Here is a 140028-nt window from a genome sequence, read left to right on the forward strand (position 1 = left end):
GAATATGGGCTATATGGCTGTGACCCTCGTGACCTGGTGGGCCTTCTGTGCGTAAAAGCGCGCTGAGTAAAGTGCAGAGGCTCAAAACAGGGACACGTTTAGAATGAGCGTCTAATAAAACAGGAATTATAGAAAAACTACGGTAATATTTGGAAGGATATTAAAAAAAACATATCAAGTCATAACCACAGGAGAAGTGAGATATTGTAGTAATAGTACAGAAATAGTATTGAGTATGATAAGATTACTCTGAAACCACTGAGCATTATGAGTACATTATGTGCACTCAGAAATATTATAGTAGCCTAATATGACGGATTTAGACATGTGTACACTTAGCTATGTGTATAACAGGTAGGGGGACTACAGCCAGAGGCTTACAGCATATGCAACATAAATACCACATTCTAAATGTCCGTTGTAGGACATGTATGGACATTTAGGGCTACTACCGGCCTCCATTGTTTAGGAAACATGGATTTGCTCTTCCCTCCCAGTTTGTCCTGACTAGGTTCAGATGGTGCCTGTAGCTGTGGCTGTGTATGGTCAGGATAAACAAAGATTATCTATCAGGAAGATGAATAACTCAAGGGTAAAACAAAAACCCAGCCCGGTCCACTGGAGTGAGTCGTGTTGTTGTTCATGATCTGGTGTAATAGGACTAAAAGACATGTGCCTCTACTATGACAAAATGTAACTTTTATTGTGAAAACAATATATTTGGTGCACATGCTGTTACTCTACTGATCAAGCGATGGAAAGGATACCAGCAGTCATGGCTCAATACAATATTTTATTTTTTACTTGTTAGCATTTTTGGAACAGTCTTTGCTTTTGGGGGAGTGGGTATCTGTCGGATTCCTCTGGTTCCGTCGGCACTATCTCCTCTATTGCAGGTTTGCTTTTAAGTCCCGCTCGGCCTACGAGCAGCAGGACTGTCGAATACTGCTTGGATGGTACAGAACATGTTTCTCTTGATTATCATCTAATCATGTAAAAACATGCTGGTTTGTTTAAGGTTGACAGCTTATTTCTAGGTTACATTTCCTGGAAAAAATGTCGGCCAAAGCTCGAGGTTATAGCCTCAAAGGTGTCAACACTTTGACCAATCTTCTGCATCATTCATGTTTAGATAGAAGTGACAATGTGCTTACATTATACACCATCTTTTTCTAGTTCGTGGTCAGATTAAGTTCATGCACAGCATCCATGATAAGTAGATACTGTTGCTATGGTTACCCACAGTTTGTGCACTGGTTTACGAAAGACAGACATGATTTTAAAGCACACTTCTTTTTTTTTCTGTGACCATGACACGGCTGAATATTCTCCTGACCCAGTCAGATGTTTTAAATAAAAACCATAACACGTCTATACAAATGTAGCCGACTGACTTTTAGAGTGCTGCTTATCTTCAATACCTTTGAGTTCCTTCTGTGTTTCTACCCGTCTATGTTACTCTAAAATGAAAGTAATAGTGAGGACTTTTATTTGTTTTGTGTTTTTACTGAGATTGGGGATACTGGTCTCAAGGAATCACAACTTCCATGGTACCAGGAAAAAGCGTCAGAGTGAGCGCTCCCTGCTGCTCTCTGCTCTCTGCGGTGCAACCGGATCAGGGCAGAGCAGAGGGACGCACAAGAGGATTGTTTGCCTCCAAATGAGCCAATGGGATCGGCTTTACATTAGACTGACAGTCGGCCTCAGCGAGCCCGGAGACGGCATTCTGGTCCGACAACTTCTCGACAGCCAATACGGATCCACGACGGACCGGAACCGAGGGAAAAAAAGAAAATACGAATTTGGTTTCCCTGTAGGTCAAAACGTTACCTGTCACCTGCAACAGAGGAGCTTCTTTTTTTTTTTTGGGAGGAGAAAGGGTGTTAACATCCACAGCAATGGCGGCTCTGTCGCAGTACCTGGACGACTCACCTCTGAGGTTGTGTCCGAAACCCACCGGGGTCGAGGACCTGAACCTGCAGGAGGTGTACAACGAGAGACACCGCCTGGCGTTGGAGGAGCTGCTGTCGGGAGGGCTCGAGAACTTCCTGGCCTTCCTCGGGAAAGAGAGGATCCCCAACTTTCTGTCGGACGACGAGATGCAGCGGATCAGGAGCGCCGCCGTGCCCCCGCGCTGCGTGTCCTTCCACGGGGAGGACCAGGCGCTGGAGCAGTCGCTCAGCAGCTCCATGGACTGCTCCACCGTCACCTACTTCCCCGAGGTGTCGGACGTGGAGCCGCCGGTGCTGGAGATCGGCTGGCCCGGCTTCACCGCCGGCTCCTACCGGGGCGTCACGCGGGCCGTGGCCCACTTCCAGCCCAGCTACGGGGACTGCATATACAGCTGCAAGGAGGCGGCGAGGCGAATGATTAAAAGTGCCAGCGAGGTATGCGCAGATAAAGTATTAAAAGAACAGCTGCATACTTGTTGTATCTAATAACCACCTTTTTAATTGTTCGTTATTTGGCAACTGATTCAATATTTTACTTTAGAAATATTCGGCTGGCACCATGCTGATATTCCTGAAGGGACATGCTGGATAATAACTAATTGTAGTACATTTTTGTATTTTTTTACTCTCCTGTTGTTTCACATTATAGCCTAATATTTATATAATTATTATATTTCTACAGCGATACCATGACAGCATAGTTTTGTGTGGTATCAGCCTAAAACAGGATTATTGTTTTAGTCAAATTCAAATTGATGTTATTTTTTATAAATATATTCTAAAATTCATATTTGATCAAATAGCCCCCTGCCACAAAATAACGACGTGTGTGTGTGTGTGTGTGTGTGTGTGTGTGTGTGTGTGTGTGTGTGTGTGTGTGTGTGTGTGTGTGTGTGTGTGTGTGTGTGTGTGTGGCCCCTTATTGTCAGAGGAAAAACTCAAATTCTAAATCTTCTTTGTATTATTAAAACACATGCCAGATTGTCCCCATGGAATTTCCTTGATCAGTCTGAACATTTGGAAGGTTTTTGAAGTCTTGATCAGAAAGAAAGCGGTGACCAAAAGGATCAAACAGTTAACAAACAAAACAACCTCATGAATATTCATAACGATGCTCCTGACGGGAGCTGTCAGTCTCGCCCCTGTTTTTTGAAAAGAAACATTCCAGCGTGATGGGAGTGTGTGGATCCAGCAGCACCTCAGGCCTGAGGAGGGCCTGCGTGCCAGATGTGCCTCGACTTGCTTTGCTCCCTTCTATCAAAGTTTGCGTTCCCTCTTCATCAGAGAGCTTTAAATGCTGGATTTCCTCTCTGGTTTACAGCTAAAATGTGGTGTGTGTGTGAGTGTGTATACAGTGTGCCGGCAACCAGTTGAAACTTTAGTCAAATATTCTCAGCCGAGTTTAACCTTTTTGGTCGTCTGTCTTTTTGTAATGTTAAACCACTCACAGTCTTTATTGTGCGACGGGGCCGCTGACTGTAACAACGCATCTACAGCACGTTGGCTCACAGGAACAGCCTGATCCTGTATTTCTGTGAAATTTTAAATCTGTTTGTGCACATTTGTCCTAAAAATAAGCACCCGCCACTCTATCGTCCAAATAAGGTGGTGAACTCCTGACAAAACTGCATGTGGATAACACCAGTTCGACGCAATAAATCTGAGCTACGTAAACATCCGTGTCTAATCCTCGACACACAACCTTTACCGCAGCATGTGAAATTCCATTCTTCCTCGCGAAAGAAAAGAGAGAAATCTCTCAGTGCGAACCTAAAGAAAAAGAATGGAGGCGAGCCCCACGGTGCCCCTTCTTGTCTCCGGTATGAAAGTAACTTGTTTGCTGACCAAGTGTTACTGTCCATATCCATGGTAACAGACCACAGTCAATAGCACGCTCATCACCGGGAGTGTGTCGGAGCGATTCGCTGCTCTGTTTGAATAAGGCCTCAATAATAAAAACACAGTCGTGTGCTTACATCTGTGAGAGCACGGCCGCAGAAGTCTATTATATTACCTCTGTAATTTTCCACTGCAGGTGATTGCCATAGTTACAGACTCCCTGACAGACCTGGATATCTTTAAGGATCTTCAGGAGGCGTGCTCCCTCCGCAAAGTCCCCGTCTACATCCTGCTGGACCAATCATGTGCTCCTGCTTTCCTCAAGATGTGCAAAAATGTCGGCGTTCGCCTGGATGACCTTCGGGTGTGTGGTTGTTTTTTCAGTAAAGCTGGGTGTGGCTCTGTGTGCACAATACGAACATCAGTTGGCATCAAATTATAATAACGTCTTTTAATATTTGATATGATACTGGGTGGGTCTGCACTTATCTCTCAATCCTGTTGTTTATCTTTCTCTTTTTTTTAATCCTTTCAGCAAATGAGAGTGCGAACCATAACTGGTACAACGTATTACATGAGATCTGGAGCGAGGATCACTGGAGAAGTTCATGAGAGGTTCATGCTGATTGATGGAAACAGAGTGGCTACAGGTTCCTACAGGTAACAGACTGCTAACCATTTTACCTCCAATCTAAATGCTTTAGCAGCTTGTTGTGTGGCATGGAGATGCCTAAAACCCACAGATTTAACAGGCTTTAAGTTAATGCATTTTTCTTGCTGGGTTTGGATAATCGTAGCTGCTTACTTTCCGTCACGCATGTTGAATTTATTTCCTGTGCAGGTACAACTGGACTGATGGCAAACTAAACAGCAGCAACCTAATCGAGCTTTCTGGTCAGATAACGGAGAAATTTGACGAGGAATTCCGCATCCTCTACGCCCAGTCTTTACCGATAAACACTCGAGGGCCTCCAAGTGCCAGAAACAGCTGCATCTACGAGCATCTCCTCATCAAACACTCGGTCGCCTCTTCCCCTCACCTGGCCAGCACACCCGGCCGTAAGCCCCTGAGCTTAGCTGTCCCGCCCCCGTGCGAAGCCTCCACTCCCGATCGTCCTAAAACCGGCCCAGTGTCCGACTCCTCCACCATAGGTGAGGACTGGACGGAGCAGCAGAACATGCTGGAGGATATCCTGGCCGGCAGCACCGCGCAACGCTTTCCTGCAGATCAGCTAGCGGAGAAAGAGCCGGCGACCGTCTCCTGCCACGCCGCCACTCAGACCAGCCGGTCGGTGACGGACAGCGACACTCAAACTGACCTCCAGCTCACACAACGCCCCGACCTTATCGCACCAAAGAGTACAGCGCTAAACCAGGCCACCTCTCCCTCCTTCACCTCTCCCAGACAGAGCTCGCCCACCCAGGCAGCTCCAGACGGCGCCTTGAAGGACTCCTTCCACAAGTTGACCAAAGAGCGCCATTACCACTACTCCACCATCCGCTCCAAGCTGGAGCACATGGTGACCGCCCTGTCCCAGAGGCGAGAGCTAGCGGACGTCACCAACATGACTCACGGGCCCGGCTATCACAGCAGGCAGAGGGTGCACAAAAGCTGTGAGGAGGAACCAAACCCCAGACTGCTTGTTGAAAGTGCGGGCACGGGCACGTGGCCAAGAACCAGATGTGTACACTAGTCTGTCTTCAGGGATTTTCGGAGATGGAGGGGAGTGGGAGAAGGATCTTCTGTTTCATATAAACGGTTTAGGCCTGTGCAGTAGAATTCTAGCTTTCTACTATTTGTCTTATTTTTTCGAGTAATGGTAAGGCAGTATAATCAACAACATTTTTTTTTTTGTCCAAGGACATGTGCAATATTCATTGTTTGTTCATGTCAGTTTAAGGGAAATGATTTACTGAGCCGGTGACAACTGGAAAATATCTGCTGTAGTGTGAATGAAAAGGCACTGAAGCTCTTTTTTTTTGATAATTTAATCACATTTGGCCGATAACTTTATCCGAACAACATATAAGAGAGCAGCTGTTGCTCACTGTGCTTTCTTAATAAACAGTACTACTTGGCTTGATGAATGCTTATTTTATTTTTGGCTCTTCAAACTATTTGTGTTCCATTTAAGCTTTTCATAAAGCTTCACTTTAAGCTCATGAGAGTACAGTTTTTTTAAAAAGAAAGTTACTTTTACTCAACATAAAATATGATGGTATGATGGTACTGTTCAGGCAATCGCATTGATTAAGAAACGTTTCACAAAAACAATAAAGGTGGTGCAGTAAAGCGAAATGCTACATGCTATTATATGACTATTTAAAACCAATCAATTATGTGTGTTCTGTACGATATTCACACACGGGAAGGAGACCCAACAGCTGGAGAAATACGTGAGTCAGGGAAGTTATTTCACATGACGTTCTCCAAGAAGAGAAAAGTGAACAACGAGAGCAGAGAAACCAGAACCTTTAACCAAGAATGGACTCTTATATCTTAATTCTTCCTGAGACCAGTGTGTCTCATATGTTCAGAGACCGTGACGATTATTAGAAGCGCCACTATGAGACAAAGCACAAATCTTTTGAGCAAACGTACCCGTAACGTACCCAATATGATCAGAATCCTAACACATGAATCCACTGTCCAACAATGATGTAAACAGAGAGGAACAGAGCGGAAACAAGTGGTTTCAATAACCACAGATAAAGTTCCTGCTCATAATCTTCTCTTTTTAGAAGATTATAATATGGATATCTTGGCTTTTATGATTGACATCACTTCACACCTGAATCAAATGAATTTAAAGCTGCAGGACAATTTATTTGAATTCATTTTTTTAGATGAAGTTTCAAAAGCTTTCTGTTATGTATTTTATTTTTTAAATCCAGTTCCAAATTAGACGTTATTGTGATGTTCCGGACCTTTGCATGACTTTTACTACGACTTTTTATTTTACATACTTAATATCACTTATTTTGACAAATTATACTATGAACTTCTTTTGACTTTTTTCGACATAGTACATTGACTTTTTTTAATACTTTTTATCATATTAGATATATTAGATATCTCTTTTTTTCGACATGCTATACTATGACTTTGCTAAACATACTATAATTTTTTTATAGTGTTTAGAGTGTTTTCAACATGCTATGTGACTTTCTTGACACATTATAATATGACTTTTTTGACATGCTATACTATTACTTTTTTTGACATGCTATCATATAACGTTTTTATGACTTTTACGACACAATGTTCTGTGACTTTTTAATGACTTTTCTCGACATCCTCTGCTATGACTATTTTATGATTAAACCCATGACCTGCTATCACCCTGAGCTATCTGATATGACACACTTCATCTGTTATGTAACGTATTTTACTTCTTCACTTTGGGTGGTAGATCTTAAAATCTACTGCATTATTTGAGGATTGCACCCTCAACTTCCAGACTGCAGGCCAGTTTCCTATCACCCCGAGGCACCTGGCACAATTAACCACAATTTCATAGCACATTTGCCTTTTTCACTTTGGGTGTTTAACCTGAAAATTCGCTGCACCACATAAGGATTTAACCCACCGTCTGATCTAACACACTTCACCACAGCTTCAAAGCATATTTGACTTCTTCCCCTTTGGTGTTGAAACTCAAAATTCACTTTGCCTCATAAGGATGGAACCCACAACCCTCTCATATCCAGAGCTATTTGATCTGTGATACCTGACCACTGTTTCACAGAGCTTTTGTTTAGCTAGACAGGGATTCAGGATTTGATGTTTTCACTTCAGACTTTTATTGTAGCTTACAGCTTTTCTTGCTGAGCAACTCTCTGGTTAAGAAATTAGGTTTTCCATGTTGAACTAGTTCACATTAATCGACAAGGTATAGTGAAAGCTTTGAGGACAGGGCAGGATTTGATAACTTAGTTTCACATGCATGTCATGTTCTTGGATTGAGACACTTCATTTAGCCATTGATTCCCATTGATACCCACCCACCATTAATAAGTTAAAACTGTAAATGGAAGTGTTTCAGCCAGTGCAGAATTCCGGTTTGTGGATGTCGCTGGTTAAAACAAAACTAGGAAAACACATAATTTATCCTCTGAATAACAACTTTCAAACAAGTGATAATTTACCGCTTCATTACTATAATTAGTGACACAACTCACTACAGTTTGGTCGAAAATGAATCCAAACCTGAACTGAATCAAATTTGTGAAAAGGCTCTAGAAAGCTCAACTTCTAATTTAACCTTTTATTATACTTTGAAGCTGTCTGATTGGTTGTTTCTTAGACCAACGCTCTCTTGGACTTGTAGGTGACTCCTACATTTATTTATTCAACTTTTTAAAGGAAACTTCAGATTTTTTTGTTTATTTGTGTTGAAAATGTTTTTAAACACATCTTTTTAACTGAACTCTGACTATGCTATACTATGACTTTTTAATAACTTTTTATGACATATACAATGACTGTTAAAATACACTAAGACATCTTTTTCAACATAATATGAGACTTTGTTAGACATGCTATGCTAGGACTATTTTCACATGTAATATTAGGACTTATTTATGATATGCTTTCATAACGTTTTATGACATACTATACTATGACACTTATTTTTAACATACCAGACTGTTGCTTTTTTTGGATAAACTATGACTATTTTTTGACACACTAAACTATGGCATCTGTATTGCTTGTTATACTATGAATTTTTCCGATACACTTTACAATGACAGTTTTATGGCATTCTATACTAGACTTTAAAAAAATAAAAGTACGACTTTTTTCGACATACTAGACTATGACTTTGGCAGTACCCACTGGGTGAAAATAGCTGTACTTTATATGACATTTTTATGACATTTCTTTTATTGGGCTTGCATTGCACCGGTGTAAACACACAGCTGACAACCTTGCAGCTTAACTACTTGACGCGGTAGAGACGTACTGGGAAAGAGCCTGCATGTGTCCATGACCATGCATGGAACATTCTGGCTGCTAACTCAATGAGGGTCGGCTAATGGTCAGACATAAAACAATCTAAAGCAGCATCCCTGTATGATATACTGTATTTCTTTTTATGGCTTACTAGATATTACCATCTTTTTATGATACTTTTGAAGGCATACTATACTGGGACATATTTTATGACCCTTTTCTATAGCATACCATACTATGACTTTATAGGACATGGTTTGGCATTTTTATGACACACTATAGTATAACTTTTTTATGACTACAACAACTACAACAACAACTACTAATGTTACTACAACAGCTACTACAAGAACTACTACTTCTACAAAAACAATTACTACTAATACTACTACAACTAAGACAACAACGACCACAACAACTTCAACTATTACTGCAACGTCTACTTGATTTGATAGTTACCAAATGTTTGTGTCATGGACTCCACGAGTACGAGGCCCCTCGGGTCCCTTTGTTCATTCAGCAGTGTGGACAGAAAACAGAGAGATAGAAACCAACATTTATAAAACATAGTGTCTCCGGCTTCATAGATCAAAGCCTACAACACAAAACACAGATAGGTGTCAGGGTTTATGTTACCCAGCTTATGCCAGATTTTTGCGGGTATCACTTGTAGTTGTCCGTCAGATGAAAAGACCAACGCTAAAGATGTCAGTTGAGAAATATGCCAAATAAAGAAAGAAATTGATCTTACTATAAAACAAGGAATCTCTTGTCTGTATGTGTATGTGTGTATATCAGAATCAGCTTTATTGGCCTTGTAAGCGTACGCATACAAGGAATTTGACTCCTTACGTTGCTTTCAACGTACATACACAGAATATACAAACTAAAAAATGTAAAATAAATACAAGGACAACAAAGCATAAACATTTAACTACTATGTACAAATGTGAATATATATATATCCAAAAGTATATATATATATGAACAACAAACAATGACAATGGAATTGAGTTATTAGTGCAGAATGGTGGTAGCAGTAATCTGAAGTCATTTTGAATCGCGGGTCTATACGGGCACGACGTGCTGCTGAGTTTGGCACAAACAGTGTTTTTGTCTTCATATCTCAATCGAAAGCACAAAGGTCCCACTGTGAATGATCAAAGCAAGTCAGAGTCCTGGCTCTGGTGAGACGTGTGCTCAGAATGCCTTGAGTTATAAATGTATTACTCACTCTGTGCTTTGGGCGAATAATGTTTAACTGGATATGAAGTGTAACTATCCCGTATCAAGATGTACCGATTCTTTACAGAGGAAGGAGAGCTGTTGATGTGGCTGTAGCACGTGATGGAAAGCAGGAATCTGAAGGTGATCAAAGGACTGTGTTTACAGATGAACAACTAAAGGGTGTAGTCAAAAAAATGAGTAATGAGAATAAACTTTTATGGCATCACGGTTTAAAATAAACTTTTTTAAGAATTATTCATAAAGACAACCAATTTGAACAAAAATGTATGACAGAAAAAGGAGTTGCATGATAAACATTTTACATTTCAAAACACATTTATGATGGAACACTGCCAAAATCATCACATAGAATATGCATTTTTAAAGTTGATAGTCAACATAAACATTTAACAAAGGTTAACTGCCATGTTGTTTGCTGTCAGTCAGTCATTAAAACTGTATTTGTATGACACCTTTCATAAAGGTTAGTGCAGTTCAAAGTGCTTCACGGGTTTTAGTCCTCCACTTTCAAACAACTTGTACTTAAAGTGTTCGTGTCAAATTCAATTCAGTTCCTTTTTTAATGATGGCTTATTGTTAATTTATTCTGGTGGTGGAAAGTAACTAAGTGCATTTACTCAGCTACTGTAATCAAGCACAAGGTGAGGTGTTTGTACTAAACTTTTTTGAGGTCCCTATCAAAATGCAAGGCATTATTATTATTTATGCAAAGGAATCACTTTTATGAGGGGCTCAAAACGTTTTGAAACATCACAAGTAGCACCGACAATATTTCCTCTATGCAATCATTTAGATTCAACGGTTCGGCTATATTTAGCTTTTGTTGTTTTACTGATGCTTCTTGTTATTGAGAGTGAACATTTGTTCACTGACAGTTTGCTATATTTACTGTTCATTTTATTTGTATTCTTGTCTTTTTACTTATTTGTTACATGTTCAAGGTAAATAAATACATATAAAATGAAACAAAAGGATTGTCACTGTCTATTCATAATCACCAACATGAATTCCATTAGTTTATGACTGTATGGAAATAATTGTAAAACCTGTGCAAGATAAGCATATCGTTTGTTTAAATGTACGGTCGAATGGTGCGTCACTTTAAATGTTGCTGCCGCAAGGAATTGTGGGGCGGCATTGTCTTCTTTCCTTTGGTAAAGGAAGGTCCAGTGTTTCCTATGCTAAAGGAGGTAAGAAAGGAAGCATTGAGGCACATTTCCTTAGCATTTAGAGAATTCAAACAGCTCTTATCATGGCGGCCACTTAGATACTTCCGGGTCATTTGATCAGTTGTGAAACTTCCAAAGCAAAAAGGACTTTTTAGCTGCAGCCCTGCTCCTGTATTATTGTTGTGGGTTAACCCCGCCCCCGATACTTTAGGCCCGCCCTCCTTCATAACTCATGAACTGTTGTCTTAGTCACTTTTGGTGGCCATCATTGCACTCAGCAGAGATCCTCTTTCATTTCTGACATACACGAAGGTGCGAGGGTCCTTTGCAACTTTAATTCATATCGTGCTTTTTGCTCTTTTCACCAGCTGCAACATTTAAATGCTGCTTAATGCTAGAGTACTTCTTCCACAACTGATTGACATGAAATAATGAACCTGCTTGCTGCTATTAATGGCCATGGAGGTTGCTTACCCAATTTCAAATAATGAATCCATTGGTAGTTTCACTCATATCAGTATTGATTTGTTGATATTAACTTTGGTTTGCTTTACAGAGCTTTTACTAAAAGGTCATAATGTAGCAGGATTATAACCAGTAACTATAACATGTTGCAGTTAACTACAACTTTAACAAACATCAGTGTTACAGATTTTCTTCATTTACAAGATGCCACAATATTACCATCCTGAATTACCATCACCTACAAACTATTACATGGTAATAAGATGAGAACAGCAGGCCGTCCTCCTGTGGTGTGTGCATCTCTTGCTGGGCAAACACATCAAAAGCCTCTGCAGCCATTATGTGAAATGGAGCAGCTGCAGGGAATTGATCCACAAGTAAAAACAATGGTGGTAAAATGTGAGAGAATGGTATTTGTTTTTAATTGGCTGCTGCAAAGCAACACTGTCTGCAATCAAGGAAGCAGTGGGGGAGCCACAACACAACAGCCTGCATTCGGCTCGGCTCACTGGTACACAGAGAAGCGCTCATATTGCACTTCACATGTGACAATTAAAAAACTATATCTATTATTTACTTTTTCAGTTTTTTCCTTGATAGAAAAAGCCTATTTTTCACTAACTTACTGGGGTTCCGCTAGTGATGAGCATTAGCTGTAACACTAGCAGGACTCAGCCACCAGAGAGAGCCCTGTCCTCAGCTAAAACATGCTCACCGCTCCATTTTTCTTCACTGTCCTTATGAAGAAGCTTCGAACTCTGTAAATACCGATGGTTTATTTCTCGGAATGACACAGCGTCATATCTGTCTTGTTCACCACAAATACTCGGCTGAATTATCACCGATAAATCAACATTTTTGGTTATTTATTATATAAATTCTGATAAATATAAAGTCTCACACTGTATAGTTTTATATGGTACAATATTCATTTTCAAGTTTGCAGCGGGACTTATTTAGAAGAGACAAACAGCTACCGTCTGATGTCCTCATAAGGTCACTTAAGATCTCTGGAGAATTGTAGCGGTGGACTTCTCATGCTGCATGCTGGGTAAAATCCTTGTGGATGTCAGCATGTCTGGCAGAAGGTGTAACACTATACCCTACCAAATATTGTGTTATGGCCTAATTCAAATAGTCAGCACGCTCATGCTGTTGTGCATAATGACAAATCACACGCCATGCAGATGAGAAATAACCTTTTCTACTTGCAGGTGTGTAGAACAGTGAGGTCATAAACCGAATGTCAAAGGGGTGTACACGTGAATTAAAAAAACTGTAATGTATTTATTACACTTGCATGTTTAGTGTTTCTGTCTTTGGAAAATCCTCAGATTTGTAGTGTATGAAACGTAGATTTGAAGGCCAGGGGCTGTGTTGCATGACGGCAGTATTTTACGTTAACAGCCCCTCAGAGTCCCAAAGGACAGAATAGATCAGGATATTGCAGACAGACAGTACTCGTCATACAATTGATTATTTGACTTATATCCATCACCGTGTACATTTATTCAGGCTTCCTCTCTACTTGAGTGTGAACACACACACACTGGACTTCTAACTGTGGCACAATGCATTTGTCTTGGCATTATATAAACTGAAGGGAACGGTCAGAGCGGTGGATTTCGTGTCCAATTTTTCTGATTTTTGCTCTGGATTTTGGGAAATAACAAAAATCAGGTTTGGCTTCTGACACCGACTGAAAGAGTCAAACGGCTCTCCTGGTGCTGCACATAAACCTTTTAATTACAGCAAACATGGTTGATGAGTTTGAAGCTTGATTACTTGGCCTTCATTAGTCAGATTGTGAGATATAGTGACTCCCAGAGGTGCAATTTGGCATCTCTAAACACTGCCACCCTCTGTGTTTAGCAATTACATTTACCCTACAGTACACCCAAACAGGTGTGTCCACCCCAAATACACACACACACACACACTGGCTCATGTATGTACACTCACACTTTTTATCATCAGCTTGAACAAGCAAGGCTGCATGTAGGAGTTTCAGTCTGTTTTTGTAATTTTGAGAAAGAGCCTGACTAAAAGAAAACACTGATAAAATGTGCTTAGTGTGCTCAGTCCTACTCTGTTGAACTCTGCCTGTCATAACGATTTCGTGTTTGCTGTGCCATCTTGGCTTTGTTTTCCATCAGGGCGGCCGGTGGTTGTCACTACACCGAGGAGGGAGCGTTCTGCCTCAGGCCACGACACACTGATAATGAATGTTCAGCTCATCGGAAAAATAAAGTGCGTCTGAATTATGTGGTCAGGATCTGGCCGTTGTTTGGGTGTGTGAGTCAGACACAGTGACATGCTCGGACGTTCAGTTTGCACAACAGTCAGTCACTTCCTGCGTTTTAATGCTGACGCCAGGCCGCAGTTAGGCTAATGCAGGTGGAAGGTATTGTTGATAGGCTCTTTGTGCTATACTGCATGTTGAGCTTTAACACGCTGTCCAGCAGAAGCCTTGCCGCTATTTTTAGACGGGTACAGCTGCTCCTTAGCACCCACCCTTAAACCAGCCATTCAACAGAGATTTATGGCACGAGCCCATGAGAAACAGCTGTAGTGTCTTCGCCACTTGCTTGTGTAAGCTGAGGTTTATTAAGAATCTAATTTATTTTGTATATTACGGTGCCTAGTATTAAGAAGAGCTGACACCGGTATTAAATGTATCAGCAAGTGGGATGCCTCACGCAGTTGAACGTTTAAACCACAAGTCTGGAGCGTCCGGTGCTGCAACGATGAGTCAGACTCTGGTTACAACGCCACCTGGGTCCAACACAAGTTCAACACTTGTGGTGGGCTGCTCCACCACAACACCATGTGTCCCTGCATGTTAGCTCAGCATTCTGTACGTACATCTGAAAAACAACTATATAGTTTGTCCCTGATGAAGGTGACTCTGTGTTTGCTCATACGTCCCTGATGAGGACAGAGAAAAGATTCCGGGGACTTTGTGTTTTGTACAAAAAAACAAACACAGATTTGTCATTTCTTTTTGAAAATGTGAGCTTTACTGCGCCCTTGATACTGTACCTACAGTCCAGTTCACCACAGCCTCGGTCTAATCAGGATTGTCACATGATTATACTCGTGTGAATTGGCAGGAAACTGCTGTGGAGCTACAGTAGGCAGAGGAATTGGCTTTATGAGAGAGAGAGAGAGAGAGTGTGTGTGTGTGTGTGTGTGTGTGTGTGTGTGTGTGTGTTGGGGATGGGCACTAAATACGCAGCTCCCTCAACCACACACTAGCAGCTTAGCTTAAGTTTAGCTTATCACTGTCAGTTTGTTGTCTCCATTATTCAAAAGGACACCTTATCAGCCAGGGCGACTCGTATTAGCCTTCTCCACTGTGCGCTCCACACAATGATGTTCTACACTGTTCCACATTAACTCTGGTGTCTATTTCAGCAGCTCTCTATCCATTTATTGATGCATGTCTTTCATTGATCCCGGCATTGATTTGTCATGCAATCCATTACCCATCTGTCTGTTTCAGCTGGCTTTTAAATGATCCGTCAGATTGAGCTATTAAGGGGAGTAGTGGGGAAGTCCAAAGGTTGGTGATACATTCAGGGAGAGAGGGGTGCTCTGTGTGTGTCTGTGTGCGTTTGAGGGTTGGGTATAGGTATATTGTCAGGCATTTAGAAGTGTGGAGTGATTTGATATTTACACAACTGTAGCACTGAGTGTGAATCTCATAAACAGTACTGATTATTGAGTAAAAAACAGGGCTTGCTTTTGAACCTCAACACTTTTTTTTTTTAGCAATAACCAGAATCTCTCTGTTGCACAGATTATATAAAAATATCAAGTACCAATTTGTCTCAGTGAATTCAACTTAAGTTAGTTGATTTGTGCTCTTGTTTACTAGGCTTTATTGCTTAAATGTTATGTACGGGCGAATTAAAGAAACCAAGAATTAACCAATTATCAAAAACAAAACTGACATGAAATATCCAGTCATTTTCACAATAGTGACGGTTCCTGTTTTGTTTTTAACAAAGGTCTTGTGTCTCCGTTTGTGTTTTTACAACATTTAGCATCTGTGAAATTTAGATTATTTTTTAAAATAACAAAAAGTGTTTTAGAAATTAGTCAAAACAAGGTATAAACACATAAATATTTTGGTATTGGTACCAACACTCTGGTATTGTATTGACACTAAAAGCAAACTAAAATGTTCTAATGCTAACTATAGCCTCAGTTTGGAAGTGGTTGTGATTTTCCTGTTTTAAATCACTATAAAGGAAGAGTCTAACATTTTGAAAAATATGCTTAATCACTTTCTTGCTGAGAGAAACATGAGAAAATTGATACAACTGAAGTTACAGTGAAGAGATGGTTAGCTTAGATTAGCATAGCTTAGAATAAGATAGAGGAAAGTGAGGAAAACTCTGTCTGAAGTAAAAAAAATACAGCTACCAACATTTCTAAATGCCTTATCTTGTTTTGTTTTTTGTGTACACAAACTAAAATATGAAAACAACAATTTGTAATTTTACAGAAAGCTATTTCCCAGCCGAGCACAGTGACTTAGCTGCAGCTACGCTAATTGTCTCCTAGCTAGCTTCATACTCAATGGACAGATATGAGAGTGGGATCAATCTTCTCAACTCTCCGCAAGAACGTTTTTCTGAATATTCCTTCAATTTAAATGGTCCTCTATGGTTTGAAGAAATTGTACGGGCCCGAAGCTCATGAAAACCTTTCTGAGTTCAGTTGGATAAACTTAAAATCGCTTGGTCATCACGCTAAAAGGTTTAGGTTCGGTTGGGTTTATTAGTTCCTGAAAAGTTGACATTTTGGAGGTTTTTACCTGACAACAACGATATTTAGGAAAAACACATCCTTTATGCATTCTCCCTTAAAGTTCTGGGAATACATTTTCGGGGATTTTCTTTACACGGACAAAGTGTTCTCAAATGTTTGATGTTTCTTACTTTTTTTTAATTATGGTCTGGGTCTTTCAGGGTAACACTTTAATCTTCCTGTAAGAACACACTTTGAGGAAACAAAGAAAATGCCACCAGCCAAACATAGATGTGGGGGGCTAAGATGGGGGCTGTTCCAGATTGAGATGCAAGATGGATTCATATATATTCATGAATTCAGTCAGAAAAGTCAAACGGAAGCAGTATGATAATCTTGCAGTAATTGCATTTTTCCCTCCAACTGTTTTTGGCAGAGCTGAGAGCCACTTTCAGAGACATGCGATGGAATACAGTCTCAAACAGCGGTGAACAGTGGATACACTCTGACCCGGTACCTAAGGTCAGTCTATCCACAGCGGGGTCAAGTGGTGGTTATGACAAATCCATTGGATTCATGGGTAATGGGATGGCTATCATTAGTGCTTGGATAGTCAATTATATGTTTAATTAAGCAAGACAGACATCAGATAATTGAACTATTGACTGGTCTCTCCGAGTCACATTTGTCTTCTGATTCAGGGAGTCATAGCACAATTTCTTTGGAGGCATGAAATCCTGATGAAAGAGGAAATCAAATCTGGCCCTTTCATTTACTCGACAGATTCATTTGATGTCCTGACCTCTGACTGAGGAACTTTTTAATTTTCTGACTGTGCACTCTTTCTCTTCCGGGCCTCAGGAAATGCCTTACAAAAAAAAAAGAAACATCCAAAGGACCATATTTCAAACTATCAAGCCTTTTTTTTTTCATACATGTCAGTCTGCTGTCAGCAGCCGTCTGAAAAGTGCTGACATTGCTGCCCTCCTGTCCGGCAGCCCGCTCCCTCTGTGTGAACTTGGATTTAGCTCAAGGGTATAGCCACCCTGCTAATGTGATGTAGCTCCAAGAAGGAAACAAATTGGCCTGACGTCTCATACGCTGCCTTGTCTTGATTGTGTGATGGCTTCCACTGCTAATGTGTTACGATGGGTAGACCTGCACGGGGAGGGAGACGGGTTTGTGTGTGTGTTACAGAGAGAGAGAAAGAGAGCGAGAGCGAGAGCGAGAGGGAGGGAGGGAGGGAGGGAGTGAGAGGGAGGGAGGGAGGGAGGGAGAGAGGGAGGGTGGGTGGGGGAAGGGCCTCAGTCTGCAAGATCAGCACAAGTGGAATTGCATTGATTCAGTTAACTGCAGAGTTGGAGCGTGATGTGGAATTCTGTTTATCAAGGGTGGAGTTTACACGTAGGCTCCATTTTGATCTTATTCTCTACATCGCATTCATTATCAGTCCCTGCTTTCTTACTTTCAGCAATAAAATGTAATATCACCTTTATACATATAGCTTAGCCCCACCTGGAGTTTCATAAGCTCAACAAAATGAGCAGATGTGTGTGTTTTTTTTTGGTCTTGAATTAAATGGCCACATACTGGTTTTTCCCCAGTGTCTTTTGTACCTAAATCATAACTAGAAATGCTTGCACAGCTCCGATGTGATGATGATACTGGCAGATACACACTGTAAACAACATCATAATCTGCATTAATCTACAAGATCAGATGCAAACAACTGACATCATGTTCTGTAAATCACCAGGAAATGTGCCGCATATTCCATGTAAATACCGACTCGTGTTTTATATTCAAACCGAAGCCACTGGCCTAGAAACGACATCTGCTGAATCTTAACAAACTGCTAAATAAACATTGTACTAATTATAAGGAATAAAGCACAGAATTGTAGCTTAGTAATTGGCTGTCTCTTATGAATGAGGGGTGTTTGGTCGCTGCAAATACACAGACAATGCTGTGTGCAATTGTTAGAGGAAAGATGTGATGTATTTATTTATTAAACTGAACGTAAAATATAGTGATATAATAAATGTTTCAGATCAGACGTCTATGGCCGTCTACGTGCAGTCTGTCCATGCTTTTCAGAGGATACACGTATTGTAAATTGATCTCTTAAACATACATTTAAAATGGGCATGCTGCAGATGTATATTTTCTTTTCTCCTTTACCTCTCTTCCCCTCTCTTTCCTATCCTCAGTTCTCCGTCTAGCTGTAGGGAATTTGTCTCTAAGGGTTTATCATGACTGCCTCATATTCCCCCCCCCCCCCCCCCCCCCCCCAGTTTGTCATTTTGCTGATCCAGATGCTTTTTCATATTTCAGTATTCTTATCATCCACTGGCAGTAAGATGATCCATTTCACTTATTTCTTAGAAGTGTGACTGTAGCCTAAGTCAATATCTACAGAATGAATTCGGTGAATTGCAGAGGAGGGGCAGCTAGTTAGCGGCTGGGGTGGTAGCGGTGGTGGTACTGGTGGCGCAGGACTCTTTTTTTTTTTATCCAGAGTCAGCAAGGGTAAAATGTCAAGCATTTCTTAGGGAAGCGGCTCCATAGGATTCCATTTGAAGCTTTAATCTTAATTGAGAGCATCGCACATTGATATTCCATAGGCCTCTTTGCCCTTCGCCTCTCAGCTACTTTCATTTAGAGGACAGCCGTACTGCACTAGAGCACGGGGATTGCTTTGTCAGACAGCCAAGAGGCCAAAGGCAAGGTCAACCTCTCTTTGTAATGGTGGCTCACCGTGGCGCGAAGGCATCCCCTCTTTGATGCTGTCAGTACTTTTGTGAAACATTTCCTGGAGTCAAACTGAATGAAATGCATCGCGTTCTGACCTTATATCGGTGTGAAATATACTCATATTTCAGTTAATCATATCAGGTACGTAGCTTCACAGCTTCCTGACTTGTGGGTCTAAACAAGCCACTTCTCTCCCCCACAGCTCAAGGCCAAACAGAATGATGATTCAATGCAATTGTGGAGTAAAAAAAAAAAGAAGATATTTGCATATTTAGCAGTCGGAGAGAGTTCATCAAAGCAGCCGCAGATATTATTCAATTATGCATAAGATTATCTGAAATAATCGTTTGACTCTAACTGCGGACAGAGGAAGATATCTGTGCCCTGTCCGTGTCGGAAATCTCCCAACTTAGCGCTCCCTAGCTCACAATGGGTGCAGCAGCATCCCCTAATCCTCAAACAAAGGGGAAGGACTAACTGGCCTGGCAGATGCAGCGATAAGGCCCATGTCATCAAGTAAGGTGAGGAGAGGAGGAAGGTGCGGGACGGCAACGCTCACGCCACTCCTGTGGGAAGACTCGTCATGCTACCTTTCCAGAGGTGATGAAAACAGATGGAAATAAAGACTCATGAGACACACACACACACACACACACACACACACACACACACACACGCACACACACACACACACACACACACACACACACACAGAAGCTGTTTACAGCTGAGTGCACAGCCCCTATCCGTGGGACTGAGGACCGAGCTTGCCTCCATTTCTCATGCTCCTGCCTCAGCCCGCTGCTGACACAGATATACTGTAAAGAGATGGCAGCACAGATAGGTATGCATGTGCATGTCAAAGTAGCCCCGGGGGAGAGCCGGTCTGAAAACACAAAAGACTGAAAGGACAACGTACGATCCATGTGCCACACTTTTCTCATTAATCTCAAAACATTCATGTGACACTTTAAACTGTTTTGGGAAGCACTGCTCGAGATAACAAGTTTAAGTCTTTGCAGCAAACACAAGTGTTTCTTCTGCTGATGAAACAATGAATCAGGATTAAAGGATTAGTCCTTCAAAGATCTGTTTTACTAGCACATATGAATAACAGGTTCCTATGGACGGGGCTGTGGCCTCTGACAGATTTATCAGGTGATCAGGGCTTGATAAAGCTTCTGAGAAGCTGCTCCTATTTCAAAGTCTTCTCCACTGGTTCTGTGGGAAAGCCCAATGCTCCTGCTTTCCACTCCTTCCACCAATCAACCACAGCAGCCTTTACTAAACACCTCAGCTGCCACAGACGAATCAACACAGTTAGACTCCAGATCTATTCAGACAACAAAGCAGCTGAACTCCCTTAGCAGGACATTGGGAAAGAATCTTTAAAGAGAGGGTTCGCTTTATCACACGGATCAATAAAATCTATTCGAACCATGGCTGCGATACCTAACTATTTCCAACAAAACACAACCTACTATATTTTTAAGAGGGGACATGAGAGCATTGCCAAAAATATACATTCTTTTTATAGCAATAGATAGATAGAGCGATAGATTTCACAATCAGGGTCTGAAAATAATTACTGCCACTAAGCCATACGGGTGCTAGGAAGCTTAACAAAATGAGCAGATTCATTTTTTTGTGCGGAAAGAGGATGCACAAGGTCCACACATGAGTCAAGGCTGTTCCTCTCCTCGGGATTTAAATATAGCTTCGCTCTCCATTACCGCTGTCACTCACAGAGTTATGGTGACCTTCTGACCTCGCCTGTACAAAAGAGACTTGAAGCTGACATGCTCGCTCCGAATGTTTTTCACCAGGGCAGCCAGACGGCAGAGACACATTTCAATATCGTTTTCTTCCTCTTGGATGCTATCAGTCTGATAGTTTGTCACGGTAACGTTCAACTCATTTGGCTGATTTTGTGTCTGAGGTTTCATCTGGGCTCCAGAAGACGGTGCAAACGTGCGGGAGGCAAACAGATGACGAGTTCCCACAACATTTGGACTGTTGAATGTTTCTCAACACCTGACGTGCAGGCTAAGGTCAGAGTTTGTTGGGTTGCAGCTCAGAGGCCACCCACTTGGGTTGTTGTTGTTCAGCCTGGACATGATAGTGCTGCAGGCCGCTGCTTGACCACGTGTGGGCAGTGTGTTACTTCACACAAATCACTTTCTCTTCTCTAAAACTGAAATGCTGCTTTAAAAAAAAAAAAGTTTTACATCAGGGCAGTCGTACCAATTATTTGTTGCCTTGTAAAGGCTATAAAGACTCAGTAAACAGTAAACAATAAGCTGTATCTCATGATAAACTAGAAGGGCTCTCAGAGAGCGCAGGCCTCCGCCATGGTCGTTTACATAAGGGAAAAATAATGTGTCCAAATGTAATGTAATGTTCTTCCCATGCTATACTCCACACATACCCAAAATCTGGACGTGTAGTTTTTCCATAATTCCGTTGACAAACAAACAAACCAAACCCAAAATATAACCTCCTTTTTGGAGGTAATAATGATACGATACATAATATCAGGCCATCACTTTGGTCTAAACTGAAATATTTCAACTCATTTGCTGGAAAGAAATTTGCACAGATACTCATGTTCCTCAGTGACTTCGGTGATCCCCTGACTTTTCTCTATTGCCACCATGAGGTTGACATTTGTGGTTTTGAATGAAATGTCTCATCATTTATTGGATGGATTGCCATGTGACAGTCATGTCTCCCACAGGACGAATTATAACTTTGGTGATTCTCCGACATTCAGTCTAGTGGCGTCATCAGGTTGACATTTTTATTTGTTGCTAAACTAAGACGGTGAACATGGCAAACATTATATTTGCTAAGCATCAACATGTTAACACTGCCATTGCGAACTTGTTAGCATGCTGACAGTAGCATTTAGCGAAAAGCACCTCAAAACTGTGCCTCAGCAGTGATTAGTAGGCCTACAGCGTCACACAACCGCTGGTGTGGACTCACACTTCCTGAAAATGTAACTTAAAAGAAAATGACACGCTCAATAAGCTGCAGCACTGTGAAAGCCTGGCGTTCAGGAAAGCTGCCCGCACAGAACGCACAGGCGCACTGCTGCAGAGCATAAAACAGGCATTAGTCTTGTTATATTAAAGATTATTCACATGACTATATATATAAAAGAGCCACTCAAAGAGATGAACAGAGAATTGTCCCCCAACTCAGCGGTTGCCAAACTCCAGTTTGGGCAGAGCTAGCTAGCTAGGCTGTAGCTTCCCAAAACATAACATTACATTCATTTTAGCTGAAGTTTTTATCCAGCGTGACTTACAATAAGTGCATTCAACCATATGTAAAGTGGAAGAATCATGGAAGTCACATCAACTTCATAAAATATCCTGAATTACTTCAAGTGCTGCATTTAGAGACAACAAGAGAAAGATACTCATTTTATCACTTAAGGGCAAAGGTGCAGTGCGAACAGATGAGTTTTCAGTCTGAGACGGAAGGTTGAACTAATCCTTTAAACGGTGATAAAATGTTGGTGTTTACCGTTTGCTTCTGCTCCCCCTAAGTGGCCAAAAAAACAGATAATGCAGGTTGTCAAAGTTCAAAAGTTCTTTTCTATGTGCAACAATTAAATCACGAGAAGTTTTAATGTGTCTAACAAATGAACTCTTCTTATCACAACCTCTATAAACCTTTTTTTTTTTTTACTTGTAACCTTTCATTTCATTCTTTTGAGAAGTTCGGGTTTCTTTTTTTTTTCTGCTGTTGAATCCCAGAACAAAGTACTTCCTGTATCTTGACCACAAAAAGAACAAACAAGTACATGGGTTCACTGTAGTATAAAGGCCTGCATCCCCTTAAATAGAGTCCTTATAAGCCCTGTGTTGGCAAATCACAAGCTTCTCTCCCAGACACTCCACCCGCAGCACAAAGATGGTTGTTACTCAGTTGTTGTAGCGGAGGCTTAACATCGCCCATGATGACAAAGATGGCCAAAGAATCAAAGAATGGGCGTGTGAACGCTGTTCTGCCAAATCCTCCAGCTGCGTAGAGGACGCAGAGACGGATCCGGCTGCGCTAAAATCAGCTGAAAGGAAAAATGATATGGCTTTAAGTTCAGCATAGTGCATCTGAGAAACATGAGGGGAGAGTTATGACACAAGGGAGATGTTAACATGACACACCAGTGGGAGAGTGACACACCCAATTCCAAGGAGGCCTGTTAGACTTTACCAGAACGTATGACACCCGCAGAAACTTATGAAGAAGCGTGTTGAATGGTACTTTTCAAACCCTCTCGTCTGTTCAACCGCCTTTCCGACTCTTCACGAGAGGCTCTAACAGTATAACAGGAAAAATTCTAATTTCTTTAGGATTTTCCAACTAAACCTGATCAAGATAATATTTTATTTCTCTGGGATATCTTTTGCTATTCTTTTTGGGCCACCTTTCATTAAAACTCAGTGACATCATGCCCAAAAAAACAAAATGATCTCCTACTTTAAACCCCACCAAAAAAACAACATGCTTTGTTCTCTTTTGTTCTCTAACCGTACCAAGAACCATTTATTATTTCATCTGCAGCGCTCTTCTCAAAAACCAGTCTCCCCATTACTCTTCCTGGATGCGAGTTTGTTATATACCAGAGACATAATATGGTCCCAGAGGGCCGGATCTGCTTTCCGGGTTGTGATAAACTCGCCAGGGTGCACATACTGGTGTCTGAGCAGGAGCTGACCCTTAATCAGCGAAGTTTTGCCAACAGCAACTGAGAGCCACAATTATCTGCCCTATAGATAGGTAGGCTGTATACTGGGGGCCAGGGGCTGTGGAAAGGGAAGAGGCTGTCGGGGGGGGAAGCCTGTGTTAACCTCTGTGGCTCGTGTTTCTACTGTGCACTAATGGACGCCTGTCATCATTATGGACAGAAACAGGAGGGCGCCTGCCAGCTGCATGACCCCCATAAAACCGAACAGGAAATCCTAGCACGGAATGAAAGGAAAGGAGATTCCTTCTCTTGGTATTTTTTTTCTACTCTTCTCCTCTCTCTAATGACCCCTCATTCACTCTCTGGCCTCTTATTTACGCTGCAAAACTGCAGTGTCACTCACGAAACAGGGACGAATATGCTGGGTGTCCATCGTACGAAAGAAAGTCAAGGTGTTGAGGGCGTGGTCATCGGATTGTATCTGAAATGATCAGTCACTTCAGACGCACAGTTCGTTTACCCCTGCTGTGCATGCCAGTTAAACATCTCTGTTTTTCATCCTCTAGTAACAGACTCGGGCTGTTTTATAATGTTTCTGTCACACTGGGAGGAACCTGTATAATCATTACATACAGTGGTTCACCCTTTGCTCGCTAACTAAAGTCCATGCCTGTAATGTGACAGGACTTTGTCACACTTCTGTCAGTGATGTCCACTGGAACGTGACAAGCACTTTATCAAGGAACCTTCCTATCAGATCGCCAGGAGATGATGCACAAACATGTGAAACACAACGTCCCCAGGAAGCAAGATTCCTTATTACGGCCAATAAGATAGCAAGACAATCTTTATTGTAGTTCTGAGGCTACACATTAATCCACTCTGTTAGAGCCTGCAGAGTTCATCATGTGATAATCTAAGTCATTACCAGTAGTAACCTACAATAGTAATTACCATGGAATCTTTCACGATGTGGCAACACTGACCAAAAAAAAAAAAACCTTCTGTGTGAGAGAGCAAGAAAGCACATACACACATGATCGTCTGTATTTGCATAGGCATGTCTGCGTGTGTGTGTGTGTGTGTGTGTGTGTGCCATGTCCATGGAGACGTCTCTGTGCGTGTGTGATCGCTGCATGATTCACAGTGTCACAACCGTGCGCAGAAACGACTGGACATCCTGAGCGGAAACCACAGCCGTCGAAGCTGCGTTTTCCTGCGACATACAACCTACCACTCTCACAAAGAGTCACTTGACTGGACCCTCATATAGGAAGTGAAAGAGGAAGCCCCTCGTCCATCCTGTCCTCCATCCCAATCTCTGCTCTGCGCTTCACGTGAAGCCGCTCTTCACAGACGATCACCAGTGTGAGCCTTTGCTGTTGCAAAACATCGGGCGAAAAAACCGGCTGAGGCTGGAAAAGGCTTGCTATTGGGGGTCAAATGTCTGGTCAGTTGACATTTAGCCACAGGAGAATAGTGCCAATCATTATTGTGAGGGCAAGATTCACAGTTTGATCAACAGGGTTTGTTTAAAACAAAAGAATATTTACTCAGCTGATCAACTAACGTGCCATTTTCTATCTAATCTCTGATGGGGTTTTTTTGTGATAGATACTCAGCGTTTAGAAAGTCACGCTGGGCCAAACCAACACAGTCCACAGAAGCTGGGTATGATATCACAGATGGAAGTGGCGAGTGATGTTCGACTGTGGGGCCTGTTGGCCCTCGTGGCTCGAGGCCTCTGGCTGTGTTCATTGGTGACAGCGTACGTCGCCTGGCAGCCTGCATTCCTCTGCCTCTCCCCACACAATGGTGAGTCTCTGCAGCATTCCTCTGTCTGTGTCCGCTGTCTGAGATGCAGCCAGGCCTTGGCAAGCCCCTGCACTCAGCCAAGAGGTGGGCACCACGTTTAAGGGATTCTGATGGGACACGTTCAAGTGTTTTCACTGAACACCAGCCATCTACGGGGCGTTATTCATTGTGTTAAAGTGTGCCACGGTTACATCTAAAGTGGACATCTTAGTCACAATGTAATAAAAAGGCCTCTGCAGAAGAGGTTTTGAAATAATTTAGGAGATGATGATGCTTCCTCTTTAACCCGCTTCATCATCGCATTCTGCCTTTTTTTTTCTTCTTCCACTTCGTGCAATCGTTCCTTCTCTCCATCTGTTTTTAAAAAATGCAAGCGTGTCTATTCTAAATCGTTTTCACTGCTCTTTATCCTTCTCCAGCTATTTTGCTTTCTCTCTTGTTCTGATGCCACAGCCGTGCAGACACCTTTCCCTCCTGCTGACTCAGTAGCCAGCCTCAGGCGCTGTGGGCTCGGGGTGTTGGTGGCGGGGAGGAGGGAAGGGGGGAGGGGTAGTGTGAGGCTCCCACATCAGGCCCACCAGCCTATCACATGCGAGGGAAAAGAGCTGGCTAATCGTTTCTACAATGGCACCCTGCACACTGTCACACAGTACCACAAACCGCTCTCCTCGCCAAACACTTCTACTGTATTATTCCGCCGTTGCTTAGAAATCCTCATGTGATGTATGTAAGTGCGCAAACATACCACACGGAACAAAGAAGTGATTGAAAAACCACACCTACTAAAATGCATCAGTGCAGGCAATGTTAAACATATGCAAGTATACACAAACATGCATACCTTGCGCTTAGTTGTCTCCAATTTGCATGTGCAAATAAACCCTTACACTCGAGGTGGTTCAATCTAAAATGCTGCAGATTTTTGGAAAGGTTTTAGTTTATGTTAGGCACTCAGCGGTTTAACATTTCACCTGATTTAAGTCATTTAGAAATTACATCAAGACACGTAAAATGATGTGTATTGAAGACTAAAAAAGGAACAAAGAAATGTAACTAATTTGATAACAAATGTCCTCAATACCTATTGAGTTTCACTCTCTGCCCAGCAGTCGTCTGAGTAGGTTTACTGTTAATGTGAATATTTACGATTACACTTTTGAAATAGAGGAAAATTAAACTGTGCCTGTAAACAAAGTCTCATCTATAAGAGCCACTGATTAATGAGCCCTTCCCAATAACATTAAAATATAGAGGAGCATTATTCATTGCAATAACCATCTGGTTATTTTCAGCTACCTCCTTGGTGTTCACAAACGCACGCCTCTACGTCACGTAGTCCCAGTGCAGCGAGCCGACCTTCAGGGATTGGGTCTGTTTTCAGAAGGAAAGTGTTTTTGCACCTGTGGTTTGATTTTAGAGCTGCTCTCTCTCAACTGAGGGGTGAGGTCAAAACTGTCAGGGGTCACACACGAAAAGAGAACCTGGTTTTCCAGGTTAAAGGGTGGCGCCATTAACAGAGCCACCTGCCCAGCCGAATTCTCGCTAAGCGGGAAGAGAAAGTCTCCTCTCACGGTGAAAAACTCCCTAAATTTGTCTCTGTCTTCTCAGCACAGAGGCCATGACAGAGGTTATAAACTCAATTTACAATGTGGCCACTTATCACACATTATCACAGTGGCCTTGGTACTATTACGGTCATCCAAATATTATTGTAGTCCTGAACTGGGAATGATCTGTTGTCAGGAAATTTGCTCGACGATTTCAAAATGTAACAGGACAGACGCACACAAAAAAACAACCCCCCCAAAAAAATAAAACGAGTGCAAAAATTCCTCCGGAGCCGGCCAGAGGAGCGCCGAGCAGTGTGTGTGTGTGCCGTGGTTGCTGTTTCTCTCTTCCTCTGTTAATGAATGCAGAGGTGATCTGTTTGTGTGAGGAAGAGAGCTGAAGGGAAGCCTGATTTCCACTCCTGTTTTATCTGTGCCCCACAGCCCCTGCCAGTCAGCCCCCTGTTCTCTCACATGCCGGGGTCCCACAGGAAGCAGCACTCCATGAAGGCCAGAGGTCAGGGAAGGAGGAAAGCCACTCATCCTTTCATTCACCACCAAACCAACAGATACACAACGCTGTTACTGCGCTCCTTGTTTTGGCCGTCTTATAATAATATGATAAAAAAAAGTAGAATTTATGTATATTTAAATAAATGTATGGGGTCATAGTATAATGTTACAGTTATAGAAGAGGCAATGTTGTGTACATGTCGTCCTTCTACACTGCACACAAACTAGTTTCATTTATATATTCCTACGAGATCCTAAGAGATTTCAATATTATAATTTAATGTAGTGTGTGTTTCCTTTTGTGGATTTAGCATTTTTTTCATTGTATATTGTGAGTGTGAATTTTGAAAATGTTGTAAGCCCTCATGAGAATAAAAAATGACAGTACTAATAATTACGGTGTATCAGAAACTTGAGAGAAAACTGTGCATTTGAGGTAGCCTGAATATTTCTCTGTGTTGTTGTGGGATAGTAATTCTATCAGCAGATGAGACACAATTTGAAAAAGTCACAATAGTTTTATTGATCCATAGCAAATTAAAAACATAGTGGATGAAAAACAATTTGCATAATCATATATTATCTTAAAAAGAAAAGCAAATAAGGAAAACATCTGTCCAGCAGAATCAGCTTCATAAAAAATAACAGAAATGCCATTTAAACATAATTCTTCTTTGTATGTCGTCTATTTTAAGGAAGCATGGACACAAAATATAATTTGAGCTACAAAAACTAAGCAAAGCAAAATCACTAAAATAAAGATTGATGAGTAACTAATGCAGAAGGATTAAAGTTGTATATTAATAAAAAGGAAATATTCTCTGATTTCAAGTATGTCCTTTCAGACAAAATACAGATATGCCTGTATAGAAAAAAAACATCTCATGCATGTCCTGCATGCATGCCTTATTGTAATTTTGAGTCATAACTTGTTGCCTAGTTGTATCTATTACAATGATTTCAGCGATATCCTTTTGTCCAACATTAATTACAACTTGGTGAATCCATGGGCTTGTTTGTTTAAAAAGCAAAGCGAGCTGTCAACATAATGCCTCCCCATGGAAAAGTATCAGTTCTGCAGGAAATTTAACAAAGTCACATTAAATACTCGGGTGAGGAAGGGTTGTCACTGGTGGACCCAGTTTCGTGGTAACAGTTTGCACCGGCCAGTTTATCACATTTATTTTTGTATGCATCCCTCTCCCGCATCAGTCTGTTCAGTTCATGTTTCAGCTGCTCAACCTGTGACACCAGGCTGGTCTTTTCGTGCTCCAAAACGTGCTTCTGCTGGACGCGCTTGTAACGGCAGGACTGTGCGTAACCTCGGTTTTTCAGGGTTCGGCGCTTCTGCTTCAGACGCATCACTTCGTCCTTGCCGAGGCCTCTGAGGTGGCGATTGAGCTCCCTGACGGACATCGACACCAGCTGGTCATCTGAGAAGTGGTCGTCGGCGTTGGACAGCCGGTCGTGGCGGCTGTGGTGCGCGCCGAGGACCTGCTTGTCCTCCGGCGACTCATCAGAGTCCAAGTCATCCATGTCATCTTTGATATAAGGGTCTTGGCAGTGACTGCTGTGGATCCCTTGCATGTCGGGGTGACCCGGGAGTCCCGCGTAGTGCTGGACAGGCTCGTTGAGTTGGCCGTACCCTTCGTAGTCGGCTTGGAAATGTGGCTGCTGGTGGCCGTGGGGCACAGATGGATGTCCCTGCTGCGCCGTGGCGCCGATTAGGGCCTCCATTGCGTCCTCGGGTGTCAGACCAAAAGCTTGAGGGTACATTTGCTGAGGGTAACCCCCGTTGTTGGGTATCCAGAACTGGTCGCCCCCGGGGTTATTTCTCTGCTCGTTTGGATTGAGGTTTGGTGATGAGGGTACCGAGTTACAAGGAGTGCTGCCGGGGGTGGAGGAAACGGAGTCCGGTCTCTGGAGCTGGCTGCATGGCCCGACGAAGGAGCGGTCGATCCCCTGCATCGCCTCTTTCTTAACGCCGAACTTCATCAAGTCGAAGTCGCTGACGAAATCCATGGGGGTTTTCTGCAGTCCCAAATGCGAATCGCTCATATTAACTGGCAAGCTGGTCTCTTCAGAGAGCTCCGAATGTCCAAAGCTATTTCATACAGTCAGCGAAATCGCGCTTACTTTCGAAAAATGGCAGTAATCCCAAACTTTGCTTTCAGTTCAGAAGGGAGAGAGAGAAAAAAAACATGCGTGCGTAAAAAGCCTCCCACCGTATCAAACTCTGTGCGAGCTGGAGATTCTGCACCGCGCAGCTTGTTTGGCTTCAGTCGCCACACAATAAGTCCACCGATGACGCCAGCGGACCGGACGCACCTCTCTGCCTGCTCAGGAGAAGCGCACTTTCTTCATAAAGCTGCATTGGCATGATGTCACGCCTTCCAGGCTACACCTCCGCGCTGCTCTCCAATAAAAACCCGCTGAGCAGGCTGATTTGCATAAGAGCTGCTACGAGCCTGTCCCTCCCCCCAACGGGCTGTTCGTGATGATCATTTGACCAAAACCTATAAATGTCTGCACAGCGGAACACCATCTTCTGCAATATGTTTTTTTTTAACTGTTTGACTTGTCCTCCATTTTACATTTAGGCCTATTTATCCCACATGTTTGTTTAGATTTATCACAGTGCGTATAAGACGGTCAAATACCTTCACACCCCGGCTAGTCCAGGCAGTGCGTTTGTTGTTTTTCAAGCCAATACACTAAAACATATGGGGTCACTCTGCCTACTTCAAATGTGTACTAATATCATTTTCCTTCAGCCATCATTTGGTTTAAATGTATGAACAAATCTGTGGTGATTTATATAAGTTGTAGCAAATGCCCCATTTCACCTAAACAACAAAAAGGCTATTCAGTTGACACTATTGTGGTCGCTGTGCTCTTTAGTTAGTTCACAGGAAAACACTGACATCTGGTGGCCACGTGCATACACCACATAGTCCAATCTCTAAAAATCCACTCCTATGAAGTCTGAACCGTCACAGACTTTCATAAGAGGAACACACTGTACTTCTGCAAACTTTAGCTTATGTTTTCTATGTGAAGTAACAAATTGAGTGTTTGTTCATGCCACGGATACACGTCAAACATTTCATGTTGTTCGATCAGTTCAGATGAAAACATTTTGGAAACAATCGTCACATCACAAGGCTTTCCATCACCTTCCATGTTTTGTGTTTTCTTAAGTTGTATATATATATATATATATATATATATATATATATATGTTTGTTTTTTGATGATTTGATTTGTTTCGGGGACATTACCGGGCGCCATCGCCATCGCTGTTTTGAAAGTTACAGAGCTGAGTTCTGGATTATTTTCATAGGGTTGTGCATTTATGGAACGTGTGCACAGAGAGCACAAAACATCTGTGGCAGAGCCCTTAAACATGTGTTGATTTTCCAAAAGGTCGGCCCTGAGCCCCGGCAGCCAGAGAAGGGCAACGCATCCCACCATAAATCATAAACACCGCTGACAACAGCTCGGCAACATCTCTGGCACAACAAAAAAAAAAACGGGTATGTTCCAGGATGTGCCGTCTGTTTCGGGGACGTCACCCCTAGCGGTGTCCAGAGGGGCCACAGCTGCACATGGTATCAAAAGGGTTAAGCGACGTTCCTGCCCTGACACGACCATCACAGGCAGTGCTTACTCAAAAAGATAGTGAAAGCTTTACTGACAAGATAGAGGACTCAAGCCAAAACCAATAGAAAGTGCTGTCCAAGAACGCAGAGGTATTGTTTCAGTCAGCTTTAGTTGCTGGGAATAAAGGAAAAGAGGAGACAGTGTGACTGAGCAAGGATGGCTCAGGGACATTATGCTAAAGATAGGACGCTAACAGCTTAAGAGCACATCGCCAGCAGACACTGGGGTCACATTTCGCCGCAAAGCCACACGCAGGAAAACAGTCACACCACCTGAAAACATTTGATTTCTACACACACATATAATCAATGAAAGCCATCGTTGCAACAACAGCTCGTAGAAACAAGGCGTCACTTTATTTGCACCTGAGAACTGAGAGCTGTACGTGGTGATGGATATTAATTTGATATTAATTCTGTGTGCACACCCACCTACAAACTCAACCTCATCATAAATTAAGGTTGAGGCTGCCATTTCTATTACAAAGTATAGGCATGATTTGTATGCTGTCAGAGAGGCTGGATGCACAGATGCGCTCACATGTCAAGGCTCACTTTAGAGGACAAGCACCGTCACTGTAGCATATAGCATATTTTAAAATTTGACCTCATTACATTTCATCCAATGCGGACACATAACGGCACGTCTTCTAGGAAACTGTAACATCCGTAGACGCCCCAGATATTCCAGACTTTAATCTATTATGTGTAGCAAAGCACAGCCTGCATCACAGCGTCCATTAACCGACTGTAGCGGGACGATTAGCACCATGAAGACAATTAGCAAAGGGTTATCATGAGGATAACAACAGTCAGTCACTTGTTTCTCTCAAAATGCAATAAATAAATAAATGTGATAGCCTCAGCCTTAAGAATAAATAAGGATAAGAGAACACGCATGTCAACACTGGACAGTTTTTGTACCATGTCTTTGTCTCCCTTTCTTTCTGTATACACAACATCTTTCCCACATGGCAAACAGGGTTCTGTGTGTTTCAATGGCTATTTTGTAAATACAAAGGGCCATAACTAAGAGTTGGCTTCACCTAACCCTCCAGTCCACATGTAGAAAGCATGGAGCGAACAGGTAGCATCAGGAGAAAGGCCATAGACAGACAACATAAAGGAGAAGTCATGATTGCTGGAGAACAACTCAGGTACGAAGAGAGAATATATGACTTGTCTAGGGTCAGGCTTGAAGGAGATTCAAGGTTTAAGGTTAAACACGTGGCTGATTTGAACTTTCAAGGTTGAGACTACACGATGAGAAACTGATCAAGGACCGACGCTACCACCTGCGCACGTTTCCTAACTGCTTCGTGGCACAGGAACTGATAGACTGGCTAGTGAGCCATAAGGAAGCTCCAGATCGAGCAACAGCCGTCTGCCTCATGCAGCACCTCATGGATCATGACATCCTTCACCACGGTAAGAAGGACGCAGCAACACAAGTTTCAGCAAGGAGATACATGTTGTTGTAGCTTCATTTAGCGACACGCCAACTTCAAAACTCACAAGTAACTGTATGTTGCCTTCTCTTAGTCTGCGATAAGAGGCCAATGTTGAAGGATGCCAAAGTGCTGTACCGTTTCCGCAAGGACGATGGCACGTTTCCCTTCAACACAGAGGTGAAAATCTTCATGCGAGGACAACGGCTCTATGAACAGTAAGAGCTGCTGTTTATTATGTGCTGGTATTCTCTCGTTTGACCGTGAACTGTACTGTCAACCCTAGTCGTGATCGCATACACACCAATACGGTAATCTCCTGTCAAATATAGATAACTTTTGTCTTTTGAAATGCTCCGACCAGCACTTTTTTAAAAGTAATTTGCGTGTTCGTGACACATCTGATCCGTGCGTTTTTCGTGTCCGTTTCTTCAGTCTCATCGGGGACAAGAACTCCATTCTGCATCTGAGAGAGGAGCACGGCGTTGCATATCAGCGCTCCTTTCTGGGCTGCCAGTTGATCGACTGGCTCCTTCAGAACGGGGAGGCAGAGAGCCGGCGCCAGGGACTGGAGCTGTGCCGCGCATTGCAGGAGCATGGCATCATTCAGCACGGTGAGGGGAGCCCTCATTGGCCCCTTTCTGATGTGTGGCACCAGGAATGAGCGGGTTGTCAGTGGCTGCTGTCAGTGGGTGGCCAGCTGGGACTTTTTGCAATCTAAAGCAAATACACTCATCAACTCTTTGTGAAAAATCCCATTCATTGTAAAACGTGTTGTTTTGTGCTCTCTCCCCCCCCCCCCCCCCCCCACCACCACCACCACCACTACTAGTGGCAAAGAAGCATGATTTCTATGACAGTGGACTGCTCTATCAGTTCTGCATCAATTTTCGCCGCAGACGCCGCCTATCTGAACTGTTGAATGAAAGCGAACAAGACGACAGCGAAGATGTGGCAGCGTCCACGCAAGAGGACAACCACGCCGACAAAAGCCCGCCTCAGGACGGCAACAGTGCCTTCCAGTCTGGTAAAAGGAAAATTCTGCCCTTTTTCTGCACTTTTTACAATTTGTTGTGAATGTCAACTATCACATTATAAATGTTACTACTAATCTAATTACAGTGAGGTTAAGTAAAGATCTGAAACAGGTTACCTGTGGTCGTCGAGGCAGCTTGAACTCCCCTCAGCTTCACTCTTCTGGACCTTTGGTCCAGCTGCCTTCGACTTCAGTGAGATGCAATCCTGAATCAGGCAAGTGTGTCATTAATCTTCACGTGACAAAAAATGTCTTTAAAGAGAAAAGCATTCGATTTAATGAGGTCCGAAACTGGAAAGTGGTGACTGTTTGAAATGTTTTAACACTTTTACAGTGCTAAGAAGACATTTTACATGTGAAGAGTTATTTGCACCGGGGGCACCTTTAATCAAGAGAGTGTTGACGGTGAGTTACTTTAACGACATAATCATGGATAGGGGAAATATCGATAGCATCACTAGGAACATTAATTCAGCATAATTTGAACAACAGTCCTGTTTTGTGATGTCAACACAAAACCATTGTCATGGATTAACCATGTAAAACAAATCATTTACATATTTAGGCTCCTTCATAGTTTACATTAGAAACAAGACTAAACACATTCATGGGGAGATACTCATGACATGTGGACTAATGAAGTTTTATCTCACCAATACAAAATTATTCCATTTAAGTTCTACAGATTGTGTAATTTATCTCACCCTCGTGTCATCACAGGTGATAGGAGACGACATGGGCTGGGGCTTTGTTGTCAGAGGCATGGCTCCCTGTTACGTGCAGGCCGTTGACCCGGGAAGCCCTTCAGCGGCTGCAGGAGTTAAGGTCAAATATATGTCAAGACACATGGCACTGAAAATGGAAACATATATCATATTTTACTCTGTGACGAAAATAAGACCCATGTACCTCACATCATCTTCTGTAGGTGCGGCAGTTTGTGTGCCAGGTGAACGGAAAGTGTGTTCTCTACCTGGACTACAGGACAGTCAACAGGCTGGTGATGACAGGGCCTCGCACGGTTGTTCTGGAAGTTATGGAACCACTGGAATAAGAATAATAACAACATAACCAACAACAACAACAGCAGTGTTCAAGTCTAGCTCTTGTTTTGGACACAATTACATTTGCTGAAACTGAAATATAAAATTGTGTCATGTATTTTTTTTTATTATAGCTGAGACTGTGTATTGCCTAGCATGGGCAGAGGTCATGTGCTCATTTCTGAGGGGAACAAACACACACAAAAGAATCAATGAACGTGGTTATCTTGGTTGCTGCAAGAGTAGGCAAACTACCTGTACTGTTTTAAAGAAAATTAATTCCTGAGTGAGACATGTTAGCTTTTTTATGAGTGGAAATATAATTAAACATAGTAATAATGCGACCACAATGAATACTAACTTTTGGCCAGTCAGCCCCTACCCAGCTCCCTGCTACGACTTCCGTCTTTTTGTCGTCGCCATTTTGGATTGAGAGTTGGCTCACTTGAAATAGATAACGGTAGCTAGCAGCCTGGCCCTGACCACCAGTACGAGTACAATAATAATTAGGGTACATTTAGTGGTCCCGGCAGTCATCAGTTTTGTGGAGTCTTTCACGAGCTGTGCACCACTCTGCCCCGCCTTTCATTCCTCCAGCTAGCTAGCAGCTAATACAGCAAAGCAGATGTCAGAGCTAACAAGCTAGCATAGTTAGCTAAAGCTGTGGAGCTTGAGCATCAGCACCGGCTCTGAGGAGAGCGAACATCACCATCTATCTGCAGCCGGTCAACGTCTTTGTTAGCAATTTATGTAGTGAGGAAACCGGTGCAAAGCTAGTCCGCAAGACGTATCGCAAGGTGAGTAAAACGCATCGACTGATTCCGTCTGTTACAAATGAAGAAATGAAATAACCATAAACAGGCTATGCAGCGCTAACTTTGGTGCTAGCTAAGTAATGTTATGTGATCAAGCATACATGAGCGGGCGACACAGCTAATTTGGCTAACACACTAACGCTAGCCATACAAAGCTAACAACATGTGCTGTGGAACTCCAGTTAACGTCACATAGCTAACATGCATACATGTGACGGACATAGAAGCAAGGAAGGTCTCCCATCTGCTCTGTTTCATTGTGTCCGATCCAAACCAGCAGTAATTGAAGCTAACTGAAGCATGCTCACTGAAATAGTGCTGGGCCCCTGGAGAAACTGAAGTATTTGAACATGGAGAAAGTCACCCAGTCTTAAGTTAAAATCCGTTGACAGTGATTTATTGGATAGAGACGAGCGTTGAAAGGGTGTGTCGCCTGTTTTGTGAAGTCTCTTTTTAAAGTAGGTAAATATTGATTGAGGTATAGTGTTAAGTTTTAAAACGTACTTCATCATTTGCTGGCTGTGATTTGGCTTAAAAATTAACCCTGAACATTACCTCAAGCTAATAATCAGTTTCTTTGTTTTGCCAGGAGAGATGTATCAGCTTCCAGTGAATAACCTGACAAGAATTAGGAGAGCTAGGAAACAAGTGAAGAAAGCTCTTGGAGACATTGGACTGGAGTACTGCAAGGAGGCTGCAGAGGTGAGTTTGTTTTAGTGAAACTCTAAATTAATATAAAAAACATGGCAAATGATGTAGCTTACAGATGATTTTCCTTCATGTTTAAAAAGATGATTTCATGTTCGTATTTTGAATCTCTTGTCAATCTTAATTAGAACATATTTTATCTCAAATGTGAAAGCAATTAAGACCAATTTAATCTATGCTGAGTCAGCAACATTTGTTCAAAGCCAGCATGGCTAATATTACAAAGTATTGTATGCAGTCACCCGTGCCTGGTTTTGTGTAAACTTAAGCATTGTTTGGTATCACAATAATGTCTTTCATCTTTTCAAATCCTTCCACAGGAGTTCAAAGAGTTTTGTCCTGATGAGCAATTTGTGAAGGCTAGTCTTTGCCTTGATATCTGTGCATGGGATCCATCTTACTCCAAAACCCAGGTGAATCTTACTTTTGTGCCCAAGGGCTTTTCAAATGCACAAATCACTGTATTTATCTTAATGCCATTGTTTTTCCCCCCCTAATGTCTTTTAGGAATACAGATCAAAGCCATTTTGCTGCACAGAGTGCCCCTTTGCTTCCAAATACTACTCAGGCTACAAGAATCACTTCCGCAATGTACACAGGAAAATCTTTGAGAGTAAAATTCTGCTCAACTGTCCATACTGCACGTTCACTGCAAGCAAGAGAATTTTGGAGACGCATGTTAAAATATTCCACATACCCAGTTCAGCACGGCAGAATTATGGAAACTCGCAGGCAGCTGCACTGGGAAAGAAGGACAGAACGTTTCTCGATAGGGTCAAACAGGGAGAGGGTGTGGAGAAAGCAATGTACTTTTGCAAAAAGTGCACGTTCCGGGACAGTCTCTACAACGTTGTGAGAAGGCACATCTACAGGGAACATTTTCGGCATATCGTCTCACCGTATTTTGCTATTATTCCTGAATCATCTGTCAAAAATGGGGCTAATCAGGTCAATGGCAACAACATCCTCTGTAAGCGCTGCCAGTTTTCCACTCGCAGCTATGAGGCTCTAGTGCAGCATGTCGTAGAGTACCACGAGCGCATTGGTGCTCAAGTAACCACCATGATTGGACATGCTAACATTATTGTCTCCAGGCCTCAATCCTCTGTAGTCGCTTCTCAGAAGGCTCCTCTGGTCATAAGGGGCCAAAAACTTAAAACTCACCCAACAGCACAACCAGTTATTGGCTATTTAAAGCCAGTGGCCCCCGTTGTTAAGAATATGTCCTCCATCGCAGCCAGTCAGATGCGTGGCACAGTTCCTAGCCACAGCTCAGCGGCTGAAAGTAATGCTGCCGGTGTAAACACGGCGCAGACACAGAAGTGGAAGATATGTACAGTTTGCAATGAGCTTTTTCCTGAAAACCTCTACAATGCTCATTTTGAGAGTGCACACAAGGCAAGGAGAGTCTGGGCACTGGCCAAGTACATAATGAAAATCCACAACTTCACCAGCAAGTGTTTGCTTTGCAACCGCTATCTGCCCAGCGACACACTGCTTAACCACATGCTAATCCACGGGCTCACCTGTCCACAGTGCCACTCTGCTTTCCACAATGTAGAGAAAATCATCGAGCACGTTGCTCAGGCTCATCCTGATGAATTTGTTGGACCCCCTGGTGCATCGCCTCTAACCTTCGATCTCACCCTTAAACAAGATAAGTCCAGCAACGTACAGCTTGTTGTGCTCACGTTCAACATGAAAGAATCGGTCAATGGTAAAGGTCAGTCTGGCCCCGCTCAGAATAATATTCCACCTCAGGTCAAACTCACCGCTCCCAGAATCATTGAAAAGAAAAGTGAGCAACTTCCTAGAAGTTTCTCCACACTGCCGTACAAGAGTGAGGTTGGGAAGACTCTGTGTCCGCTGTGTTTCACCATCCTCAAAGGTCCCATCTCGGACGCTTTGGCCATGCACCTGAGGGAGCGGCACCAAGTGCTCCAAACGATGCATCCCGTTGAAAAAAAGATGACATACAAGTGCATTCATTGCCTAGGAGTGTACACGAGTAACATGGTAGCCTCCACAATCACGCTGCATCTTGTGCAGTGCAGGGCGGTTGGTAGGAACCAGGCAGGCCAAGGCTTCAAGTCCGCCTTGACTCTCAACTCATCGGGGGCCGGCTTCCTCAAGAGGCAGCCGCCGACGCAGGCCATGTCCAACCCCAAGAAGATGAAACTGAGCAAGGAATCAAAGATTTCCTCCACAACTGTTGGGAATCAGTCCGAATCTGATGGCCTCGCTCTGGATCCTAGAAGCTACGAGCACAAGACTTATGAGGCCAGGAAAGATTTCCTGACTTCCTACTTCAACCGACGACCATACCTCTCTCCTCAAGAAGAGGAGAAGCTCTCTGCCAGTCTGTGGCTCTGGAAATCTGACATTGCTAGTCACTTTGCAACCAAGCGAAAGGTGTGCGAGAGACTATGTGAGACCAAGAAGCTGTCCGTGCTGCTCGGCTTTGACATGCATGCTCTGAAGAAAGTTAAGCATGACTTGATCTTTGTGGAGAGCAATCTCGGTGGCACCTCAACAGGGAGATCTGGAGGCCTCAAGTCTGGCACTCCAAGCACAGACCAAAACAAGCCGTGTGAGACACTAAACTGTACCTTAAAACTCAGTACATGCGCAGAGACAATTTCCATTGACTCAGACAGTGAACCAGAAATGGAGGATAGACCCACTGAGAACGGAGATGTTGACACAAACCAAGACGAGAATGTAAAATCTGAGGAGGCAGCAGACCTGAATGAAGAGACAGAACCTTTGGACACGGCAGACTCCTCTACAGAGAAGGAGAGCTCTTTGCAAGATGGCAACGCAGATGCTTTGATCACTTCCTGTTAGTGTCTCTGCTTAGCAGTACGCCTTGGTTGAGAGAAGGTGTATAAATTAAGATGAAGAAGATGAAGAAAAAAAACAGTTAAAATCACAAATATTCGGTCAAATGGCATGGGTGACAAAAATGCTTCAATTCTAGATGTTGACCGTGTTACCAGTTCTGGATAGAACGAAGAAAAGGTTACATTATAGTGCATAAATATGGCATATGTAAGTGACATTGTATATATTTTAGCCTTTCTTCGTTAGTTTCTTCATACATTCTATTATTCACTTTTAATTGTCACAAGATTTCTGAAATCATTATGCATATTTCCATGCGTTGTTTTTTTTTCCTATGACAAAGAACTGTATCAAATTGTCATTTCACATTTAGAACATGTAGGATATGCTAACTGCTTATGTACATGTTTTAATAAATATGTTTGTTTAATAAAAACATTTGATTTTTTTTCCCCTACTCCAATGACTCAGTCTGTGACAATGCTCATTTGTTTAAGTTGTTTAATAAAAATTAAATACAACGGGCATTTAAAAAAACAAACAATATCAAACATAGTGGCGCATTAAAAGTTAGAGACGTGAAAAAGGGTCTTAAGAAGTTTTTCATGTAGTCGTTGATGCCAAATTTCAAAAGGAAAGTAATGGAAACAGCTTAAATCTCACTTTTTATTTATTTATTCTATACCCTAAATGTATAGGGTGTGGTCAGAGGGAGAGGAAATTACAGCAAAAGATTTGCAAATACATGCTTTTGTTAAAGTATATGTATTACATTTTGTATTCGCTACTTTAAAAATGTAAACACATTTAAGTAGTACTTAAAAAAAACGTGCAAATGCTCAAAATAAGCTTTTATTTACAAGTACACAGTTCATGTTTAACTAAATATAAAAATACTTCTAGCTTTTCCGAACTGTTTTAGTATTAAATCGAAACTACGACGCAGGTTTGTCCATGTCGATGTGAAATCTATCCAGAACAAACGTACACGTTTTTCCAATGAATTCGGCTTTCAAGGGGCCCCTTAACTTCCGGTCTGTCGCAGCGTTGATTGGTGCAGCGGCTCCGAGGAGGCGGGACTTAAGCCTGGTACAGTAGCGGAATTGGCCAACTGCCAGCGTGCATCACAGCCACAGGCCACACAGAGTCTGCAGCTGCAAAGATGTCCATATTGTGTCTGCATTCACAACTACAGCTTTTAGTAACTCCATAGCTGCACTCTGAAAGGGAAAACAACATTTTAGCAGTTGTAAGTATAACTGTTAATGGCGATAACCTCATATACGTCCCATGGTTTTTAGCTTGTAGTCGGGTTTGGTGCGTTTTCCTATGGACTGTTTATAAACAGCTAGTTAGCACATGAAGCTAAAACTGGTAGTATCTACGTGACTTGTAGCTGTCAGCGGTGACAGGTCGGCATCTAACGTTAGACGCACTTCATATACATTGTAATCATTTAACGCTACAATGCTGAGCTTGTAAGGCTGCTATCTAGCTAATATGTGTTAGCTAGCGCTTATTGTACAATGTTTTTAAGGTAGTATTAGATTTCAGGTTGCCCCTTTTTCTTGCCATTACAGTTAACCATTAGTTATGTATGTACTGTAGTAGTACAAATATATCAGCAGATGGCTGAAACGTGCAGTGAACATTTCAGTATCATTGCGTGCTGATGCTGTGGTGATATTTCATATAAATTAAACAGTATTGCCCAATAATGATAATTTGACAGACTTGATGTTGTCTGTGATGGGTTACACTATACTCATGCAAGTTTTGGGAGTGTCACGTACATCAATGAATTGAAACTGGATGCTAACACACATAAAAATGATTTCTTGCTGGAATTAATGTAAGTTTCTTTTCTCATTCCTGCATGCTTCCAGGCTGCTGTTGCTTGCTGCAACATAAGGAGGAGAAGCTCTAATGTGGCAGCTGACAGACTGAGAGGAATGGCAACAGAAAACATGGGGTGGTGTTAGACTGGTGTTGGGGCTTTCACTTTGTGGAAATAATGTCGAACATTAACAGAGAGCTGGTGGAGTTCTTTATAAGCTACAAGCTGTCTCAGAAGAACCACCCGGCCTCTTTGCTGAGGCCAGAGGATGCTGGTGGACGGACGGAGGCAGACAAGGCCAACTCGGCTTCCAATAACGGCTCGCTGGTCAACAGCAGCAATGGGGCCGGCCAGCCGGGTATGTCGTCGTCGCCCCCATGTGGTGACACGGAGGCTGTAAAGGCGGCTCTACGGGACTCTGCAAATGAGTTTGAACTGCTCTTCTCGCAAGCGTTCAGTGACCTTTCCTTGCAGCTCGACATCACCCCTGAGACGGCCTACCACAGCTTCAAGAGCGTGATGGACGAGGTGTTCAAGGACGGAGTCAACTGGGGCCGTGTGGTGGGCCTGTTTGCCTTCGGCGGTGTGCTGTGTGTGGAGTGCGTTGAGAAGGATATGAGCGAGCTGGTTTCCCGCATCGCAGACTGGATGACCACGTACCTGGACGAGCACATCGGTGCGTGGATCCAGAGCCAGGGAGGATGGGTGAGTCGGAAGGGGATGAGCGCAACATGCAGCTTCATTTAAGGCACTGGTACTGTGTCTAGGGACCCGATAGAGATCGGTAACCCCACGGGTTCTACACCGCATCACACAATTTAAAAGACAAACCAACACGACTATCGGATACTCACTGCCTGGAGGCCTTTTAAGGTGGCTCTGAAAGGTTGTAGCTTGATTTACATGGAGGACAGCAGCTGCAGTCAGCTTGTCTTGTTATTGAGTAATGGCCTCAAACTACTCCTGCTGCATTGTGCACTTTTCTGCTGTTGATCCGTATACTCATGCTTGATTAAATGATTTCTTACAGCTTTTAAAATGCACAGAAGATTTGATATTAATTAGTCCAACATAGGATTTTCAAAAATATAAGATTTCTTGTTTTGTTCCCCCGAAAAACTTTTACATTTTACTTTTTTTGTGAACATTTTTAGTTTTGGGTTGTCTATATAGCATTCACAATACCTTCGCTTACAAACCAAAAGATGTGTGTTAGAAAAACTATAAAAAAGAATGAAAAAATATATTAATATATATGTGCATACTGTATATACATGCATACCTTAAAGTAATCTATTTATAAAGACAAACATGCATTTGTGCAAAATGATTATCTGATATATTGCAGGTTTGTATGTAACCACTTTCATATTTGGAAGAGAAAAAAAAGTATTCCTTTCGTGTGGATGTGACAGAAACCTGAACATTGTCCAATAACTAAATGTCTCCCTCTTTCTTCTTCTCCTTGTCTGAATACATTTTTTTTTTTTGGATTCCAGGACTGCTTTGCTGAGATTTTTGGGCGAGACGGCGCTGCAGAGGCGAGGAGATCTCAGGAGAGTCTGAGAAGATGGCTGCTAGTTGGAGTGGCGCTGCTAATGGGAGTGCTAGTCGGTATGGTCATCGCCAAGAAACAGTGAAGGTGCTGCGTCTCGTTCACCGCCGCACTCCCCGTGTAATGCTACGCCAACAAAAGTAAAACTAAATAGTTGATGTTTACAAAAAAGCCCAGCCTGCTTGTGCACTGACAGAATGTGGGTTGGCTAAAGCAGTTTGTGGGAGCATCCATAAATATGTAGCTTGGTGAGTTGTTGCACTCCTCACCCCGCTTTGTCACGTGTCTTTTTTCTTTTTTGACACAGCAGATTTTTCAGTTATTAAAGGGTGTTATTCTCCTGACTGGAAGCGCTTTAAATGAACCCGATAAGCTAAGAGACAGTGGAACAGTTACCCAAGGACCAATTTTTATTACTTACGAACTGACAGAATATAAGTTATACTTCCTTTTCACTGTGTAATAATGCTCAGCTCCTTTTGTTGGCTGTACTGGAGTTTTAGGCATGCTTCAAAAAATAAATATATTTATGTTTTTCTTGTGTCTTTTTTTTGTTTGTTTGTTTTATAGAGTCTTAAGCAGCCAGTGTCAACATACACAAACATCTACAGTGTATTGTCAAGCTAAACCCTAAGTCCAACAACATAGCTCTGTAATGTGTTCCGGTTTAAATGTCTTATTTATTACATAACTTAACGCAGTAGCCTGATTCTAGACCTCTGAGTCGCTGCTTACGTCTCAGATTTATTCTGCGATTCAACTGAAACAAAACCCCCCAAAACTTATAACAATGTGAGCCCAAATTGTGTCTTTTTCAGGTACAAAGGAAACAGGTTTATATGTAATAAAAATAATTTCGAGAGCAGATGCAGTGTTTTGAATCCTCTGAGGGATGTAATGCATTGTTGAGATTGTATAAAAAAAAAGGATGAAAAGAGTAATGCCTGCAAACTGACTCCAAACCAGAAATTACACATCAATGAATACATAAAAAATATATCGAGTACAGCAAAACATCTTGTTTATATACAAAATACCCCAAATATTCACATGAAAGGATACATCAAAATACATTACATGATGGAATGCACGAAACCTATCTTTAACCAGATAAACTCAACTCGTATTCTTTCTTTTAAACAAACTTTTCCCAAAATATGTCCAAATCTACAGACTCAGTTTTATTTCATATTCTTGATTCAGTCCTCCTGGTGTCATATGGAGCCTCCCTCAATTCATATTCATCTCTGTGCCATCATAATGTGCACCAGCTATTTACATGACAATATGAGCTGCACGCACGCATACAAGTGTGTTATCTCCTTACTGCAGTGTGTAGAGTTTTACATCCTGTCAGTTGGAGAAAAACTGGAGCTGCGGTGTTGTCTTCTTGCCACTAGGGGGTGCACGTGCACCACATGTTTCAAACGGAGCGTGTCGGACATCAGGCTGTGGTACTTGCATTTAGCTCCAATTTATTTCTGGCTGTAGATAAAACCGTGTAGTGTTAACATGTGTTCTGTTAGTCAGAAAAGCATCCGTCTTCTCCTTCAGGAAAGCTGTTGTTTGAAATCACGCACAATCAAAACATGAATTTGACCGAGGATGGTTAGAATCTCAGAGTCTCCCAGAGTGTCAAAGATTAAAAAAAAAAAAACTCATTATCAAAACTCTTGCTCCCCTGTTATCATAACAGTTTCTAATATACAACTTGTACAGCTCTGCAGGATGAAGCAGGCTGAATGGGAAAAGAGACAAACACTGAAGGAGCAAAAGAGAGAGAACCAACGGATGGCCTTGTGAGTGAACTTCAGCAGGCCTGTGGTTGCTAATCTATCCCCGTCATTTGTTGCCATTTCCCTCAGAGCAGAGCTGGCGGCCACATCTCTAGAAAACAGCAGACAGACAATTTAATGACTTTTTTAGTACTTTATTACTTGTCTTGTGATTGTTTTACTAATTCTGATCATTCTTGAGGAGGGAAACAATGTGGATTTTGAAGGTTTCTCTGCTTTAATGTGATTCAGGGTAAATGTTGTAAACTGAAACCCCCTTGTCTCACCCTGTTACCTCACATGCAGGGCATCAATAGGTTCCCATCATCAAGGTCCTGGGGGAATCAGGGGAGTTCATAACAGCAATGGTTGACTGCTAATGAAGTTAAACCGCACCAAGAAGAAAATGTCACCTATTTTGATAGTTTTGTTCTTCTCAGGTGTTTGATAAGTAACTTGGCAAAATGTGCCTAAAAGTTGGTTTATCACCAAAATACTGATAGCAGTGACTGTGTGTGTGTGTGTGTGTGTGTGTGTCAGTGTCATGAGTGCGTGCGTGGCATGCCCAGATGGCTGCAGGGCCGTGCATAAATGAAAGTCATATTTCTCCCTGCAGTGAAGCGTGTACAAATCGGCTGTGAAAACACACTCAGCGATGTGTGTGATCATTTTTTTTGTCTCAAGGGAAGTGTTCATTTTGTGCCCACAGATTATGAAACCTGACTTGGTTCATTTGATCAAAGCATGACACATTGATTTTGAAACGATGGAGCAACAAAGAGTTCATCTTTATGTTTTCTTTTAGGTTTGTCTTCCCGTTAAAACCAATAAAGATTTTTTTTTTTCAAATGAATCCACCTACAGCAGTTCTTCTTGTGCCTTCAGATGACACCAACGATGTATTTGAACTCTCTCTGGTGTCATAATACCCAAAGTGTACATGGTGCCCCTCACTGACTAACTGACAGGGAGTGTGAGTGGCGGTGCCAGCAGCAGGTGGATGGTTTTGGGGTCTGTGGCCTCAGTGATAACCTATCAGTCATCTCCCAGTCGTGAGCGAGCAACCCCAGCCCTGCTGCGCTGCATAGAGAAAGACGCTGCACATACATACAAGGCCATTACTGAGGAAATGGCCTTTAAGGAATATTACAACATATTGAACGTGTCTCTTTCCTCTTTCTTCAGTTGTCTTTTCCAGCAAAATCCTGTCGGAAGAGTTTCCCCTGCATACATAGTCCAATTTACTAAGACAAGGTCCCAGTTTGATCAGTATGAACCCGTTATCTCGTTGAGAGGGATTGCCTTAAACAATCACAGTAGAAAATGACATGTCTGCTCTATGCAACTAAAGTACACCTGACATCACATAGAAACTGCGATTATAACGAAAGGCATATTCTGAGAAAGTGTGTTTTGAGTAATGTACTCATGAACAGTGGGGGAAATTACTGAAGTACTATGGGTACTTCCATTTTAATGCTACTTTATACTTCTGCTCTGCTACATTTTTACAATATAGATATTGAATTAGTTACTCCACACTATTAGATTTTTTTTCCCCAGCTCATTGTTGTAGATTAAACCACCCAACAGTATATCAAGTTCCAGCTCCAACTTCTAAATGTCTTTACTTGAGTAATAATCAACCTTTCATGTGACTCTGGGGCCATTCTCCTCCATAACACATACTTTAACATTTGATGCTTTGAGTGCGTTTTGATGGGAATACTTTCACTAAAGTACGGTTTTGATGACTTTTAACCTGGTGGTAAACATTGTGGTGGTATTGCGACGTTTACTTGAGTACAGGATCTGAATACTTGGCACATTAGGGACTTTAGTCTCGATGCTTTGAGTCATCCTCGTTCTCTTTGGCCTCTTTAGGAACACATTAACCGCATGTGAGGAGCTGTGATGTCATGAAACGTATATCTTAACTTATTACTAAAGTATCTGTAGCCTCTGAGAGTGGAAATCTTTACACATGAAAGAAATCCCCCTTGTCATGAGCAAACAAATGGTGATGAGTAATAATAACAAATGGGCCAACAAACATGACCTTGTGTGCGTGTGTTGAACCCAGTCGCAGCGCTGGTCTAAATATAAAACTCAGTCGTTAAGTGTTGCACTTTAGTTAAATGTTTGCCACTTCTGCAGAATGGAGAATTTGCATGTAACCGCTATGTATAATGACACTGTCAAAGTGGAGCGCTGTCTGCACAATGACACTATTATACCTGAGCAGGGGAGCACAATGACCGCACACAGGAGGCTCTGCTGCGGTCAGCTCACTCAGCTGAACCGATGAACTGGGAATTCAAATGACATCAAAAACAAAAGCCGCCATAAATTCTGTCAGACATTTCTTTTTTTTTATTATTTCCTCTGTAGATTTTCGATATGGTGATATTTTTGCAAATACAAAACCGACGCACAATTTCACACACTATGATTAATGAAGAAGAGACGTTGTGTTTATGTTCACAGCTGAAACAATTCCCTCATCAGTTTGTTCACATGTGCGGCAACCTCAGTAGAGTGATTTCTATCTGACTTCAAACATAACCTGCGTGATCAGATAACATCTATTCAAATACAGTGAAAACAAACAGAACATTTAAGTCGTCCAATGTACAAACGCATATGTACAAATTCACACAAATAACTGGCAAGCAAGCACGCTGTTGATTCCTAAACTTTCTGGCGCCTGTTTTTCACACCAGTGTGGGCATCATGCCAGTGTTGAGGTGGTGTGCGTATTGTAAGGAGGCGGAGGGATGCAGGGGTGATGGCGATTGTATGAGGTGCGGCGTGTGGCTGTAGGTGAGGAGAGTCCCGGGGCCCATGGAGAAGGACCCACAGTTGTCGTCCATGGTGGTCGGCTGAGTCATATCCGAGTACGGCTCAAACATGGCGACCTTCTTGCCCTTCTTGTTCTTGTTGGACACTTTTCTGTTGCGCGTTTGAATGCTGTCCTTCTTCATGGCGAGGGGCCGGTTGACCTGGGAACGAGAACGAAATCATCAGTTTCTAATTTACGAGCAGATTTATGTGTGTAGTTATTTAAAAAAAGAATTTAATTGTGAGTTTTAAATGGCCTGACTCACATTGTGCAGTTTGAAGTAGAGTCCGCAGGCGTTGCACACGGGCTCTCCGTTGGCGTTGCGTCTCCACAGTGTTGTTGTGCTTGTGTGACAGTTGGCGCACAGTGTGCCTGCCCGCTTGCTGACAATCTGAAACACAGAAAATAGAAAATATGGGTTTTTAAACTGCTTCGGCAAGGATTTAGTATTTGTCGAATATTTCGCAATATTGTGTTGGTCCAGAAAGTTGCGTTGGTGCGTCTCAGTGGGTCCTACCAGTCTCTTCTTGGGCCGGATTAGCGGCCTGTTTTGGCCGTTCATCTTGTGGTAGAGTCCACAGGCGTTACACAGGTAGTGGCCTGTACCGTCCCGACGCCACAGAGGGGTCGCCGTGGCTCCACAGTTAACACACTCTCTGGCCTCTGTTAAAATCAAACGTTAATACTTCATTATTTAGTATATAAATGGGTTTTTATCACAAAATGCTACATGTATATTTGAGAGACAGATCCTCCTTGAAATTAATCAGGCAATAAATGGAAACAGATTCTGTCTTCATGTCCAAAAGTCCTCCACTGACCGATACAGTAAAGAGGGATTTGCCCAGTTTTGTAACATGGTAGATGTTCAAATGTCATGTCACTTTAAAGACTTCTCCCCATGTTTATAAATTAGGCTTAAAAATTTAGACTGAAAGCAAATGGACCAACTGGACAGCTCCCTCTGCTGAGGAAGATCATGTGATATGATTAAAGCCACTAAATGGACCTCATGGTGAGATTGTTTAGTCAACTGCCATATCTCAGGTTGAGAGTGAAGTTTCAATCTTAAACGTCTTTATTTTTAGAATATAAACTGATCTGAAGTCAGAGGAAAGGACAACTCCTCTCACCTGGAGTGGGTATCCTCATCTTATTGCGGCCTTTAGGGGAGTATGAGGGGCTCATCCATGCTCCAGGGCTGGAGTAGAGAGCAGCAGAGTTGTACTCTTGTTGACCTGTCATGTACGAGCTGTAGGGGTTCAGCAGGTGTGGGTGGCAGTGTGACGATGGAGAGTACACACTCCCAGTAGCTGGAGTCAGATTCAGGAAACTGCTGCTGGCCCCCGACCCCCCCAGCGGGCTCAGGCGCTCGGCCTTCAGGGCCTCCTGAAGCCGGGGGCTCTCCCTGCCCTCTCTGCTCGGAGACAGGTATCCGTCTCTGGCGCTGGTGAAGGAGGGGGTGACGCAGGGGGTGTAGAGGGAGGTCGGGTTGTGCGAGTGCAGCGGGGTCTTGGCGAGGCTGCTGCTCCAGGCGGAGGCCGGGTGGTTGTAGGCCGAGCTCAGGGAGTGGCTGCCCGGACCGTCCAGGAGCTGGAGGTTGCTCAGGAGGCTGGGTGAGGTGAACACCTGTCGAACTTTAGGAAAGCGGGACAGAATAGATTAAAGTCAGGTCATGATTTTGGGGGTAGAGGAGAAGATCTGATCTGATGGGCGACAGTGGGTGGGGGAACACTGACCCGAGCTGTGTCTGTAAGTGGGTGGCACTCGGCTGTGGCTTGGGTTGGAGAAGAAGGAGGGCAGGCTGGCGTAGTCTGTGTCCTGGCCGGAGAAGAAGGCCTCCCCGTCTTCTCCTGGAGGCAGAAGGCCAGGCTCAGAGGAGAAACCGGCCAGAGGATCTGAGCTGAGCAGAGCTGGAGACACCCAGTGGGACTGCTCTGACGAATCCTCCATGCTGACAGATCAAACCTCAACCTGCAGCACGACCACAGTATTCATGTGAGAAATCAACAGCGCTTTGAGACTTCTACTAATAAGCAACCTGTCAGGATTTTTTTTTCAACAACTGAAATCAGATTTTTGTAGATTTTGCCACAATAACTGTCTGATTTACTGTTTTGATTTAGGCTACATTATCACCACACTCTTCACTTCAAATCTACCAATGTAACTTGAAGTTATCAGGGACACGATCGCTCGACAGCAGGCTTCTTCAAACTTCCTTTTCTAGGATCCTCATTTGACTGTGGCTGAAAGTAAAACTATTAATATCTAGGTCTATAAATGTAGTGATGCAGCCAGTGACCAAACGGTTACTCAGTGGCCTTTCTGCAATAGGTGTGCCAGTTAGAAGAATGCAAAAGACATGCCCCCAGGGACGCCCTACACAGGGTGGACAGACAGCACAACCCTCAAACCACAAAAAAAAAAGTTGTTTTCTAAGTGAAATTATGAGCAGCCACCCCTGTCACACTGCTTAAAAGATTATGTGACATTTTCACACCAGCCGTTTTAATTTGTGAGGGATGTTCTTATTTGGTAATTGTTCCATGGTGGTGAAAAACTCATGATACAATTTTTTGTCATAGAGAGTACACACCCATTCGCTGCCCTAAAAATATATTTAAAAGAAGACTGCTTTGTAAAACTGATGAAACTGAAAAAAAAACAATGAAAGCACAGGATGTCAAATCAATATCATGGGGGCTGCAAAAAAACACACAAGAAAACTCTTGCTCCATATCTTTAGAGGAAAGAGAAGAGGAAAGAGAAGAGGCTGATAGTGTCTGATAAAGTCTGAGAAAATCTGATAGACAGCATTATTATAATGCTAAATTTATCCAGCTCCACTGTTACAACACGGCCATAATCTCATCTGATTCATAGAAATCTGTTAGACTAGAAGTGTGAACTGGTAGAACAGATATCCACACACTTGAATCTATGCAGAGAACACTATATTTTTAGCTTTCGGTTTTAAAGGACCTTCATCAAAGCATATTGGAAGTGTGAGAAGTGTAAGAACACGGCAGAGTGAGACAGCATGTTTGTGGAGGCACCATCAAATTTTAGATTGTAGGAATCCAGCGATGAAAACAGGCGGCAATAATTACATTTAGATCATCACATTAGAATGAATCATTTTAAACTAAACCAGCATTTCATACCAGAACATGGTTAATTAACTTGAGGTTTAATTATCATCCTGATTGAAAAGATAAATGGTTATTTATAGAGGATGAGATATTAAATTCGATATAACTGACCCCCAAGTGTCCTAAAAGCATTACTAATCCAAATGTAAGTTATCTCTAAGTTACACAGACCCATGGCAATATATTGAAGGAAGAACCTCTAATAAAAATAATATATAGTAATAATAACAGTATGAAGAAAAGCTAGAAGTAAGAAGACATCCGTCTCCGTCACCCCAAAGCAAAGTCCTCACATCTCTACAAGTCAAGCAATAAATGGCGCGAGGTAAAACCTGCCAAGGGAAGTTTCAAATGCACAGCTGTGGACAGATATTCTTTACTCAATCAACTGGATTCTATCCTGGTGTCTACTGAAGAACAGGGCCAAGAGGAGACAAAGAGCCGAGGGCTCACCTACCTGAGTGGATGTGACAGATGAGCGCGGTGAGCGGTGAAGGACTCGGGGCTTTAATGTATGGCGCCAGTTGGACTGTCTATCTCACTATTATACTGCTGGCTACAAGAACAACTTCTCCTACCAGCAGCAAAGTTTAGGGCTAAGAGACAGTCCGTGGGAGGGGTTGGGGACAACTTTTTGAAAGACACACCTCTTTGGTCCAAAGAGAAAAAAAAAAAAAACTTATGAGGGCAGACAACATATTTACAACTCTCAAAGTAAAATCATTTCAAACTGTAATTCATCCGAGAATGCGAAGGCTAAAGGCGTTCGCTTTATATCTTCCTCTGCTCTTCCTTTATGGCTGTGTGTGTGTGCTGCTAGTGTACTGATAACATGTTTGTATCTGATGATTTCCACACCGAAAGCACCCACGGCCATTATCAAACAATTAGGGGTCGCCGATAGATAGAAACATCTGACTGGGTTTATATTTCTAAGATTTCATGTTTGCACAGATATGCACGCGTCACTGTAAAGTAGAGGACGTCGTGCAGCTCTTCCAGGCGGAGCAGTGAGCGTGCAGGGTGAATGCTTTTTCGTCTGTTGATGAAATGTGCATACAGCCCCCGATAAGACCGGGCCCACATGGAAAAAGAGCTGCCCGACATTTGAACAAAGCGAATTTAAAATGCAAAGACTCAATTTCTTTGTGGTCCAGCGAAGCTTAGAGTGGAACACAGTAATGCAAATCGGGAGAGGAGCTGCAATCATGGGGGAGAGATATGGTCTGGACGCGGCCTGACTGAGCACAAGCCCGACACTGTCCCGGCCATTTGGTAGTCAAAGCAGCTCCTCAACTTTCCTCTCTCTTTGTTCATTTACAGTTTTCAGGGAAATCAGGGGAGAAAAACAGTTGGGAAAAATTGAGGCATAAAATAAATATGCCTCAATTAAAAAGAAATAAAAATTCCTATTCTTTTCTTCCGCCACCCAAAGAACCTGCAGCAGTTAAATTATTACGATGTCCTCATGATTTATGTGTGCAGGTGAACTACATCAGTTAGGTCAGATGCAAATCAATATAGGTAAGTGTGGCACTAAATTGTAATTTGATCAAATTTCCCTAAACATCTCACTCTTTCAACAGTTGCTTGGCATGAAAGTCTCCTGCTGCGCTGACAGAGACAAACCGCAGAATACAGTAAAGATCAGCAAAGGTTCAAATCAACTCCGCAGGGATCAGGAAAGACAGAGAAATATCCTCTTCATCTGGGAACGTAACGTGGAAGTAGTCCACTAATGACCACTGACAACAGCAGCGTATAGGTTTCAAAATGTAGGCTCCCTTGTGACAAAATCCCGATGTGTGCTCATGTGCTCATGTCATTTTTGAGGGCATGAGGTTATCATGCTTGCATTGTTTGCAGTATTTGCATAGAATTATGACATTTAGTTTATTTGTAAGACGGGTCAAATAGTATAATTGACTGATTAATGATTTTTCTAACTAAACCTAAAATAATTCCTATTTCTGAAATTGTGGGTACAGCTCTGCTCTTCACCTCCTTTGTGAGCAATTTATCATTATTCCATTAAATTTTTATTCCTACTGAGGAGGGCATAGAGCACTGAACGTTCAAATCTAATAGGGTGAGGAATATCTTTGTATTATGTCTTTTCCTTTTACTGTGTTATTGTCTTGTCCTTGTTTGACCTGCCGAGGGACAGCAGATGCAAATTAGCTTAAACTACAATCTGGCACAGTGCGTCGAATGGAGCCTTTTATGTTTCAACTGTACATGGTCCCTTTTAAATAAATTTGATTAATAATAATAATATTTTTTATCAACTCTGAGTATTTACTGCATTAATGAAAGTAGGCTGCTGTGTTGCACTTCTTTATAATTATATTTGAGGCATTTTGCCTCTAGACAGACAGATACATCTAATGCTGTTTATGTTTCAGGCTGGTTTATGGATGCACGGCTTGTTGTTGCCGCTGCTGCCTCAGCAAGAAGGCCCTGGGTTCAAAGTTACAGGTAAGGGGAATTGAAAGCTCAAAGCTGCCTGTATGTGTGAACCGTGCCCTTCCTCTCGCCCGGTGCATGCTGGGTAGTCTCCAGCTGAACAGGATACTGAAAATATATGGAAAGATGGTTGCTGATGCTAATTTCTTGTGTCACTCTATCTCCCTTTTTTTTTCTCACTTGCTTTTATGCGTGCGTCTCTCTGCCGAGACAGTAGCATTAAAACGGAGTGAGCTTGAAAAGAGCACACTGTGTCTGTGTGAATGAGAGTGACATTACATGAGAGAAAGAGTGAAACGAGGGCTCTTGAGGCGGCGCGGACAGCTGGGCAGGGATGTGGCTGCTGCTGCTGTGTGAGCGGGCTGCTCTGCTCTGATAAGAGGTTATCAAGAAGAAAAGGAGGAGGCCAAGAAGTACGGGCCCGCGCCGCTCACACACACAGAGGACATTGCAGCATGTTTGTGGTCGTGTCATGTAACTCATAAACCTGCATACCCACATGCATAGACACACACACACACACACACACACACACACACACACACACAACATGCCCGCTCTGTTGACGGTATCTCGACAGAAGCAGTTTGAGCTGACACCGGAGCATCTTGTCGGACAGTTTGGAGGTTGTAGCCGAGTGACGGATGGTGTTGTGTGTCACCAGTGGACTTTGGGGACAGCTTTCTAATTCCCAAGAAACAGGCTTCTGTGTAGGCGGTGGTCTTATCTCTGCCACGCAGGGCTGCAGCGACATACCCAGGAGAGCTCTCTCTCTCTCTCTCTCACACACACACACACACACAAACACACACACACACACACACACACACACACACTCGCACTGTTCTCTCCTTCATTCTTCAGTTTTTGCCCCCTTTATCTCATCAGTTACTCACATTTTTAGTCAACAAATAACTAACTTTATCTTTCACGTGATGTTTCGGGCACCAGGCAGTGTGTTGTGAGTGTGTGTGTCTCCTGCAATGACTAATAAAGTTGGGTCGGTTGAGTGGCCCTCTAGTGCTGCTCACTGACATGTCATAGCTTTTTATACTGCTGATTTTGTGTAATCTCAGTGTTCTGCTGCACCTCTGACGGTCTACAGGACACGGATATGCAAAAAGCACGTAAGCGTTACCTCAATGTATGTAACTGCAAGTACAAGTACAGTTTCTTTTTACTTTGGTATTTTGGTAATTCGTTTTTCTTGTTGAACTGGAGGGTTTTGCTTTCATTTTCCATACTTTTTTCACCCACTTACATGTTATGTTACGTATAATCTATGTATTTATTTATGTCCATGTCTGATAGTCAATAGTAATCTACTTTATGGCATTATTCTAACCTCCTAACATCCCGTTTTTTTCCATTAAGTAGCTTTTAGGTTGTTAAAGTCGTCTAATTCCACTTTATCTGGCAGTATCATATACGGTATACTACTGTATTAGCTTGTTTCAACTTTTTGTTCAAGCTTTATGATGTTTACACTTAGTGAAACATTCAAACCGAAGACAACAGGTTTTTCATTTATTTATTTTACCAGGAAGTCCAACTGAGATCCAGAGTCTGTTTCACTAGAGAGGCCTGACCAAAGTAGCAGCCATACGAAATCACAGCACATTAAATTACAACATGTTGTATCAAATTTAACAATGAATTACATAAAATGGAAATACTGTAGATGACACATGTGTAACCTCATAGCTACACATTTTATACCCTTTTGTTCAAAATTCATGGTGTCATATCTTAAAATGTTGGCTCTCCACAAATATCTAAAACACATTTCTGTGGGTTTGATTGAACAATGTTTGGCTGCACAGGATGGGTTTGTATTACTATAGGATTATTTTGTGGTGTATATGTAATTGTTAAAAATATAGAATTTTCAAATATTCTAAAGTTGTATTGTAATATTTGTGTGCTGCAACACTAAAGATTTTACAGAAAGTTCAATGTATTGGAGATTAATTGAAACTTTACATATTGAGAGGAAAAGTTGAAAAAAAATCACAATGCAAAATGTGAGTACATTTTAATTTGAACGTGTTTCCTTCTTCTATGACGGCTCTTCTGTCCTTTTACTTCAAATATTGTACATTTTCTAAGGATTAAATGAAGAAGCTTCACATTCAGTTGAAAAAGCAGATGAAAAAGAATGAACCACTTAAAACATTGTACTGTGGATAACACCACCTCCACGGCTCCAACAGAAAGGAAATCCTGTGAGAAAGGTGAATCACCTGAGGCCAATACTGCCCCCTAGTGGCACATAAACAAATAATCCATTATAAACTACAGTAGATTACAGTAATTGACTTTTATTTAAAAGTGACTGCTTTACAGTGACGTTAAATAAATGAAGCAGATGCTGCCGATTTTTCTTTTTCTTCTCTTCTCTTGAATAAATGCATGCATTTATACAACTGCATCTCTAAAAATGTGCAGCAACAGTGTCAGGTGAAAGTATTAAATTAAGATATTTGTAGTGTTTTAATTTCTGCAGAACAACATACATCGCAAAACAAACAAACAAAAAAAGATAAGCACAGGGAACATCTATCTTTGTGTTTTAGAATTATGGGAGTGTTGTGTTTTGTTTCCAGCCTATTTTTATCTTTTATTCTGAAATCAGCTGTACCTTTGGCTCGTGACTCAGACAGGACAGAGGTCGTCTATGCGCCAACAAGCATTGTTTTATGGTGCCTTCAAGGGCTGTAGGAAATACTGTCTTGCACACATAACACGAACAATAAAGCAAAGTAACACCTGTGGAGTTCAGGTACTTTCATCTCTGGAACATTATAAGTATTAGCCACTAAAAGGCTGCTTTGGCTACATGAACATTTTCAATTAAAAGTACATTACGTACGAGTACGAGGACACAAAACACAGGTTTAGTACCTACATACTACAGACAATGACATATCGAGGCTGTTTAATTTAATTTGATGCAAATATTTCTAGACTCCTTTTATGCTTTTATGCCACCAGTGTAGGGTTCAGTAATTCCCAGCCAGAATTAGATTCCTACCATTGTAGAGAGGTCTTTGAAACACCCTATGGACTTTTTATTTTACGTTAAAATGTAGTTAAAATTAGTAGCTAGACAGACTGAATCAAAAATAACCAGATTTAGATTCCTAACATCTTTTTAACAGCCACGTTGCTACTGAGACACACCTCAAACTACAAGAGAGGCACAATTCCGAGGAGCTCTTGAAGGCAGCAGCAGCTGAAGCTCCGGTAGAAACAAACCCGAACAGACGTGACCATGAACGACAGAAGAAGTCCGGTTACACTGAAAGTAATCCTCATAGGAAGCTCCGGGTAACGTCGGATAGCTTGTTTTATCTCATTATTTTATCTCAATCTCATTATCCCTCCTGTTGTACAGTTTTGATTTGCTGCTCCTACGACAGTTGTTTCACTTTAATTTAATCTGCAATTTAATGTACAACTGAGGTGTAAAGCCTAATAGATACTAGTTATTTTTGTATCAGTTATTTACCAGTGCCGTGTGAATAAATAAATAAATGTCTGCGGAAGGAACGTGAGATTTTGAGTGTGTTCTACCTTTAATAAACTTAATGCACGTGTGTTTGCACAGGGTGGGAAAATCCTCCTTCATGAACAGATACGTGAATCACCGGTTCACCAACATGTACCGGGCCACCGTAGGGACCGACTTCCTCTCCAAAACGATCCACATAGATGAGGACACAGTCAACCTGCAGGTAGCTCCTCTGTGCACCTGCAACCACACCTCCACGTGGGAACGAGTAGCAGTCTGTTGATAAGATGCGTGTTAAATGTTCCCTCAGCTCTGGGACACAGCTGGCACGGAGAGGTTCCAGTCTCTGGGTACGCCTCTGTACAGAGGAGCGCACTGCTGCATGCTGGTGTTTGATGTCACATCCACGACTAGTTTCTCTGCCCTGGAGGAGTGGAGGAAGGAGTTCCTGATCCAGGGCGAGCCTCAGGACCCGCAACACTTCCCCTTCATCGTGCTGGGCAACAAGACTGACCTGAGCCACCGGGAGGTATCAGAGAGATGTGCAATAGGGAAAATAAACTTGGGGGTCAACAGGTGTCTTTTGAAAGTTTATACGAGTAACAGTATTCTAGAAAATACATAAATAATACACTCTTTCGTGGCATTGGATTATCAATCAAACAGGTATTTTTCTGACAGATTAATTGGTTAATTGAGAAAATAGTTGGCAGATTGATCAATAACAACCAATGTAATATCCAAGTAAACTTCTTTATAACAGTTCCATTACAAACAACTCAGTATTCCTGTGACAGTAACAGTGAAATATTTGTCTTTCAGAATGTAATAAAAATTGTACATGAGGGGATTCATTACTTTTCCACTGCGTTTCACCAAACTTTTGGAAGGAAACCTATTGTTTACATCCTTATAATAAATATTGCTCGCACTGTGCCTCGGTCCCTGCAGGTGTCTGTCAGCAAGGCCCTGCGGTGGTGTGAGGAGATAGGAGCAGAGTACTTTGAGGGAAGCGCCAAAGAGGACCTGGACGTGGAGAAGCCGTTCCTGAGAGCCGCTCAGAGCGGCTTACAACAGGTGATTCAAGCTCTTTGAAAATATCTTTTATGCTGAAACAAGAAGAAAAGATGCAGCATCTCTTTTATGTTTAACATGTTTATTTTTTGATGATAAAAGATACATTACTCCCTACAGTACAAAAAACACACATTGGAAAATACAGGACATTTCCAGATAACCTGCGAACAGCCGAGAGAAACTCGCAACACCTGTGAGTGCTGAGAGCAGCACTCGTCCCAGCGTGGGAGGGAAAGTTCAGAGAGACCTCGGCACTGCTGATGATGACCTATCTAACGAGGGTGCAAAAATAGTGACCCAGCAAAGGTACTGTGGAAGGAAAGGACACAATTGTATACCACATGGAGAGAGAGAGAGAGGAACAAACTCGTTAAATGTTTTTTTCTTTTTTTTTTGAGAACCTTCAGCTTATGGTCTAACTTAAGGCATCACTACTAAAATACACTGCTTTTGCATGCATGTCTAGTCTTTGTTCAACAGACACACTGACACACACAAAAATGATGAACGCATATGAAGAGAAAGTTAATTCCTAGTAAGAAATCGGGAGAAACCCAACAAACGGGGGGGAAACCAAGGTGCCGGCCGAAGAAAAAGGCGGCGAGCGAAAACCTCGGCTCTTAATCTTCCTGGCCGTTACCATAACAAACCGAATCCGCCCGTACAAAGTAGATATACACTCACGTCTGGTCAGAAACCTCCTCGCTGTACAACTTCTTATACCGTAATGAAGCTAGCAGTGATTCAGACTCCTACAGTGAATCAGCTGGACAGAAGCAAATTAGAACCATCAGGGAGACTATATATATTTATATATATATATATATATATATATATTTTTTTTTTGTTTCTTTTATAAGTAAAGACACAAAAGGCAATCAAGAGATGACCAACATGTAAAAACAGTTTGTTACAGGTAATTATATAAAAGGCCAAGATGTTGTTTGTTTGTTTTTGTTTGTTTTATTCTTGCTCTATGAACGAACTAATTTACAAGTGAGTACACTCCGGCTATGTAAGCTTTCTCCCCAAAACATCCCCATAGAAAGACATACGGCTTAACACATCACAGTAAGCTGCACACCATCTGTAGTCTGACATACAGAGCCGTGGAAGGAAAACAAAAATTAAAATTTATTAAATTGGATTCACATACATCAATAGGATAGGGGAAATATGTCGACTAATATAATTTGCCATTCTAAAACAAAAAAAATGAAAGGAGAGGTGAGACGCCACATTCATGAGCATAAAAAGCGTAGGACAACTGATCGGGATATTGGGGGGGGGGGGGGGGGGGGCAGGGGGATCTGATGTTTTCCTCATACCCCGTGAAACTCCATGTTTGGCAAACAAAGCAACACAAGCATCGAGTAGTAAACAAAGTAAAAACTCTCCCTGGGTCCACTTCAGATTCCCTTCAGTCCTATAACCTCTGTGGGTTCTACTCGGAACAAATACAAAAGTCTTTCTCTCTCTCGTGACCATCTGCGAACAAGAACATACAACCAACTGAATGAGGATTTTTAAAAATAGAGTGGCAACCCCAACACAGCCACCGATCTTCCCACGAACACAAACTACGGGGATGAACAACTGTTAAAAAAAAGTGATGTTTTTTTTTAAAAATGCACACAACATACACACGGGAGAAGAAAAGAAAGAAGAAAAAAAAAAAAGCTTAAAAAATACAAAAATAAACTACACAAAAGATCTTCTGCGTCAATGCTTGCTAATTTTTTGGGAAGATTTTGAAGATTTGTGTGTGTGTGTGTGTGTGTGTGTGTGTGTGTGCTGCAAGTCTCAGTCCTAGCAAAGTCTGTCATTCATTCTCTACAAATCTCTTCGTCATTCTTTTTTTTTTTTTTTTGTCCACTTTGAAGTGTCGGCCACCAGTCCTCATCTTGGGGGGTAAAAAGCGCACAGTGATGACATTTACAGGAGACTGGAGTCCAGTACGATGAATACAGACGCGGTTCTCGATGAAGCAAATTTGTTTTGACCAAAAAAAAAAAAGAAAGGAAAATAATGATGTCCTCTGTCGTTGAGGACAAGTGCTTTATTTGTATCCATACCGATTTTTCCTCTCATCTAAAACTCATGCCTCCACAGCTCTTTTTTTTCCAACACTGTACATCATTTTGTGTAGTCTCTCTCTACATCCCCCCAGGATGCACAAAACAAAAAGACAAAAACAAAAAAAGGTAACAAATGAGCTCAGGCTGGCTCCCAATTTGTGAAAGATGTAAATTCTTCTCTACGCTGCTTAACTACTGAAACAAGCCAAAAATAGATGTTAAAACGATGGGAGGGGATGTGACTGAAAAAGATAATGTGCTTCTAAGTTTGTGTTGCTCTAAAAATAGTACAACCAACAGAACGAGGAGGAAGGAGGGTTTTTATCTACAGAAACATCTCTCAGATTGACTTTCATCTCGGCTTCATACGCTTGTTCTGCCTCCATTGCCGTCTTGATCTGAGACTTGAGGGTGGAGGATGAGATTAGGATGAGGATGAGGAGGTGGAGGAGGGGGTGAAGGTCAGTCTTCCTGATAAAAAAAGGACAGCGAGTGGAAAAGGGACAAAAGACTGGGAGGGGTCTCTGGGCAACCTCACTGGTCCGTCCTTGCTTTCTTTGGACCAGTAGCCTTACTGCAAGAGCACACACAAAACCAGAATAAGTATTGCACGTTTCATCAATCGGTGCCATGTTTAATGTCGAGCCTGTGTGAACAGTACGAAACGTAGACGCTGTACTTACGTATCAGGAGATGTGCCTGGTCTTTTGGCGGCCGGTTTTGCAGAGGCGGCATCTTTGCCGGATTCTACAAAGCAGACAAACAGTTGAAATCTATCCAACGAGGAATTGCTCACTTACAAAAGGTTCGAGAGTTAGTGTGTGCGACTCTTGCGTGCTCACCTTGCAGCCATCGGACTTGGGTGGCGGGACCGTAACCCTTCTCGTTGCGGGCGGCAATGCGGAAGATGATGGCTGGCTTGGTGGTGTAGTCGATGTGGGCGTTGGAGAGGCTGGACGACTGCACCAAGCATGAGGGGTTGGGTCCACAGTACACGCGCATGAAGGCTAGCTGTGCCGGGGTGGAGGCCTTGGCCTCGGCCGTCTGGTTGCTCTGGATGGCCAGGTACACAGAGTACTCGATGATCTTCCCCGATGTCACCGAGGGCGGCTCCCAGGTCAGGTGGGCACCATCTGGGCTCTGCATAGGGACAGTGGACGATTACTACTCAGTGTCCGAAAGCATGGCTCATGAGAACAGCTGGTGTTATGTTTTACACACCAGTGTGTCAAACCCACAGCGAGATAAGGAAGGAAGGGAAAGGGGCTTTACTGGTGTGTTTACCTTGCTGATTTTGATGGCGCAAGGAGCCCCTGGGAAGCCTGGTAGGCAAGTCTTGAAAGCCGATATCTCAGAGAAAGATCCACGGCCACAAGCGTTTATTCCAGCGACACGGAACTTGTAAGCTGTGCCGGGCTGCAGCTCCATTTTCTTCATCTGGCCGTAGTCTGGCATGACGCCAGAGTCATCCTGGCAAACAAAACGCAGGGATTAGAGATGCACTGATTCCTCCAACATCAAGTCATGTGTGAAAGGAGCCTCCTGAGAAACTTACATCTCCTTGAGAGTTGTCTCCTGGCATATAGAAGTGGGTGACCACCATATTTGTCACTTTAACAATTCCAACATCGAACCACTGGTTCTCTTTTTTTACAACAGCCTTCACTGGGGTTGGCTGAGGGGCTTGTTTCTGTGAGAAAAAAAAAAAAAAAAAGACAAACTGTTACATTTCTCCTCTCTTTGAGCAAGCAGAACTAGACAGATGTTGTCCAATAGCTCACCTCTCCCTCGATCCCGTTGGCGACCTCTGCTAGAGCGGCTGCTGCTTGCAGCTTGGCTGGACTTGCCACCGATACAGAGGGCGCAAACGTGCTTGATGGAGCGAGTGCTGCGGAGTGAAAAGGAACAGTCAATCTCGGTGTCAAAAAGACGTCCGTCGCTAACCGTCAAAGAAAAGCAGCAAGTCTTACTCTCAGCAGTGGTACGTGGCAGCAGTGATGCCACAGCACTGGTGACCGCAGCAGCCATCTCATTGTGCCCGTTGCTCTCGACTGAGGGGTCGTTGAGGCTGTCAGCGGGGGCGAGGCCCTCGGTGGGCACGCTTGTGTCCACGCTGGCCTGCTGTGCAGCAGCCTGAGCCTCCTGCAGCTGCAGCTGCTGCTGCTGGTGGACCAGCGCTGCGAGCTCCTGCTGAGTCAGCATGATGGGGATGGTGGTGGGCTGCTGGCTCTCACCAGTGGAATCGCTCTCATCTATGAACAGAGAAGATATTGAAGAATTCATACTTTTCCCCCACTTTACTACAGACAGACACTAATCTATGACACTACATTTTACAATCAAAACCAAGTGTGCAGAGAGATCTGATGATACTATACTAGACTATGGCTGAACTCACTCATTACTGCTTGCTGGGCTGCCTGGAGGACAGCCTGGATAGCGAGGGCCTGGGCTTCTTCGGTGGCTGCTGCCTGAGCAGCGGCCTCCGCTGCTGCAGTCACAGCTAGCTCCTCGTCCGACAGCCCCGTCACCATGAGAGTGGTGCCCTGACCCTCAGACATCAGCTCTGAGGGCAGATTCAAGGCTGTAGCTGTGGCCGCTTCTCCCTGAGAGAACACATTACAGGTCATATACGCACTCTATACATCTTTAAATGAATGGACTTTAAGCCAACAGTGGCTTTGTGTGACATTACACTGTTATTTACCTCTGCCTGTGTCTCCATAGCAGAGGCTCCCTCCTCTGCAGCTGCAGCTTCTGCCGTCTCATCGGTTTGCATGGGTTCCTCTGTGGAGCTGGTAGCAGTACTTGCAGCCTCTGTGATTGATGAGATCGACTGGAGAAAGAAACAAAAAGATAAAAAACATACAGATTGGTCGCAATGGGACACTATGTAGATTGCCATGACTCAGCAGTGCCGGCGTATTTGTGTGTTTCTTACAGGTACAGAGGGTCCGGGGGCCAGTGTGGCCTGAGTGACAGTCGTGATGGCCCTGCTCTGAGTCGTGGTAGCTGTGGCTGCAGCTGCAGCTGCTGCAGCTGCGGTGGTGGGGGTGGGGGTGGGGGTGGTCACTTCAGGGCTGCTGGTACCTTCTGCTCCCTCCTCTGTCTGCTGGGCTGCTGACATATTTTAAGTTAGACTTCCAACCAATACGTTTATTTCACAAGCAATTTAATTATAACACATTTGGGGTATACCTGTGCCTTCGCCTGTCTCCATGCTGCAGGTGGCAGTGGTGGCTGTGTTGGTGGTCCCAGTTTCGTGCGTTTCACAGGGCGGGTTGGAGCAAACCCTCTGGACCTGGCCCGCCGCTGTGCCGGTCTGGTCACCTCCCATGCTGGAGGTGGCCGTGGACGGGGTGTTGGTGGTCCCCGTCTCGTGTGTTTCGCAGGGTGGGTTGGAGCACACCCTCTGCACGGTGCTCGTCTGGCCTGCGTTCATGTTGGATGACGACTGGGTGGATGTGTTGGTGGTGCCCGTCACGTGGGTCTCACAGGGTGGGTTGGAGCACAGCTGCTGGGCTCCTCCCATGTTAGCCGATGCTGTGGTGGCTGTGTTAGTTGTCCCGGTTTCATGGGTCTCGCATGGTGGGTTGGAGCACATACGCGGTGTGGACATGTTTGATGATGCAGTTGTGGCTGTGTTGGTGGTGCCCGTTTCGTGGGTCTCGCATGGCGGGTTAGAGCACACCGGTCCTCCCATTGCAGGAGAGGAGGTGGTGGCTGTGTTGGTGGTTCCGGTCTCGTGGGTCTCGCAGGGCGGGTTAGAACAGACTTGTCCTGCTCCCATGGTGGCCGACGAGGTGGTGGCTGTGTTGGTGGTTCCTGTCTCGTGGGTCTCGCAGGGCGGGTTGGAGCACACCATGGTGACGGTCCCAGAGCCGTCTCCAGCCGCTCCAGCCTCAGAAGAGCTGGGCTGCTCAGAGGTGGGTGAAGCCAGGATGGACACTGGTAGATCCTGCACTGGTTGAGCTTCCACACCACTGGGAGTTGTGATCAGAGTCACCTGGGTGGGCTGGTTCTAGGCAGAAGACAATCAATTTAAGTTCTCTTTGAGTCAAACAGCTCAAAAGGGAAGTCCTTTAAACCCTCTCCCTAACTCTTATGCCAATGTTTTTCTAGCAATAGCTCTGCCGTTGTTCTGTAGCAACAGAAATGGCCATCAACACAACATTTACAATCTTTTTCCTAACTTTTAATGTAGTAATTAAAAGCGTATGGCGCATACTGCTGCCACGATGATTACAATGCTAATACAACAAACGGCAGGGTCTTACTTGCACTGTCATGGTGGAGGAGGGCAATGCGGAAGCAGAAGTCAGGTTGGTCTGAGCAGTTGAAACGGTTATGGCAGCTGGGCTGATGACCTGGCTGGACAGGGTAGCGATGGTTCCCAGTGTGTTGATGGGGGTGACCAGAGAGGCGTTGGAACTTCCCACGGTGCCTCCTGCCAGGCTTGAGGAGACTGTACCAGAGACTGTCCCAAGAGTGGTGATACCTGGAAGGAAGATAAGTGGCATTAAAAGATGAAAACCAAGAATCTGTGATAACATATTAATGTGATCTAATAATAAATCATTAAAAACAAATCACAAGAACATTGTTATTCTTACCAGTAGTCCCCTTGACCACCAGAGTGGTGACAGTGGGCTTAACAGCAGATACCGTCACTGGTGTAACAAGTCGAACACCACCGACTGTGCTCATGGGCACGGTGCGCAAAATAGTGCCAGGTTGCCCAGGAGCACCCTTCAAAACCACCTAGAGACACACAAATCAGGATCAGTCTCCTCATGTGCAACATAAACGATGACGGCTATAAAGACCGCGGCCAACAAACAAGTCACATTACCTGCGTCATTCCCTGTTGGCCGCCTGCAGTGGCAAGTTTGGGCATGGCAGTGATGATTTTACCAGGAGTTCCAGTGGTCATCACCTTTGTGGTAAGGATTGTGATCGGCGTTTTCATGCCTGCACTGCTCGTCACACCTGCAAGGACAAAAGCATGTATGCCTCAAGTTAATTTTCATCTCAAGAAACCCAAACAACAGACCATGGGTAATTTACAGCTGCGAATAATTCAGAAAAAAAATAAGTTATTTTTTCATTCGCACTAATTGCCAGACTACATCATCACTACTTCTGTTGTGGCATGCAACCACTGCTCAGCTGAAAATCCAACCAGATGACAACAAACCGCAAAAACCATGTGATCCAGATGTTCATCTGGTTCAGGTTTCGCTTGAACATTACTTGTTTTGTAGTACTGTTCTCCTTCATGAATGTGCAGGCCGTTGTGATATGTAGTAATTAACGTTAACTTGCGTGAGTTTAGACCTGCAGCTCCAGACTGGGACATTATGGCCGACATGGGGATGGTCTTGATGATGGTGGTGCCCTGCTTAGTGGTGGTAGGAGAGACGCCGCTGATGTTGAGGATATGGGGCTTGTTTCCTGTGCCTCCTGCCTGGGAAGTGGTGATGATGGTTGTGGGCTTGCCATCTGCGGAGGTCACCAGCTTCAGGATGGTGCCGGCTGGGAGGGCACCCTTTGTCTGGGAGGAGAGAGGCACAAGTTATGCAAACCGTTTGGAGAAAGACATCTGGTTCCGTTCTCAGGAGTTTTAAGCTACCTCCCGTTTTATTTTTCTTCATTCGTGCATATATCTGACCTGTATGAGCTGTGTGAGAGGGTTATTGGAAGCCTGGCCTGTGATAGACGATGTCTGCCCTGGCTTAGTTTGTACCACAGACATCATCTTGCCAAGGTTGGAGATCTGCAAACATAGAAGAGAGACTCAAGTTAAGGAGTCGCAAGAAAACATTGGGACAGCACAGGGAGTTCAGTGGGAAGCTGGACCACTGGTGGCTCTACAAATAAAACTTTGAGCCATAACTGACCAACAGTCATGCAAATCACTAACATCATGCTCCCTATTATCTTAGTAGTGTTCTCCAACAGTCACTGTAGTCCAACGTTTAGTCCCTCCCCCACTAGTTAAAGTTAAGTGCATGTTGTAACCATCTCTGGGACAAGACATTAAAAAAAAAACCTACAGAACCCATAATTTACAGCATGCATCTGAACGCACCAAAGGGTGCCCTCAGAGTGGTTGTCCGAGAGACATCCCTGTGTTACAGATTTTTCCCCATTGTCCTCTCTTACCAGAGTGCCACCGCTCCCCATGGTGAGGGGACTCTTGACCAGGGTGATGGTCTTGGTGACTCCTCCCACCACAGTGGTGACCACCTGGGCCTGCTGGGCCACTGTGACTGCACCAGACTTGTGCACAGTGATGATGGGTCTGGTGGTGGTGGGAGAGGACGCGGTCCCTGTGCCCACCTGGGCTGCAGCAGTTTTCAGCATCCGGGTGGCCGGGTTACTGACCTACAAGCACAACATTGTTTTGTTGGACCGACAGAATGCACACAATATAATAATTAAGAATGTTTAGTGAGATCTTTACCATGAGTGGAGAAGCCATTTTCATTGTGGTTGTGCCAGGGGAGACGGCTACTGTTTTGAGAATGGTGGCACCTACAGGAACATTTAGGAGAGTGCCTGCAGAAGAGGGCGGGATCTTCTGTGTTGCTGCAGCTGCAGCAGCCAAAGCTGCCATGCCACTCATCTGAGGGCTACTCCCAATTGGCTGAAAAAAACACAACAAACAAGAAAACACACGATTGGACACATGTACTCGTATGATGACATTTACTGCAAAGAAAATCATTAATGTGATAAAATGCGGTGCAAGATTGCTGCTCATACCGATCCTTGGGTGGTCTGGGCCGGCATTACCATACGAACACCTGGCGGAAGGGACGTCAGAGTGACTGGGGATTTCCCAGGCTGGCTGGGGCGGACTGTGACAATAGATGTGCCTGTGGCAGACTGTTGCGCTGCAACCTTCAACACAGCTGTAACATAAAGAAACCGATCATCAGAATTTATGTTTGGAATTCTTCATCAGAATTTACTTGGAAGCTTTGGAAAAGAGGAATCAGTGGTCACTAGTGCTATAATACCTGTCTGGGTTAGGCTCTGAGCAGACAGTACTGCAGCAGCCGGTGCAGGGCTCTTTGGAGAGTTCAGAGGCTGCACAGGGCTGGCACTCATGACTGGCGAGGCTGTAGCTGGAGTTGCAGGGATGTCATATTTCTGCAGCTGCAGTAAGTAGGTGTCAGCAGTTGAGACGGCGCCCCAGCTCACCTCAAGAGAGTTCGTGTTGGCACGGACTAACTGCACCCTGGCAGGGGCGTGTGGTCGCTCTGAGGAGGCGGAGGACAACAAATTTAACAACAATGACACAATCTGACCCACAGAAGTCTCTTTTAAACGACAAAACCATGATGCAGCACACAAACCTGTTTCCAGGTACCAGAGGTCTTTACAACAGACTTGATTGTTCCAAGCTTTACGATAACCGTCGCGGCCGCTCCATACATAGAGTCTAGAATTGATGGCCACAGCACAGTGGCCAGCACGGGCCCTAGGGATGTTGTCTTCAAGAGTATCCATCAACACGGTCTCCCAACACATGGAGTCTACAGAGAGACACGGGGTACAAAAGTTAACTCCAGTGAAGGCTGTTTTACTCAAACCTCTTCCGAGTGAAACTAAGCGTAATCAATACAGAGTTAGACAAACCTAGATTTAGGCAGGCAAGAGTGTTTGTGCACTTCCACTCCTTCTCGTGTGTGGCCACTTTGACATCGTCCATTACCAACGGAACCCATCCTCCAAAAACGTACATCCTGCACATTGAGAAAAAATGAAATCAGTGAGATGTTGCTACCAAACACAGCCGGATGTTCTGACATGATTAAATATAAACATTCAATGCGTTATTGCTTCGGTGAAGCAGTTGTCTCACTTGTTTGTGATGGTGGTGGCAGAGTGAAGACTTCTGGGGAGCGGTGCTGTCCCGTTGACTGACGGTTTGTTCCATGTTAGGGTATCTGGAGACAATGACCAGCAGTAGGACGTTATACAAAAGCCCTTTTGTATTTTGACAAGCAACCAGATACATTAAAGTACCTTGAGTAAGGCATATTCTCACACATCATTGTCAAACATTGACTTTTAAGGGGGGTGATGCTCAACCCCCGTTGGTCTGAATGGGTATAAATAGCAGCACTTTCTCTCAGTGGCATCATTTTTCGAGTCACACTTCTAGAAACCTACCAATATCAAGTGTCCACAGGTCTCCGAGGCGACAACCACTCATCCCTCCATAGATTATCAGGCGAGATTTCCTGCTTGTCTTTTCTGTGTATACAACGGCAGTGTGGCTCTCACGAGGAGGCGGCAGGACGCCATATGTGATTGGGATATCCCATCCAACCACACTGGAGCCTGCGCGAAGCTCAAGCGTGTACAGATCATTCAGGTATCTGAAAATTAAACGCAGACAGAAGTCACAATCGCGTTGCTGGTTAAAGTAGGATCTCAAGCATCTTGTGCAGCAAAAGGGCCATGCTGGTAAAACAACCGTACCGGGGAATGTTGTTTTTTGGGTCTTCGCTGTCGTTGGCTAGTCCACCAAACAGGTAGCATTTGTTGCCAACCAGCGAGAAACTGTGGCCAAGACGAGGGCATGGAGGGGGACCATTCTTCGGGTTTTTTGCTTTCAACTTTTTCCATTCCCATCTACTGGCCTGTAACAAAAAAACACATCGTCAAAACATCATGTTACCATATCATCATCGGATCTTAGCAGAAATTGTTACAAACACAAGTTGACCTCATTCCCTATTCTGGTAATCCGATAAGGATTTTAGTCATTTTTATTTCTGCATTTAATATTTATCTATTCCATTCTCTAGTGGCTGAAAATCACCTGGACTCTAACCTGATTGTAACATATCTATTTAATGCCATAACCAGAAATAAAACATGCTACAACTTAAACGTCCTTCATTGTGCCGAGTGAAGCTTTTGCAAGTACGACAATAAGACAATAAAGACATGATTTTGGCATAGTGCACTTGTCAGAAGCAGAATAACTTGGGCTGATTAGCATCACGTTCAGCCAGTTGCGGGAACATGGTGAACCCTCTAAATACTGAATCACTCAAGAAAGAATCACGATGCATCTAAGAAGCCATTATTTCTCCTCACATTTAACAGATATTAAATTTAGACGTTGTGGGATGAAACCGTCTTACTGAATATGTGACTTTATTTTTACATCAACAATCTCTGCAGAGAGACAAGCTCAAATTTAGTCATGAAAATGTGCACAGACAATGTCCACTTTGTTTTGACTGCTAACATGTCAAATGTTTGTTTGTATTTTTGTCTTAATTTCATGCTAGTATGAGCTTCAACAACAGCTATAACAGAACTATATCTAAATTAACTGAACACATCAAACAATTACATTATCTTAATGTGTAAATGCAATACAAAAATGTGGGTTTACCTGTAGTTCATAGAGATCGTTGCTGTACTTTCCGTACTCCACCATTCCACCAAACACCAGCAACCTGGTGCCATCGCAGACAAAACCGTATGCAGCACAACCAGGGGGAATATCACCACGGACCGCTGGGATAAACCACTGGTTTGTTGCTACAAATCAAAATCACAAATAATGACAGAAATGATCAGTTGAGGCGTACTCATATGAAGTCATTCAAATTATGAAGGGAGTTAATGTTATGACCTAAACATGGCTGTGAACTGCTGGTATGACCTCTAAAAAAACCTCTTATGAGCATTATACATAAACCACAATATGTATCTAAGGATAGGGATTATATAAAGAGAATTTGCTGAATTTGTCTGTCCTTATTGGTTTGTGTGCAGGAAATTGGGGCAGAGGGTATACTTAAACCAACCAGCATCATCCATTTTATTTTAGCCCGCCTTTTTTTACGTGCAGTACCACCCTTTCTCCTGTAGAGGGGGCCACATTTAATCAGGACTTGCTTGGCCTGCTGAGGCCTATACGCTATACAGTTCTGCACATCACGAATCGAGTCTTTAGATATAAAATAGATCCGTTTAGGATAGAAGACTCAATGTGAAAAAAAGGAGTTGTATGTAATTTCACATCTTCAGATTCATGAAGTAAAACACGATGCTTGTTTCACATGCAAGAGTGTATCTTACCAGTGTTGTATACATGTAATTCATCCACAATCCCTTCGTTTCCACCGCCGAACACGACCATAAGCTCCTTAATAGCGACAGCTCTGTGCCCATGCCTGGGCCGCGGAACCGGACCGGACCATCCGAGGACCCGCTTCCACCGCGGCTGCAGAACCGACACCGCGGAGCCAGGGGCAGACATGATTCTGTCAAAGAGAATAATCACGGATCATTGTACTTTTAACTTGCTGAAGTAATCGTGGTATCTACCCGTTTAACCAAACTCTCACAAACTCATCAGCAGGAACCGACCGTAGAGTGTAACGTTAGCTAACTTCTAAAAACTGTTTGTGCGGCCGTAGCAACTCAGTAGCTAGAAGCTAGCGGTGTTAGCAGTTAGCTATTGGTTAATGAACACATTCAATCAAAAATAACAAATAAATGCAGAATAATAGCTTGCAAGCAATTGCTGGTTTACAATCCATACTATGCGTTTGACGTTGCAATTGTGCGGATAAATACATCGAGTCTTTCATACAGTTTTGTCTTAGTTGTTTCTAACCATTGAATTCGATCCATGGAAGCCGCCATCTTGTAACCAAACAAACCCCCGCTAACGCTACTGCCCGTCCGAAAAATGGCGGAAGCGAACGAAAAAGAAAAATAGATGAAAGCTTAGCCAGCTACAGCGGCGAGAAAAAACATTAAATATAAAAACAAATTCAATGAAGTTGTAATACGCCTAACAAAGCAGAACCTTACGTAGTCACACCACAAACTTAATCCACGGTTAGGACTGTGAACAAGAGTCGGCTATTTTCATGCCTCTCTGGGAGTCGCCATATTGTAGCAAACAAGCTTAGCATTCTCTACAATCCCCTTAACGCAATTATTAACACCACATACATATTAGAAGCTTATTTTAACAAGCACAGCAGCGTGAGAGGCACGCACCTCAACTGCCACTGAATATCTTGTTGAAATATTCAAAAGAATGAAGCCCAATTGTAGTAATCAAATGGCTTCTAACGTTAGCTATACTCCGTTAGCACTGGCGGCTAGTTGCTCACAAGCTAACAAGCGTTAGCTGTAAGGCTGGCATCTGTCAAAGCGTCGCCAAATATTACAATGAAATGCAATGTAATTGCGTTATATTCTGACATGCATATTTTACCTGATACAAATGTAGTTGCAACAACACTCTTAAAACACAGCTAAACGGAGTGGAACTGCATAAACAGAGTGTTATTATGTTTCATGCCGTCTCTGGAAGCAGCCATCTTTTCGACGATCGGCCTAGTTCTACAGCTCCCACAAGAAAAATGGCCGGGCGGTATGCCACAACAAAACATAACAAACCGAAAAAGGCGCAAATATTTTCTATTTTTACTTACTTATTTCGATGCAGAAATTGCAAAAACACGGGTATGTGGTCTTATCTTGAGGCAATAATCCAAATTCATTCGATTTTTGAAGAAGTATTTCCTCTCATGCCTGCCTGGAAGCTGCCATCTTCTTGACAACCAGAGGCGGAGGAAAATGGAAGAGAGTTGGCGTCACCCAAAGTAAACATGGCGACACAGACCCGCTCGCTAACCATTTCCGACAGAAACGCATAACGTTTTTTTGTCATTTGCCATTTTGAATAGGTGAAGGATGTTCTGCATATTGACGTGCTTTTAATAACAATTGAAATCGGTGTAAAGAAAACATATTACAAGTTTCAGAAATTTACAACAAGTTGTGTTATGGCACTAGGCTTATTGTCCCTTAGTAAAGATGGCGACATCCGTGCTGAAACCACTTTTATTTTAATATTGAAGGCTATGCTGCTTTTATTCCGCTCCATACCTACTTAGATATGCCTATACATGCACAAAAATAGTGTAGAAACACTTATTTACAGATCAGCGCTCACATGAAGGCTGCGATACAGTTACCACGCCCACAACCATCGTTAGTGCGCCCTCCACTGATGCAAGTACTGCATTACCATCAACAGCAATTAACAAATCGTCTCTCTTTCTTCAACACAGTAGACGTTCAGCGACATTTCTTCTGGACTGACACTGAAAAGACAAGAAAATGCTGTAAAATGTGGACATTTAGGAGGAAGTTTGATTTGTGTTTGATCAGTAAACCAGGCAGTTTCACAACATATCCCCCAATTATTTGAATCTATTGTTGATGTAAAAAACAGTATAGTATTATTTATTGCTTCAGTGATAAATATGAAAAATACATCTAACGCATATTAAAATGACTGCTTACAGTACAAGGGATAGTCTGTCTTTTTCAAATGTACAATGTTCCTTTTTTGCAACACACTATATCAGATAGAAGACTTGTGTGCTGAAGCATACAATAAACAAGTAATGTATGAATAAAACAGGGCCAGGGGGTTGTGGTTCTCATCAGTTAAATATTGTATTAATGATTCAGTGTGCTGTGGAATGAAGAAAAAAAAACAACAGCATTTCCAGAGACAGTAAAGAATCTTATAACTTAAAAACCTCACCCTAACTCACCCTAATAGGAGTTGTTACTTATTATGTCTGGTTCAATTTCTGATCAGGTTGATCACCAGTCTCCATGTGCCAGTAAAAATCATATGTGTGTAATGTTCTAACAGTGGGACTAATACATGATTATCTTATCTATCTTATCTTAACAAAGCTCATGGGAGAGACAGGGAGATGTCAATCAAGCACAGACTGTAGGCACTCACGCAGCCTGCGAGGTCTAATCACCTGACAATCAGAATCACCTGCGTGGCATTTAAACTGTTTTTTTTTAGTGTGTTTATGGAGCAGTAATAGTGCAATACCAAAGCTAGCAATTCATGATGTATCGACTGAAAGATGAAAAAGTCACAGTAAAAAAAACAAGACCAGACACCAGTTAAATTTCAAGAATTGTATTATGTAAAGAGTACAGCCACTCGTTCCATCTTCTATCCCATCTCACACAACCAGTGTAGAAAATGTTCCTGTTTGCAGTTTTCTCTTTGCACATTGTGTTATTTTATACCATCAGAATGTAAATCATTTTGTGCAGAAGTAGTTTTTTAATGTATAGCTGCAACATTGTAGTTTTATAAATCCCCTTTTGTTAATGTACAGTGAGCAGTTCATGATTTATCCTTAAGCATTAAGGTCAGCAGTGTGGCTGAGCCTAATTGATTGACATTCCTTGAGTGACACGAGTCACAACAACATACGGCATCTGTTAAATCTTATGAAGACTTGTTAAAACCCAATGCTAAGATGGGATAAGTCTTTATCCTTGTGTGGGAGCAGCGCAAGACAGAAATAAGTAGCGATGAATAGAACAAAAATTATAAATTGAATAAGAGAAATGTACAACTAGTATAAGAATAGAAGTAAAAATGTGAACACACAATAAAAATGAATAAACCAGAGCAATAAAAGATAAGGTTAAGAGGTAAACTGACATGGTGTGTTTAAAAGCAGCGAGTCAAAAAGCGTAAACAGTGTACACCAATAATACATGTGCTTAAGTAGAGATACTTAGTGTTGTTTGTATTAATGCAGCAATTTAACACATACATTTTCCAGCAAGTTGACACAAACTGTTGCGACATGTAGTTCTATGAAGTGTACTACTTTTAATCCAAATCTCTTCTTTCCTTTGTTCCTCAGGAAATCCAGGTGAGGGAGTTATTCGGAGTCATAGAGACTCACTCTGCACACAATTAAGATTGTGATTCCAAGAAAAATCTGTCTTCAGAAAGAAAAATAGCATCTATACCATTTATGAGCAGTCTTTATAGTTAACTTCCTGCTGCAGCTTTAAGGATTTGAATCAAGGGCATTCTTCTTGCCTGTTCTATAGGCCTACGAATCCTTTTTACTGTCACGTAATCAGTCAGCGATCATGCACATATGTGTATAGCTTACCCAGAGCGAGCGATTACAGCAGCGGGTTAAACAGGTCAGTGGCACTCAGACAAACACCTCGACTTACCTTTCTGAGCTGCCGGTAATGGTTTACACACGGTAAGAGTCTTAGGAAACGGCTGAGCAACTGAACCTAAAAAGATCATCATGTAAAATCCTCACAAGTGACGTGGATCAAGGATAATGGCAGCTGGGGGTGGAGGTTTTTGAGGAGGTGTACGTAAGTTCTCACTGGTATAAGCATCCCAGCAGATCAGTGTGTGAGCCTTTTTGACGGGACATCTTCTTGTGTCTTATACATCACATCTAGCAACCTACATTTCATCGCCATATAGACAACTGCTGGAAGGGATTTGTTACAAATAAAATCAGAAGTCTAAACAATCAAAATGATACAGAAGTCATAAAATCATATCTAGAGTTTTACAAGGTTATTTTATTGTCATTGTACAACAGGGTTGCACAACGAAATGTAGATTGTAGTCCCATTTTGCTTCAAAAGAAAATGACAAAAACTATATTATGAGGGTGGAGGATGAGTTAAGGAGTCTCACAGCCAGAGGAACGAATTGTAACATTACAATTGCTATGTTTTTATTCTAAATGTTCTAAATTGTATTCTTATTGCTTGTGTCCTCAAGTTATTTAAGATGGCAACATATACAAAACCCTTTTAACCTGCTAAAAAATCTAAATGATGAACAAATACTTTTCGAAATGATGGTTGAAAATATTTATTTTCAATTAATGTAACATATAAACAACATCTCTTCAAGTTTCTTTTTAGGTTCAATATTTCGTTTGTCTGCCCAATGAACAACTTACTTTAGATATTGCTCAACGAATGTAGGGAGTTTTTACAACACACCTGTAAAAAAAAAAAGTGTGTTCAGAATACTTGAGTACATCTCCTCTGGACCTTCCTGTCTCAGTCCTTTATTACAAGCCCCTTTCAAAATAAAAGGGTCAATTAGGCCAAATTCCTTTGCATTGCCTTTTTGATTTAGATATTTGGCACACCTTTAAGTAGAGCTGCAGTAACCAATATTTGCTGTTCACTGTGTAAGATGTTGTTCATTACATAACATACGTTTGTATCCAATAGAAAATGCAGAACCCGTCACGGCCTTTCAGACAGTTAGTGCAGACCTATGGTCACATATAGCTCCACTTCCATAACAGTAAGCAGATGTTAATAGAACTTTCCTCAAAGTTGACCTCAAACGCAAGCACGTCCTACAATGTTTGATTCTGATGTGGAAAAATGGAAATAATCTGCTTTGTGCTGAGATCCATGCTCAACACAGGGTATATCCGACTTTGATCCTGATACGATAATGAGTAGAGATCATCCATCCTAATACTAGCAAAAAGCAGGTTACCCAAAGATACCCTGAATGTGATTAGCAGTTCTAATAGCACTGATGACTGGATTAGCTGACTCAAAAAACAATGGTCTTTCTTCCAGATTGGATCTGATTAAACCAGCTTGGGCACCATTCACTCATGGGTGAATACATGTTTATGTCAGTACATATAGCATTATTGTGTGTGTCTCAATGTACTGTATACCATTGCGTTTGATCTGAAATAGCATCTAGGTGATGAGATCAGTGTTATGATTGATCCAATAATCTTGTACTGGCTTCTAGCCTGGTTTTATTCCATTGTATAGTGTGTCTGTAGATCCTGCATTGCTTCCTGTAGTGCTCTAATCTCTTCATCTATTCTTTGGGGTTACTATTTACCCAAGCAATTAAGTAATTAATTATTCAATTAATAAAATGTTCCACCAGACAGCCTTATAAAGGGGCTCCTTTCATCTGTAGTAGACTACCATTACCATAGAGCAGGAGACGCTGAGCTGACTATCGCATGAAAAGCAAATTCAGATTTTCCTTATTCTCATTCGGGTCAAAATGAAGCACGGCCGTGTCACGGAGCTTCCGGAGGATTTCTGGATCCCCATCCCTCTGGATACGGACAACATCACGTCTCTCAGCCCCTTCCTGGTTCCCCAGGACCATCTAGCAAGCTCAGGCACCTACTATGCGTTAGCCATGTACATGCTTTTCATATTTATTGTGGGCACTTTCATCAATGCTCTTACGGTTGCATGCACCATGCAAAACAAGAAGCTCCGGTCCCACCTCAACTACATCCTGGTGAACTTGGCCATGTCAAACCTTCTTGTGTCCGGTGTGGGCTCCTTCACTGCCTTCTGCTCATTTGCATGCAGATATTTCATCCTCGGACCACTAGCATGCAAGATAGAAGGTTTTATTGTAACGCTTGGCGGTAAGACAAACTTTGAGACACATTGTATGAGATTATGACACTTGAGTTTTGATGAGATAAAATATGTTTTTAATCCTACATTATGTTGTTCCAGGTATGGTAAGCCTGTGGTCTCTTGCTGTGATAGCTTTTGAAAGATGGCTGGTCATCTGCAAGCCACTTGGTAACTTTATTTTCAAGCCCGACCATGCTCTAGCCTGCTGTGCATTCACCTGGGTGTTTGCACTGATTGCCTCAGTTCCTCCACTGGTCGGATGGAGCAGGTCAGTATTACATCTGCACTGATAGCAGGGATGCAAAGCTGCTGTGCTCACTCATTGCTCTTGTGTTTGTCTCTCCAGGTACATCCCAGAAGGCCTGCAGTGCTCCTGTGGTCCAGACTGGTACACCACCAACAACAAATACAACAATGAGTCCTACGTGATATTTCTCTTCTGCTTCTGCTTTGCTGTCCCCCTCGCCACCATTATCTTTTGCTACACCCAGCTCCTTTTTGTACTGAAAATGGTGAGGCAAAGTTAAGGAAAAAGGAAAACAGCATTAAAGAATGTTGTTTGGTCAATAATTGTGTAATACTGCTACCTAACCATTTGGCACATGTACCACTAAACATGAAGGACCCATAAGTCATGAGACTTGGCTCACCTTTCTCCCTCAACAGGCAGCGAAGGCCCAAGCAGAGTCTGCCTCCACCCAGAAGGCAGAGCGGGAGGTGACCAGGATGGTGGTTCTCATGGTGATGGGCTTCCTGGTGTGCTGGTTGCCTTACGCCTCCTTTGCTCTTTGGGTGGTCAACAACCGTGGGCAGCCTTTTGACCTGAGGTTTGCTTCTATACCGTCTGTGTTTTCCAAGTCCTCTGCAATCTACAACCCGGTCATCTATGTTCTCCTCAATAAACAGGTCAGTTGGATGTCCCGAACTGTTGAAAACCCACTACAGGTATGCTTTATATGGCTTATCTTGAAATGTATTTTTCCTTTGATGTCTTTCAGTTCCGTTCATGCATGATGAAGATGCTGGGGATGGGTGGAGGTGATGAAGAAGAGTCGTCGACATCGTCAGTGACCGAAGTCTCCAAAGTTGGGCCTGCTTAGACTGAACATTAAGACCGTTAACTTCTCTGCCACTAATGATTGTGGATTGTAAATAACAGTAAATATACGTGTGTTTTGTTCACATGAAAAAAAAAAATGTATATGCAATTTAAATAATAAAGAAATCCTAAATAATCTGCAAAGTGAAAAATAAAAATAAAATACGAACATCTACTGCATATGGTGTCTGTATGTTGTGGATACTGAGAAACAACACAGTCACTGGTTTGGACTGCAGTTTCTTTTTATGGGTGTTGTATTGTAAGGCACTGCAACATGTGAGCTGTTACACAAGCTGTGTTGCGAAAGTAGCTCATTATTAACTGTGGAATTCAGATAGGCAATGTGGGGAAACTAAAATTATATTGGTTTCTGTTAAGGATGTTTTAGTCTTTCCTAAAGATACTGCTGCAGAGGCGACTGATCATTTGTGTCAATATCACTGATTTATATGATTGTGTTGCTTTGAATGTCCCTATGCAGTTCAACAAAAATGTTTCCATTTGTTCATTTCTAATTCTTCCTCCCGTCTCTGTAATATCACTGGGTAGGCTCCTGATACAATGATGTAAACTGTCCTTGTTTGCTTTGGGTTGTTGGATTAGCAGAGCTACCGGACGGTAAGCATCTTCTGCAATTACGCCGTGTTCAAAACATCTTATGCCCTCTTTAAGCTCGGGAAAGGAGGCAAAATGCCCGAAAGGTAACACAAAGCAGCTTAAATTAAACCAATAGAGTGGATTACAAAGGGCTACAGTGCATGAGATTAGAATGAATGTAATTGGAAACCAGATTATCAAGCAAAAACCTGCTGCAATCTTCCTTAAGAAAGTGGGATCAACCTGCTTGGATCAGTCGTGATGTTAAGAACAAGTTTGCTTGTGTACATACACAAGTGCACCGTGTACACATTTATATGCCTTTGTGTTCCTAGATTCAGATATTTGTAGATAATGTTGATACGATCGACCAAATCTTGAAATTCTTGTTCACTGACCAATACGGTGATGTTCTTAACAGCAGGATGTGTGTAACTTTCAGCATTCACATTCATAATTTAGACCATTGTCTTGCTTACCATGAACAACAACCTCTTACAAAGATCTACTATATCTCTTAAACTGCCGTTAGATAAGCACCAACGCAGGCTTTCCAACCATTAGCTTGTGCAAGTGTATTTTGTGTATTTTCCAATGACACTAACACTAAATACAATTTGCAGCACGTGTTGTTGTCTTTAAATACATGGCAGACGTTGTCCTCAACCCTCGATGCCAGCTGTAATGCAAGAGCCGGTTGCCCCACTTTTTTGAAACATGCGATGTAAACAACTTGGCAGCTCTGCCGGAACTGTTACCCGCTAAATGACTTACACTAATCAATGCAAACACGAATGAATCAGTTAATTATAGTCATCGTTTGTTGGGGACATTACATTAGATCCCAAGGGACATCCTGTGACCCTTTATAAAAGTCAGTCCTCCACAAAAGTTGAACAAGACGTTAGGGACACAGACTTCCCAGTATTGAGATCTGTCTCTTAAATAGTCTATTCTTTTGTCTTAATTTATTATATATGTGATATAGACGAAGCGACAACACCGCCTAAATGAAAGCAAATCGTGGCATGGAGCTGCCAGAGGACTTCTGGATACCCGTCCCCCTGGACACCAACAACATCACGTCACTCAGTCCTTTCCTGGTCCCCCAGGACCACTTGGGAAACTCAACCACCTTCTACTCCATGGCAGGATTCATGTTCTTCACATTTGTGTGTGGCACTAGCATTAACGTCCTCACCATTGCATGCACCATCCGATACAAGAAGCTCCGGTCCCACCTCAACTACATCCTGGTGAACTTGGCCGTGGCAAACCTTCTTGTGTCCTGTGTGGGCTCCTTCACAGCTTTCTGCTCCTTTTCAGCCAGATATTTCATCTTTGGACCACAAGCATGCAAAATCGAAGGCTTTTTGGCAACGCTTGGCGGTAAGATTTCCACTGTGGTTTCAAAACACTAAACTAATTCCATTTGCCTTTCCATTACTGGATTTTGTATTACTTGTATAATTGTATGTCCATCTCATTTCAGGTATGGTAAGCCTGTGGTCTCTTGCTGTGATAGCTTTTGAAAGATGGCTGGTCATCTGCAAGCCACTTGGTAACTTTATTTTCAAGCCCGACCATGCTCTAGCCTGCTGTGCATTCACCTGGGTGTTTGCACTGATTGCCTCAGTTCCTCCACTGGTCGGATGGAGCAGGTCAGTATTACTCGCACACCCTTACATCTGCACTGATAACAGGGATGCAAAGCTGCTGTGCTCACTCATTGCTCTTGTGTTTGTCTCTCCAGGTACATCCCAGAAGGCCTGCAGTGCTCCTGTGGTCCAGACTGGTACACCACCAACAACAAATACAACAATGAATCCTACGTGATATTTCTCTTCTGCTTCTGCTTCGCCGTTCCCTTTGCGACCATTATCTTTTGCTACACCCAGCTCCTTTTTGTACTGAAAATGGTGAGGCAAATCACAAAAAACATCTTCAATTTGATAACATAAAACTTAAATGAAGTTACTTTGGTTCACCAAAATGTTTTTGTTTTGAAAAGATGTAACTTTATCACTAAAAAAGTCTTCTTACAATTGAACAGCATTTATATTTAAAGGCACATTATCTTATGTCTCAAGGCCGAAGTATCATTTGACTGACTTATCTCAAGACTGTGCAAATTTGAGTCAATACATGTCCATGCACAGTCCTTGTGAAGCAGTCCCATCAACAACGTGGTTCTGACAGGCATGGTTGGGAAAATACTCAACACATGCAGTCATTGAAATTGCCGGTGATACTACTGGCTTAGTAAAAGAATCTTTGACCCAACTCACCTTTCTTCCTCAACAGGCAGCGAAGGCCCAAGCAGAGTCTGCCTCCACACAGAAGGCAGAGCGGGAGGTGACCAGGATGGTGGTTCTCATGGTGATGGGCTTCCTGGTGTGCTGGTTGCCTTACGCCTCCTTTGCTCTTTGGGTTGTGAATAATCGAGGAGAAACATTCGACCTGAGACTGGCGACCATACCCTCCTGCCTCTCGAAGGGCTCTGCGGTCTACAACCCTGTCATCTATGTTGTCTTCAATAAACAGGTTGGTTAAATATTGTGATGAAGAACAATTTTAAAAAGTGATGCGCTTTTTGCTTCATGCAAAGAAGCATGCGGGAAAACGGCTGGACTGCTGAAAATGTGCAAAAATTGTCTCTGTGTTTCATGTGTGTACAATCTTATAATCTTACCTCAGTCTGAGTGCAACATTTTGTAATATGAGCATACCGTTACCTCCTCTTAGCTTTTAAAGGGAAAATCCGTCACCTTTTATGTGGATGTCCAGTTAGTGCTATTGGTAAATGTAGTCCACTGAAGAAATTAACTCCCCGGTGCGTACTATCTGCTTTCCGAGTGAATATCTGAGTCAGCCAAAGCACTGTCACATGTACACTGTCAAAGATTCTTGCTGTCTATTACATCCTCTGCACTTATATTTGTGGCTGCTATTTTTGCTGTTGGATGTGTAACACAGGCAAAGAGAACAAAGTTTAAAGAGGTATTGCCCCCCAAAGTTACCAAAGCTGAAATAGCACTCTGTAGTTTTTCCGTATACTAAGTACGTTACTGTCCCGTCACTGGTATAAGTAACAACAACAGATTTAGCAGCTGCGCCCCAGAGACACAGAGAACATCACGAACAACTGCAGGCCTTTTTGACACTATCTACTTTGATAGCTATAGAAATAAGGTTGAAAATCTGCAAATATTAACATTGACAGACCATCCAGTAACTTTCAGGCTTTGAGTCAATGCTGTATTGTATTGATCCGAGTATACTCTACTGCTGCAATATTTGTTTTATCAATTTAAAAAACATGTTAAATCATTTATCTATTCACTTCGCTATGTCATGTGTAGACAAATATAATATATTTAAGTTTTTGAAAATTGAAACAATCCCACTGAAAGCTGGTGCAGTTTGCAGTATCTTCCGCAGTGCCTGTTTAGATAAAACCACCGGTGGGTGCCAAAGTACATTTTTATATTTTATACATAGTGTCTTTAATGGTTTATCAGTTATCTTTATACATGATGATAACAAAGATACCATATGTACATGTTAACTACTTTGATGATCTGTTTTTTTCCTTTTCAGTTCCGTTCATCCATGATGAAGATGCTGGGGATGAGTGGAAGTGACGATGAAGAGTCGTCAACGTCAGTGTCAGTGACCGAAGTCTCAAAAGTTGGTCCTGCTTAGGCTGAACATCAAGACTTGCCACTAATGATTGTTAATTGTATATAACAGTAAATGTACATGTGTTTTGTCATATGAAAAAATATGACTGCAATGTTGCTAATCAAGTAAGAAATCATAAATAATCTGCAAAATTAAAAATGAAAAAAAACAACAGTTGGTAGTAGTGGTTTGTGTCTTTATGTTGATGACATTCACTGGTTTGGAATGTTTCCTTATAAGGTGTTGTGGTGTAAAGCACATATTCATGTGGTGACAATGAAGTTATTTTTTATCTCTGCCAGGAGATTATGACATCAGTCGTGAGTGTGCATCTCTGTGTTTGTCCACGGCTAATCTCGCATACTGCTGCACCGAAACTGAATAATAATGTGGGTACTTATTTATGGCTGCATGCTCAAGGACTTCTCGTGGTTGCAGTGGCTCACACTTTCTCTAAACACCTTTTGTTGCCTGTTTGATACTGCCATTGACTGCCTGCTGACTGCTGATTCCCCACTCTCTACTCTTAACCGACACCCTGTCGATAGGGGCCGCAAATGATCACACAGCTGAGTGCATTGCCATCGCCTTTGCCGCTGCTCTGCAGCCAGACACACAGTCATTCCATGCCGTTTTATTAGACATCAACCTTACGTTTAACTGTATGGTCAAAAATATTTTCGGTTGCGGTTACGCTCGTGAGACAGGGCTGAGATGTGTGCCGGCACAAAGACAGGGCAGACATCTGCATAAATTCAAATGAGAGCATATGTGTTTTGTGTGAGACGTGCAAGTGAAAAACACGTCTGATACACTTGTTAGCCAATTGTGGGTTGTAGTCATTCAATCAAAAACATTACAGCAGTGGTCGTTGCAGACACACCTGGCAGAGAAATTGTTACTGTTAAGGATTTCAAACTCTCACGAACAGATGATTCTAACCAAAATCTAAATCTAGTTTGCAAACTAATTTTTAATATTTGATTAAATCAACAGCTGTTTCTTTGAAAATGTTGGTAACATAAAGCCTTAGGCAGCTACATCCTGGATAACTGAGGGCCGAATGCATCCAACTGACTCTGACCCTGACCATCATTTGTGATCAAAGGTGATGCATGTTATTTTGGGAGTGCGTCATGTGTGTATACTTCCCCAACAGAAGTAGCATATGTGAGGTCCGTGCGTATTGGCTGTGAACCAAAGCTTTAAAGCTCCTCCTTAAAGCCAATTAAGTCGAACCTGAGTAATAGTCAAAAGTCCTATAAAAGCGCCTTTGACGCCCCATCAGCAAGAGACAAGCCTCTTTTAGAATACGTAAGACATCAAGTGTGTCAGTATTATTTAATTTTTTTATTTTTATTTATTTGACACACAACTAGAGAAAAATGAGGGGAATTCGCTCAACAGAGCTCCCAGAAGACTTCTGGATTCCCATCCCTCTGGACACCAACAACATCACATCCCTCAGCCCGTTCCTGGTTCCCCAAGATCACTTAGGGAGCACGGCGATCTTTTATTCCATGTCAGCACTTATGTTCTTCCTGTTTGTGGCCGGCACATCCATTAATGTCCTCACTATTGCATGCACTGTTCAATATAAGAAGCTCCGGTCTCATCTGAACTACATCCTGGTAAACTTGGCTGTGGCAAACCTCATCGTTGCCGCTGTGGGCTCCTTCACCTGCTTCATCTGCTTTGCCTTCAAATACATGATTCTTGGTCCACTGGCGTGCAAGATCGAAGGATTTGCAGCAACTCTTGGTGGTAAGGAGTTAAATGCATTCTTGTAATTTAAAAACAAGGGCTGTTAAATATAATACTATCATAGAGCGAGTGATTTATAGCTCATTATATTACCATAAAGGTAAAGATGTCTGATTTTATTGTGAGAATGGCTTCTAATAACTTTTTCCCATTACAGAACAATCTATAATGGACAACTGTGTGGATTAGCCAGATCCTCTTATTGTGTCTTCTACCTACAGTCTTTTAAAGAAGACTGGCCACCATCTTTTTGTCTAAACTTAAAATCATTTTGCATCAGATACTGTGTTACGGTTTCACCTGCCTATTAATGTAAACAACTTTAAAACTATTTGAATTCAAGTGCAGTCTATTCACTTCTTTAATGAAAATGTAATAGCAAAATATTTAACATTATGCCAATTACCCTGCTTTGTTATGTTTTAGCTTCCATTAGAGACACGCAATATAATTAGTTTAAGCTCAGTGAGGCAGCTGTCTTTTATTATTTTCTGTCTTGTTCCAGGTATGGTAAGCCTGTGGTCTCTTGCTGTGATAGCATTTGAAAGATGGCTGGTCATCTGCAAGCCACTCGGGAACTTCTCCTTCAAGCCTTCTCATGCTATGGTTTGCTGCGCAATGACTTGGGTCTTTGCTTTAATCGCTTCAGTTCCTCCTCTGGTTGGATGGAGTAGGTCAGTATACAAAGGCCAAACACACATGCAGGTTTATTAGTTTTTAATAATTTATTTAATAATTGAGATAAGTCCTTCTGCAACTGACCTTTTAATAATGTAATCCTCCCCTCTCTTATAAGAGCTCTTGTAGGGATATTTTGTATGTCCTGCCCCCAGTCACGCAGCCACCACACGAGTATCTACAGTACAGTACATAGTGATTCATTGTCTGTCTCTCCAGGTACATCCCAGAGGGCATGCAGTGCTCCTGTGGACCGGACTGGTACACAACCAACAACAAATACAACAATGAGTCCTATGTGATGTTCCTCTTCGGCTTCTGCTTTGCTGTTCCCTTCAGCACCATCGTTTTCTGCTACTCACAGCTGCTTTTCATGCTGAAATCGGTAGGCAATACGCCGGGTTTGGGTTGATACCGTGTGTGTGTGTGTGTGTGTGCTTCCATCAGACTTACCACTTGTACTACTTCTCCCCCAACAGGCAGCGAAGGCCCAAGCAGAGTCTGCCTCCACACAGAAGGCAGAGCGGGAGGTGACCAGGATGGTGATTCTCATGGTGCTGGGCTTCCTGGTGTGCTATATGCCTTACGCCTCCTTTGCTCTTTGGGTCGTGAATAATCGAGGAGAAACATTCGACCTGAGACTGGCGACCATACCCTCCTGTCTGTCTAAAGCCTCCACAGTCTACAATCCCGTTATCTACATCTTCCTCAATAAACAGGTTGGTTCATTGTTCACTCTGATGCAACATCTCAGACCAGTGGTGCCTTCTAAAGGTGGCGGAACAAAAAGCTTGCTCCGTCCTCACACAGAAAACCTGACATGCATTTAACAACTGCAGATTTGATTTATTTATTTCATTTGGATTATTTGGACAGAAAGAATCACTGTCATAACGGGGTCACCTGATATCGTGGTACAGCGGTAATCTCTGAAGAGAATTACCTGCAACGTTGCTTATGTTTGTAAATTATATGCAGCAATGGAAAAGACATTACCTTCATCAACAATTTTTTTTTTTTTTCCCCTTTCAGTTCCGCTCATGTATGAGGACGATGCTGGGCATGAGTGACGGCGATGATGAGGAGTCATCGACAAGTCAATCTGTCACTGAAGTCTCTAAAGTTGGACCTTCTTAGATTGTTAATTTTGATGATTTACATATTGTAAATATGAACAAATATCATGACAAATGGAATTGTATTATTTTGAAAGAGTTATATGCAAGGAAAAATGTTAAAAAAAAGAAATGCCATTAAGATTACTTTGGTCGCTTGAAACCCATAGTAGTTATTAGTCAATTAACTGTTGCAAGCAAATGCTTATAGTATATAATAAATATTTGTGAATGAGTTTGAAAAGTTGTACTGTATTTGTTTTATAGAGATTAATTAACCTGTAGTTAAACCTAGAGTTAGTAAACAGCAGACATACAGTTTAACAGCTTATTTCGCATGAGAGACAATTACTGACAATGTTGGGCAAACACTGCATCGGATCACCTCTTCAGATAGTTTCTGAGATTAGGGGGATGTTCTTGGGTCCTTATGTAATGCTTGTCCCAGTAAAGAAAAGGTATATGGTCCCGTAGTCACCCCCCCCCCCCCCCCAACACACACATTTCTTTTAGTGTTTAAAAGAACGCCCAAACATGTCCCTCCAACTCACTGTGGATATTTTTAACCTAAATGTGTTGCAAAACGTCATCAGTGAGCTGGAGGGAGAATTTGCGGTAACATTTCTTTTGACATTCAAGCACATGAGGAAAACATTTATATATGTTTCTTGGTCGTGTCAACTTGCACCAGGAATTCAATTCGGAGAGTATAGGCTTCAAATGGGAGAGTGGAAGCCCAGTCTAGCATTTGAAGCCCATCTGTCTATCTGCAGATCTTTCACAGACAACATCAACCCGTTCATTCATTCATATGTATTCAAAATAGAATCTATCGGACACCACTGTGGTGTAAAAGACTGAGACAAGTCAACGTTCAGCCTACGGATGGCGCCAAACTGCCTCGTTCACACAGCAAGTACCACGTGAACTGTTTACTGTAACCTTACAACTGTGAGTAAATCAGTACGGAAAAGACTGTCAAGGAGACTAGGTCTTTTTGTTTTGATAGTACATCGACTAATAAATATATAATATTATTATAAGACAGTGTTATATAATATATTAGACTATTATACTATTTATTATATTATAATTACATTTTGACTCAAGGTTTTCCTTCTACTGAAAACACTGCCAGACTCATATTAAATCCAGTCTGTCAGTCATTCTTACCTCTTGCCCACAATGTTGCAGGAACGCGGTTCACAAGTTCACTCACCAAGCCGAGACTTTACCGTACAGAGTTCAGAGGATAACTTAGCAGACGAACACACACACATATTTGTGAGCAGGAATGATTTTCTACATATTATACACAATAAAAGTGCAACAGAAACAAGATATATCATTGTGCTTTAAGACAATAAGTCAAAGAGGGTTAACTGAATAGGATTACCCACTAATCTCTGTAATCACACAAGTCATACTATTTACATTTCACAACGTATGTGCCTCAGTATTGTAACCAACCGTTGCCTATAAATCCATCAATATACAATATATATCAAACACAATACATCTAAACATATCAAGCTATGTTAAAAAAAAAAAAATGCTGTGGAAGATTTTGTGCTCTTATTTTTAGTTTTACATCTGAAAATGATGAATATTACAAGCAAACACACGTGGTTAAATGTTGCCTGCCTGTCTGCCATGCTGCTGAGAACAGATGAAAATCAGTCAGTCAAATCAATACGTCGACACAGTTGCCTCTGGGTCGTAGGCCACCACGGGTCAGCTGTGCTGCAGGGAAAAGCAAAAGGGGGAAACAAGACCACTCTTTTCATCACATCGTCCCTCAACAACATCTACGCACAAATCTGAGAACATGGATCATTACCTGATGTGAAGTGAACGCGATATGGGAGCAAAGATGGACATGGTTCACTTCACACCAGTGTAATTAGGGCAGCAGACCACCTGCTATTCAGACAGCGAGCGCACAGACCAGACTTTCACACCAGCTCGTGGTGGTTCATGGAGATTCTCGTCGCTAGTCGGGAGCAAATCTGAGTTCTGCTAGTAGTGAACTTTTACCAATCACGAATAGTTCAGAACTAGCGGAATTCCAGACCTACCCTCGAAACATCACAGCATCACATGGAAAATAGGAATCAAAAAACATGAACTGGTATCAACCCCACCTCTTGGATGATAGCAATACTCCCCCCTAAGACAATGCAGCAGTACTTCATAAACAATATTGAAAATACAAAGTTAAACATGAATAGACACATATTATTTAAATGAAGGAAAATAGTAGAACCGTTTACAGATTTCTTTAGTTTCAGGATCCATCTTCTCCTTGATCTGCAGTCCTTGTCCCACATGGAGGTCTTAACAAATCTGCGAGCCAGCCACTTGAGCAAGAAGTGGACTCGAGAGAAACACAGCATCAACAGATTAACATAAACTAGCAGCTTTTGTTGACCTGTGATCCAAGCTGAACTGTTGCTCCGGAAAGATTATCGCGTTACGGAGTGAGCACGCCAGAAGTAATTACTCTGTGTTAATCTGTTTTGTGGAGGAACCTGAACTGTCCGTATAATCTACTTTGGTCTGCTGGATGAGAACTCCTCACCTGCGTCAACCCACTTCTGATTAGCGGTTCAACACTAAGAGGGGAGAAACCGCTAGGACAGCTGGTACCCTTGTTTTTGGCTTAATTCCTTGCTTAGATACATTGATAGTGTCACTTTTATCAATGGTGATGGTTGCTTGGTACAGAGGCTCTTGAGCATGCAATGCAGGGCATATCCTCATCCACACCTGATTGAATATCTGGGCCCACCTGAGGGCTTCACAACCATTGGGTTCCTCCAGTGTCACCACTTGCAAAACTGCTTCTTTATGTGGATTCGTAAAGACTGAGAAATGGGGAGTCTGAATGCAACCAACAGAAGTAAAGCGCTAATGTTAGGCTATGAACGAATTACAGCACAGTCGACTTCACGTGTCACTGCTAAACTAAAGGCAGACTCGTAATTCGGCCTGATGACGTTTTGTAGTCTCATTTAGCCACTTGTTAGAAACCGCCTTTTTTTAAGACACATAAAAGCTTCAAAATTCATGAGAGGGGTATTTACTGATGTACTTTGTCATAAAAAAAAATATAACATCTCTTAAGCTTGTGTTAACCACAGACCTTTTTTTCAGGCATCTAACCAAAAACCCACAATAAAAAAATCCCTTGACTTCAAGAAGAGAGAACCGGAAGTGCTAAAATGCTGACTCCTTCCCGTGTTTTAGGTCTCGTTCCTGCAGCACACAATTGGGTGTTGCAGATTGTATACAGTGAAAGCATCCGTCTGAAGAGAGGCATCAGAGGCAGAGAAAGAGCTTCTTTGCGAAGCCGATGTCTGCATGCGTGTTTCATACTGTATGATGTGGTATGTAATAGTAACTGTGTATCTTCTGAGCCATCTGGCAGCGCATCAGTTACTACATCCTGACCAATTTGGGTGGAAAAATCAAAGAACTTTAGATAAGGGTGAGAGGGTAACAAGTGTACTTATTACAACACTCTAGCTAGACATAGTTTTAAAATCATGGACCACACATGGTTGTTAAAAACATGAGAGAATATATGAACACCTCAACGAGTACGAATATGTGGTGTTGATCGCGGTTTAGCAAGATTGTTGTTGCTTTAAAATGATGAAAGCATGTTTGCCCCTCAATGGTGCAGTCACACATACCTTACTGTATAACGTCATGGTCTCATGCTGAGCGGACTTTGTAATTGTGCCTTAAAAGTTCAGGACAGAAGGAAGGACAGCGATCACCACAGTCAAACTCTCTAGAGAAAAAAAATGTACTGACAAATTCAGATTGTTGACACTGGTTTTTAATGCCTGAACGTTTGTTGCTCCTACATCTCTTTTGCATGCATGCATTTGCATACAGGATGAAGCCACTTTTTGGAGAAAGATGGTTCTGTTAATGGTCTGGATTTGCAGGCTGTTCATTTGTTTGTCTAGGTAGTTTGTCTCTCCTGTTTTTTGTGTATTCATTGGATTTGTAATGCTCTGAGGGGCAAAAAGCTTGCCATCACGGCCTCCCCCTGGCTGCATCCCACTGCCTCCCGGATCTGATCTCTCTCCAAAACGTTTGCATCTTTTGTACATCTCCGTTGTCTCTGCGTGATGAATTGCACAAATAAGGACAGCGGCACACACCATCTCTCTCCTCAAAAGCCTTCACGTTGTTGCCCTCGATTGTACACGTTTCAAAGTGACAGAGATTGTCGTGTGAAGAATTAGACAGCTTAAGAGACAAGAGAAACCTACATTCACACTTCCACGCACTGGGTCAATCTCTGCATAACGTGGATGTGATAGTAGGATCGTGTGTTCAAGAAAGTCCCAACAATTGCACTTTTGAAGTATTGTGAAGTGTTGCCTATAGGACATTTTAGATATTAAGTAAGACTGAATCCCCCCCAATACAATTCATGGAGGACCATGTAACATTAGATGTCTGGGCTAATTTGATGCACCGTCAACTGATTGGCCTTTACGTAAAATAAATGGAGATTTAAAAAAATCCAACCATCAATGCATCATTTAAATCCCATTTTCAACTATGTTAGAAAGCAACATAAGCTTGCAGAAATAGACAGTAATTAAGAATGCAAGAGGACGCCAAATTCCTTAATCACTAGCTGCTCTGATCCGCTAAATACACACTATCCTGTTGGGAACACCCTGAACTGGAGAGCTTTGGACTGACACAGCTGTCACCCAGCGTCATTTTGCCAAAAATATCTCAAATTCACAACTAATTACAAGCATCCTGAAGACCAGTGATCAAATATCCACAATGAAATATCACAGTATTTCTTTTAATGATATCAGCACCACGCTGCCTTGATTTCTCATTATTTCAGTATTTATTTTGTTCATTGTTATTCAAGCCAATAATCCTGCCCCTCTGCTCACTGACTCAAGACAAAGAATGTGCATGCATATCACTCCAGCCTTTCAAAAGTGTTTTTTTCGACAGCCGGCCCTCAGATATCGTGATGAGATACCCTCGCACCTTTGCCTTTGACACACGGATTATGACGTGACTTATGGGGTCAAAGCAGAGTCTAAAAACCCAACGTGCTGATGTGAACTCTCAAATCTGCCCGGCTTAAAGCTGACTGACTATTATAGTTTGGCTACTTTTCGAATTAAGCTGCTTTAAGACTTGGCTGTCCTCTCATGCCCACCAGGGTCCGCATCTACAGTATGTACTTACCTGGACAACAACATCACACACAATATGAAATCAAGTTGCACAGTTCTCCTGTGTTTGTCTTAGCTTCACAACAGATGCAATTCAAGATATTAGGTTTCCCAATGTGGAATTATTCCTCTTCATTTAAAAGTAAAAGAAAATTATTATTTGCTTTGAAGCTTAATTTACCATTTGATACACATACTCAGTGTTGCTTTACTTATTATTTCTAAATTGTTGTAGTTGTATAGAAAAAGACAATATTGGCTACAGCAGGTCTCAATGAAATCAAACAATGGCTCAACATTGACTTTTGTGTGTTAGTCAAAGGTCTGGCAACTAATTCCCATTTTAACGGCGTGGAAGGCAATCCGCTTTCAAGATTATTTGGTCATTTTGTGTCTTAAGGTCATAAGCTAATAGTTTTAATTACGGTTCAAATAAGTTTGCCGTTGGTGGCTTTGACGCAGTATCACTGCCAAGCAGGACACCACAGATAAACTAACATCCTTATCCAATCAGAGGTCTACGTCCGCTTCAGAGTATAAAAGCTAAAGTCAGATGTGTTGCACCAGGCACCCAAGGAGGTTGCAAGTGACAAGAAAGGTCAACTGCTGAGGTCCTCCCTTTACGATCAGAATGGCAGAAGAGTGGGGAAAACAGGCATTTGCTGCCAGGCGGTACAATGAAGATACAACACGAGGATCTGTCTTCGTCTACACAAACAGCAATCACACCAAAGGTACAGTATCATCATTTATCATCAGTTTTTTAATAATTCATTGGGTATGTTAACCAGAGCGAAATCTACACAATGTTTGCCAATAGAACATAATTTAGATGTAATGATTCACTACCTTATTTTGTTGACTTTAAAGGTAAATTCACTCACTTTAGTAATCTTTAAAGTCAGTATGGTTGAATTTTCGAGACTTAAAATAATTATATTTGGTAATTTCTTTACATACACACACACTTATTGAGTTACAAAGTATATAGATCATTTTAATTCATTAAATTAGTTATTTTTGATTGATCCTTTTATACCAGCAAGAATTAATTTGATAATGTTGCATGACATATGACAGATCCTTCTTTTATTTGAAAATACTGTACTCTACATAATTACATAATTACAGATTTGTTCTGTCTCTTCACCAGAGATTGAGCTCTATCTCATAAGCATTTTGCTCCCAAGCCGCTACGCAAGACTGTGAACTTGGTTAATGTGAACGCTTGTGGTTAGAGGTTGTATCGTTGTAAATTCACATTGACAAAAGCTTTAGGGTTAAAACTAAAAACGTTCGTCTCATTCTTATTATCATTTAATACATAAATAAGGGCTGTCTCAGTCTTCCTAAGACAAAATAAGATGTTTTTAAAAAGATGTGGACTACATGACATTCTATACTGTGAAACTAAATATGTGATTGCTTTTTGTTCTTTCAGATCCATTTGAGGGTCCTAACTACCACATTGCTCCTCGATGGGTTTACAACCTTTCAACAGCCTGGATGTTTGTTGTGGTCTTCCTATCAGTCTTCACCAACGGTCTCGTCTTGGTGGCCACAGCAAAGTTCAAGAAACTCCGTCACCCTCTGAACTGGATCTTGGTCAATCTTGCAATTGCTGATCTTGGAGAGACAGTCCTTGCCAGTACCATCAGTGTGTGCAACCAGATGTTTGGTTACTTCATTCTGGGACACCCAATGTGCATCTTTGAGGGCTACGTCGTCTCAGTCTGTGGTAAGTGGTCACTGTGTTTTTCTCCTCTTTGATTGGAAGCAGTTTTCTCCGTGTAGCGTATGTTAACAGGCTGAGAATGAACCTTTATTGAGTATCCTTATTCTTTACACAGGTATTACCGCTCTCTGGTCCCTGACTATCATCTCCTGGGAGAGATGGATAGTTGTGTGCAAACCTTTTGGAAACGTCAAGTTTGATGCAAAATGGGCCACAGGTGGAATTGTGTTCTCCTGGATCTGGGCTGCCGTGTGGTGTGCTCCCCCCATCTTCGGATGGAGCAGGTAGCCTATTATCTTTTAATCTTGAAAAAAAACTCACTGAGTTTTAAATTAATCAGAACAGTAAACTAAACATTTTTGTTGCATCAGGTACTGGCCTCATGGACTAAAGACTTCCTGTGGACCAGATGTATTCAGCGGAAGTGAAGACCCTGGAGTCCAGTCCTACATGATTGTCCTTATGATTACATGTTGTTTTCTTCCTTTGGCCATCATCATCTTGTGCTACCTTGCAGTCTGGCTGGCTATCCGTGCTGTAAGTTATCTTACCAACAGCATTATACTCTATATAAAGTCGAACACCGCCCGGCTGAATCTCACACTGTGTTGATTTGTGGATCACAGGTTGCCATGCAGCAGAAGGAATCAGAGTCAACCCAAAAAGCTGAGAGAGATGTATCCAGAATGGTCGTTGTCATGATTGTGGCATATATTGTCTGCTGGGGACCTTACACAACTTTTGCCTGCTTTGCCGCGGCTAACCCTGGATATGCCTTCCATCCTCTGGCTGCTGCCGTGCCTGCATACTTTGCCAAGAGCGCCACCATCTACAACCCAGTTATCTATGTCTTTATGAACCGACAGGTGGGCACAACAGTTACATTAACAAATATATCAGCTTCTCTGTGTCCAAAGCAGACATTTTTTAACATGGTTTTTCTCTCTCTCTCCCTAACAGTTCCGTTCATGTATCATGCAGCTCTTTGGCAAAGAAGCGGATGATGGCTCTGAAGTATCCACATCAAAGACAGAGGTCTCCTCCGTGGCTCCTGCATAAAGTTGTTGATATTCTCCTTTTTGGGAAAAAAATGAGAACCATTGTGATTTGTACAGTATATATATATGTATTGTTTCATTTATCTTTCTTTTTTTTTTTTAGTAAATATAGCTTTCTGGCAAAAGACAAAAACGACATCAAAAAATACACAAAGCAAATGAATCATTATATGACTGGTCTTTTTTCAGATGAACATAAATATGAAGCATACTGAAAGTTTTCCTTTTGGTGACTTTTAAAAACTACCGGTGCAGAGATCATCAGATCGGAATCAGAATCAGAATCAGAATCAGAACCGTTTATTGCCACAGTATGTTGAACATACAAGGAATTTGACATGACGGGAGGTGCATAACATTTAACAATTAACAACAATCAACACAGTGCAAAGTAGAAACATATTAAAATGTACAGAAAAATATATAAGATAAAGTAAAATATAAAATAAAGTGAAATATAAAATAAAGTGAAATATAAAAAAATAAAGTGCACAACTGGTGTTAATGTTACTGTTTAGTACGAGACCGTACAAACATTTAAGGTCTCAAAAAACTTTTAAAAATAGGGTTGTGGAGCAGCTCCAGATTGTATATCTTGGTGGAAGTTTTGTAGTAGAACAGGCTAAAAAAACATGAGGGTTGACATCAATCTTACAATGACAGAAGTACTTGATTAAAGAAGTCAGAAGTCCAAGATCACCTGTCCAGATTCTCTTTAACCTCCCCCTGGGATTAAGTTGGCTGAGAAAGACTGCATGATTTTCACAACTGAAAACAAAATCGTTTTCTTAAAATATAATCCAAGCTTGATCAATTGTTAACGCGGAAGAGCAATGTATTGGCTGGAGACAAACACAGCAATTCCACCCTGTAACCAATATATAGTTTTAAAGTGAAAACACAGAGAGAACTTTCGACTAAATGTAGGACTAATGGCATCTAGTGTTGAGGTTGCAGATTGCAACCAACTGAATACTCCTGCTTACCCCTTCTTTCCGAGCATGTCGGAGAACTAGCGTCTCCTTCAGGTAACATTAAAACAATAGTCAGTGTTTGGTTTGTCTGTTCTGGGCTACTTAGAAACATAGCAGTGCAACCTGGCGAACTCTGTGAAGAGGATCCGCTCCATATGATATGAAGGGCTCATTCTAAACGAACAAAAACACAAGGATACTGAGATTCAGGTGATTATACACTAATGAAAACATAGATATGAAAATTGTGCTATTAGATCCCCCATTATTCCTACATGCTGTTCCTTTAATGTAGCTTTTTAGCCTCTTTCTACCTTTTTTTTTGTTTCTAGAAAACAAGCTCTAATGCTCACGCTAACTGCCCCGCACTTAACAACAGAGAGAAAATTTAGTGGCTAGCTGGTCAAAAAGGCAGACTTGTAGGGGCTAAAGACTTATATAGATTTCTCAGAAGTTGGTGGCGACCAGATCGGAGCTCCACTTCAGTGCTAATGTTGCTGTGTGACTCTAATGTTTAGGAAGACAATTTTATACTAACGCGTTAGCGGACAAGGTGTCAGGGATGTGTTGAAGTTTCTCTGCCCCCTGGTGGCCAAAAGGTATAGATGCTACTCCGCATCATTTCAACTCAACCGGGAACCATGGGAATCTGAGTGCACTATAAATCAACATCTTGAGGGCAATTAAGAAAGGTCAGCATACAGACAAATCCTAAAACATGATGTACACTCCGGAAGCAAATGAGTGAAAAAAAAAATCTATTTCAGATCTTAAAGGCAAAAAGCAGCCCAAATTTCGTCTACCAGCCCAATGCTATTTTTCCCAGCCCAACTTAATTAAAAGTAGCCCAAGTAAGCAAAAACCAGCCCAATCTGGCAACACTGAGTGGAGGAAGGAGAAGCTTGGACAACACACACTGAGGGAGAGCGACTTTATTCTGTGCTCAGGTAGACATTACTATATATATCTTTACAAATACTGCTATATTAATGTTCAGAATGTTAAATACAGCTCTTTTAAGAATTATTGCACAGCATATTTACACAAATATTTCTCCACTTGTTATTTGCTACGAAATGTAAAAAAGTTGCTTGCTAGGTTAGGCAGACTGATGAGAACATAAACGCTAAAATTCAAACAATGCAACATCAACTGTAAAGTTGTAGCAGGTCTACAGCTAAATCATCTCGTGGTTAATGTATTATTCACTTTGAGATGTGCTTTATATACATCAGTCTTTCATGTTTAATGTATTAGTGCCTCATCACCATTTCGTTGTGGAATAAAGGTGTAGCTGGAGAAAAAACATTAAACTTCAATATGAAGGAAAACCACAAATATAGAAATCATCCTTGGCAGCACAGAACAATATGAAGATATAAAAGACAATCATTTCATCAGCATACAAATTGAAGTGGAGTGGCTTTTTTTTGTTTGCATTTAGTATTTCCCAGCCTTAAACCAGTGGTGGAAGAAGTATTCAGATAATTTACTTAAGTAAGAGTATTGGAAGTATTGCATGCTAACATTGAAATAACTGAAAACAACTGAAATGTAGTAGCCCTTAGTATAAAGTCAGAGAAAACTAACATATACTTACAACATCTACTTTCTTACTTTACACCACTGCTTAAAATATTACACAACTCCATTTTTTCACTTGCTCTCTTCCACAGGCAGTTCAAAGGTCAGTCTCAGCTACCCAGCAGGCTCCTCACAGGCTTCTGTCAGTATTCTCCTTCTGTATGCTCTGTTTTATTATTTATTTGCTGCATTTTTCCCCCTAAATGCTCCACATGTGCAGTCAAATTGGTGAAGATTGTTTTAATCATATGCTCGTGTTTTGACGATTTGCATGTGTTTTCTTAAGTTGCAGTGCATTGCTCTTAGGGCCACTGTGGATTAATTCATTAGGAGGTTGACATATTTAGTTTGTAGTGAAAAGTCTTTACACATATACAATGGATTGCCATGAAATTCAAAGATATTCAAGGTCCCAAAAGGACAACTCCATTGACTTTGGTGATGCCCTGACTTTTCCTCCAGAGCCACCTCAGGGAGCAGCTGTTTCCTGAAGTGAGTGAGCTTCCTCTGGTTTCACACACTCCTTTCACTGGAGGAACTATAGAAGTGTGTCTCATTATGCAACACATTAGATACAATGACTGACCTCTTGCAAGACACACAGGGTTAACTTTAAAGTTTTTACGTTTCAACACCTGAAACTTACAATTTCACCAAATTATAGTACATTTCAAGACAACAAAATTGTCTTTAAAATGTGCTTCTCCTCGTTTGGTTTGATGCATTGACTTACTCCATATGGAGAGTGATGTATCATTGATAATCCCTCTCCATCAATAATGTTAATTGAACCACATTCCTATACTTAGTTTAACCATAAACAGGTTTGTTACTGTTGATCAATTACTGTATGTAGCCCTGGGGTTAATAAGTTAGGTTTTGAAGAAAACAACTTAAAACAATATTAACGGCAAACCATGGGTTGAAAAAAAAGGAAAACCCACCGATAGTGTTTTCAGTTTGAGCAATGTGTTTTGATTGGTTGTAGGTGAAGGAGAGGGCGGGGTTAAGACAGAAGCGGGAAGACAGGGAAACCGCGAAGGAAGGAAGAGGAAGAAGAGGTGTTTAAATAAAGAACGCCCTCGCAGAACGGGGGTAGATACTATGTTTTGAATGTTTACTTTTAAGAGAACAAAACTGTTAACTGTGGACAGTTGGCACATTGATTGTTTTATATCAGTAGATTTTGCGCGCGCGATACAGAGAACAGGAATTGTAAACGCGCGACCATGTAGAGACAGATATGACATGCTGTAGTGTAATTAAATTAAACATAATTAACTCGACCTTTAAGGGGGGGCGGGCCCCTTGTATAATGGTAGGGGGAACACTGTGGTCTGTTATGGAAAAGTCTTGCAAATCCATATGGTGAAGTACATAGTGAACAAGGAACTTTGCTCTTCAAGAGTATGTGGGTAGCTCTTAAAAGAACAGTTGTGGCGTTTCTGGTCTTGCCAGGTCGCCGGCGACTTGAGAGACACCAACCGCTGAGAGCACCTTAAAAGGACAAAAAGGAAGCGCAGACCGCCATGGCGATCCCAGCTGTTGCCGTCTGCCTGATTCCCAGACACTGCTCCAATTGAGTCCTTCTTCGGACACGCTCTTGGTCTCGACAACAAGTGATCTTGTAGTGGGCCAGATCAGCGCTGTTCTCACCGGCCCTTTTTGGTCAATTTTCTCATCCTTCCAATTCCACGAATACATGCACAAATGCATGAATAGGCTGCAAGATCCGTTGAAGTCGGTTGAGGGTCCTCAATTCCTGACTCTCTGTCGTGCAGTCGCTGTATATATATGCTCCTTATGCTAATGTTGCTCGCACAGGATTGGCTGATGGCAGGAGGCGGGTCTTATGCGAACCGTGTAGAGTCAACTGTCACAGCCGCTGAACACATGGGGACACTTTGTGTTTTCTCTTCCACCGTTTTGGGGATAAAACTCACACAAGAGAACCGTTTTTAAACACAACTGTTATTGCGGCAGCCAGAGGACAGTTTCCCCTTCAGACCGAGCTCGTGTTCGGCCACGAGGACTGGTTTATTTAACTTCAAACCTCTCGGATACGCGGTCACTTTGTTCAACTCGCAGAGTTTCAGTCACATTTCTCCTCTAAAAAAGTCTAAAAGTGGTTCTTGTGAAAAGTGACTGTGGTGTTCCGGTTACCGGAGACACGGGTGGAGACGTTAACACGGGAGTTCCCGCGGTAACGTGGTTTATTCGGTCAGAACCAGAGCAGTTCTCCGTGGTAATAAACACAGGTGTGTGTGTGGGTGGTAGATCAGCTGGCATCGATCTGACGTCATCATTTAGAACAGGGGTTGGCAACCCCCCGAAGCTCTGTTGCGTCCCTGGTCCGCTGAGTACTCCGTCCACAAGGTGTTTAAGCATTGTTTTCGAGATGATCTCCATCCAGACTTAAATTCCTGAAAACGAATATCACGTGGCTATTCACATACACTGGGCATGCAGTGGGTGTCATCCTACTGGTTTCCCTTCTGTTGTGTTGCATAACAGCAGCAGCTGTTTTCTGCCTCTGTTGCCAGATTCCTCACACACATATATATATATCGAACTTTAAACTGAAACTATTAAACTGAAATTATCAATCAAACTGCAGCTGTCATTAATATAATAACATTATAATTCATATTTACTCCAATTGAACTTTATATTTTATGCTTTTATCCACTTTATTTAGAGAGCAGATCTGCTGCCTGATGCTGGAATCAATGACTTTGACTGAGCACACGCTCATCATCACATCTCACATCTCACATGTGGGAGACTGATAATTAATTGCATCTTGGTTACAATGTCTTGTATGACTACCATTTTACTAAACTAAATAATCAGTGAAAATAGATATTTTTGTCTAAGTTATATATGTGTTCCGACACCTGAAGTACCAAAATATTCTTTTCTTGATAAATTAAGATATAACATTTTACAACAGTAGTTTTCTGTCCAGATGTTTCAGTCTTGTGACTTGTGTCTTGTGGTCAGTGTGGGTAGAAAGTTTGTCTCAGTTTCCCACACTCACTCCTTGAATGCTGGTCAATGAACAACAAAGGACGTTATCGAGTATCACCAAAAAAACGTAATCCTGTCATACTGTTAGTGTCCAATCATTGTCATACATTCTGGACCTCCATTAATAATTGTGCCTGATTATTGACCGTTAACTGTGTCAAACCTCCAGCTCTACACACGAGAGCAGCATGTCAAACTTATTAACTTAAATTTGGTTTATTCATGGTCCCCAGACAAAGTATTCCGATGCTTTCAAGATGAATACTGCAGTGCCAACAGTATATACAATGTTGTTTTGTGCTGAAGCGAATTAAATAAAAACGACAACAATAAAATACCTCGACCAGATTTTGTCTTACTTGGTTTGGGATCCCAAAAGAGCTTTATATGCAGATGATGTTTCCTGCGACTCCTGCCCAGGTCGCGCTTTTATTTTGACGATTAGCCGGATGTTGTGGGTAACGTCACTCTGTGCGCCTGCTCACCCTCTTGCCACACACGTGAACTCACAGAAGCCATGTCCAAAGCTAGTACGTATTTCTTTTTACATGATTGACTAAATGTGTTGACTCGCTAAATAACTGTGCATGGTTTTGAATGGACTCTGTCGTTTCTTACAGAACAAAAACGAGCCAAACGTCTCGGCTTCCTCGGAAACATTAAGGTAAGTGCGACTCCGGCTAATGTTGTCTGTGGCTAACTTTTAGTGCTGGAGCTGACGACACGAGTCCAAACCTGCTGAACTGAAGTATATATGTAGCATTCAGACGCCTCAGTGTCACTGTGCATGTCTCCATAAACAAACCAAACTGTGCAGTGTTAGTAGATGAGATACTCAACCGTTCAAAGGTTTGGAATAACCTGACACAGACGCTTGATTTGGTACAGTCAGATGGCTGAGAGGACTACTCTATATATTTTTAAAATGTGTTTAATGCGTTTAGGTTTTAGAAAGTCCTCGGTTTGCCAAAACAAAAATAAGAATAGAAGAAAATCAATAAATTGGGAGTTTAGCATCACAATCTGTGCAGATTAAAATAGGAACAGGTTCCAGTGTCAAGTGCACAATATTACCTCCAACAAACTGGAATTAACAAGTGTGTTGTTTAAGTAAAGCTCTTCCTAAAACTTCACAATAGAAAGAGAAGGTTTGTGTAGTGGAAGGTTAATACTGTCAGAACAGTATTTACCCCGGAACAAACTAAATGAAAGTTTGAATAATTAAATTCTTCTTCTTTTGAGTCCAGAACTATTTCAAATGTAAATAATACATTTGGTGTCTGAATACAGTTTTTATCTCTGTTAAAATAGACTTTATAACGGGTAATTCCTGACTTTTGGATGGTTGTGTATAGCATGCTAAAACACACACATACACACACTAAGAGACAAGCAGAGAAACTCTATATGTGTGGTGGTACTGGTCTGTTGCAAAAAGAATATGAATTACTTTACAATATAGGCTATTTTGTATGTTTTTTTTTCTGCCTGCAGACTAAAGATGGACGAAAGGATGATGCTTCAGGGCAGACAAAGAGTTCAGAGCAGTCATCTGTGCAGCATGTCAAAGCACAGAGAAAACCAGAAGACATCCGGAAGCAAAGGGTGAACATTTGAAAGTCTCCCATTTGAGGTTACACTGCTGATATAATCTTGAGGTAAACCAATCTCTCGATTTATATATTCCCTAATTAGCTTCAGGAACTCCAGGACAGGCAGAAAATCTCTCGAGAACAAGATCTGATGAAGAGGAGGAATTTGCAAAGCTTCCAGAATGACATCCTACAGCGACAAAGACAGTTCGAGCAGAAGGTGAATGTCAGCTAGACTGCAGTTAAAATAACTGCACACTGTGCAGAATCCCACTGTAGTGATTTGCGTTTTCTTCTTTGTGTTCACAGGAGATTGAGATGCAGAGTTTGGAGAAGAATGTTAATTTCGAAAATGAGAATTCGAGAAAGGCGTATTACAGAGAATTTAAAAAGGTACATAGCTGCTCCGTACATGCCACATGCTCGTATACATACAAATAGCACTCAGCACTTTTCCTCTTAACCTTTTTCAAAGAAGTCAGTGAATGATGGAAAACACCTTAAACTACACACTACCACAAATCAGGCAATTATCTTTCAATGGATGCATCTGCTCTCATGTGGAGATTCAAAAATCTCCAGTCAAAGACATCCTGCCCGTATACATACGCACAGGTAGGCTGGTATGTCCTGCCTTTTAAATCACACTGTGATAGAAGCATAATAAAGCAGGGGGAAATGGATTTTGAACGCAAACACTGTTTAAAAATTAAATAGATAACGCCGTTTTTTTTAAAGGTAGTGGACGCCTCGGATGTGATTTTGGAGGTTTTGGATGCACGTGACCCTCTGGGCTGCAGATGTCCTCAGGTGGAGCAGGCGGTCATTCAAAGTGGAACAAACAAGAAGATCGTTTTAGTGCTTAATAAAATTGGTAAGTTAACTAAATTCATTTAGAAAGTATATCTTTCATGGATTGTCTGTATTTCCATAATTTTCATTGGATGACACGGTAGTTTTTATTTATTCTGTGAATTTACTTGAATACTTTGATTATAGATTTGGTGTCAAAGGAAATCGTGGAAAAGTGGATTAAATATCTCCGTAATGAGTTTCCCACAGTAGCTTTCAAAGCATCTACTCAGCAACAGAACAAGAACTTGGTATGCAAATGATCCAAAAATGCAAATTGAGATAAAAAAAGTAAAAGTACAGAATAACATCATTTTGCATTCTTTCCTCTGCCTCGTGCCGTGGACAGAAACGCAGTAACGTATCAGTGACACAAGCCACCACGGAGCTGCTCAGTACCAGCGCTTGTGTTGGTGCAGACTGCTTGATGAAGCTACTCGGCAACTACTGCCGCAACCTAGACATAAAGACGGCCATCACCGTCGGTGTCGTAGGTAAGCCTCCACGTCCAGCTATGCACCAGGTCCTTTCTTTGTATATGGCGAAGGTTGTCCACAGTGAAACCCCCCCCCCCCCCCCCTCCTGTTTCGTAGGATTTCCTAACGTGGGAAAGAGCAGTTTGATCAACAGTTTGAAACGGGCGCGAGCGTGTAGCGTCGGAGCCACTCCTGGTGTCACCAAGTAAGTACAAGTAAGCTGATGATCCTGAAATCCTGCTTGTCCACTTCTAGTCTTGCTCATGGGGTTTGGGTGGATTTCTGGATTTCAGGTGCCTTCAAGAGGTGCACTTGGACAAACACATCAAGCTTCTGGATTGCCCCGGCATTGTCATGGCGACTTCCACGACTGATGCGGCAATGATTCTTCGCAACTGTGTGAAAATCGAACAGCTTGTAGATCCTCTTCCACCCGTCGAAGCCATCCTTCGCCGCTGCAACAAGGCGCAGGTCTGTCCTGTCGTCGCAACCTATTTTTCCGGTGTTGCCTGATTGTTTCTTTCACACACTGGCGTGACAGTACTTTTGCTGAATGTTCAGATCATGGAGCACTACGGGGTTTCAGACTTTCACACGGCTCTGGAGTTCTTGGCAATGCTTGCTCGACGTCAAGGCAAACTGAAAAAGGGAGGACTGCCCGACACCGACAAAGCAGCAAAGAGTGTGCTAATGGACTGGACAGGGTGAGTTTAAAATTTAGATATTGGTTGTTTTGATAAATGACAATCAAGCAGGTCATTACACTGTGCTAATTTCAGAATGTTGTGTTATTTAGGGGAAGGATCAGCTACTTCACACACCCTCCAGAGACACACACCCTTCCCACACACGTCAGCGCTGAGATCGTCACCGAGATGGGCAAAGCTTTTGACTGGGATGAGCTGGAAAAGGGAAATCAGGAGGTTCTTGCAGGTAAAAGTTACTTCTAGTGGAATCCAGAAATGTTGTCCCAGTTTTTTCAGGATAAACCACAGACCTCACTGTCAACAGTTTTCATTGGGCTACTTTGTAAGGGAAAGTAGTTCCAAGGGCAGGTATCTCAAAACCAGAAGTCTACACACCACTAAGTTTAAGTGACATCATGTTATGCCTTCCATTGTAACGCACCCCAAAGAAGCAGTAGTTGTTCCAAAGTTAGATATGCTTTTCGCTGTCTTTCAGTGTCATCTTGTCCTGATGTCCAAATGGGATTTTGCATGGAAACCACTGGAATGACAGAAGGTGGTCAGGGTGAACCACCGTCTGACCTGGAAATGGTGGGGGGGTCCTTAGAAGAGCCAGAAGTTCAAGACGAAACTCAATCTATGGAGGATGGCCACGACACAGAGGTGTGAAACAACGCAGTCCTCACAGCTTACGTGTTTAATAGTATGTTTTATCCAATTAGCAAATTTGTAAAATGTGTCTTTTTTTAACTTAACTTTCCTTCCTGCTCAAAATAGTTTGGACCAATGACCGTGGAGATAAAAGCTCAGAGGTCAAAAACCGACCTGCCTGCAAATGATGCTGCACCCAGGGCTCCAGATTTGAAGGATATCTTTGATGTAGAACCTCTACAGCAGGGTCAGGCACTCCTGGCTGCCAGCAAGAAGAGGAAAAAGCGGCAGAAGAGAGCTGGTTTGTATAAATATTGGTCTCAGTCTAATACTATATATCATTTTGTCCGAAAACACTTTTTGAAGTGTGAAGAAGTAAACAAACAAAATGACTCTACAACCTCATGTTAGATTTGTTGTAAACAAGCCATCGGAAAAAAAATGACATTCAAGACCACCCAAGATTTCAGCTTCATCAGTTGATGGTGGGAATATTATACCTCAGCATCAATGTGGTTCAGCGGGCCTTAGATGTGCCCTGTGAAAGAGACCTCTATTCCTGTGTAAAAGCTTCTATTGGTCTGTAGTGTTTGTTTTCCACTTCATGTAGCAGATGGTGAGCATGTAATCCCGCACACATACAAGCAAGCTTCTGTAAGGAGTAATGTGTTTCCTGAATACCTTTTTACACTGATGTTTAATCATGCAAAATTAAACTTATACTTTCTTCTTTTTTTTTTTTTTTTTCTGCAGACAAAATTGCCACCAAACTCTCAGACACCCTGACGGCTGCAATGGACTTCTCATTTTCAGATGGCTGATTTTAAAAAAAGAAGAATAAATGAATACATAGTATTTGTGTCTTGTCTTATTTTGATGTAAGTTAGCAGTATTCCGATTAATGGTGATAAGGTGTCGAGGAACCATGATCTTTTTTTCATTTAACAATAATAAAAAAATGCTTTCATGGTTGTTTTTCACAAGGTTAATGATATCCCTGTTCAGCCACTGTTCCATAAAATCACTTGAAAATGTGATCAAATAGTTTGCTCCTGCATGGCATGATACTTGCATCATAATTTGATAACTTCAAATACAGATTGAAATTACATCCCAGACTACACTGGTTTGCATCCAAACACTACAGTTTATTTAAACTATGAACCTACCTTCAGTTGTGAGTGTGTATGTGTATGTGTGTATATACCTGCACTAAGTAGGCCGTTTTGAAAATGTGCAACCTCACAGCAGTCAACAACTTCCGGTTAACCCGCGAAGGATGACGTCATCCCGAGATAAACAACACTGTCAGAGTCGGGGCTAACGTCTGTTGAAGAGCTTGTAACAAAAACGACGTCTAACTATGGCAAAGAAACCGGATGACCTCGGAGACTTATGGCTGTGATTACCTAAAAAAAATATATCTATTGCCACAGTAAGTTATTTATATTTACCTCTAAAATGCTAGTTAGCATTAGGTTAGCTTTTGGGGGGCAACTAACGGGTGCACGGTAACATTAGCTAGCTTAGCTATAAACTGCAACTTCCTATGTTTGCTTTGACTTTGCTTATCTTGTCTAAAGTTGCTACTGATACACAACTGCTGTCAACAGGCACGCTATCGTTAACCTCCTTCCAGTTGGCCACTGGTAACGTTAAGTAACTGAAGCCAATGTAAAGCTTCGGCGATGTAAATACTAGCTAACGTTAGCTGTAGTTTGTGTGGGCCCCTTAGCGACACTGAGCTGTCAAAGTGAACTGCTGTCATGACGCGAGGTTAGAGCTCACCAAAAACAGGAGATTATGAAAACTATTTTCACATAACTAACCTTAACTGACACACAGGAGAAAGCGACACTGACAGCTAGTTCACGCTATGCACTCTGCAGTTGTGCAACGTTAGCTTTACACAACTTGTTACGACGTGTTCTGAATTAAGTGCCTGGATTTTGGGTTTGAAAACGTAGTGAAGTGAACCTAATTATGTTGTACTCTGAGGGGGGGGGGGGGGGGTATAACGTAAAGTCACCGTGTGCCAAATCGGAAATCCGTGAGGTGTAAAGGCTGGTTTGCGTGTAAAGAAAGTTAACCTATCCAGCTTTTTGGTTAGAGCCCGAAGAGGTCTTCATGAGCCCACACCATCTCAGATGAAGGTAAAGAAAGAGGTTGACCTTATGTGCAGCACAGTGTACATTAGATCATGTAGTGGTGCTAGCTGAGGGCAATTCAATTAATACATAGAAGGCTGATGTTGGCCCAGATGTGATCAATTTTATTGACAAAGACAATAGGGTTCTTTCACAATCGGCTCCTGGTGAGGCATCAGCGGTGGGTGTAGAGTGTTAAGCAAGATTCCTAGATTGCGAAGGTTGCTGAAGAATAGATTACTAACGGTCTGGGTAAATATTGCCCACATTATAGCCTCTAACTGCTACTGTACAACTTATAACCATATTTCCATTGGTAATTATGTTGTAGGTCCTAATGATGGAAGTAACATCACCAGAGTACTATAGTGCTGTTTAATAACACAATACCGTTGCACACTTTGAAATACTACTGGCATTACCGATGGATAACGCTCATTTGTTCTGTTTGTTTTCCAGCTCCATCCCTAGATCTTGATCGCTCTCTTCAGCCATGTCGTCACGCGTGTTGCAGCGGCAGCAGCTGATGCGAGAACAAGCCCAGGAGCAGGAGCGGCGTGAGGCCCAGCAGCAGGCCTCCGCCTCTCTGCTCCGGGCCTCTGACTCCACTCCAGCCATCTCCGTCACGCTGCCCCCGAATGCTGCCCGCGCCCCTCCGGCACAGGTGCCTGTGGAGGTGCTAAAAGTAAGAGCGTCCTGTTTTTGTTCGCCCCCCCCGTCACTCGTTCGTTCTTGATTTAGTGCAGTTCGGGATTATCTCAGAACATTAACACCTCTTTAAATGATCAGGTGCAGACCCACTTGGAGAACCCCACCAAGTACCACATCCAGCAGGCACAGAGGCAGCAGGTGAAGCAGTACCTCTCCACCACTCTGGGCAACAACGCGGTTACTCAGACCATCGGTGTGTCGCCCGTGCCGCAGTCCAGTTCCGCCCCCGAAGTTGCTCCCACTGCCAGCAGTGCCCCTAACAGTCCCATGGCTCTGCTCAACATCGGATCCAACAAGGAGGAAGTATGGGAAATTCCCGCTTTTGAGACCAGTGGTGTAACTTCTTGTGTGTGGTTTCACTTTGCTGGTGCAGCAGATTGCAAAACCTTGTCAACCGTTGTCTTTCTGCAAACTTGCAGCGCAATTTTGGAGAAGTTAAATGTCTAACCTTTTGCTCACTTCTAGCTTAATTACTTTTTGTTTGCTCTGTCGCTGATGCATGCCTTTTGCCGTCGTACCCGTGTTGGCCTGTTGTCACAATAACATGTGAAATACTGCACCTACAGTTTAACCATGCCAGCACACACCCCTCTCTGAGAAATCAGGCCTCTTTAGTTGCTTTTAAATGTTTAGTGTCAGCCTTTGCAGAGTATACTTATCCGAGACTGTTTTAGATTTACAAAGCACACTATGTATATACATGTTGATTACTCTTGACACATTTTAACCCAAAGGACTTTACTGATTAAGTAACAATGGTGTTTTCTCTCATCTGCTTTATCTAGATTGACGATGTGATAGACGACATCATTAGTCTTGAATCCAGTTTCAATGACGACATCATTTCGTTGATTGACTCAGGGCTTCAGTTGCCTTGCACGGTATGTAGAACATTGTGTTTTATTTTACTGTGAATACTTCCTTTTTAAGGTTTTCTCTAGAGTTTACAGGCTCTTCTTTTGATGCACACTGGATAACACTGGGTTTCAGGTCAATCCAATTAGCTTTTTGTATACCAAAAGTGTTTTTTCCTTGAATGGACGGTCTCTTTTATGTGTGGAATTCTGAAGTCGTAGGAGTAAATATATACTTTTCGCACTCAGTTACTATTCGTCACAAACATGCTGCCTGGGCGGGGTGAAGTTATCAGAGGATACAAGACCGGGAGAAGCGAGTGGATTGTACTCATAACAAAGTACATTGTAGCTGCCAGGTTAACCGATCATTTGTCAGGATAGGAAGAGCTTTTACCAAAATTCTGCTGCAAAACAAAAAAAAATGAGGATTATGGTTATGCTTTTGGAAGACAAGAAAAAGAAGCACTGTAAGGTAAATGCTTTATGTGATTGTTGAAATAGCCCCTGGTATTGTTGTCCAGCTTTAATATGTAATATTAAATGGTTTGATTCTGTAAAGTTTAGTTTTAAAAGTGAATTGTAATACCTGCCTCTTTTTTCGTGGTGGTGCTCTGTGCAGGATTTAGTAGCGTTCTTCTGACGGCACTGAAACCAGCTTTGATTCTATTTTGATATTATGTCTTTGAAAACGTTTTAAGCTGGGAGGGGGAAGACTTCTGACAAATTTGCTTCTAGGTATGGTAATCAGTGACCGTCTCTACATCTGTTTTAACATTCTCTATTTCCTGTAGCTCCCAGGAAATCTGTTGGATGTATACCATAGCCCTGGAATGGCAGCACCTACTTTCGCTGTCAGCAACTCCTGCCCTGCTGATCTTCCAAAAATTAAAAGGGAAATTACCGGTACGGTATCTAACTTTTACCAGCAGGCGTCTTTGACTGCTCTTTAGCGTTAGGAGAACATTGTGTTTGTAATATTGAATTGTATGGAACACTATGTATTTGTCTTCCAGATGTAGACACCAAAGCAATAATGAAAGAAAGGCAGAAGAAAGACAACCATAACCTCAGTGAGTCGAGCTTCATTTCAGCCGTTTTGAGCAATTTGTTGAATGTGAATGCAGTTCATGTCAGAGAGACAGCTGGAGGAAATGTGCCGTGTAGATTCAAAATCACAGTATCCCGCTGTGATTTGATCTTTTGCCTGTTTCAACTCTAGGACAACCCATTTGATCTTTATTGTCTGCTCATTTCCATGTATTTCTAACAAAGCTTGCTTGGTTGTTATTTTTTTGTTTCTTACTAGTATGTCATCTCTTTTGTTTATATTGTAATTGCTTTTATTGTTTCTGCTTTTACTGTGTAAAGTGCCTTTTTAAAGCGCTATACAAATAAAATGTATTATTATTAGTGATAACTGATTGTTGAAGGTAAACTAACGTGTGTTGCTTTGTCGTTGTCGCTCTTTGCAGTTGAGAGGAGGCGGAGATTCAACATCAACGACCGTATAAAGGAGCTTGGTACTCTGATACCCAAGACGAATGACCCGTAAGCGCAGTCACATTTTTCAGGATATTAATTTTCCTTTCCTGCGAAAATGATTAATCCCTGCAACTGTTGTGTAGTAAAAAATCTTTCTATTGTTGTTTCCTTTCTTCGCTGTCTGTAAAATACACGTTTACTGATATCACAATGATGTCAGCGAGATGCGCTGGAATAAAGGCACCATCCTGAAAGCATCGGTCGACTACATCAGGAAGTTGCAGAAGGAGCAGCAGAGATCCAAGGATATCGATATGCGTCAGAAAAAGTTGGAGCTTACAAACCACGGTCTAATGTTACGCATCCAGGTCAGTTGTTCGGTGGTCCGGTGGCAGATACGAGACAGGAAATGCAACAGCTACGTATCGCTCGACTAGTTCTGGAAGTTAAAGGCAGAATGGGTAGGATTGGTCGGTTACGGTTTGTAAACACAATATTTAAAGTTTGGCCCCTCTCCTCCTCGCTCAACGACACCAGAGGTTAGAGGAAGGGTGCTTGCTATATTTGCATTTTTCCCGATGCGTGCTTACGATCTGGCACCTGGTCGCTACGTTTTTATAGAAGGTGACGCCCAGAAACGAACGCAACATAATAGGAAAATACAGGTAGAGGGCCTGGTTTCTGTAGATACAGACACACATTTCTTTAGTGGGTCCTAAGTGATGCTTGAGAAGGATTATTTTTGTATCAGTTGATACATAGTTTTGGGGGAAATTCTACTCATTCTGCCTTTTTAAATTCTTCTACATACCTTGAAGGCACGTTGTGGGGTTTTGGAGCAATAGAGGCCCTGCACAGTGATGAGTGAGTCCCCAAATGTCTTGTGTCTCGGCCACACGCACACACACACACACACACACACACACACACACCACGGGCCTAGTTTCTGCAGACTACAGAGATGATAAAGCAAATGTGTTGTTTAATGATTGGTTTTATTATAGCTTAATTTAGCATCCGACTAAGTCTGCCTCCATACTAATAAGTAAAAGCAAAAAACGTGTCTATTGCCACTTTAAGGTGTTGTTTATTGTAGGGAAATTACTTTTCACATGCTAAACGCACAAAGAGCTAGGTCTTGTAACAAAACAACCTTTGCAGTCGTTCCAGAACATGGCATCTGAATGTCTGTCTGTCTGCTGCTGTTTTCAGGAACTGGAAATTCAGGCACAGCTCCACGGCCTGAGTCCTGATCCATCTCAGCTCCAACAGCAGCAGCTCCCACATAGCGGTCTGTCTCTGCCTCCCGGTGCAGAAGGCGTCTCCTCCCAAAACCTCCTCGGTATGGGCGGGGCGGGCATCGGGCAGCCTCTGCCGGCCTCCTTCCTGTCCCCGCCCTCCTCGGACTCTCCCGCAACTCTCACCATCAGCAGCCCCCTGGACCTGGGCAGCCTGAGCTTCGCCGAGCTAGACGACGCCTCGGCCTCGGCACTTTACCCCGACGTGGGCTTGGGAGACTTTCTCATGGACGAGGGGTGCACCCTGTCTCCGGAGAGGATGGCTGAGCCGCTCTTTTCCCCCTTGTCACCAGGTGCCTCTAAAACCAGCAGTCGCAGGAGCAGCCTTGAAATGGACGAGGACTTGTGATGAGCCCCGAGTGGCTGTCAGAGACTGTCTGTCGGGACAAGAATGTCAGAAAGTGCAGTCTGTCCTTAAATAATGCCAGTCTATTTATAGGACTGTGAATTTGAACTGAGAAAAGCAAAAAACAGCTAACATTAAGATCAAAACTAACATGTTCTTCTTGATTTCTTTCTTTCTTCTTTTGCCATACAGGCCTAATTATTATTGTTCCTGTTTGGAGCTGGTCAGATGATTATGTCTGGGTTTATAAATGCAATCTTGTTAAAATGAAATATTATATGATAGGGGCATGGACTTAGCATTAGGATATATTTCCATTCTTATATAGTTTTAAAGATTTTTTTTTTTTTCTTCAGAGATTTAAGAGGGATATAAAGTTTGCTTGAATTTATTATGTGCTCATTTATAGGGAAGAAAGCTGTGAGGTTTCTTTTTTTCTCAACAACACTGATGAACAGATGCCAACATACAGTGTCTTTTATTTTTTCGACTGACTGGAATCAGGGTTTGTTAATAGCGGTCACATCCATGTTGGGTTGTCTCACCAGCAGCTACAGAAGGGATCTTTTTAAGGTGAATTGGCACATTGTGAGATATTTACTGCATATTGTATATAAGAATATTTTATTTTGAGCAATTTAATTGCACCTTATTTTATGGCAGTCTATGCATATTTTATGAGAGCTTTTGTCTGTTTTTATTACTATCGCACACGGTGGACAGCTGATGCCCAGGTTGCATGTATTTGTAATACATTTTAAAAAGCAATGGAACATTCACTTGCTGCTGCAAGCTAGTTGGCCAAAGCAGGACTTCTTCCAGAGTAGCTACAAATTGCAAATCAGCGTTTTTATTTTTGAATATGTTCACCAGAGTCAATGGAAATGCAAGACAGTATGAGAGATGCAGAACAATTTTACAGTAGTACTGTAGTTCATTACAGTAGTCCTTTTGATACCTGAACAGTAGTTTACGCAGTAGTTCCTCCTGGCTAATATCTGTGTCGTCGGTGATTGTCTCTGTTATTCTTGGCGGCCGGTCACTGAGTGATTAGCATGTTCTACCAAGACTGTGGCTTCTTTTTGGGGGGGTTTTTGACGATCAAAGCTGATATATCTAACAATGTGTTAAATGCTCATTGTAGTATGACTTCAGAGGGCTTTGACCTTCTTTCAAACCAACCACTAGCCTCACATCTGTAATAAGGTATAACTGTTTGTTGTGTGAAACCTGCAATGCAACTATTATTCAATAAAATAGCCACAAAGTTTTAGAAAGGCATTTTTATTATTTGTCAGATGCGTAACGTGACCTTATGTACAGTAAATTAATGAGTGTTTGAGAAAGTACCTGCCGAAGTGTAGTTGTTTTTACTTTTTGTTAACACTGACGCACTGATTTTCTTTTTTTTTCCTTCAACACAACCTCCAAGTTATTGATATGCATACATTTTTTTATTCAGCAGCCAAAAAACATCTTTGCTTTTTGGTGGTGATGGTGATTTTAAAGTGTCCTCTCCTGTTCATTCAGAACTTATGTAGACTACTTTGTTTCGTAGCTGAAAGCAGCTCTACTCCATAGCTCAGTGCTACTAATTGCGTTGTTCGTAGTCCCATCAGATTAAGTACATACATGACTGGCTTTTTTTTCCACTCATAGTTAATCGCTCTCCACGATATTAACCGTGTCTTACCCTGACATATATGAGTGCTAACATTGACTGTTAACCATAAACAGGTAGCATTTGTGTCTTGTCCTATTTACAAGTTGGCTTTTCGGGAGATTTTAACAAATAAATGATTCCCATTGGTTCGACGTCTGGGTGTGGTTATTCGCCGGCAGCCAGCATTAGTGGTAAAGCATTTGAGAGATCTCCATGCAGAGGTCCAGGCACTCGGAGGCTTGAAGGCAGATGTCACAGGCGGAACAGTCGCACAGGAGGCGGCGGATGCCCAGACAGTCGCAGAGGTCACAGTGGTGGGTCGCGTCCAAGAGAGGCCGCAGGGTGCTGGGCTCGCAGCCGCACAGGAACGAGCACAGAGACCACACGCACTCGTTACACCCTCTCATCATGGCCAGTAAACAGTCCAGCGGGTGACAGAAGAGGCAGGCCAAAAGGATTGCGGCACAAAGGTCTAGGACGGTGGGGGGGGGGGGTGAGAAAGGTAGCGAGGTGAGGCTTTGAGGGGGAAAAAGAGGAGATGAAGAAGGGATACACAACAGTTTTGTGTCCTTACCGTCACCATCTGGCTCGGTGTGGACGGTGGTGACTTTGAGGCTTTCTTGACTCCTGTTTATTGATGCGATTGACTGACTCAGACCATAGACCGTGCAGGCCTCCATAGAGGACGGCAGCAGGGCACATAGAGGCCTCGGCTGGTGTTGCGCCACAGAGCTACAGATGGAAGCTCTGGTCACTCCACCTTTTGGGTTTTTATGCACGCGGGTTTCTGCACCAGACATCAAAATGAACAATAAATCCTCATGAAAAGTGCTTTTAGAGAAACATATAGCTGTTAGAGTTGACAGATTAAAGTACCTATTACTTTTGGGAATACATTCACAGCGGTGTCAGTTCGAGATAATTCATTGTCCTCAGTGGAGATCTGCTCTGAAAACATAGTGACTTCAGTCAAAGATCCTGTAAGAAAAGGAAGTTCAGCTGTTGTAAGAAACTGCAATTCAATACTTAGTTCATGACAATGAAACTGGTTCTCTGTAAACCTACCTGTGGGATCTGCGCTGGCGTTTTCAGGTATAACTGGCAACTTTGAAGCAGTCAGTGAGTCATTGAACTTTGGTTTGCTATCACTTCCATCACCCATCTTTTCATTCATATCTGCAGAATCCCGTTTGGTATCCATTGGGGCATTTAATACACCTACACCTGTTAATCTGAAAGAAAAATTACAAAAATGACTTTATTTTTAATCTAAACACTATCATCAAAACTCACTAGTCCACTTACTTACGTTATTATTTACTTAATTAAACCTCATCATTGTCTGTAGATACAACAGAGTCAGGTCTGTAGCTGCAAGTTTCACAGCCGTTAGTGGTGAGTGGACATCTTGGAAATGGCAGAGAAGTTAATCTATTATTCATCACCATTTAGGAAACATTTATATTATAGATGAAAGGTAGCACAGGGATATCCTGACAGCTATAAGAGACTGTGAGATCTTGATTTTGCTATTCATTAATAATTAATGTCTTACGACTTACCTTAAGTGGCATTTTGAGGTTTTTTATTATTATCTGTAGATATTCCAGAATAAAACACCTTTAGTTTGTCTATCTGAAGTATTTCATCCAAATTTCAAGCTATTTGTTATATTTCAACAAATACGTTTTAGTTTTTTTAGTAATCGGGGGATACAAAGGATGTATATCAAGTCAATATGAATGAGTCAAATCAAAAATAATTAACATTTAATATACTCTAATTCATCGGATGCATGGAATCGATAGCCACAGCAATGAAATCTTGAACCCTGTGCCTCTAAATACATTTAATGTTTTTCATTATTGTCAATTACAGGAATCCATAAAAGCATTGTTTATTTCTCTCTGTATGATTAGAATGTTGTAATAAACAAGTTATACTCACTTTTCATGGCATATTTTAGAAGCAGGCGATCCAACAACATTAATCACAGATACATCCTTCAGTGACCTGTCAGCTGTGGAGGTTTAACCGCATTACTCTCAGGCTCTTTCATAGTCTCTCTCTCTCTCTCTCTCTCTCTCTCTGTCTCTCTCTCTCTGTCTGTCTCTCTCTCTGTCTCTCTCCCCCCCTCTCTGTCTCTCTCTCTCTGTCTTTCTCTCTCTCTCTCCCCCCCCCCCCCCCCCTCTCTCTCTCCCTCTCTGTGTTTGTGTGTGTAAAAACAGGAACAAGAACAATAATGGTCTTATTAATATAGCTAATTTAGATATAGGAGGTGGGCATTATGGCCAAAATCACGTGGCCATCACGATATAGGTAATTTCATACCTAATGTCATACCTAATTATGAAATTTCATAATGTATAATTAATATTTCAAATGTATCCTACATATTTATCTTCAAGAGATAATATGACAATAATAGGAACACCGATTTGAATGGTGTGTCTGTTTGTAACATATCCGACAGGTGGCAGTAGTGTGTCATTGGATGTTAATTTGCCACCAGAGAAGAAGAACTCTTCACCAACGACAACGATATCTTTACGAGTAGTACCGAAGTCAGCCGATCGTGAGCGATGTCATATCCGTGTCAACCTTAAACGAACGCTAGCTATCGAGCTAAGCTAATAGGTTTACTGTTGTATTTGTTGCCCTACCATTATAGATTTTTGCAGAACGATCAACGAGTTAACGTTACGGATCTCTCACGATGGTACGTATGAGATTAAAAGACGGATTTGGAAAAGTTAGCTAACGTGAAGCTAACTCAATAGGTTACACGGCCGTAAGTTTATCTAGCTACGTCCCACAGGAGCATGTTGTGATCTAAACTTAGGTTATATCGTTTAAATAGACTTCCTGTTAATGTCGAATAATAATATTATGGTGTTAGATAAATTAAAAGTTGTGTTGAAGTGATACAGTAAAGGTAACGTTAGCTGGAAAAGCATTAGCTCCATCTTTAACTGACAAGTTAGCTAGCTAGCTGATGCTAACTGACTAGGTTACTGTGCACGACATACAGTAGTTTGAATGTAAACAAAATATATATTGATATTACTCTGAGTTTGCCTTTTTGCTGTGGTTGCTGGTTAGCTGACCAGCTCCTTGTATTTTGAACTGTATACGCATTTCATCACATCAAATTAGCTTTATAGACATTACAATGCAAAGATGACATAGTTCGCTAGCTAATGTTAAATATAGTTCTGTAACGACATCATGAAATACATTGGTATGGTTAGCTAGGTTAAAAAAAAACTACTTTAACTCATTTTCAAATGTTTGACATCATGCCTGGGTCCGCACTGTGTATTATTATACATGTCAGAGCTATATTTCCCACCAGTTATGATGTGCTTGTGTTTATTTGTTGTTTCAGGACAGCGAGTTGTCTGACTTTGACCATGTACCAGGGCCTGAGACCAGCAGCATGGACGGGGAGAACGCCCCCCTGTACTGCATCTGCCGGAAACCAGACATCAACTGTTTCATGATGTAAGTCCACAACACCAATCCTGTTGTTTCAATCATCGCTGCGTGTGGATGCGACAATGATCAACATTGTGTTTTCTTCGTTTGCTTCTCTCACTGACAGTGGCTGTGATAACTGCAATGAGTGGTTCCATGGCCACTGCATTAACATCACGGAAAAGATGGCGAAGGCAATCCGGGAATGGTATTGCATGAGATGCAAAGGTGATTTAAAAAAAAAAAATGAATTATTTGAATTATTGAATTATTTATCACAGCATTTAAGAGGGCCGAGCTTAATGTTGAATACATCACAAATAATCAAAATAAACAAGACGTTGTTTCTTTTTTCTCTCTCTCCCCGTCACCAGGTAAAAACTCCTCACTGGAAATAAAGTATCGAACAAAGAAAAACCGAGAGAAGGAGGTCGAGTATGACAGAGGCTCTGATAGACAGTACAGCACCCCGAGTACCCCTGACTATAAGAGTGAAAGGCGGCGTGGATCTAAAGTAAGTTGACCTAAATATTTAGGTTTGACTGCGATGTCTGAAGACCGTCGAAAGAGTAGAACAATTAGATAATTGGATCTTCTAAATTTAAATGGAGCCATTCCTTACTGACATGAGGAAATACAACATGCGTATTCATTCATCATTCAAGTCAGTTTGACTTTGGAAACAACTTTCACTGATGAGGGAAACCAGTATTGCATAAATAAAAACAGTCATCGAGGTTACTTCAAATGCACCTGATTTAGTCATTTTAAAGCACAAGCCTTGTACTGTATGCAGTAGTGATGCACAAGCTACTTGCAGTGAGTCACATAAAGGGGACCAGTTACATGGCAGCCTTGGTTTTCATTGATTAATGTTATGTCACTTTTATTTCCATATTGCCCAGCCCAGCAATTTGACTATCTGTCATCCTCAATTTTATACTTTTGTGCATTAGTTAGTTCTAAAAACATAACCTCATTTTTATATGACCATGATAGAACATATTGCTTTGTGTCACAGCGATGCATAGCCATGTTCAAGTGTCAGGTTCAATATAATGTAGGATGTAAAACTAATGCACATTTCTTAGGATGCGATGGCTCTTATTGTGCATTGTTTGATCTTCCTCAGGTGAAGCGTTCGGTCCGAATGTGTGGGGAATGTGAGCCCTGCAAAAGGACCGAGGACTGTGCCCTGTGTGACTTCTGCAAGGACATGAAGAAGTTTGGAGGCCCCAACAAAATCCGACAGAAGTGCAGGTTTAGGCAATGTGAGGTTCGAGCCAGGGTATGTCACTTCATCTCTCTGTTGTTTTTAAATAAGATTATGCCACCGAAGTGTCGGAGTATATTTAACATTTCTACCCTGTTGAGTTTTTACATTTTCATCTTGCTTTTGTTATTGATAGATCTTGAAAGTACCTTTTACTAGAATAACTGCATCACTCACATAGTATGTTGTAAGTCATCAAAAGATCCTTGTTTCAGTCCTTGAAGTGAATCGCGGTCTCTGGTCTCTGATGCATTCGTGCACTCCCGAGTGGCTGCTTTGGAAATGTGCAACCTGTTGCTTGTTGTTTTTGTATAGAAAATGCTGCGTGTGAAGGACGAGGAAGCTTTGCATGAACGGAGGGACAATTCCTACCGCAGACGGAGACGATACTCGGAGGACTACGACAGTGAGGCGGATCTCTACCAGCAGTACAAGGCAGCCGGGCTTAACAACAGCATGGTAGCACAACATTTGACACCATCTTGATTCAAATAAACACGCACGTCTCAGATGCACTCAATCAGCAGCTAAAACATTTGATCATGAACTGTATGTTTAGTCCTTTTTTGTTTGTTTGCACTCCTCACTCAGGCATGGAACAGTGATGAAGATGACGAGCAGCCCTTCAGTCCCGTTGTGCGTAAAAAAGCGGTGAAGGTAAAGCACGTCAAGAGAAGAGAAAAGAAGTTCGACAAGAAAGTAAGTTGCCTCGTATGAATAATCGTTATTATTTAAAATGCTGCCAGGTGTTAACATGGCAGATGGTAACATTACACATCTATAACTTCCTGTCTACTACCCCTTCTTTTTTTTCAACCATCCAGAAGGAGTCACGACGCCACAAACAGAAGCAGAAGCACAAAGACAGAACCAGATACAGCGAGAAGGGCGACCTCCGGGATAACACCGGACAGCGTCAGTGTCTGGGACCGAACTGTGTGGAGGTAGCAAGACCCAACTCCAAATACTGCTCCGAGGACTGTGGCATGAAATTAGCTACCAAGTAAGAACTCCTACCTTCACCTTTCAGACATGAGTGTATACGGCGAGATACTGTAATCCGAATGCCTGCTGTGAACAAACAAAGCCAACATCTCTAGTGAATTTAAGTTGAATTTATTTGCTGCTTATTGGAGATTTTCCCCCAAATAAAAATAAAAAATTGGAACGATTCTAGTACTATTGCTCCACCTAGTGTTGGAAGCGTGAAATGCTGGTAAAATGATCTGTTTATCACATTAGTTTTTGTTGGGAACCTGAACCCAATTTTAAACTTGCAATTTGAGTTGATTTGTCACTAAGTATGACTATTTATTCTTTCTTATCATTCTCCTTGCTGTAGTGTCCCATGGAAAGTGTTTCTGAGGCTTTTCATCTCGTCTAACTAAATCACAACCCGGGGAAACTCCTCATCATGTTGACTTCTTTTCTTTTTTCAGCATTTAAACGCATTGATCAGTGTGCATTTCATCCCACAGTCGGATCTACGAGATCCTCCCTCAGCGTATCCAGCAGTGGCAGCAGAGTCCCTGCATCGCCGAGGAGCACGGCAAGAAGCAGCTGGAGCGCATCCGCCGGGAGCAGCAGAACGCCCGGCTGCGCCTCACAGAGATGGAGCGACGCTTTCACGAACTGGAGGGCATCATAGCCAAGGCCAAGCAGCAGGCGGTTCTGCAGGACGAGGAGGTGAGCTGACGGCAGCCTGCGCGCCCTGCGCTCTTCTTCCTGCAGCTACACGGCTCGTTCTCTTGTAACTGCTTTGTCGTGATATTTGTTTTTGGTTTCTATTTGTTTTTGGTTTCTATTTGCAGGTGAATGACGGTGACAGCGAGGACACAGACCTGCAGATCTTCTGTGTGTCTTGTAGTCATCCCATCAATCCAAAAGTGGCGCTGAGACATATGGAGAGATGTTACGCAAAGGTGACTATATTCTATATTCTATAATATATACTTTATATGCCTCATTGCATCAAATATAAACGCAAACAAAAGCATCTGGGCTACTTGTAACATTTCTTCTTCCCCCTTAATGATTTTCTTGACAGTATGAGAGTCAGACCTCCTTTGGTTCCATGTACCCTACAAGGATAGAAGGGTAAGAAGAAGAAATCCTCTCAAAGTATAAAGCTTTCCTGAATTCAGTTCCTTTTCTAACGTATTTGTCTTCTTCTTCTACAGAGCAACCAGACTCTTCTGTGATGTATACAATCCTCAAAGCAAAACCTATTGTAAGAGGCTGCAGGTTTTATGTCCAGAACATTCCAGAGATCCTAAGGTCAGTGGAAACCTCTCAGCCACTTGTACGATTTACACAACTCATTAAAAACTTTAAATTAGTTTTTTTTTCGTTTTTATTGGTCACTAGATCCCAACAGAGGAGGTGTGTGGATGTCCGCTGGTGAAGAATGTGTTTGAGCTGACTGGAGACTACTGCAGGATCTCCAAAAGGAAGTGCAACAAGCATTACAACTGGGAGAAGCTGAGGAGAGCAGAGGTGGACTTGGAGCGAGTCAGGGTGGTAAGTCAAACGCCAGCAGCACTTTTTCAATTGATTCGGATATAAGAAGACTTTTCTGTTGAAGTCCCCCTTTTCTCCCCCACAGTGGTACAAGTTGGACGAGCTCTTCGAACAGGAGCGTAACGTCAGGACCGCTATGACCAACAGAGCTGGTCTGCTCGCGCTGATGTTGCACCAAACTATTCAGCACGACCCTGTGACGACAGATCTCCGGGGCAACAAGGATCGCTAGTCGACCTCGTCTGCACCGGTTCTCTGATCTGTGGATATTTGAGTGTTAAGGATTGAAACGATTACTACCATTTGGATGAAATCTGATTTTCTAACTAGATAATATTTTAAAATCTTTGTATGATAATGAACTGTAAGCTGTAAATTGATATATATTTTTTTCCTCACTGTGGTAGATAAGCTACTGCTCATTGAAAACAGCTGTTTTTGGTATGCTTTCCATGAATAAACACCTTAAACTTCATTTGTTGTTCCATCTGTTCTATTAGCCTTTGTACACACATGGTGCTGTCATTATTATGACTATTACAACTTGGCTCTTTGTTCAGGCTTCTATAACTAAAAAAACACTTGAGGATCTGAACTTTGAGGTACAGAAGAACAAAACTTTGCATATAGAACTTATAGTATAAGTCATATAATGGACTGCAGACAGTACAACAGATCTGGATTCATAATGTAGAACATTTCTCCAGCCATCATATTTCTAACCTCTCATTACTCTGCTGCTCCTAATTAGATGGGATGTCCCTAGTTGGTCAATAATCAGACACAGCTTTATGATTGGTATGATTTAGAGACTGTGTGACCTTTTCCGACTATTATGTTCCTGTGCATGAGTATACTTAATTTCTGATCATAATTAATGTTTTCCTTGATTAAAATGAATACATACAGGTAATATATTGATTAAGTAAATAAAGACAATTTATTTTCACCTTGATATAAAAACTACTGACTTGTTCATTGCACTTGATTCTATCTTTGCTCCTCCCACCTCTAATGTTTACATTGTACAAAAAAGCAACCCAAGTTCCCTCCATGTTCTGTTTATTGCCTAAATAGCAGTGAATGAGTTGATTTACACTATCTTATGCAAAGATTAGTTTGTGGCGCTGCATAGCCTTTTCAACAGCAAGCTATTATTATAAGAAGATCTCATTTTGGTATAGAAAAACGTTAAGTTAATTATTTTAAAAAGCACTGTTGCCTTCAAGTGCAGTTCTAGAGCGCGCGCACATCTCTTTCTAATGACCAGTGAAGGCAGCACACTATAACGACAAATGAAGCGTGCTATCAAAGCGGATGGAAGCGGGATGAGAGAAACACCTCCCATTTGCCTGTTGATTGGGCAGGTCTTTATTTAATGGAAAATCTAGCCCATGTTGCTAGCTGATGTAGCTAACACATACCTTAGCTAAAAGGGCCTGTCTGCAGTTGTTAACAATGTATGGTAATTTATTTTAGATGTGAAGAAATACGCTAAAATGAGAGTGATTAACGTTACTCATATATCATTCCCACCTGCGTGTCGCAGAGACGTAATGGTGGATAATTTAGCTTTTTGTCGCTCTATGACTTTAAGTCAATTAGCGTTAAATTGAAAAAAAGAGTAACTGTACTTGTTCATGTAAAATATAGTTGTTTTATGTAAACAGTGCTATGCGGTGTTGATAGTCCTCTCCGTCGGCCGGGTCAGAGCGGATTTACATCTCGTAGTGTCTACCTTCTTTGATCCAACAACCGTTTCCGCTAGTGTCAGTTGCATGGAAGACCAGCTAGCTACGTTAGCTCTACCTCGTAAAGTAGTGCCTGTGGTGACCAGCGTGCCCATACATCTGGGTGATATATACCCCTCAAGGTGTGTGTGCTTTGTTGGCCTTCATAACCGCAAATGTTTCATAAATGGTAACGATCAGAGGAACAATTTCAGCATATTGACGTTAGTAGCTAACGGTAGCTAATGTTAACTCGAGCGTTACTCTTCTGCGATAACGTTACTCCCGCTTTCGGTTTCATTGTTTCTGCTCAAGCTGCCGTTATTATGTGGTATGTACGCTAAACTACGCGTTAAGAAATACTCCCCAAATATCAGAGTACTACTGTCAGCAGTAACAGCACTGTTAGCATTTGAGATTAGCCTGTGTCTCTGACGTTGTGTTTGCTGTGTGGTGTTTGCTTTTACGTTACAACCCAGTGCTAGCGTTAGCTCACGTTGGAAGCAGTATTTCGTTAACTGAATATGAGAGCTAGCGTGTAACTAAATTGGGGCATAACTGCCATTCCGTTCCTTTAGTTAGATCGCCTTGTTTGTACGTTGACATGTTGTGCTATAACCATACGTGAATGTCTGCACGTCAAGTCGTTGTCGTCTGGTACAGAACAGATGTCTGAGTAGCCCGTTGTATTAGGCTAACGTTACCTGACAGTAACATACCCATCGACTTAGGCTGGCGTTACAAACTGTACAGCACACACCGCATGTTTACATTTTATTTTTTTTACAGGTTCTGTCATGACTCACTGAACAGCTGTCAACCATCCTGACAGCTCATCTGCATGAACCAAACCTTAGTGGCCCAAGGGTCAGTGCGGCTGCATCCACGGACAAGTGTGACAACACACACACACACACCTTTAAATGGGATGCGACTGCAGAGGGTATCTTAATTGCCATCAGGAAAACAATCGGAACCTTTGGAGCCTGAACGGGTGCAGCAGCAATGAACAAAGAACCACTGGAGACCCCGGTCCCTGTCAGAGCGCCTGTGATAAAAGATGTGGAGGGACAAAGCACAGGGAAGAAAAGCAGCGACACCTCAGAGGCAGCACCAACACCAGCACTGGAGCCTTTAGCACCTTTACACAGGGTCGAAACACAGGAAACCCACAGCTCAGATCTTGTGAAGATGCCTCCAGACGAAGCAGACGAGGCGGCTAAGGCCGCTGGTGTTGAGCCTCCTGTTGACTGGTTTGAGCCGCTTGAGGAGGATGACTATGAGGAGGAGAGCCTGGCAGGAGAAAGTGAAAGGAGTGAGAGTGTGGCGGGCGAGACGGTCTTCAAAAAAGTTTATCAGTAGGTTGCCCTTATATCTTGTCCCGTAGTCTGATAAACAACAGCATTATCTTGATTGTATGGCCAAGTGCAAGCAGCCTTTCCTCTGTCACTATAGAGCTGGCGGTGGTGATGCACATGTGCTAAGATGCTGTAATAATTTTCTGACTGAATTCAATATTTTTTGATTAAATGGAATGATAACAAAATTATAATTCCCATCTCCTCTATTAATATTCAGGTTTCAAATGCCCCGCCGTAAGCGCTCCCATCCTGATGAAGGATGGGATGAATGGCCAATACTTGGAGAAGGTTGGAAACGCAAAGAAGTTGTCCGGCGCTCAGGTTCCAGCATTGGACAGAAGGATGTGTATTACCTGAGGTAAATAGATGTAGAAATGTACACAATCTCAATGTACAGTTGTTTTAAATTCATGGGGCAGAACAATCTTATCATGTATTTACTTTGTGAACTGGTTAGAATTGTCAATTTTCACGGTCTCACTTTTGGCTCTGGGAACTTTTGATTAGCGTTTTAAATTTCGTAGAATAAACCATTGATGAATCCAAAGAATAATCTGCAGATAAATCAATAATTGTTAGTTGCAGCCCTAATACATTTTTTTAAAAGGGTTGTTTTGTCATTATAGAAGCAGAAGCATGTGACTGAATGACAACAGGATGTTGTCGTTTTTAGTGGTTGTCCTCCAGCTCTTTGAAGTTTCATTTATTTTTTTCTTAACAGTCCGCGGGGCGATCGAGTGAGAAGCCGAGTGGAGCTGATTTCATTGATGGAGGGACAGCTTGACTTGTCAACCTTTGAATACAAGTCAGGGAAGTTTTACGACGGCGAAGCACCACCCGTAAGAATACGACACAGAGCAAAGGTAAAGGCTTTTTTTATCACTTAAAATATTTAAGGTGTGTGTGTGTGTGTGTTTGCGTGTGTTTTACAGTTAGTCTCCCCCTCTGTCTTATCCGTTAGAGAAAAGTCCGTGAGCGTTCATCCTCAGAGTCCAGCTGGATGGAGAGAGGAGAGGGCGCCGACACTCCAGACTCGCACCACATGCCCACCCCCAGTCTGGTGCCCAGAACCCTCCAGTCCAACCAGACAAGTCTCTCCTTGCACAGTACAATAGGAACTCCTAACAAAGGCTCTCGCAGTGAGGATCCACCCGCTGAAGATAGAATTAAACTTCCCCTTCCCTCATCGTCCAGAGCGCTCCTGCTCCCCTCCATAAACGGAGAGGTTGGGTCAGAGGACAGCACGCTGTTAGTCCATTATTACTTAAGTTCACATATTCATCATTTAACGGCTGATGTAATTCTCAATACACTTAAAATCTAAATGGTTTGTTTGTGTTGAGTTACATTACAAATACCATTATCATGCTTCCCTGCAGGGTCTGTGCCAGATGTGGAATTTCCTTCACAGGCACATGGTATGACAAACAAAGGAAGAGGCCCTGCTGTCCCAACTGTTGGGGTAAGTCAGTTTTATTTGTGTGCGATGTCATGATTCTGAGGGAAAGTCAGCGTTCGAAATAGGAAGGAGGTGAGGCACTCATCCAATTTCTTTATTTCTGTTTATTCCAGCAGCCTCAAAGTCAAAAGAGCATCCGATGGTTCGTTTCAGAAAGGTAAAGCATTGATCAGCTGCATTTTACCCCCGTTAACGAGCCAAAACCTAAGCATATGGTCCATAACGTATCAATAACACATTATTTAAACCATATATTCTTCTAACACTCCGTTGTTTCCAGAATTAGAATACTGATGAAAATGTGCAGAAAATACAAATGAGACATGGGTATAATTGAATAAACAAATCTCCTTTTTCTTTTCTTTTTTTCTTCTTCATGTCATCTGAAGTGGATTCCCTGTGGACAGTGCGTGGGATGCCACAACACAATGAACTGTGGGCAGTGTGCCAACTGCAAGCATGGATTGCAGAGCCCAGATTCCAGGAAACGCTTGTGTCGGAAACGCAAATGTATATGTCCTATTCGCAAGGTGAGCTGCCGGGTGCACAACAGGTTTTTCTGTTTATTTGGACGCTTATTGTTCGTTATGTAACTTTTTTTTTCCCCCTGTATGTTCCACCAGGGCCCTGGAAGTGGAGGCTTCCTGCCGCAGAAGACTTATGACATTCCTGACATGTATGATGACAGCATGAGTTTCCAGGTAATAATCCACTAATATGTACATATTTAAAAGAGATCAGATCTACGTTTGCAGTCAGACTTTGTTCGGTTATTCCAAATATTCCACAATCTAGGTTGTAATGTAAGTTCTAACAACTTCTATTTTTATTTTTACAGAGTGAATTTGCAGACTCGCAGGTACGTTTTTTTGTAATACGAGACCAAATCTCCATTTATAATACTTAATACTATTGCGACATATTTCCCCCACTCTGACTGACGGTTTGACTCTCACAGCACCCGCAGACACAGAGTCTCAAAAGCAGCGACACGGAGAACTTCTCAGTCAACGTGGACGTGGACATCGATGATGACGATGACATGTCAACTGACGATGATGATGATGTGAGTGTTTTTTTTTTTTTTAAACCCACTGTCCCAAAAACACAAAGATGTGATCGCCTAAAAATCTATTTTGTGATAGAAACTCCTCAAACCACTTCTGCAGTGTGTTTTGCTCTCCGTTTGTATTCTCGGGATGGTCATAGGTGTTAAAGACGAATGATACGTTTTATGAAGGGGAGCCAGTAGTACGCTTGCTAAGTATCATCCAAATGTAGCTCAAATGTTCATATTATTTCCAGAAAACCTGCAAAACAAAACGCAAATGAATGTTTCCATCCACTGCTATGATTTTTAAAAGAGCGCTCGTCAAACTTAAAATGATGATTTAAAAACCATGTGATGAAAGTTTAGCGTTGTTATGTCTCTTGTTTTAATTTGAGGAAGGTTACAGCCTCCTCATCGCTCCTCACAGACCTGATGTTCAGTGGAGCGGACACATGAGTGTTTATTTATTAAGGCTGTTTACGGTGCACTTATATCGACATTTTTATTCTCTGAATTTCTGGTGTTTATTTTTAATATGCAAATAAAAAATGGGTATAAAAACCAGGTGTACGGAAACACATTGCCTGTCTCATTAGAAAACAGTATGTAGCGATTTGATCGTTAGGGTTCGCCAGGGTTGTGTGTGTGTGTGTGTTAATATCTTCTGTTAACATCCTTTTGCTACCGGCAGTGTTGGAAATAATTGCATTAAAAACAATGTCTCTTGTTCTTTAATAATGTTCTTTATTATTAAGTGGCATAAGAAGCGGAAGCGACGGTCCTGTGGAGAATGTAAAGCCTGTCTCTGCAGGAAAGACTGCGGCACTTGTGATTTCTGTGTAGACAAACCCAAGTTTGGAGGCAGCAACAAGAAGAGGCAGAAGTGTCGACTACGCCAGTGTCAGAGACAGGCAATGGTGGGGCTTTATTTTGTCTTAGCGAATGTGTTGTTCCTTGCAGCAAGGACGTAACAGTGTTGGTTTTTAAATATCTCCTGCAACGTTTGGCAGAGACACTTGCTGCCTTACCAAATGGGACAAGGAGACCACGGGCCAGATGGCCAACTGCTGCCGGGCCGGCCGAGACCTCACTACACGTACAGCCGGAAGTCATGTTTTAAGAAGAATAGAGGATCACAATACGGCTTGGACTTCACCGACAATGAAGACGATGACTGTAACTTAAAAGCAGTGAGTTCTCAATGCCTTCGGTGATAAAATAAAAACAATTTTTTAACATAGTTGCATTCTCCTGCAGCTAAAACCTCAACGTTAAAGAATCATTTGTTTAGTTCTTCGTCTTACGTTGCTTATTTTTCTCTGCTGTAGATTAACTGGAGCACTGCGTCAGCCAGTGGTAGCAAATATGCCTATGAACTGGATATAAAGAACCACCCATCATCTTCGCAGGTTTGATAATGGATTATTATTATTATCTACGTGTTTTTTTTACGTCACGCTGATCTCACCAAACACAATGTCAACGTCTCTTCTTTCAGCAGTTGAATCCAATGGATTTCATACTGAATAACGGGCTTTCTGACCAACTTCCTCACATCAGCGGCAACCACAACAACTCTGAACTAGTAGGTTTACATTCTTCCTCCTTTTTTGTTCTCGTAATAATCTACATATTTTCCTCCATCAGGCCGAATTATTGTGTCTGTCGTTGCACTTTTCCATCTGGTGGTTTTTCAAATGCTCAATTGCACCAAACTGGACTGATCATGTGAGTCACCGTGGCTTCCTGTTTACACTTTCCTTCGCCAATGCTTTTGGCACCTTGTCCATTTCCTTATGTTTTCTCTTCTCTTGCTGTTCTCTGTCCTGTGGCTCAGTGGGATGAATCCAGGCCCGCTTCCAACTCTGTTTGACCAGGGTTTTTTTTTTTTTTTTTTACCAGTCCATGGTAATTGCAATCCGTACCTCTGTACCAAAAACATTCATCAACCTTGAAAGGAACACAGTGTGCTTGTGTGGATGGATTTCCGTTGTCTTGTCTCAAGTTGTACCCGGTCCTTCTCCCCCTGTCCTCTGCTCTCTCGTGGGCATGTCAATGTGAAGGTATCGTGTTCTTTTGGTGGGACACTTTTAGCCTTAATTGCGCAGGTTGACAACGTAGATCGTAGATAGAGACAGGAGGCATGAAGAGAGGAAGAGGTGGGGCTGCACCAGCCCATCAAATAGAAACACTCCGTGGTGTAGATGTGTTGTGACATATTTGGTATCTTTGGAAACTTCTGGATCTCCACTACAATTCGAAATCAACCTCCCGCAGGTGTGAACGTTTGTAATATCCGATCCACTGGTTTGTCAGCTGGGTTTGAGAGCCACATGTTTCCACTGCTTCCCACAAACTGCCGCGTTTATGCCGTTTGGTATAGCGCGTGCAGGCAAAGGCTGAGTTAGGTTTCATATAATCCTGGTTCTATTGCAAATACTGACGGTGCACAAGTTCTGCTTCTAGTATTTGTCTGATGAGGCTGTTTGGAGAAAATGACAATAGTGTTTCTGATGTTCTGTTACCACCATAGCTGCTGAGATGACAAGCTTATTTATTCATAAATAAACAGATAGTGTTCTATAGGTTGTCCAGGTGAGTAACCTAAGATGTAGCTAACATTATCCACGCTAACGTCTTTTAAAAATGTATGTTAACGTCAGGTTGTCGCACATTTACAAACTTCTGCCAATACACTCATTTTACTTTTGTGAAGCTGATAGTGTTCATTTTTTCAGTTCAGAGGAGTTGATCCAACTTTATGGTTATTTTGAAGGCTGTGGTTTCTGATGCTGTTGCGTTGTGCTTTCTCATACTAAGAGGTGTCTCCAATATTTAGCGCATCCCATTATAAAGATAGACACATAATAAATAAATGTCTGTATAATGCAGTACAATTTTAAAAAGCACCCCACTACAGCCTCCTAAATGATCGTACAGTTGAATCAACACCTCTTACACAACATTTGAACCTTTTTTATGTGGGATTTATCGCAGTGTGTAAGCTTATGAGCCAGCGGTATTTATACAGTGGAGGTGAGAATACTTCCGCTGTAAAATGTAGCACCATTGGCTTTTTATTAGGGGTGTAGAACTGTCCCATGATCTAATATAAAATAATAACTAATAGATACTTTTGTAATCAATGCAGCTGAGATTCAACTTTATTTGATTTTTTTTTAATTGCACACAAATTACTGAGTTTTCCCTCTCGGCAGCGGTAGTTAATAATTGAGCTCTCACTCTTTATCAATTCAGGACCAGCGAATCAGATGGGATGCAATGAAATTACATGCAGCCAGAGACAGTCGGAAGCATATTGAAGAAATGGAGGATGATGCTGACGACGACGAGGATGAAGAAGAGGAAGAAGAGGAAGAGGAGGAGGAGGAAGAAGAGGAGGAGGAGGAAGAAGAAGAAGAAGATGAGGAGGAGTTGCCCATGGTAATTGTCCTGCTTAGATTTTTCACATTAGTCGTAGGAATCTATACATACAGGACTGTCTCAGAAAATTAGAATATTGTGATAAAGTTCTTTATTTTGTGTAATGCAATTAAAAAAACAAAAATGTCATGCATTCTGGATTCATTACAAATCAACTGAAATATTGCAAGCCTTTTATTCTTTTAATATTACTGATTATGGCTTACAGCTTAAGAAAACTCAAATATCCTATCTCTAAATATTAGAATATCATGAAAAAGTATACTAGTAGGGTATTCAACTAATCACTTGAATCGTCTAATTAACTCGAAACACCTGCAAGGGTTTCCTGAGCCTTGAAAAACACTCAGCTTGGTTCAGTAAACTAAATCACACGTATGGGGATTATCACAATATTCTAATTTTCTGAGACAGTCCTGTATATCTCTCCACATAATAATGCCCTCTGTTGCTCTCTGCAGATCACACAGATCTTCAGCTTGGCTGCTGGCACCCCGTCTGGGAGCGGTGCAGACATAGAAAACCAGCTGATGAAACTGCTCCAGTCTTTGCGCTCCTCTGCAATGCCGATGCTCTGGTACTCCATCATGGTGGAGGGCCCGCAGCTGCAGCTCATCCAGTGCTCTAAACAGTCCAGCCTGAGCGACACCATAGTGCTGATCGACCCGGGCTTCTGCTACCAGGTCACCGTCCAAAAGCAGCCGCTGCTCCCCACCCACCCGCTGTACGACCAGTACCCGGCACGCCTCACCTCTGTGACTAAAGTGGTCAGCCTGCTTCTGGGCCTGGAGGAGTACGCCGTGTGCCAGGGACTGCCCCCCCAAAGAGCCCTTATCTAACGTAGACCCGATCATACTAGAGCGGGCGTCAACGTGTGATTTCTTGGTCAAGAGGATGGTGAGCGTCTGTACTAACTGCCAAGCGCTGCAGGGACTTTAACTTCAGCAAGAAGATCTGTAACCACAGTGGAGACCACCGATTCTCTGGTGCAACTTATATATATATATATATATATATATATATATATATAGAGATGACATTTTACAGAATTACCTCCGGACTGTAATAGTATGATTTGATTATTTGAAGGATCACCAAATGCATTCCAGGAGCTGTGACGCTATAATCCAGCCGTGTTTCTTCTCAGATGTCTGTTCTGTTGTTGTCGGGCTTTTTCTTCACGACTGTTATGTCAGATTTGGGGTCGGTGTGACGGATAGAGCTGAAATCCTTTAGCGCTCCGCGTGGTAAGTGTGCCGTTGGTTAATTCACACTCTTACCTGAGGAATCGATGACCCTCACCGTTATTACACCTTTGAATAGTCGTTTAACTTCCAAATTTTGTCTCTTAGCCCAAAAATGAAGCTGACATTCCTTACAGTGAACCCTCTCATTTTTTTCACCAGCAACATTGGACACTGTTTCAACAGTGTTGTCATGTGTACCATAAGTCTTTTGGACAAAGTAAGTTATGTGTGCATCTTGTACTCCTTTTTCTTTTCTTTTTTTAAATAATAAATTATATTGTGATCGATACATCAGTTTTCTTCTTTTGTTGTGTTTTGGTTACATTTAGCAACACTTCTAGTGATTCATCAAAATGTGTAACACTGGCACAACATGTTTGGGTATACCAGCAAATGCTGTTATAGGACTTGAAAAGATGAGTGTGTGAAATATGCCCTGAATACAATACTCTCATTGCACAGGATACAGTGACATTTTATTTACCACCCTGTGGATTTTTAAATTTAATCTCGGTGGATGAAAAGAAACGACAATAAACTGGAAAATAAATCTCTACAAATTGACCAAAATAATAAAAAAATGTTTACTTTAAGCTTAATTATTAGAGGGGAACACAATGTATTAAACCCACAATGTGTAGAATATAACTAGTCTAGCATATCTACAACAAAAGCACTGAAAAGCACTAATGGAGAAGAGTACTATAGAATATCCTCTACTCTGACTTGTCGGGAGTCAATACTTCAGCAATTATTTAATTTGTTTGATATATTGAGATCAGTTTAATATTTTGTTTGTATTGATTTTTTAGATTTACCACCGTCGTGTGCAGTAAAGCTATACTATTTTGTTGTCACATTGAAAAACAAATGAACAGTTTACAACCAGCAATCATGTAAAACAATTCATTAAATTCATCTGTCATACTGCTCAGTAAAATAAGTAAAAGATATTCAAATGAAAGAAAATACTCCTCCGAATCTTTTTCACGTTCATCATCATTGTTGGGCTGCGGCAGATGCTTTTGCGCTCAATAAGACATCGGATGGTTTTGATTGGCAGATTCAACATCTGGAATATGGTGAAACGTAACAATACTGAGATAAGAGTACTTCTTATAAAGGATTATCTTATCTTTAGTATATCCTTTGTATAATGTGTTTTCCAAAATGATAGCATCAAATATGACTGGTGGTGGAGCCAAAAGTCATTTTACAGATGACGAGGTTATGCATTTATTAGGATGATAGAATTGTCTTAAACACGTCCCTCCATCTCTGTTCTCGACTACAATGATTAGTAATTTATTCTAAACCTTTTGATTTGATTTAGTTTAAATTGTGTCGTGGTTAAAGTATGATCCCGGCCCCCTTTCTATTGGGATGTTTATGGAGTAACTCAATGACTTTATTCATGTGAAAGTTTATGCACTCTTCATATCACATTTATTTTTGTCATCTTGGTTTTCTCAAGTAATGGTGCAGCTTTTGAAATGTTTGGGATGAGGTAATACTTCTTTAAAAAGCTATTTGGACCTTGAATTAAAACCTATTTAGAGAATTTAAACAAGCGTTTCCTGTCTTTAGCACTCTGAAGGTAATGAGATGTTCTTGCTGCTTTGCTTTTAGTCAGAGTGGTTAGCTTGTTAGTCGGGTTATTGGTTTTAATATTAGGTATTGTTTCAGTACAGCTAATGCCTGGCCTATCATTTTATATTGCTTGAGAGACTTCGATCTGTGGTCCATCAATGTCTGTGTTTGAAGTGAAAGCATCTCTAACGCCCTCAGAAACTGTTTAGCTGATTTACAGCAGCTTGTTATGAAGCTTTGACATTTGCAATGCATCAGTGTTCTTCTAAACAGGCTTTCGACCTGAAAATGATTCTAATTTTGTCAGAGAATTAAGCACTAAACGTCTTTGTTTCTGTGATGTATTTTTAAAATATATGCATTTCAATTTCTATATTTATGTCAGCGCACATTAAGACTTTAATCAATAAACAACGTAATATATTACATATTATTAAGATGTATACATAATAAATATGTAATATATATATATATATATATTACAATAAATAATATGTAATATATAGTATGTGAAATGATATAAATATAGACATTTTAATTTATATATATATATATATACACTACTCTTAGGGAGAAGGAACGCTCAAGCACTACACACACATACACACACACACACACCATTTCAACGTTATCTTTCCCCTCTTTTTTTTCATTCAACGTCATTGAGCGCGTGCCTATGGATAACAACTGGATAACAACATTTGTATGACAGGATTAAGGGGCGCTCGCACTGGAGGCAAGTTACATCTGGGAGGGGCGTCGTTGCTGTGACAGTGTTGAGTCGGCTGGCTGTGTAAAATAGGAGGGTTTGTCATCCGGTGCAGAAGGGAAACCTTTCTTCTCCTCTCAAAAGCAGGTCTGCTGAGATGCGCAGGGCTCCGACGCCGCGGAGGTCGCGAGGCTGCTGGTGAATTACAATTGGGATACGAAGCCACCATGAACGACGGGCTGTCCCCCCCTCGTATATCACAAAGTAGCGCACGTTTAATTAATTGAAGCTCTCTTCTGTGAGGGGGGGGGGTTTTGTCCCGTGGTCACATGCAGGAATGATTTTTCTCGGCTTGGTTTTGCTACAGAGGACCATGGAGACCTCCGAAGGCATCGGTCATGCTCTCTGGTAAGAAGGGGGGTTCAGCTCCAAGATGTCCTTCTAATCCGGTTTGGGCGTATTTATGAATAGCCGTCAACACAGCCTATATTCTCTGTAAAAAAAAAAGAAGCTTGGCCTATATAGGAGATTACAAGACGTTATTTTATAAAATATTGTTATTACAATTTGGACACGCATGTATCGTAAGGTGAAAAAAACAACAACCGTGTTTTGGCATCGTGTCAGTCAGTGACACACCTGCGATATGTTATTGCTGCCATTAATTAGCCCGGTGTGTTTAATTATCAGCCGGCGCTGCCGTCTGCAACGACTATGCAGACGCAGGATGGCTGCAGCCCCAGACGCCGGGCTCTGAATGTGGGAACACGCATGCTGTACATGCTTTCCACGCTGCGCTTAATAACACGCCCGTAAATTGAATGCGAGGACTGTATGCAATAAGAATCCAACGTGTGTCTTTTCGTTTTTGCGCTCGCGCTCTGTCCCAGCGCCTGGAAACGGAAAGAACACATTGTTTGTCGGGCACCGTGGATTGAAAAGGCAGGAAATGCCGCGATTGCAGCAGCAGAATCTGCGTGAATTCAAATGGGGAGCTTGAAAGGACTAGCAATCTGTGTCATGCTTCTTTTTTTTGGGGGGGGGGGGGGGAGAGACACAACTTCTCCCTCTTACTGCATTGTTGTGGAGCCAAATAGGCAGAAGCAGCCACTGCTGTCTGCTGTCTGCTGGGCCTTATTGATTTCATTTATGAACACTGCTCGTTGTCGTGCAGCAGCCGTAAACCCTAACAGATTCCTTAACTAGGATGTCTGTCTGGATCTAAAAAAACTCAAATGTGTTGTGTGTGTGTGTGTGTGTGTGTGTGTGTGTGTGTGTTGGGGGGGGGGTCAGTTGGTGCCTTCAGGGTGATTCACAGCCAGCCCGCCCCTTGGTGTACCTGGGGAAACACCTCTCTGTTTTCAGAAGATGTTTTTCCACTTTGCTGCCAAGTATTTCCGAGGCCGCTGATCGTTCCCATTTGTTGGGGTTGTTGTGTAGTTTGCAATTGCCGATCACTAAAGGCGATGTGCAGAAGGAGGTTTGGAGAATCTGTTTTATCGCATAGGTGAACATTCGTGCTCGGGGCGGCGGTGTCGTCTTGTTCAGGGGGATTTTAACACATGTGGGTGTTTTCTCCCCTCTCTGTTTGCTGTGGCAAAAAAATTGGTGGCACTCTACTTCATTTTAAACTTTACTACAGGCCCATACAGGTAGTCTACATAGGTGCAATGTCACCACTGCATTGATTCTATGCATTAGGAACCGTGTAAAGTAGCTGGTGAGGGTCTCGCTCAAGGTAAACAAACTACCGACCCCAGGGTTTAAGGACAACCAGCTCTCCCCGCTGAGCCACACACACCCCACTATTTAACTATGCACTCCCTGTGGTTTTCAAGCTACTATTGAGTGTTGCCATTCAGTCAAACACCACAGACTTTGGCCCAGTTTGGTGCAAACACAATTCTTTTGCCATTTTTGTTACACCAAGGTGACACTGCTCCTTTTATGGTGCCCTTAATTAAGACACGGACTGACACGGTTTGAGCATCTGGTTCAGTAGTAGGCTAGTTGACTGGCAAGCATGCAGATTTAGTGGGGTGTGTGAAAAGTCGCGCACTCACCCCCTGATCTGGATCCTGAACATTTCAGCAAACCCTTTTGCTTTTACATTTGCATGCGTTTAAAAAGAAAATATGCTTTTGGCCTCATCCAAAGCGCCTTTGGTGCTTAGTGTGTGAGCTCAGGGAATCAAATCCCAGACCTTATCTAATGTTGGAAAACACCAGAGCAGCAGTGCTCTCATTTAGTGGATAAGAGAGAGAACTCAGCCACATTTCTTCTGTCACAAAGAACACACAAAAAAAGCACAAAAGAATCAGATCAGGCGGTTATAGTGATGGATGTAAGTGTAAGGCTGTGGCTGCACATCACAAGCAGCCTTGAACTCCCTCCTAAACCAAACAAGGCGGATTACAGCTACGGTGTAACGTAAAAACAACAACATTGGAATACGTACAGAAATCCCCTCCAGGTGTTGCAGCGCAAAGGGAAAATGCTTAGGAATAATCCCCTCGGACGTTAGCTCCGCATTCCTTTCTTTATTACCACCCCCCAACCCCCCACCTCAGTTTAGCAGAATCCAGGTGGATAGCAATCACCAGGATTGCTTTGTTTCATCCGCAGCGGCTGTGTCAAACGTGCAAAGGTGAGCGCCAAGGCCATGGAGGAGAAACGGTGAGCCCCGCGATTGGTCGGTCGGAGCTATAAGCTGCCCTGCTGCGTGCCGATAAGCGTGTTATAAATCAGTATTTCATGGACACAGAGAGCACAAGAGGAGATCATAACAGTGTGGGGGGTAGGGGATGGGGGTCACCTGACCTCCCATAAGCCCATCCGCAGTCCTTTGGCCGGGGTTGGTCAGGTGGAGGTACTTCAGTAAATCCTCCGCACGGAATCAGCTGCATGTCTGACCGTCACCGATGTCTTTATCACGCAGAAACCCGTATCCTATACCTTTCTTTTTTCTTAAGGTTAAAACCATTTGGATGTTGACATTTCAATTCCTCTTCCTCAGCATTGCAAATCAAGTCACGCTGCAGAGCGAGGTTCAGAAGCCTCGTCCCGGCTCGCCGTCGGAGTGCATTGTGAGAGGCGACTGTTTGACGCGGACGTTTCAAATGCGACGCAGTCTGCGACGCTACTGGCCCCGGGTTGACTCCCCCCCGGCCACATAGTTGTAACCCTTGATTTGGTTACCATGTGTATGTTCACAACAGCAGCAGCTGTGTCAACACCAACAGGGAACATGAGGGCTGCCGGCCTCACCTGTCCGCAGAGGGCCGTCGGCGGCGTTGTTTCAGCTGCTCTTTTACATCTGGGCTGCTGCTTTTTATTGGCCGTCGAACGAGACCAACAAAATCACATTGCGCCTCCCTTGCCGCTTGCAACAGATATGAGGCTGATGCAGGCGCATCTACTGTTTAAGACGTGCTTTACTGTAAGTCATGAATATATCTGTTATGTAAATGCTGTCGACAACAGCAGCCGGTTCCTGGCACTCTTGGGCCAGATAAAAGCTGACGGCAGAGAGAGAGTGAATCTCTTTAAGAGCTGGGAGGCGTCGTGTTTGTCAAGGGATGAGAAAACTGGTTATAAAACTGTTGCCTGTAGGAATTTAGCTCAGCTATGTTGTGATCCACTATGTATGACTTCTAAGCCGAAGAAGGAGAGCGGTGCAGTTCACGGTAGGATTGGACCTACCTTGCAGGCCTCAGTGTTTAAGCCCCGTCGGACTTGAATATTAAACTCCTCGCTGATTTGCATTCGTGTGATGCGCGCTGCACAGGGGCGGCTCGCTCTCATCGCACGGCTCATGTTTTAATCAACATGGCTCCCACAGTGGTATCTACACCGCCGTCCCAGAGCCCGTCCCTCACACACACACACACACACACACACACACACACACACACACACAGACGAGCTCAGGCAACACGTGTTCGACGATCGCCTTGCGTTCATATCTCTCGTACTCGCATCTCCTCTGATCCCTCCTTTGATGCCGCTCCCTGTGACTCCCTGTTTTATCTGATTCTTCACTGTCCCGCCACATCTCCCTGGAATGTGATGCCGTCTCGTGTTGTTATTGTAGGCCTGTACCTGACTGTACCTCCGCACACATCTGTACACCAGATGTTCGCGCAGTAAGCACTTAACTTCAACCGGTAGGACCGCTGATCCTCTCAGGTGTGTTATTGGTTAGACTCAGTAGTGGTTAGAGGGCGACCTGTTGCTGTTGTTGATTGGTCCTTGTCTCAAAAGCGATACTTAAGTTTTTGTTTGCTCTTTGCAGAGACCTCATCCGAAATGTGTGGCTCATATTGTGATGCCATTCTGTCTTTTCTCTTTATATAGTTTCAGTGTAGCTTTTATAACTATTGCTGCTGGCTTGCTACTAAATTAATTTCCTGTTTCGGCCAAACAAATAGCAACAGCTGCTGTCGGATCTTTTTCACAGAAAGACCTAAAAGCTTTTTACGAACTGGATACATTGACCAAGGCCGAGGCGTCACAGGATGTGTAACCTTTGCTGAACAATAGACAGGACGATGGTAAATGCTTAAAGTGTCACATTATTTCACGTACACACCAGACCCACACAGGCCGAAGACGTTGCGAAGGTGCAGTAGTCAGGATGTGTTGAATGGTGGGTTACAGGACACTGACGCGTTTCGTTTAGTTGCCTCAGGTGTGTGTTGTCCTATAGAGAAGTACGTAGTCATTAAGTCAACAAACTGACTTAGTTACTTGCTTACGTTTGCCAACATTAGCTACTGGTCATACCAGACCAAGTAACGCTGTGTGTTGAAGTCAACAAAGGTGTATTTTATTACTAATTAATTAAACTTTTCATTTGTAAGAGGAAGAATGAGACATTTCTTTCTTCAAAAGTTACATTGTAGCGCTTTAAATGACTGTATTATGTCGGTTGTAGTAGCACAAATGAAACGCTACTTAACCCAGAGCACTGAAGTCATTGTTTTTTTCTAAAGAGACTTATTTTAGTGAGTGAGAAGGATAGCACCGAGCATCCAAGCAAATGTTTTTGCTCGCTGGACAAAGCCAATTCTTCAGAAGCACGGCAGCCTTTTGGCTCCTGCTGCCTGGGGACCACGCAAATGAATACCAAATGTCTCCGCCTGTCTCCTCTTGACGGCTTCCCTCGGCGGGTTTACTGCTCGGCCTGGCTTGTTCCAGACTTGGCGCTGCCGTGTACATTCCCAGGTGAAGGTCCTTCTCAAGTATATTAGATTGACCTCAAATCTGATTATCGCGGGCTTCGGTTTTGTGTAACAGGATTCATGTGATGAGCTTCTTTGTGTGCGCAGCGGTCGTAACTCTGCCATTTGTTTGTGTGAAAGGCCCCTACTTGTCTGTCAGAGGGAGGTCAAGCATGCTGGGGGTTTTCACACGTACAGGAGCAAACAGCGGTCGCTGGTTCAGTTCCAGCCAACGTAAACAAGTGGTTCAAGTATGTCTTCAAAACAAAAGCAGAGCCTCATTCTTAATGTTGTTTGAGTGAGGAAAACAACACACTATGTCATACTGCCCCCCCCCCCCCCCCCCCACAATAAGCAAAAAGCTGGTCCCTTGTGAGCAGAGCTTTGAGACAGCCGCTCAGACTAACTGATGGCTGAATGTTTCCTTTGGAAAGATGTGACGCTGGCAGAAGCAGCCTCCGGACGGATAATTTTGCTTCAGCCCTCGAGGCCTTCCGCCTAGATTTGAGGGTTGAATGGAGTCGTTTTATGATTTACTCGACTGGCAAGGCGCTTGTTTATGGCAGTGATTTGTGAGCAGCGTTGAGTGAGAGGCTTTTGGCAGAAAACGCAATCGCTATTTTTGGATGTCAAGTCTCTATTGGGCATTAGGGAAGAGGCTTTGTCCGTAATGAACCTCCATTATGTGGAGGAAAAGCGCACGTGAAACATTGCTCACTTAGCTACAGTCGAGTGAAGGCAGCATTTCTCTTTACGGGGCCTTATTTGATGTTAGGCAACAGTTTGCTTCTCAGGAGAACTATCCTATCTGCTCTGATATGTAAGAGCACAGTTCCATGCAAAGTGAGTTTCATGTAAACCTTGATATTTATGACAGCAGGACAAAAGAAACTCTGCTGAACGTCGCATTTTACTTCCTCGCCTCACTTTGCTTCTGGCTCTATTCCTCCGGCCCCCTCCTCTCTTTTGTAGCAGCAGTAGCTGTTGAGCTATTGAGACATAAAACACTGAGGGTTTAGGTTTCTCTCCCTCTGTTTCTGTCCATACATTATTAATGTTACTTATCCTGTCTCATTTCCTTCTCTTCGCAAATTAATTGGTGGCTAATTGTATCTGAGAGCTAATGTTAGAGCATTACTCACTCACTTTCAGATTGCCTTAAGGTGCAATCTCTTGATATTCTATAAATGTTCTATAAAACCGGCTAAATGCGTTTTTATTAATATGGCTTTATACAGTGTTAAACATGGGATTAATAGTGCTTTTAGTGAAGCTGTTGCTATGCTGATAAAAGCTTATTTTTATCAGAAAAATCGAAATATTGTTCCACTATTCTTTTCATTTTAAATTGTAATATGTATTTTTAAAGGATTGGGTTTTAGACACCTGTACAGAGGTGCAGTGGCTCCCCCTGATGGTACCTGGTGTAACCTGCTCTAGCAGACAGCCGTGCTTATCTTACTGCTGACTCGCTAGAAATGCAACCATTGATTGTAGACCTCAAGAAAACACATGATGCTGCAAGATTCAAGAGAAGAAAACCTCTAAGCCTGAACACATTTTGAGTCTCTGTTGCTTCTCCAACAGGTGAGAGCGTGGCTGGGAGCGAGAGTTGTAAAGTCCCCAGAATTACACCACATGGAGGTCAAAGGACATCTGATCACATCCATGGGTTTGGGGGCTCCTGGTGAGTACTAATGACTTCTCACGGTGCACAGACGGACACGTTCGTGTCTGGACACGCCTGGAATGGCTCGGTGTTGTTTTTTTCCCTTTCTCACAGAGAAGGAAAAACAAAAGTGTTTTCCTCAAGGTAAAATCCAGCTGAAAAAACAGCTGCATGTGTGTTAAGGCCTTTTGTTCACGTGCCGCCACCGCAGCTGTCAGATAATCTTATCAGAGCACTGAGGGACGGTGAGAAACTAGACCCTTAAAAAAGCAATTTTTGTGAAATCGTAGAAACCAAAACACTGCATTTCTAATTATAATGAACATTTGAAACAGTGAAATGTCTTAGTTTGAATCATCTGCATTCAGGGGATTTGGCCCAAAATGCCTGCTGTCTGTCATTTTTCTACATTATTAATAATATTGACAGCAAATCCTATGAAAAGATGTGTTAGTCCGTCTCTAAACGTTCTGACCTCCCCTACCTCGTCTGTGGCTCCCATCCACGAGCCATCTGGTTCCCACTGAAGAGAACAGAGCATGATCAGCAGGACCGACTCAAAATAAACCACACTTTCCTTGTACAAGGCAACAAGGAACAGAACATGTGACCCAGTGCAACGGCAAGGCTCATTGTTGAGTTTTTAATAGTTTTGGGATAACAATGGAGCTCCATGACAGAGAGGAAAGCGGTCTATCAGGCTTTGGATACACTGACAATACTGTATTCATCGTTGGTTTGGGTCTTTTCGTGGGAATTGTTGACCATAATAATATAGAGTATTGCCGGCCTTACACTTCAATTCATTCCATTATTCCTCCTAAAAATGCGTTGCATGTGTGCTGTGCTGTGTAGATGTTCAAGGCTGCCAGGACAGCAAGCTGCAGGCTGAGAGGGTTGCAGCTCTGCAAGAGAGGAAGCAGGCCCTGGAGGCTCTCCTCAACTCCAGAGTGGGAGAGCTCAAACAAGTCTGTTTGCAGGAAGCAGTGAGTAGCTCTCACTTCACTTTTGAAACATACACGCATGCCATCCACAAGTGTTCAGATGACTGCAGTTTGTTACTGTGTTTAGTTACCGTGTTTTTACTAAAGAGACTGCAGCATATTACAGATTATATCATAGGTTCTGAAAATTGAAGCTATCGATTTAGACGCAAATGGCAACCAGTGATTTTTTTTTTCTCCTATAAAAATGGGTTGTATATTAATATTTGAACTTGTCAGCACTACTTAATGTAGCAACAGCTGCCTCAGCTTTTCATTAACAGCTGTTTAAAACATCCCTACGTGTTCACAGCTGGATGTATAGCGGCTCACTCTGTCTCTGTGTGCTCCATTCTTGAATTCACAAGTTGTCTACTTTTTTTTTGAAGTGTTGCTAATTTAAACGTCTAAAGCACGACTCATCTGCAGGGTTATTCCGTTTCATAAATTATGATAGAAACATTATTTCTGGCGTCTATTTCAGTGCAGTCAACTGTTGAAGGGGTGGGTTTTATTGAGACTTAAAGTAATCTGTTAAGTGGTGTCATTTTATGGAACACTTTAAGCCTCGCAGGCTCGTGAGAAGATGGATTTTAGTTACTGGGCGCTAATGAATGTCCTCTGCAGGAGCTGACTGGGAAGTTGCCACATGCCTTCCCCCTGGAGACGGGAGAGAAACCCCCACCGGTGCAGCGCAGAGCTGGCCTGCCGCCCAACGCCAAGGCAGAGGTAAGTCAACACCTTGAATATCAATTGTGTTTACGCAGCAGCTGCACCGCTGTGTGTACTTGTGGGCTAACACGGCTGTCTGTTCCCCCGGCTGAAGGATGAGGCGGCCCAAAGAAAGCAGATGAAAGCCATCTTCACTGGTGCTCTGTACCGACACTCGGAATCAGACCGAAATATCCCAAATAGCAAGAGGACAGTTCACCGGGGGTGTCACACAGGTACAATCTCAAACATACACCCACTTATAAAAAGAATTACATATCGGGTATAAGTGAATTAAAACCAGCCCGCATTGTCTTTCACATTTTACACTCTGAAAGACAAATATAGCTTTGCATTTATGTTAAGCAAACGGATTTCATTCTGCATCAT

The 140028-nt window shown here is 42.3% G+C and overlaps 17 protein-coding genes across 21 annotated transcripts in view; 14 read left to right on the top strand and 3 right to left on the bottom strand.

Moving 5' to 3' along the window:
- Positions 1-1658: 1658 nt before the first annotated feature.
- On the top strand, positions 1659-5879 carry fam83d (family with sequence similarity 83 member D). Its single transcript, XM_079186470.1, has 4 exons — positions 1659-2387; positions 3988-4155; positions 4327-4451; positions 4633-5879. The coding sequence occupies exons 1-4, from the start codon at positions 1899-1901 to the stop codon at positions 5483-5485; spliced, it is 1635 nt and encodes a 544-aa protein (XP_079042596.1). The 5' UTR covers positions 1659-1898; the 3' UTR covers positions 5486-5879.
- Positions 5880-28220: 22341 nt separating this feature from the next.
- On the bottom strand, positions 28221-30088 carry mafbb (v-maf avian musculoaponeurotic fibrosarcoma oncogene homolog Bb). The gene has a single exon (XM_079183969.1). The coding sequence runs from the start codon at positions 29772-29774 to the stop codon at positions 28812-28814; it is 963 nt and encodes a 320-aa protein (XP_079040095.1). The 5' UTR covers positions 29775-30088; the 3' UTR covers positions 28221-28811.
- A 2361-nt stretch (positions 30089-32449) lies between these two features.
- LOC306694094 (DEP domain-containing mTOR-interacting protein) lies at positions 32450-34916 on the top strand (the record flags this gene model as incomplete). The annotated part of the gene is made up of 9 exons (XM_079156812.1): positions 32450-32535; positions 32628-32806; positions 32921-33044; positions 33262-33440; positions 33659-33853; positions 33949-34083; positions 34197-34267; positions 34583-34687; positions 34791-34916. The coding sequence occupies exons 1-9, from the start codon at positions 32453-32455 to the stop codon at positions 34914-34916; spliced, it is 1197 nt and encodes a 398-aa protein (XP_079012938.1). The 5' UTR covers positions 32450-32452.
- A 429-nt stretch (positions 34917-35345) lies between these two features.
- On the top strand, positions 35346-39618 carry adnpa (activity-dependent neuroprotector homeobox a). Its single transcript, XM_079186148.1, has 4 exons — positions 35346-35702; positions 36310-36422; positions 36749-36841; positions 36936-39618. The coding sequence occupies exons 2-4, from the start codon at positions 36315-36317 to the stop codon at positions 39273-39275; spliced, it is 2541 nt and encodes an 846-aa protein (XP_079042274.1). The 5' UTR covers positions 35346-35702; positions 36310-36314; the 3' UTR covers positions 39276-39618.
- Positions 39619-40399: 781 nt separating this feature from the next.
- LOC306694139 (bcl-2-like protein 1) lies at positions 40400-43190 on the top strand. The gene is made up of 3 exons (XM_079156867.1): positions 40400-40521; positions 41159-41814; positions 42609-43190. Exons 2-3 carry the CDS (start codon positions 41287-41289, stop codon positions 42747-42749), a joined length of 669 nt encoding a protein of 222 aa, XP_079012993.1. The 5' UTR covers positions 40400-40521; positions 41159-41286; the 3' UTR covers positions 42750-43190.
- Positions 43191-46797: 3607 nt separating this feature from the next.
- Positions 46798-50979, bottom strand: gata1a (GATA binding protein 1a). The gene is made up of 6 exons (XM_079157033.1): positions 50894-50979; positions 49021-49255; positions 48415-48918; positions 47799-47944; positions 47547-47672; positions 46798-47441 (listed from the first exon to the last, which is right to left on the bottom strand). The coding sequence occupies exons 2-6, from the start codon at positions 49232-49234 to the stop codon at positions 47154-47156; spliced, it is 1278 nt and encodes a 425-aa protein (XP_079013159.1). The 5' UTR covers positions 49235-49255; positions 50894-50979; the 3' UTR covers positions 46798-47153.
- Positions 50980-56121: 5142 nt separating this feature from the next.
- On the top strand, positions 56122-58457 carry LOC306716108 (ras-related protein rab7). Its single transcript, XM_079186681.1, has 5 exons — positions 56122-56232; positions 56513-56639; positions 56727-56945; positions 57368-57493; positions 57611-58457. The coding sequence occupies exons 1-5, from the start codon at positions 56177-56179 to the stop codon at positions 57695-57697; spliced, it is 615 nt and encodes a 204-aa protein (XP_079042807.1). The 5' UTR covers positions 56122-56176; the 3' UTR covers positions 57698-58457.
- Positions 58458-59295: 838 nt separating this feature from the next.
- Positions 59296-71185, bottom strand: hcfc1a (host cell factor C1a). 2 transcript variants are annotated; one of them, XM_079186680.1, is made up of 28 exons: positions 71061-71185; positions 69688-69872; positions 68996-69144; positions 68068-68228; positions 67756-67964; positions 67445-67529; positions 67219-67325; positions 66936-67115; positions 66597-66839; positions 66340-66488; positions 66038-66220; positions 65737-65958; positions 65243-65347; positions 64897-65125; positions 64424-64560; positions 64185-64332; positions 63849-64069; positions 62770-63592; positions 62513-62688; positions 62279-62407; positions 61970-62177; positions 61542-61823; positions 61353-61459; positions 61127-61261; positions 60856-61041; positions 60414-60711; positions 60255-60318; positions 59296-60145 (listed from the first exon to the last, which is right to left on the bottom strand). In XM_079186680.1, exons 2-28 carry the CDS (start codon positions 69866-69868, stop codon positions 60106-60108), a joined length of 5157 nt encoding a protein of 1718 aa, XP_079042806.1. In that variant the 5' UTR covers positions 69869-69872; positions 71061-71185; the 3' UTR covers positions 59296-60105. The 2 variants fall into 2 exon arrangements, with proteins under 2 accessions (XP_079042806.1, XP_079042805.1); XM_079186679.1 differs by having other exon boundaries at positions 62513-62691.
- A 4320-nt stretch (positions 71186-75505) lies between these two features.
- LOC306715516 (blue-sensitive opsin-like) lies at positions 75506-76979 on the top strand (the record flags this gene model as incomplete). The annotated part of the gene is made up of 5 exons (XM_079185916.1): positions 75506-75884; positions 75979-76147; positions 76226-76391; positions 76546-76785; positions 76878-76979. The coding sequence occupies 5 exons, from the start codon at positions 75506-75508 to the stop codon at positions 76977-76979; spliced, it is 1056 nt and encodes a 351-aa protein (XP_079042042.1).
- Positions 76980-78588: 1609 nt separating this feature from the next.
- Positions 78589-81283, top strand: LOC306714306 (blue-sensitive opsin-like; the record flags this gene model as incomplete). Its single annotated transcript, XM_079184295.1, has 5 exons — positions 78589-78967; positions 79071-79239; positions 79332-79497; positions 79883-80122; positions 81179-81283. The coding sequence occupies 5 exons, from the start codon at positions 78589-78591 to the stop codon at positions 81281-81283; spliced, it is 1059 nt and encodes a 352-aa protein (XP_079040421.1).
- A 1364-nt stretch (positions 81284-82647) lies between these two features.
- LOC306714316 (blue-sensitive opsin) lies at positions 82648-84841 on the top strand (the record flags this gene model as incomplete). The annotated part of the gene is made up of 5 exons (XM_079184306.1): positions 82648-83026; positions 83532-83700; positions 83924-84089; positions 84184-84423; positions 84737-84841. 5 exons carry the CDS (start codon positions 82648-82650, stop codon positions 84839-84841), a joined length of 1059 nt encoding a protein of 352 aa, XP_079040432.1.
- Positions 84842-90681: 5840 nt separating this feature from the next.
- LOC306714297 (red-sensitive opsin) lies at positions 90682-92844 on the top strand (the record flags this gene model as incomplete). The annotated part of the gene is made up of 6 exons (XM_079184284.1): positions 90682-90784; positions 91492-91788; positions 91901-92069; positions 92157-92322; positions 92412-92651; positions 92746-92844. The coding sequence occupies 6 exons, from the start codon at positions 90682-90684 to the stop codon at positions 92842-92844; spliced, it is 1074 nt and encodes a 357-aa protein (XP_079040410.1).
- Positions 92845-98912: 6068 nt separating this feature from the next.
- Positions 98913-103543, top strand: gnl3l (G protein nucleolar 3 like). The gene is made up of 15 exons (XM_079186562.1): positions 98913-98961; positions 99052-99095; positions 99926-100036; positions 100127-100243; positions 100333-100416; positions 100762-100897; positions 101023-101126; positions 101225-101369; positions 101469-101556; positions 101645-101822; positions 101913-102055; positions 102148-102284; positions 102534-102700; positions 102815-102989; positions 103442-103543. The coding sequence occupies exons 1-15, from the start codon at positions 98949-98951 to the stop codon at positions 103507-103509; spliced, it is 1710 nt and encodes a 569-aa protein (XP_079042688.1). The 5' UTR covers positions 98913-98948; the 3' UTR covers positions 103510-103543.
- A 444-nt stretch (positions 103544-103987) lies between these two features.
- On the top strand, positions 103988-111338 carry tfe3b (transcription factor binding to IGHM enhancer 3b). 2 transcript variants are annotated; one of them, XM_079186563.1, is made up of 9 exons: positions 103988-104123; positions 105295-105520; positions 105625-105849; positions 106332-106427; positions 107195-107306; positions 107417-107473; positions 107876-107951; positions 108088-108253; positions 109098-111338. In XM_079186563.1, exons 2-9 carry the CDS (start codon positions 105329-105331, stop codon positions 109530-109532), a joined length of 1359 nt encoding a protein of 452 aa, XP_079042689.1. In that variant the 5' UTR covers positions 103988-104123; positions 105295-105328; the 3' UTR covers positions 109533-111338. The 2 variants fall into 2 exon arrangements, with proteins under 2 accessions (XP_079042689.1, XP_079042690.1); XM_079186564.1 differs by having other exon boundaries at positions 108106-108253.
- Positions 111339-113775: 2437 nt separating this feature from the next.
- cxxc1b (CXXC finger protein 1b) lies at positions 113776-118931 on the top strand. Its single transcript, XM_079156757.1, has 14 exons — positions 113776-113911; positions 114581-114696; positions 114797-114897; positions 115044-115183; positions 115802-115957; positions 116258-116401; positions 116534-116641; positions 116767-116945; positions 117421-117628; positions 117754-117864; positions 117990-118039; positions 118123-118219; positions 118310-118462; positions 118548-118931. Exons 1-14 carry the CDS (start codon positions 113909-113911, stop codon positions 118692-118694), a joined length of 1713 nt encoding a protein of 570 aa, XP_079012883.1. The 5' UTR covers positions 113776-113908; the 3' UTR covers positions 118695-118931.
- Positions 118932-120233: 1302 nt separating this feature from the next.
- On the top strand, positions 120234-129097 carry mbd1b (methyl-CpG binding domain protein 1b). 3 transcript variants are annotated; one of them, XM_079157088.1, is made up of 17 exons: positions 120234-120335; positions 120982-121550; positions 121771-121911; positions 122275-122416; positions 122515-122801; positions 122933-123015; positions 123126-123169; positions 123402-123542; positions 123636-123713; positions 123851-123871; positions 123971-124078; positions 124819-124980; positions 125074-125253; positions 125392-125472; positions 125562-125648; positions 127322-127507; positions 127969-129097. In XM_079157088.1, exons 2-17 carry the CDS (start codon positions 121198-121200, stop codon positions 128344-128346), a joined length of 2472 nt encoding a protein of 823 aa, XP_079013214.1. In that variant the 5' UTR covers positions 120234-120335; positions 120982-121197; the 3' UTR covers positions 128347-129097. The 3 variants fall into 3 exon arrangements, with proteins under 3 accessions (XP_079013214.1, XP_079013216.1, XP_079013215.1); XM_079157090.1 differs by having other exon boundaries at positions 125565-125648; XM_079157089.1 differs by having other exon boundaries at positions 123129-123169.
- An 8816-nt stretch (positions 129098-137913) lies between these two features.
- The window catches only part of ccdc120b (coiled-coil domain containing 120b), a gene marked incomplete at both ends in the record, with an annotated part of 5033 nt that continues 2918 nt past the window's right edge, over positions 137914-140028 (top strand). Inside the window, 4 exons of the mRNA XM_079157039.1 lie at positions 137914-137962; positions 138800-138930; positions 139555-139656; positions 139754-139874. Coding sequence (XP_079013165.1) covers positions 137914-137962; positions 138800-138930; positions 139555-139656; positions 139754-139874 — 403 coding nt within the window. The remainder of the gene's footprint in view (positions 137963-138799; positions 138931-139554; positions 139657-139753; positions 139875-140028) is intronic.

The sequence above is a fragment of the Pholis gunnellus genome (assembly GCF_910591455.1).
Source record: "Pholis gunnellus genome assembly, chromosome: 3".
Classification (NCBI taxonomy): domain Eukaryota; kingdom Metazoa; phylum Chordata; class Actinopteri; order Perciformes; family Pholidae; genus Pholis; species Pholis gunnellus.

What these genes read in the sequence shown, in the direction of transcription:
- fam83d (XM_079186470.1), top strand. Translation starts at nt 1,899, where the DNA reads ATGGCGGCTCTGTCGCAGTACCTGGACGACTCACCTCTGAGGTTGTGT. An exon ending in TGATTAAAAGTGCCAGCGAG is followed by an intron (nt 2,388 to 3,987) that starts GTATGCGCAGAT and finishes TTTCCACTGCAG; the next exon opens with GTGATTGCCATAGTTACAGA. An exon ending in GTGGCTACAGGTTCCTACAG is followed by an intron (nt 4,452 to 4,632) that starts GTAACAGACTGC and finishes TTTCCTGTGCAG; the next exon opens with GTACAACTGGACTGATGGCA.
- mafbb (XM_079183969.1), bottom strand. Translation starts at nt 29,774, where the DNA reads ATGAGCGATTCGCATTTGGGACTGCAGAAAACCCCCATGGATTTCGTC.
- adnpa (XM_079186148.1), top strand. Translation starts at nt 36,315, where the DNA reads ATGTATCAGCTTCCAGTGAATAACCTGACAAGAATTAGGAGAGCTAGG. An exon ending in ACTGCAAGGAGGCTGCAGAG is followed by an intron (nt 36,423 to 36,748) that starts GTGAGTTTGTTT and finishes ATCCTTCCACAG; the next exon opens with GAGTTCAAAGAGTTTTGTCC. An exon ending in CATCTTACTCCAAAACCCAG is followed by an intron (nt 36,842 to 36,935) that starts GTGAATCTTACT and finishes AATGTCTTTTAG; the next exon opens with GAATACAGATCAAAGCCATT.
- LOC306694139 (XM_079156867.1), top strand. Translation starts at nt 41,287, where the DNA reads ATGTCGAACATTAACAGAGAGCTGGTGGAGTTCTTTATAAGCTACAAG. An exon ending in TCCAGAGCCAGGGAGGATGG is followed by an intron (nt 41,815 to 42,608) that starts GTGAGTCGGAAG and finishes TTTGGATTCCAG; the next exon opens with GACTGCTTTGCTGAGATTTT.
- gata1a (XM_079157033.1), bottom strand. Translation starts at nt 49,234, where the DNA reads ATGGAGGATTCGTCAGAGCAGTCCCACTGGGTGTCTCCAGCTCTGCTC. An exon ending in CACTTACAGACACAGCTCGG is followed by an intron (nt 48,919 to 49,020) that starts GTCAGTGTTCCC and finishes GCTTTCCTAAAG; the next exon opens with TTCGACAGGTGTTCACCTCA. An exon ending in GATGAGGATACCCACTCCAG is followed by an intron (nt 47,945 to 48,414) that starts GTGAGAGGAGTT and finishes TGATTTTAACAG; the next exon opens with AGGCCAGAGAGTGTGTTAAC.
- LOC306716108 (XM_079186681.1), top strand. Translation starts at nt 56,177, where the DNA reads ATGAACGACAGAAGAAGTCCGGTTACACTGAAAGTAATCCTCATAGGA. An exon ending in CTGACCTGAGCCACCGGGAG is followed by an intron (nt 56,946 to 57,367) that starts GTATCAGAGAGA and finishes CGGTCCCTGCAG; the next exon opens with GTGTCTGTCAGCAAGGCCCT. An exon ending in CTCAGAGCGGCTTACAACAG is followed by an intron (nt 57,494 to 57,610) that starts GTGATTCAAGCT and finishes TACTCCCTACAG; the next exon opens with TACAAAAAACACACATTGGA.
- hcfc1a (XM_079186679.1), bottom strand. Translation starts at nt 69,868, where the DNA reads ATGTCTGCCCCTGGCTCCGCGGTGTCGGTTCTGCAGCCGCGGTGGAAG. An exon ending in CTCTCACACAGCTCATACAG is followed by an intron (nt 65,126 to 65,242) that starts GTCAGATATATG and finishes CTCTCCTCCCAG; the next exon opens with ACAAAGGGTGCCCTCCCAGC. An exon ending in CCTCCACCATGACAGTGCAA is followed by an intron (nt 63,593 to 63,848) that starts GTAAGACCCTGC and finishes TCTTCTGCCTAG; the next exon opens with AACCAGCCCACCCAGGTGAC.
- gnl3l (XM_079186562.1), top strand. An exon ending in GCTTCCTCGGAAACATTAAG is followed by an intron (nt 99,096 to 99,925) that starts GTAAGTGCGACT and finishes TTCTGCCTGCAG; the next exon opens with ACTAAAGATGGACGAAAGGA. An exon ending in CATCACCGTCGGTGTCGTAG is followed by an intron (nt 101,370 to 101,468) that starts GTAAGCCTCCAC and finishes CCTGTTTCGTAG; the next exon opens with GATTTCCTAACGTGGGAAAG.
- tfe3b (XM_079186563.1), top strand. Translation starts at nt 105,329, where the DNA reads ATGTCGTCACGCGTGTTGCAGCGGCAGCAGCTGATGCGAGAACAAGCC. An exon ending in TGCCTGTGGAGGTGCTAAAA is followed by an intron (nt 105,521 to 105,624) that starts GTAAGAGCGTCC and finishes TTAAATGATCAG; the next exon opens with GTGCAGACCCACTTGGAGAA. An exon ending in GTCTAATGTTACGCATCCAG is followed by an intron (nt 108,254 to 109,097) that starts GTCAGTTGTTCG and finishes TGCTGTTTTCAG; the next exon opens with GAACTGGAAATTCAGGCACA.
- cxxc1b (XM_079156757.1), top strand. An exon ending in GACATCAACTGTTTCATGAT is followed by an intron (nt 114,697 to 114,796) that starts GTAAGTCCACAA and finishes TCTCACTGACAG; the next exon opens with TGGCTGTGATAACTGCAATG. An exon ending in AATGTGAGGTTCGAGCCAGG is followed by an intron (nt 115,958 to 116,257) that starts GTATGTCACTTC and finishes GTTTTTGTATAG; the next exon opens with AAAATGCTGCGTGTGAAGGA.
- mbd1b (XM_079157088.1), top strand. Translation starts at nt 121,198, where the DNA reads ATGAACAAAGAACCACTGGAGACCCCGGTCCCTGTCAGAGCGCCTGTG. An exon ending in GGGTCAGAGGACAGCACGCT is followed by an intron (nt 122,802 to 122,932) that starts GTTAGTCCATTA and finishes GCTTCCCTGCAG; the next exon opens with GGTCTGTGCCAGATGTGGAA. An exon ending in CAACTGACGATGATGATGAT is followed by an intron (nt 124,079 to 124,818) that starts GTGAGTGTTTTT and finishes TTTATTATTAAG; the next exon opens with TGGCATAAGAAGCGGAAGCG.